At 45.1% G+C, this 131,597-nt stretch overlaps 1 protein-coding gene across 1 annotated transcript; it reads right to left on the minus strand.

The window, feature by feature from the left end:
- Positions 1–41,723: 41,723 nt before the first annotated feature.
- Positions 41,724–116,566, minus strand: LOC144762092 (uncharacterized). The gene is made up of 2 exons (XM_078647220.1): positions 116,443–116,566; positions 41,724–44,878 (listed from the first exon to the last, which is right to left on the minus strand). Exon 2 carries the CDS (start codon positions 44,462–44,464, stop codon positions 42,893–42,895), a length of 1,572 nt encoding a protein of 523 aa, XP_078503346.1. The 5' UTR covers positions 44,465–44,878; positions 116,443–116,566; the 3' UTR covers positions 41,724–42,892.
- Between the last annotated feature and the right edge of the window lie 15,031 nt (positions 116,567–131,597).

The raw sequence follows: 131,597 nt of genomic DNA on the forward strand, positions 1-131,597 counted from the left end.
CTAAATAGAATGTACATAATGGTTCCTTTTAGATTGTGTAGTCTATTGCTGACTGATTTTATCTTGTGCTTTAATGACTTAACTCTCGAATAAAGTTTATGATGATGATGGATGTACTTCTTGGTAGCAGCAGTTTCTTCTGGAGTGATGACGGGAAATGTGGTTAGCATTGGTTCTTTGGATGAGACCAGGAGGTGTTTGGTGATGTCATTTTGAGTGATTTTGTAGTTGAATTGAGAGGGATACTTGTAGAGGTCTTGCAAAGGAACAACAGATTTGGAGGAGGCCTTCGAAGAGGTGAAATACTTCACTGTGGCAAAGACGAGGACATGAAGTTGGCATAGAAGATGATGAAATTGTTGAAGGTTTGTGAAGGCTGTTGCTGTGTTCGGCTTGGCGTCCACTAGGAATGGTGTTCCTGTCCTTGATATTATTCCATTTCCAAATGGGACTTTTTATTCATTAGGTGAGGCCCAGGCTTCCAAGCTCTTCAATGAGTGATTTTGAGTAGAGGTAGGGTGGTCTTTCAGATAAAAGTTCCAGTCTCTGAGTAGGATGTAATTGCTTGTATCAAGGGTGAGTGGTGCAACAAAGTCCCTGATGGAGTCTGTGAATTTGGTGAGTGGTCCCAGTGGCCAGTAGTTGAGAGTGCCGTATAGGGTGAAGTTAGCTGTGACATGAAGACAGGTGCTCCATGTTGGTGAATGACCTGTTGATTGAGGTGGTGCAACCTATGGTGTTCTTGTGGATGATAGTGATTCCTCCTCCAGACGTGTGAAGTCTATCTTTCCCCCCAATCTCATAGCTGGAGGGGAGGTGGATGGCTGTGGAGATATCAGATGCCGATGTAGGTGTCTGACAGGTTTTTATGAGGAAATGCAGATCCGTAGTGCTGTTGTGTAGCAGGTCTTCAATCTTTGTAGTGTGTTAGGCGACTGAAGGGATGTTGAAGAGCATGCGTGTGAGTCTGCGGGTGGTTACAGAACTGTGCACGAGTGGGCTATTGGTGCTACCGGTGTGGGTGCAGTGATTTGTGGTTGTGGATAAGTGCATGAAAATGTGCAGAAAGCGCAGGAGAGTGGTCTCTCAATGTTGTGTGGTACAGCAATCAGTAGGAGAGGGAGATGGCTTGAGGTCATGGAAGGTCACTGCTGGGTAGCAGGGGGAAGGGGTAGGATGTGTTTCTGTTTGCTGCATGAGGTCCAGGTACAGACTGGCTTCCCTTTGGTGTACCTCCACACTGCAGCCACCATTACACAGGTTTACTACTAAGCAGGGGAGAGGAATGATTTCACTTTCTGTGTAGATGGACAATGGAAAATCCAGTGATGTCACTTGCTATGCAGATGGATGCTAGTAAATCTAGTGAGGTCATGTCCTACTCAGATGGATGAAGATATTTCGAGTGAAGGGACTTCCCATGAAGTTGGATGATGGAAATGACTTCTTTTAAAAATAGATTTGGTCGGGAACCACAGTGAAGTCAATTTCTGTGTAGCTGGAGGATGTGAAATCCAGTGATGTCACTTCCTGTGCAGATGGATGATAGGACTCCAGTGATGCCACTTCCTGTGCAGATGGGCAAGTTCAGTGATGTCGCAATGATGGGGACCAAGGTAAAGGCCCAGTGAGGTAGGGAGAGGGCTTGCAAGGGTGCTTGACTCGTGCATGAGCCTGTAGGGTGGGGGTTAGTTAAAAAGCAGAAGTGGGTGTCTAGTCCAGGAGAATCTCAAATTGTCCACATCCCTGCAACCTAAGAATTCTGAATCTCTCCAGCCGATCTTTCATCCGACAAACCATTTAAATAAACACATGGCCCCCACGAATGATGACATCTACCTCATTTTCATTAAACCTACCAAAAAGAAACTGGAGTAAATGCATGACAGGGTTTACTGGAAGCACAGGTCTAATTCTGATCCCCAACAATAGTGACTAGTAGATTAACCTCTATCCTTGGCTTCGTAGTAGCGTTTTACTCATCATACAATGCTTCAATGCCTCATCTATAGTAGTAAATGATATATAAAGGCAGTTATAAGACAGTCTAGGCTAAATGTGCCCTGTTGCTTTAGGAGGATCTACTGATATTTTCCAGTGAGGTCACCACGTGTAACGAAGAGATGTAATGTAATGTAATGTAATGTAATGTAATGTAATGTAATGTAATGTAATGATGTCTTGTAAAGCGCATGAATCACCCCACATGGGGTATCTCCGCGCTGTAGACCGCTTGGGAACCCGTCCTGGCTTTCCCTGTGGAATGGTCCCTACTGGGTATCTCCAAGGTGAAACTAGGCATCCCCGGCGTATGTGGGGGGCCGTTGTGGAGATGAGGCAAGCTAATGCCCAGAGTTGCCGAGTGTGATCCCTGGTTAGAGTAGGCACCGAGGCGAGAATTATCGAGTCCACTGACCCTGGTCCACGACCCTGCCGCGTCGGGAATTGAACCCTGGTCCCGGGCCGTCCTCTGCTTCCGGGTCTGCTGCCTCTAACCAGTGAGCCACACCACTCCACTCCACATGCAGACACAAGTGAGCTGTGTGGATAGATACATTAGGAAGGATGGAAGACAAGCTATGTATCTGTGGGCCTTAAGTGCGACATTATTATGGATGAGAGTCGGGGCATCATCAGGGGGTTTAGGTATGTGAAAAGAGAGCTCTGTCATGGGATGGAGGAGCTATGCCGTGCTTGGAAAGATTGTGCTCGGTATGGTGGAGCTATGCTGTGTAGGGGGTATCTATTTCTACACCAATCATAAGTAGGCAAGAAAGGCTACAACACAGACATGCATGGATACTTATGAGGATAGTCTATAACAATGAATCTCTCCATGTGGTTAATTGGCCCCTCAAATATGTGACATATTTTAAAACAAGCAATTGCAAAACCAATAGTTCTCGCCTATGTGAAAGCTAAGTTTTTTGTCATAGTGTTTTAGACATGTTGTAAACCAATTTGGCTGCTGTTCAGCATGGCTACAAGTTGGTGGGTGGAAGCATGGTAGGGTGGGGTGGGATGGGGTATATTGGTGAAGAGTGGGTACAGTGGGATCAAGTGCAGTGGGGTAGACAGGGTAGAGTGTAGTAGATAGGGATAAAGTGGAGTAAATTGGTGTACAGTGGAGTAAATTGGTGTCATGGAGTGGTGTAGAGTAGATTGGGGTACACTGAGGTGGATTGGGGCAGAGTTGGGTGGAGTGGGGTAAATTGGGATACAGTGGTGTACATTGGGATAGAGTGGGGTAGAGTGTAGGTTAGTGGGGTAGATTGGGGTAGACTGTAGTGAGATACATTGGGGAAATGGAGTTGGGTAGATTGGGTGGAGTTGGGTAGAGCGTGGTGTGGTAGACTGGCGTAGAGTGGAGGAATAGGGTGGGGTAGAGTGGAGTGGGGTTGATCAGATTGGAGTATATTGGAACAGAGTGGTATAGATTGGAGCATGGTAGATTGGTCTAGATTATAGTGAAGTGAGGTGGAGTGGGGAGATTGGGGTGGAGTGCAGTGGGGTTGATTTGGGTAGAGTGGAGTGGGTTGGAGTGGGATCTGGTAGATTGGGGTAGAGTGGGGTCAGGTAGATTGGACTAAAGTGGAGTGGAGAGGTATAGATGGGTAGAGTGGAGTAGGGTAGATTGGAGTGTGGTAGAGTATAATAAAGTGGTATGCTTACAGTAGAGTGGGGTGGAGGGATAGAATGAAGTAGGGTGGGGTGGGGTAGATTGGCATGGAGTAGATGGGAGTTGGGTAGATTTGAATGGGGTGGATTGGAACTGGGAGATTTGGGTGGAGTGGGGTAGATTGTGGGAGGGTAGAGTTGGGGTACATTGGGATAGATTTGTGTGTGGAAGATTGGGTAGGGTATAGTGGGGTAGATTGGGATGTAGTGCGGTAGAAAGGGATAAAGTGTTGATGGGTAGATTGGGGTAGGATAGATTGGATTGGGGCTGAGTGGCATGGAACAGACTAGGGTAGATTGAGGAGGAGTAGATTGGAGGATGGTAGATTGGTGTAGACTGGAGTAGAGTAGATTGAGTGGATAGTAGTTGAGTGGGTTATATTGGAGTAGGGTAGAGTGCAGAGCAGCAGTGGTCACCATGGAACATGCCAATGATCTTGATAATAGTTTTAACCCCATGAATTGAGCATGTCACATAGATGCAGGTTTTCCTACAACAGGGTGGCTTCCAACCACCTTGTTGTGTTTCAGCCTGTGCAACGCAGTGTCCATGACAGGGTTTGCAATGGGCAGGGTCGGACTGCCCGGTAGGGTAATCAGGCAGTGCACAATAAGCTGGTCTGGCAGATAACTCTGGGGAGGAATTTTCTTGACTGGTTGTGGGCCGGTTTTTACTGATAAAGTCCCTAATATTAGCACAAGCATTGCCTACAACAAGCACAAATGCATGCAGTTTATCACACCTTGCAAAATACCCATACAAGGTGTCTTTACAAGTTTAAAACTGGCCTAAATTGCAAATGTGGGCCACTTTGTTAGCTACATGGATCACTAATCAGGGCCACTTTTATATTTATGCCTGGGCCTATTTGTGGCCCCAGTCTGACCCTTGTAATGAGAACAGTGAAAGTACACAGGGAGTGTGTTTACTGCTGCTGAATAAAAACAGCACCGCCTGAAGCCCACCCACAGTGGTACGTTATTGACTCAACAGTTTGAAACATTGGAGGGCTTGGGCTGAAAAAAAAAACATGCAGAGTCGCCTTAACATCCTGTGATTCTAGGCAAGTCACTTAATCTCCCGGCATACAAAAATAAATTTAACTTTTGTACTGTAACTGCTGCCCGTGTAAAGCGTCCAATATTTTCTGGTCAGATTGTATTATATAAAAACGCAACATAAAGAAATTGTACCTCAGTTTACAGTGGGAGAAGTAGACGGAAAACCAATTAAGTTCAATCAATCTTTTCTTTGACCATGATCCACACAAACACGAGGAAGTCACACGGTAAGTGATGCCTGAAAGTGTGGCCGAAGTAGAAGGATGTAAAGAAGAGTGACAAGGATGCCAACAAAAGGTAAGTACCTTTTTAAGATACATTAGGTCATTGCCAGAGAGCAGACTGAACCTAAAATATGTTGTTGCCAAGCAACAGTGCGTGTGCACCGCATGAAGGCTCGGCCTAAATCGAGGGCTAGTGTTACCGGTCATTCACTATGTTACCTATGGGATAATCAACAGGATTTGATACTAAAAAAACAACTGTAGGTAGTGTTTATAACCACTATGTGTTGTCAACCATGGTAGATACCACTATGTTTGTGTTGTGTCTTACCCAAAAATACGGTAACAGATTGAGGTCTATAAATACCACTTTTATTACTTTGCTTCCACAAGTGTGAAACTATAGGGAAGCGCCCCTTGTCAGGACCAGATTACTGAATTACCCTTAAAGTGAGGATAAATAGATTAATGAAGAGTGTTCTACACTTGCATGCCACGTTTGGTGGGTTGCAGTGAAACATTGTCCATCTTCCACTGGGGACACAATCTTAAAGTGAATTGCCGTGTCCACGGTGTGTTGAGGTTTTATTGAGATTCACTTCAAACAAATAACAAGAAAACTAAAATGTTTTATTTTTAGTTGCCCTGAAATAATTTCTAGGCTACCCCTCCCATTTATTCAGTATTTCATGTTTGCCTCACTGTAAACAGGCCCTATCCCTGGGCTCTGAGGCTGGGGGGGTGACTGGCTACTGTACTGTGGTAACTCTAGCATCTTCCCACATCTAACAGCAAAAGTGCAGTTTGAAGCACTCATTGTACCCACAACAAACCTAGAGACAGAAGTCTGGTAGGACAAAGCAGGATTTCTTTTTTCAGGTTAAAAATACTTTCACGAAAAATATTCAAAGGAAATACAGCAACATGTATGAGAAATGCACCATTGAGATATGTCATATACAAAATCTATATCAATACTAGAAGGATAAAATATGCACAAAATCTTATCATAATACATATGGGATGCATTAATTTGTACCTGGGGAACATACTCTTTAGCAAAGATACTAGAGTGGTTTAATATAGGGAAAGAGAGATGCCTGGTTTTTGGGGGAATAAGAACAATTTGAAGAAATCAAAAAGGAGAAATGAGCGAGAGTTCAAAGGATTGCCATAGAGGATTCGAGAAGAAGAAGACAAACTAACAGAACCTACAGAAGACCAAATATGTTCAAGAACAAAAGCTGAATGATACCTTAAGAAATCTAGAAACTCGACTCCGTGTTGAAGGTAAATTATCTAAAGAACAGAATAATGTGTGAAAAAGCCTAAGAGAAAGCATTTGTAAAAATAAAAAAAGAATAATAGGCAAAAATATCATTTTAATGGTGGATAATCTGCCCCACAAAGACAGATATAGGGGGGACCATTTAGCAGAAAGGGAAATAATCTTTGTTCTTAACACATCTACATTGGCTTCAAAAGTTTCTTTAAGAGATGTGGAATAGAAAATACCTAAACATTTAATCCCAGAAGAACTCCATAGGAAACCAGTGTATCTGAACCTGTCCTGAAGATAAAACCTATTAAGAGGCATTATTTCAAATTTGTTAATATTAAACCAAAACCCGTACACAGAAGAGTAGCGAGACAGTAGACCAAAGAACTCGGGGATAGAGGTAAGAGGGTCAGAAACATAAAGTAAAATATTGTCAGGATAAGAGGTACTTTTAATATGCATATTCCTATGAGTGAAACCAGGAAGGGTCGCAGAACGGCATAAAGTTTCTAAAAATTGTTCTAACGTTAGAATAAACAACAATGGAGAGTGAGGGAAACCTTGCCTGGTGCCTCTAGTGAGAGGAAAATATGACGACCGAAACCATTAAGGAAAACAGAAGTAGAAGGAAATTAATAATGAGCTTTAATATTATGTAGAAATTTGGGACCAATTAATAGCTTGAAAAAATGAATCCCAATTAACACAATCAAACGTTTTTCAGCATTCAAGGTAACTACAGCCAGTGGAATTTGGTAATAAATAGCGCTGTGAATAATATTCAGAAAGATGCGAGAATTATCAGAAATATGTACAAAGCCGGATTGTTCAATGCAGATTCAAAAGGGATCGATTCAGTAGTACGCAGAGCCAATAATTTAGAAAACAATTTGCAATCTGCATGAATATAGGAAATAGTCCTATAATTTTTGCATTCGGTAAATCTCTATGGGGCATATTATCAAGGACGGGCGTTAAAATGATCGCCGCTTTAGCGGCAGAAAACTGCCGCTGAAGCGGCGATAATGAGCTTGATAATAACACTAGAACCTGGGCTTCTATGGGAATTCTCAAGTGCATATTATCAAGCCCATTATGGCCGCTCTAGCTGCAGTTTTCTGCCGCTAAAGCAGCAATAATTTTAACGCCCGTCCTTGATAATATGCCCCTATCTTCCTTGGAGATCAAACAAATCATGGCCTCCATAAATGTCCCCACCTTGACGTCCACAGATAAAATATATTGGAAAAGACAGAGCAAATGAGGGACTACAGAAAAAGAAAACGTAGTGTAGAGTTCGACAGTAAATCCATCGGGGACTGGAGCTTTATCTATTGGGAGCCTGGAGATGGCGGCAAGGAAAAAAACCAGCTTCCAAAGGTATAAAACTATTTGTAAGGTTTGTGGTTTAGAAATCATGTACAAAAAGAATTGCAAGTACTCCTCAGAAGGCGAAGTGTCTTCAGTGTAGAGGTTAGTATAAAATTCCACAAAGAGGAACATAATTTCCTGATCATAGAAAAAGTTATGATCAAGGGCCTATGTCTTCAATCCTGGATTTTGTTCAAAAATTTTAAAATAATTGACCAACATCCTTCCTGCTTTGCTAGAGGCACCATAGTATTTTGCATTTATTCATAGTAGGGTATTGTTGGCATCCGTAACAGAGGGTCATTAAAATTGAGTTTGCTTTGTACGAGTTGTTCCAATACCTCTTTGTAACAAGCATTTGCAATGCAACCGGTCTCGCATTTGCGAGAGTTTAAGCTAATGGCATTGCATATGACAATGTCTTTTATTTTTATTTTTTGATAATTAACACATAAACACGTTGCCATTTATGCTGCCGATAGCTCAAACTCTTGTAAATGCTAGACCCCGGCCGCCATTGTCCCGGGCTGCTTGAAAAGTGAAAGTGCGCATGGTGCGCTGAATGCTGCAGGAGAGCATGTAATGCCTGCAGTAGGAGAACACATTAAAGAAAATAGTGCTTACACACTAAATAAGACATACCATGTAAAAACAGAAGTAAAATGGCCAATCCTCATGGGAGGTTACAAATGAAGACAAGGCGGTATTAAGGAGGGACTAACAAGCCTACTAACAAATCAGAAGCCAGCATTTACAAAAGACAATGACACAAGTCAATGAAAAATGTGGGTGGACACCAAGTCCATTTTCTAATACAGCATGCCTCGCAGAGCAGCGCATGTGCTGCCCAGGCTCAACCTCCTAAGGAGAAGGACATTTCATTCATGCCACCTCTTCTCTCCTGTCCAGCTCCTAGGAAAGAAGAACCTAAAAGAAAACTGGTAGAGTACCAGTTAACATAGGCAGAAAACTGGTATGCTGCACATTCAATACAAATGCACTGCAGATATATCACCTCCCTGTGCATGCCACAGTGTAGACTTTATTTGTGAATAACAGTAGAAGGACGACAGACTGCCCCAGACATTGCCTGTGACATCAGCATACGCGCAACATCGTCACGCAACTTACAGGTAGATTCATCAAGCATTTTTGCAAACGGTGCAAATCGCAAAATTCGGCCGTTTGCGCCCGCAAAAATGGCATTTGGAATTCATCAATGGGTCCTGAACTCGCAATTTGAAAAATCACAAATAATTGCGATTTCTCAAATTGCGATCGCATTTAAGGAATCTCAATTTGAGATTCCTTAAATGCTATTCATGAACATATAAAAATTTGCGAATTCGCAATTTCCGGCCGCTATTTACCGCGAAGTATGACTTCGTGGTAAATAGCGAAAACGTAGAAAAATGCACTTTAGTGCATTTTTCTAAGTGGTATGTTACACACACACATGTCCTTTGGACATGTGTGTGCGGAACATCAGGCTACATTTCCATTTCAGGGGTGCTACAGGGTGTCCTTTGGACACCCCTGACACCCTTGAAATCGCATCCTTATTTGCGATTAGCAATTTGCTAATCGCAAATAAGGAGGCTGTAGGAATCGCAATTTATTTTGCAATTTCTACATGAATCCCGATTTGCGAGTCCTTAATTGCAATTCCTTAATAATCGCTATTAAGGACTCGCAAATCGGGACAATGATGAATCTGGGGGTTAGTCCGCTTTTTATGCGTGGCTAATGACTATTTGTGACAGTGATTTGTAAAACTACCATGACATTAATTATGTCAGAGGTGTGTCGTATCAATTAAGCAACGGCACTAGAGGGTAGCTCCGGTTGTGTTAACCTCGCAAGGGGTACATAACGATGACCAAAAGGCAAATGCTCAGACCAAGCTACCTGATGAGAAGAAAGCCACACAGAGGAACTGACAACAACGATGTCGTGAGGCATAGGAGCTGCGTTAAAAGGCAAATGATGGGACAATATGTCAAGAAAACAAAGCAATGCTGGCCTGGATTTTGTCACGCAGTTAGTCGTCCCTCCTCTGTCTCTGGGTGGAGGGGCGCTTGATGTATTGCTGCTCGCGTATTTTAACATGAGGCCCTTGTAAAAGTTTAGCTCCAACCCCATCATTTTTTCACCCACCACACCCTTGGTCTTGTATATTTTACCCCACAATAAGTCATCGCGCCGAAACCTGTTGGTTTACTGGTTGTGCAGATTTCACACTGCAACCAAAAGTCCTTCCTTCAGTCCACTGCGGGTCTGTGTGCCATCCCGTGCCTTGTTAGTCGAAGATGACCCTTCCGGGGGGATGTATGACGTTACAACGCATACTTTTACAACGCATACCATTACAACAAATTTTTTACAACGCTAAAACTTTTACGACGCATACCATTACAACGCATGCTTTTACAACGCAAGTACCTTTACAACGCATACCATTACAACGTAAGTATTGGTAAGTATATATTATTTTTTTTAATTGAAATTAATATAATTTAATTTAATTTAATTTAATTAATTTAATTTTTTTTTTTACCCTTTACCCCTGTACCCCAAAACCCCCAAAATGACCCTGAACCCTAAAAATACCCCTGTACCCCAAAAACCCAAAACTGACCCTGAACCCTAAAAATACCCCTGTACCCCAAAAACTGAAAACTGACCCTGAACCCTAAAAATACCCCTGTACCCCAAAAACTGAAAACTGACCCTGAACCCTAAAAAAAACCCTTTACCCAAAAACTGAAAACTTACCCTGAACCCTAAAAATACCCCTTTACCCAAAAACTGAAAACTGACCCTGAACCCTAAAAAAAACCCTTTACCCAAAAACTGAAAACTGACCCTGAACCCTAAAAATACCCCTTTACCCACAAACTGAAAACTGACCCTGAACCCTAAAAATACCCCTTTACCCAAAAACTGAAAACTGACCCTGAACCCTAAAATACCCCTTTACCCAAAAACTGAAAACTGACCCTGAACCCTAAAAATACCCCTTTACCCAAAAACTGAAAACTGACCCTGTACCCTAAAAATACCCCTTTACCCAAAAACTAAAAACTGACCCTGAACCCTAAAAATACCCCTTAAAAAAACCCAAACATATATAATTTTCAATATAATTATATACTTACCAATACTTACGTTGTAATGGTATGCGTTGTAAAGGTACTTGTGTTGTAAAAACGTGCGTTGTAATGGTATGCGTTGTAAAAGTTTTTGCGTTGTAAAAGTTTCGTTGTAATGGTAGTGCGTTGTAAAAGTTGCGTTGTAAAGGTTGTTTCCCTTCCGGGGGGCTGTGTGCAGTTGACCGGATAGCGCTTGAGTTTCAGCAACCATGGCAACATTGAGAGGTTTCTACATCAATGTTTTTATTGACACCCGTCATGAAAGGAAAGCCGGTGTGCGTGAAGCAGGCCCGTGGAATCGGTTGACTGTTTGTTCGAAATAAATAGGAATGTGGTGTGGGGGCTCCCACGTTTATGAATACCCGCTTCCTCTTTCTGCTTTTTTGCCTATTTTGTCACCGACACATGCTTGAATTTGTTCGGTTGGACATCCTAGTTTAGAGATTTGATGTCCTTACCCATTTCAGACCTTATCTACATGATTGAACTATGATGCCTTCGTTACATTGTACTGCTGTTCAGATCACACTTTCTCTCTGTCCACTGGCTTACCGAAAATTGAGGGGGCCTCCCTGCACGGTGCGAAGAGGGGCCCCCTCCAGGCTCAATTAGGAGCTCTCTGGCCAGAGTTCAGTGCCGAGGGGGCCCGTTGGAACTTGGGCCCCCCTCACTGCAGGGGCTGCGGGGCCTGTGTTACGCCCGTCTCTGTCCAAAGCAATTAAGTTTACAGAACATGTCTGAGCCTGACCACCTGCCCCTGAAAAATCCTTCTTCGGTGATATGCTAAAAATTGGGTTCCTTAAAACTAGTAAATGTAAGCATTCCTTTGGCGTTTCAATGTCGCTCCTGTTTATACACATGTGAATCACCAACGCCGAGAACACCGGGTAACAAAGTGTTGCTGAGGATGAGAGAACCGAGCGACCCGCACCCTTCCTACTCCACCGTTTTGTGTATATAGATAATGTATGTTAAGTACACCAGTGCAACAATCTGCTGGGTGCTGGGGGACTCGTGTGCCTCAGTTGCTAACTGACCAAACTTAAATGCGGGCCCGGGTCGGGTAGCAAGGAGCTGTTATAACGAATGTCTGACAGAATATCGATTACAAAAATATCGCAACAAAAATGTCGATTACAAAAATATCGACATGCTATCTCTAACAAGGTAAGTACAAAAATATCAGAAAAAAATATCGATGTCAAAAATATCGTTATTAAAAATATCATTTTTTTAATTAAAAAAATATGTAATATAAATAAAATAATACTTATAAATGTAATGAACATAGTTAAAAATATGTTTTAATATTTAAAATTAATAAATAATATACATAATTTAGTAAAATAATTAAATAATAATATACATATAATACATACTATATACTTCCTTAATAATAACTTTTAAAAATAATTTTAATAACTTATAAGTAAATAAAAATATTATAAGTTACAAATACATTTATACACATAAAATAGTAATATAAATAAAAATGTATAAAAATATAAAACGTAAGTAAATGTTGGCTAGCGAAGGGCTAAAAATTACTATTCCAACTCCAGAGAGTGCAACAGTAGGGAAAGTGTTGCATAGCGTAGGGATAAAAAGTACTATTCCCACTTCAGAGAGTGCAACAGTAGGGAAAGTGTTGGATAGCGTAGGGGTATAAATCACTATTCCAACTCCAGAGAGTGCAACAGTAGGGAAAGTGTTGCATAGCGTAGGGGTAAAAAGTACTATTCCCACATCAGAGAGTGCAACAGTAGGGAAAGTGGTGGTTAGCGTAGGGGTAAAAATTACTATTCCCACTCCAGAGAGTGCCACAGTAGGGAAATCGTTGGATAGCGTAGGGGTAAAAATTACTATTCCCACTCCAAAGAGTGCAACAATAGGGAAAGTATTAGATACAGAAGAAGTTAAAAATAACATGCTTATAAATAAATATTTTAAAATAATTAAAAAAAATTATTATTAACTAAAGATAAACTATTTACAAATACCAATACATAATTATTAAAAACACGATTAGCAATAAATAATTTAGTAAAAATATATTAATAATAAATACCAATTAATAATAATTAATTACGAATTAATAATTAATTATTAATATAATTAACAAAACAAATAATTAAAATTCCCCTATAAACCCATAACCCGCCACAGAACATAATTATCAATGAATCAATTAATACAAATTAATTACCAACTAATTAAAATTAATTTATATTTCCTAAAAGTAATAATTAATTTAGTATAATTAAATTACTTCCCACCCTATTCCCCTATAAACCCATAACCTGCTACAGAACATAATGATCAATTAATCAATTAGTTAAAATTAATTACCAATTAATAAAATTAATTACCAATTAATAAAAATTAATTCATAATTCCTAAAAATTAATAATTAATTTAGTATAATTAAATTACTTCCCACCCTATTCCCCTATAAACCCATAACCCCCTACAGAACATAATTATCAATTAATCAATTAATTAAAAAGAATGACCAATTAATTAAAATTAATTTATAATTCCTAATAATTAATAATTTATTTATTATAATTAAATTACTTCCCACTCTATTCCCCTATAAACCCACAACCTGCTATGGTACTAAAATACAAAATGTACTTAAATTACATAAATAAAAATTAAATTCATAATAATGCATAATATACATAAAAATGATATACAAATCGATATTAATAACATCGATATTACTAACATTGATATTAGTAACATCGATATTACTAACATCGAAATTAAAAATTCAATATAACTTACCTTCTATATTATGTCCCTTCGATATTTAAACATCGACATTATTGTATGTCGATATTTAAAAATCGATATTTTGTCTGCCTACCGTTATAACAGGTCACAGCCGCTGTTGTTGTCTGGGGCTGCCTTCTGAAACACCAATGGGGTGTGCGTCCTGGGACACTGGAAGTACACCAGGGAACAAGTCCTATAAAAGGGCTCCCCAGGCTTCCGCTGTTTATTTTTGTATCGTGCTTTCACTTTGAAGTGAAAGAGAGATGCAAAAATAAACATGCAGCGCCATGTCTCCTTTTTTGTCTTGCCCAATCAGAGAGCCGGACTGGCGCTGGCAAGGCAGAGTGACAAAGCTTCTGATAAGAATCTTCGTCACAACAGTCGTAATGCAGGCGAGCCAGTCCAGGTGAGCCGGAACAAAAAGCCAAAGGGAGGCAACTGAAAACCCTCCTTTTCAATGGGAAGCCAGCATTTAACATAAACGCTGATGCTACCCAATGAAAATGAGGAGCGGGGCTTCGAGTCCCCTTCTTGAAACTGACTTCTTTACTATAGCTCTCGCAGGCGAGGAGCGCATGTGCGCTCCAACGCCAGGCGAGACCTTCAAAGGAGAATAATATGCATGTTGTAACTTCTTCATATGTTGAAGTAGAGTGGAGGACTCCTTGGCAGTAGCCTTTTTCTTATACAAAACATAATTTATAATATAACCATTTGCTGTAGCCTTGAAAGAATCCCAGACATGGTTGAACTCGACATCTGGACTGATGATAGTATCGCAAAAAAAGCAAAACGATCATGAATTGCTCAACACATGAGCTAAATTGCTGATCCTGTAATAGCCAATTATCGAAACACCATCTATTAGAGCGAATGAAAGAAGTTGTATACTCTAGGTTTATGTTCATCAGGAGATGATCCTAAACAAGACCCCATTTCAGCCTGTGAAAGATAGGTAAGGTTCTTATCCCCAAAACATAGTGAATTCTAGTGCAAGAGCGATGGGTAGGGGAAAAAGAAAGAATATTCTAAAAGGTCATGGTTATAAACACGCCATGCATCAACAAGCCATCTATGCATTATGATTCTGCTGAAGGCCTATTGCATATTGTTGGGAATGTACTTAGATTTTCGATCTAGAAAAGGGTTCATCAGTTGGTTAGAATGTTATGTTATGTTATGTTGTTATGTTATTTTTACTTATACGCGCACAGCTGCCCCAGCAAAGGGGCGTCCTGGCGCTTTGACAAGGCTAACACAACACAACACCGGAAGAGAAACAGACGGGCCACAGGAACGGCGTAAGGGCTAGGCAAATAGGAAAGTCTTAATGGCGCGTCTAAACTGAAGAAGGTCATCCATAGCCCGAATATGAGGAGGAAGGGAATTCCACCAATTCGCCGTTAGCACTCGAAAAGAGCGACCACCAGCTCTACTCTGCCTGAAGCGCGAGACCACAGCCAGATTCTGACCCAAAGATCTAAGGGCTCGCGGGGGTACATACGGTGTAAGCAGATTCTCCAAAATTTGGGGAGAAGTACCCTTGAGGATTTTAAATGCAAGGCAAAGAACCTTGAATCCAGGGAGCCAGTGGAGAGAGTGCAAAGATTTAGAGACCAAGCACCGCCTGGGCAGACCTATCACCACTCTGGCTGCAGCATTTTAAACTCGCTGCAGCTGGGTAAGTTCTGACTGATTAACCCCCGCTAAAAGCGAGCTGGCATAGTCCAGCCGGGACAGCACTGATGCTTGAACCACCAGTTGTCTGGTGGAAGCATCAAAAAATTTAAGGATAGGTCTAAGTCCTCTGATAATGTCATAGCAAGAGGCCACCAGCTTCTTGGTGTGACAAATGAAACTGAGGGTAGGGTCAAGCCAGACCCCAAGATTTTTTATCTCCGATGCTGGAGATGGGGTCACACCTAATTCAGGAGGCGACCACTTGTCACCCCACAACCCCACCTGCTTGCCGACCACCATAACCTCAGTCTTCTTGCTGTTTAACTGGAGAGAGTTGGAATTCATCCAGTTGGCCACTGCCCGTAAGTTATCACAGAACCTGGGAACCTCCATGTCTGAGTCCCCACTCAACGTGACCGCCAGCTGCGTGTCATCTGCGTATGACACCATCGTCAAGCCCCATTGCTTGACGACCGCAGCCAGCGGCCTCACGTAAAGATTAAATAGAGTGGGACTCAACGATGAGCCCTTTGGGACCCCCAGGTCCAGCGGATAGAATTTGGACTTGCCGGGTGGAATCGCAACCTGGAATGATCTTTCCGCAGGAAAAGATCGAAACCAACATAGGGCAGTGCCCGTGACGCCCACTTCCTCAAGTCACTGAAGCAAGATCCTGTGCGAGACTGTGTCGAACGCAGCACTGAGATCTAATAACAATAGTGCCACCGTCCAACCCGCATCAAGCACAGAACGTAGATGTTCGACCATAGAAAGTAGGGCCGTCTCCGTGCTGTGGCCTGCACGGAACCCATTCTGGGTAGGGTCAAGAATGTTAGCCCTAGTGAGATGGTCTGCAAGAATGCCATTTACATGGACCTCAACAACTTTCGTAGGCCAAGGGAGCAAGGAAATAGGGCGGTAGTTCTCAGGTTTAAGGGGGTAAAGGGTGGCCTTCTTCAGAATCAGCCCCTAAAACTAAATTATCATGCAGTACAGATATTAATTTAGGTGAGAGCGAATCCTCGAAAGAGGCATCAGCATGACATCCGTTATTTCATCTGAACAGCAGTGTGAGGATATGGCCACTTTCTTTGTTGTGAAAGTTCGTACCATCTATCGATCCTTCCCACAAATGACCACTCCTTGTCCTACTGCTCTACCTAGACCCTTGCCACTGCCTTTTCTAATAGCTATTCCCAGTATTTCACAGGATGAGTTCATTTGGCTGAGCAGGAAAGTCACATCTGGCTCTCCTGCCAACCCTTTAAAGGCGGCTCAATTTAGGGAGTCACTCTCTCTTTTTCTGGCCCTGTTATGCCAGAAAGTTAACTCTTCATTTTCCACAGCAATTGTCCCGGTGCAGTGGAAACAGGCATAGGTGTCCCCCATCCTCAAAAAACCATCGCTTGACCCGGATAAACTCGAAAACTTCAGGCCTATATCTCTCCTCCCCTGGGTGGCTAAGATAGCAGAGGCGCATGTTAATAACACACTAACAAATTTCTTGAACACCAACAACATCTTGGATCCATCTCAAAATGACTTCCTCTCGGGCCACAGCACGGAGACTGCTCTCCTGGCCATGACTGAACACCTGCGGTCCATTCTCGATTCCGGTCAGACGGCGGCACTGATCTTGCTTGATCTTAGTGCCGCCTTTGATACGGTCTCGCATGGCATTCTGCTACAGCGGCTGGAGGAGGAGTGTGTGGCCGGCCTGGCTCTGGAATGGTTCAGATCATTTCTGGCCGAAAGATCTTTCCGAGTGTCAGCCCCCGTTTCTTTCTCAGGCTCATTCCATCGACCTAGGGGTGCCCCAGGGCTCGGCGTTAAATCCCTCACTGTTTAATCTGTATGTCCAGCCTCTGGCAGTGGTCGCCAGGCAGTGGGACCTCACCATGGTCTCCTATGCGGATGATACGCAGCTTGTGGTGGCCCTGGCTGAAGGTTCTTCACTTAATGCCTCTAGGTTTAGGGGCGGCCTGGCTGCCGTTGCAGAATGGATGACTACTAATTGCTTACAACTGACCGCTAGCAAAACCGAGGTTTTGTTAGTAGGAAAGAACTCGAGCTTGTGGAGTGATGAATGGTGGCCGGGTGTTCTGGGTCATACTCCTAACCTCAAGGCAGTGGTTAAAAACCTGGGGGTATGGATGGATTCTTCCCTCATTTTTCAAGACCATCCCAAAAAAGTTGCTGGCACCTGCTTTGGCCTCTTGCGGGGTCTTAAGCCCCTTCGGAAGTTTTTTGACCCACCAGCGTGCCAGCTGATTGTCCAGTCAGCTATTCTATCACGACTGGACTATGCCAGTTCTCTCCTACTAGGGACCAATCAGGCTGAAATATTACAGATGCAGCATGTTCAAAACGCCGCTGCCAGAGCCTTGTTGTGGCTACCGCGGTCCTGCCCCTCCTGAAGTTTTTTGACCCACCAGCATGCCAGCTGATTGTCCAGTCAGCTATTCTATCATGACTGGACTATGCCAGTTCTCTCCTACTAGGGGCCAATCAGGCTGAAATAATACGGATGCAGCGTGTTCAAAACGCCGCAGCCAGAGCCTTGTTGGGGCTACCGCGGTCCTGCCCCTCCGCTGGCGCCATTCAGAGACTCCACTGGCTTCCCTTGGTGGAGCGCATCCAATTTAAGACGCTGTGTCTTTCTTTTAAGATTCTGAAGCTTGCTACGCCTAGCCTGCTTGGTAACTTGCTTACCCCATATGTTCCCCCATGCCAGCTGTGCTCCTTGGGTCAGCACCTGGTCATTGTTCCCCGTGTGAAACTTCTTCGAACGGGGGCCCGGTCGTTTTGCTGCCTGGCAGCCAAGCTATGGAACTTCCTGCCTGTTCAGATCCGTAGAATGGAAGGTCTGTTGGACTTTAGGAAAACTATCAAAACTTTCCTCTTTCCTTTAATTTATTCTCCTTGGCCGCTTTTTATTCTTCAGCGTTCCTCTGTCCTGGTGTTTAGGTCCGTTTTCTGATGCTGGCAGCGCCGGACGCCCCTTTACTGGGGCAGCTGCGCGCTATATAAATCCGAATAACATATCATAACATATGTTCATAAACATTAAAAAGGAATAGGAACAACCATTGATATTAACAGAAAGAAGTAACCATCCTCATCAACTTTAGTTTCTTTTTTTTAAATGGCAACATTTAAAGTTTTATGAAACAAGATAACTCCATTCTTGTGATTTACGGCAGGTGAACAGTAAAGCGAAGCAACCCAATTCTTTTTTAACAAATGCATATCTTTTTCAAGGAGATGAGTTTCTTGAATCATGGCAATATGACGAGACAAATTAGGGAGATGAGTAAGAACTCTCTGGGCCAGATGTATCAAGGCTTTTACCGGTCACAAATGGGGCGATTCGCAGAATTGACCCGTTTGCAAACAGTAAAAGGCCTTTTGGGATGTATCATCCCAAAAGGCAATCGCAAAATATGGAATCGCAAGTTTTGCGATTACCTATTTTGCAAATGCATTTAGGGAATCGCAATTTGCGATTACCTAAATGCAACGCAGGAAGCAGTAAAAAATTGCGACCTTGCTTTAAGTAATCGTAAATTACCACCAACATCAAGTTTGGGTAATTTGCAACTCCTTGGAAAAATGCACATTTTTGCATTTTTCTAAGTGCCATGTGGCACACACACATGCCCTTAGGGCATGTATGTGCGCCTCATGTGCACTCTTACATTTTTGGGGATGCATCAGGGTGGCCTTTTGGCCCACTATCACCCTTGAAATTGCATTTGCAATTTGCGAGTACCTATTTGGTACTCACAAATTGCGAATGTCTTCCCCTTCATTCCTATGGGCCTCTAGGCCAATAGGAATTAATGGGAAGGTATTCCTTAATAGCGAATCGCAATTTGCGATTCGCAATTAAGGAATATGTAGAAATCGCAAGTATTTTTGCAAAACCTACATACATTGCATTTTGCGATTCCATAATAGCGAATCTTTAAAATTCGCTATTATGGAATCACAAAATCCAATGTTGATACATCTGGCCCAAAGTCTCTTTATAGGCCTACGAATACCCTTGACATTCCAAGTACCAATTTGGAGATTATTGAAAATAAATTCAAGTAAAAAAATCATACATTTGAAAAGAAAATTCCACATATGAATAAGAACAGAGAATATCGTATCTATATACCATCCAAGCTGGAAGAAGAAAACTGAAATCTGAAACCTGGAAAAGGAAAAAGGAAGGATAGAAAGGGTGAAAAAAGAAAAAGAAATAGAAACCTGTAAAGGAGCTGGTTTTCTGATATCTTTTGTTTTAAAGCTTTAATGTGAAGTGGGGGTGTAGGGCCATGAGGTATAGATGAATGTGTTGAAAGTGCAAGAGTTTGTGGCGTAGTGAATTAAAATAGACGAAGTAGTACTGTCAAGTCAACTTCAATAATTTAGTCTGCTTGTCTATCTTAAAATAAAAATAGTTAACCTCCGAGATGATTTTGCAACCTAGAAAACAACCTTTGCCCACAAACAACACAATTAGATTGATCACTGAATTTAACTCTCTTCATCACACTTTGAGAAAAAGCATGAATAAACATTGGGGAATATTAAAGAATGAGAAATCTTTGATTCCATTTATCACAGACAGGCCCCAGATCTGCTTCAGGAGAGGCAATACCCTCAGAAACAGATTGAGTCCCACTGTACCACACGGTCTACAGGCAACAGATTGGCTTTCCACTAAAAGCAAGGGTTTTTATAAATGTGGATTCTGTGCCATGTGCAGGTGGGCCAAACACAAGACAAAACAATTTTCGAATCCCAAAGGTGAATGTTTTTCTATAAACACCAACATTACCTGTCTCACCAAATACGTAGTTTACATCATAGAATGTAAGTGCGGTAAACAATACGTTGGGAGCACCATACGTGCCCTCAAGGACAGAATTTCGGAACATATGAGGGCAATCATTAAGCAAGATCCCAAATACCCTGTAGCACTGCATGTGGCAGGTTGCCAAAACTCTGAGAGTGAGAAAGTTGTCTCCTTCTTTGGCATTGATGTAGTAAACCCAGGAAACAGGGGAGGCAATAGAGAACTGAAATTAAGACGAACGGAGGCCTTGTGGATCATGAAAATGTACGCAGTCGGCTTAGGCCTCAACTTTGATTCGGAGCTTCAATTTTTCTTAGGCGACTGAAATCCTGAATAACATTAAAGAAAGTTTAGATCAACTTACTATGTACTGACATAACAACTATGATGTAACGATTTGATGTATTATACGTTTTTTTTGACTCCTACCGAATTTGTTGCTTGTCATAGAGGTATCTACTAGGTTTCGAGTTCGCCTTTCTAACAACGAATGTATTTTACTTCATATAAATGTGATAATTGCAAAGATAACCACAGTGTAACCCATAGGTTGCATTCTGGTTATACTTCAGTAATGATGTTTTCTTTGATGGTCTGACTAATCGTATGAGATTCTTAGATTTGTAAGAGAGGTTGGGAAGAGATCGTTTCACGTTTTTCCACAACCGCTGTGAGAATATGCGAGACTGTTGCAACATCTTCCTAGTTTATTTACTAATCTCTGTTCACTGACAGATTAAATAGGGCACTGAGCATGCAATCTATTAGCACCATGCTTGCGATAATATTCACCTACCGCATATTGCGGATCGTCACCTACAATGCTTTATACTTTTTGCTTACACTACTTCACCTAATGATAAACAAAAGGTATGCCCCTCACAAGAATCTTACAACCAGTCCTTTCTCGGCGAAATGACCGTAAAACCTAATTGACATATAACTTTGATGTAGGCACACCCCTGTCCAGGTTTCCCTCTACTGCTTCTATGTCTTTAAATCGGTCCAGCCTGAATGACGTTTACGTCACGCAGGGGGCCGGATGCTACTTAAGCACTTGCACTTCCGGGTCACGTGTTCGCACTTCGAACACGGAGACCCGGGAGAAGAGAAAAGAAACAAGACGTCCATAAGGTAAAGCTACCGCGAAATCTTTCTTGGGGGCCTGATTTGTTGACTACTATCCACAGTTTGGAGTTTTTAACCCGCCTGTCCGGATTGCTTGTCTTACAGACACCAAGTCCGGACGAGGCAATGGAACAATCCCTACTGATCGAGGCATATTAGAATTACAGGTAGGCTGCCTGAATTCATGTCCCGAGTACAACGTAGAGATACATGCTTTGTGCTAGCATGCTTATATTTCAACCGAACATGACCCACATATATCGTATTTCAGATACAAAGTGACTGACATCTATACCTTCCCCCGGGCGATCCACAACAAGCGCATTACGCTTGCAAGGTAATATGACACACCGAATTAGAACGGCAATTCCTGTCTTTAAAGGATTTCACTTAAAAAAAGTGATTTTTACTTTTTAAATACTTTGAGCGTTTCAAATAGAATGTGGTGTCATTTTACTAAACAAAAGGAATAAAAATGTTTCACGGTTGTCAGCAATCCCAACGCACCTTGTTCTGGGAAATCTTTATGCTAGCTCAAAGGAGCTGTTGCAATGTTGTCCAACATATAATCACTTGGTGCAGTTTGAATCCTCAGACCAGAGGAGCGCAAACATAGGAAGGCACCTATTACAATTTGTTTTCTATAATGATAGCTATGATTAGAACCACTAATCCACTTTCCCAACACCAAAATTATATATAACTATATATTTCTTAACTTTATTGCAGCCATTGCGCTTTACTTCTTAATAGAGAATTGGATGGTCTTGGGCCCTTCCGGGTCGGAAGTATCACCGGAAGAGCGGTGAGCTTTCCATGTTTTATTTTATATCGCCATTTAATTCTTATTCTGAATTTACTGATGAAAAGAACCTTAATCTTTATTGTGATTTACTAGAGCAAACCCTAAGTCTGTGCCTAGTCACGTGATTAATCTATAATTACTTACATCTTTATTCATCTAATTTTCCGACCTCTCTTCCTTTCTTCCACCCTTCTTTCCCATTTTCATTCCTTCTCTTGTTTCTCCAAATCTACCCATCTCTATTAATCACGACAGACCGCATAGTCCATACACAACCAATGGAGGTATGTGTCGGAATTTTCTACTTTTGTGTCACCGAGCACCTATTGCACGCATGATCTCTCACATCGGCATAGAACTTAGTTTAGCACTTCACCGTGCACAACTTTGAAACAACAGCACAAGTTATACACGCGAATTCACGTCAACAATTAGGGTGCTTAAGTGCACGACGGCTCACCCCAAATGCATGGTATACATGAGCTAATTTTGAGCACCTTAGCACACTAAAGGATGTTTTCCCACAACCATCTCAAGGGCATTGACCTATGCATGAGATTATCCAATGTGATGCTTGTCTCAACTGCTGACCTGAAGTGGTATTCAAGGTCGAACTTACAAATGTACATATCCCCAAGTATAGCTCCTTGTTTTCTGTATTATTTCCAGCCCTGAAGATTCGCCAGATGCGATGAAACACGTGTCGGCTGGTTGTTCACAAGCTGTGTTTGATTAAAACAAGGAGATCAAGACTAAAGAGATCAAGACTTCTTTATTGACACCTATTCATTTATTTATAACAATTTGCTTATTATTGTTGTTTCTCTGCATTATATTGAACATTTGCGTTTGGACATTGTTCCATTTTGTACCTGTTAAGTGTGTGCATAGGGTATGTTTTTTCTTAACCTCCGAGATGATGTTTTCTGGTTGCTCCAAGAAAAGGTTAACATATTTCTTGCCTAATATTTCACACAAAGTGATGAAACAGCAATTCGTTAGGACCAAAAATTGTTTTATGTCATCTACAGAGTGGATGGAATCCTGATTAGTAGTGAGGTTAAACCTCACTGATGGAAGCTAAAAGTGGAGAAGCGTGGCTCAATGGTTAGAGCGGCAGACCCTGATGCAGAGGTCTGGCCCGGGACCAGGGTTCAATTCCCGCCTCGGCGGCTCTTAGACTCAATTTCCCCGGACCTGATAATTCTCGCCTCGGTGCCTAGTCTAATCATGGGTCCCACTCTGTGACTCTGGGCAATAGCTTGCTTAATCTCCACAACCGCCCCAGCAGCGCTTGGATGCCTGGCTTCACCTTGGGGGGTGCCTAGGAGTGGACAACTCACAGGAAAGCCAGGATGTGTTTCACAGCAGTATGAATACAGCGCTACGAGACCTCTGGGTAGAAGTGCGCTATATAAATACAAACACATTTACATGTAGTGCACCATTTTGGGAAGACCGACCCAAGTAGAGTGGCTCTAAGGCATCAATCAATCAATCAAACAATTTATAAAGCGCGCTACTCACCCGCTAGGGCCTCAAGGCGCTGGGCGGGGGGGTCTGTTACTGCTCGTACAGCCAGGTCTTGAGTTGTTTCCTGAAGGAGAGATCGTCCTGGGTCAGCCGTAGGTGGATGGGGAGGGAGTTCCATGTCTTGGCCGCCAGGTAGGAGAAGGATTTTCCTCCGGCGGTGGCCCTGCGAATGCATGGTACGGTGGCGAGGGCGAGGCTGGTCGAACGCAGCTGGCGGGTGGGCGTGTAGAAAGTGAGGCAGTTGTTGAGGTACTTGGGGCCCAGGTCGTGGAGAGCGTTGTGAGCGTGGGTAGGAGTCTGAACGTGATCCTCTTTCTGACGGGGAGCCAGTGCAGGTCTCTCAGGTGGCCGGAGATGTGGTTGTGGCGGGGGATGTCCAGGACGGGTCGTGCGGAGGCGTTCTGTAGGCGCTGGAGTATTTTATGTAGTTTGGCTGTGGTTCCCACGTAGAGGGTGTTCCCGTAGTCCAGTCGGCTGGTGACGAGTTCCTGGGTGACCGTCTTCCTGGTTTCGGTGGGGATCCATCGAAAGATCTTTCGGAGCATGTGCAGGATGTTGAAACAGGATGACGAGACGGCGTTGACTTGTTTGGCCATCGAGAGGGAGGAGTCCAGGATGAAGCCCAGGTTTTGTGCGTGGTCCGTTGGCTTGGGAGTGGTGCCCTGGGCAGGGGGCCACCAGGAGTCGTCCCAGGCGGAGGGGGATGATCCCAGGATGAGGACTTCCGTCTTGTCTGATTTCAGTTTCAGGCGGCTGTTCTTCATCCACTCGGCGACATCTTTCATTGCTTCATGTAGGCTGGCTCTGGCGGTGGCGGGGTGGTTGATGAGGGAGAGGATCAGCTGGGTGTCGTCGGCATAGGAAATTATGTTTAGGTTGTGTTTGCGTGCGATGGCCGCGAGGGGGCTCATGTAGACGTTGAAGAGGGTGGGGCTGAGCGAGGATCCTTGTGGTACACGGCAGGCGACTTCGGTGGCTGCCGATCGGAACGGGGGGAGGCGGACACTCTGGGTTCTTCCGGTGAGGAACGAGATGATCCCCTCCAGTGCCTTCTCTTGGATTCCGGTGTTGCTGAGGCGCTGTATTAGTGTGCGGTGGCAAACTGTGTTGAACGCTGCAGAGAGGTCCAGGAGGATGAGGGCAGCTGTTTCCCCGTTGTTGAGCAGGGATCTGATGTCATCGGTGGCTGCGATGAGGGTGTTCTCGGTGCTGTGGTTGGCTCGGAAACCGGACTGTGAGGGGTCGAGGGATCCGTTCGTCTCAAGGAAGGCGGCGAGCTGTTTGTTGACGGTCTTCTCGATGACCTTGGCAGGAAAAGGGAGGAGGGAGATGGGGCGGAAGTTCTTGAGGTTGGTGGGGTCCGCTGTTGGTTTCTTCAGGAGGGCACTGAGCTCGGCATGCTTCCAGCTCTCCGGGAAGGTGGCGGTGGTGAAGGAGATGTTGATGATGTCCTGGAGTTGGGGTGCGATGACGGAGTCGGCCTTGTTGAAGACGTGGTGGGGGCAGGGGTCGGTAGGGGATCCGGAGTGGATGGTGTTCATAGTGCGGGTGGTGTCTTCGGTGCTGACCGGGGTCCAGTTGCAGAGGGTGGTGGTGGGGGGCGTTCGTTCGGTGGTTGGGTGCGTGGTCTGTGCGCCGAAGCTGTTGTGTATGTCAGCGATCTTGCGGTGGAAGCGTGAGGCGAGTGAGTCACAGAGGTCTTGTGAGGGTGTGATGTCGTTGTTTCCGGTGCTGAGGTTGGAGAGCTCTTTAACAATGCTGAAGAGTTCCTTGCTGTTGTGGGTGTTGTTGTCCAGTCGTTCTTTGAATGTTGTTCTTTTGGTGGTGCGGATCAGCTGGTGGTGTATGCGGGTGGCGTTCTTGAGGGCTGTCATGTTTTCTGTGGTCTGGTCGTGGCGCCAGGCTTTTTCGAGGGTGCGGCAGTTTTTCTTGGATGTCTTGAGTTTGTTGGTGAACCAAGAGGCTTTCTTGCTGCCGGGTCTACTGGGTGGGTTCTTCAGAGGTGCGAGTTGAAGTGGACGCAGCTGTGATCAGTCCAATGAAGTCCGGTGGAGTGGCTGAAGGAGATGTGCTTGCTGGAGGAGAAGACGGGGTCAAGCGTGTGGCCGGCGTAGTGGGTGGGGGTGTTCACCAGTTGCTTGAGTCCGAGGTTGGCGAGGTTGTCCAGCAGGGTGGTGGTGTTGCTGTCATTGTTGTTTTCCAAGTGTAAGTTGAGGTCCTCTAGGAGGATGTAGTCAGAGGAGGTGAGGGCGTGAGGGCTGATGAAGTCTGCGATGGCTTCGCTGAATTGTGCGCGTGGCCCCGGGGGTCTGTAGATGAGAGTGCCTCTGAGGGTGGTCTTGGGGTCGGTGTGTATCTGGAAGTGAAGGTGCTCAGTGGCGGTGAGTGTGCCGTCAGAGTTGGTCGTGATGCGGATGGTGTTCCTGTGGACGATGGCGATGCCTCCTCCGGTCTGGTTGACGCGATCCCTCCGGGTGATCTTGTATCCATCAGGGATGGCTATGGTGATGTCGGGGGCTGAGGAGGCGTTCATCCAGGTTTCCGTGAGGAAGGCGACGTCTGGTGATGTTGTGTCGAGCAGGTTCCAGAGTTCAGCGGCGTGTCTGTTGACGAAGCGGGTGTTGAGCAGGATGCACTTGAGGTGGTTGTTGCTGATGCCTGGCCTTTCAGGTGCGGTGCAGGTCTGGAGGCAGGTGAAATTGCAGGCTTGGCAGGTGAAGGGTCTGTGGGTGCATTTCGGGGTGGCTCGGTAGCAGGCGGGGTTCTGGCCGGGTTTGAGTGCGTTGAGGGTGGCGGCGTCGTAAGTCCGTCGTGTGGGCTGGCAACGTCGGGGGGCAGGGGTCCTGGCACTGGGCGCGGTCCAGGCACAGACGGGCGCAGACGGGCATGCCTTTGGTGCGCCTTTGGCGCGCCAGCGGCACAGCCCCGCAGCGGTCGCCATAAGAGGGGGGAGGGGAGGAGTGGTCAGCTGGGAGGCGGGAGGGAAAAGCCAATGGGTATAGGGGGGGCGGGCCGCATGGGAGGCAGCTGCGGGAAAGACGGGGGAAGCGGGAGGGGAAAAAAGAACCAAGAAGCACGGGACGCTCACACAAATGCGCGGGGTAAACGAAAGAAGAGAGGGGGCGGCACACGAGGCACTCACTCAAAAATGCGGGGTACAGAAAAAAAAGAGGCAAGGGGGGCAGGCACATGAGGAGAACCAAGTCAGGCCAGGCGGCGATCGAGTAGAGAGCTGATCTGGGGAGGATCTGGCGGCAAGCGGACAGGCAGGCAGAGCTGCAGCAGTGGAGAAGTGACCTACCCGAGGGTCACGGGTCCTCAATAATGGCAGGGGGATTGCTAATTTTAGCATCCGCGTGTACCCTCTCTCTGCCACCTGCCATCATTGAGACATCCGAAAACAGTCATTGCTGGCTTAGACGCACTGAACCTGCATCAGATTGTCCACAAACCAACACACAACGCTGGACACATCTTAGATGTTATTTTTGCAAATATTGAACTAGTTACCTTTCAATTACTCCAGTCACATGGTCAGACCACCATTAGCTTGCTTTCCAACATAAAACATAAAACAAAACAAAGCAAAACAAAGCAATACACCTAAAAGTACCTAACATGCATTACCTCCTCGTAAGCCTTCCTCGCCACAAGAGTTAACAAAGTGATCTTTAGCTCCACCCACAAGAACCCTCCAAAGCAAATTAGAATCCCATGCCTCCCATCCCTCCCCAACTTGACCGACCCCTGTCACCCTTGACCCAGTATAAGAGGAGGGACGACCCACCCCATTACCTGTTATTTTTGTTCCGCGTTGCAGACTCTTCCAGAGTATGTTTCAGGTAAGTGGGGGCGAGGTCCTGCTCTAGTGGGTCCCATGGCCCTGGGTAGGAGGCCATGCGCTTGCTGGGTTCCCCTCCCTTCCCCCACCTCATGGTTGCCTGCTGGTGTCAGGGGTTTCTCTACTTGCGCTGTTGGCTTCTGCGGCTGCCCTGCACTAGCGGGTGCGGGTGTTGAACGTAGGGGGCTATGCTGTTTTATTCCGCCCGGCTCTTCGGGCTCTGATGGTTTTTGGACGCTGCTGTTGGTCCTGCCGTCTGTAGTGTCCCTTGAATTCCCTTGTGGGCTCACCTCTCTTTCCTGCATCCCTGCTCCAGCGGTGGTCGCGAGGATGCAGCAGGTTTAGCTTACCGGCGTGCCTGTATCCCGGTCTGTTGATTTTCCACATTTCTGCCTCTGCGCTGTCACTCTGATGGGTTGCGGGACACGGGACATGCTTCTGCTGTTGCAGTGGGTGACCCGGGGTTCTTCCGGACTCCGGTCTTCCTTCCTGTCCTGCCTCCTGGGGGGCTTGCCTCGTGCTGCTCATGGGTACTATGCGGTCCAGCTTTTTGCTTGCACTTGATAGTGCATGGCTCACCTTGGTAGTGGAAGGTTCTGGATAGTGATTGGTTCCAGGTCTGGTGGTTTAGTGGTCTGATCAGCCCACTGGAGGGGCCTGTGCTTGGTGCATGTGGAGAGGAAGACTATACTCGGAGTAATGAAGATTACCAGTAAGTAACCTGGGGCATCCACCTATTGATAGTGGAACAAACTCAATTTTGAACACTTAGACACACAACTAACATCCAATTTAGATCTAGGCACAATACATTCCATTCAAAAATGATATGAGTGGCTACAGGAAGCTTTTGATATCTTAATACCACAAAGAACAACAAAACAGGAGAAAAGAAAACAGGCACCTTTGAGAAATACAGAGCTAAAAGAGATTAAACAGCAAAAAAGAAAGCTGCAATGCACCTGGCTCAAAACAAACACCAATCAAGACAAACTTCACCTACAGAAACGTAACAGATTATACAAATCAGCAGTCATAAAAAGATACTTTTTAGACAGAATTCATAATGTGAAATGTTCAAATAAAGAATTGCAGACAATTCTCACCGAATTGCCTAGAAGAATCTCATCCCATTTCTCAAGAATTCACAGAGAAACTGGCAAACCATTGCACAACCAAAGCAGACATGTTGAACTCCTATTTAAAACAAAGGAAAACCACCAACACCAACCCTTTCCCAAAAATACCTCCATTAGTGGGAAAACCCAGCCACTGCATTCCTTTCAACAAATATCACTCACTTAACTGGTCAAAGCAAGCAGGCCTGCTGGCAACCCTTCTTACCCATGTCCACCACAAACCTTCAAGAGAATTCTTCTAACTACCTCTGTTGCCACACCAGTAAGAAGAATCATCAACGATTCTTTAACTATGGGAATATTTCCAGAATACCTAAAAAAGTCTTACATATGCCCAATACTAAAGAAAACTAACCTGGAACTGATTAACCTCTGTAACTACAGATCACCTTTTGGGCACAAGCTGTAAAAAAAGACAGAGCAGCATTTGCCCAGATGTCATAATTCACTTAAGATAACTCCATACTTTCAGATTTCCAAACAGGAATCTGTTTAACCAGAAATATAGAATCTGCCCTCCTTGCCATCTGGGATGACGTTAAGAACACAGTTGACCACACGAGGTCTTTTCCACTGCTTCTCTTGGACCTCTCAGCTGCTTTTGACACGGTTGACCATGATACTCTAACACAAAACTCTACTAAGTCAGCATAGAAGGGACTCCTCTAAACTGGATCAAATCCTGCCTTCAAAACAGAACAAATGTCATCCATACCCCCTCTTTCTCCTCCAAACTGTACTTCACAAAAGCAGGGGTCCCTCAAGACTGTATCACCTCACCCATGCTTTTTAGCATCTTCATGAAGTCATTACTGACATGGATCAATATTTTTCCCCTCAAATGTTACAACTATACAAATGGCACAAATACTTATTAAAGTGGAAAGCCCCAACAACACTGGAAACTCACACATTTTAAGTTGCTTCAGAGCCGTTGATCAGTGGATGACTTGGGGCCATCTCAAATTGAGTAGTTCCAAAACAGAATTACAATTAGAAATATTATGACCTACTCACCGCAAGGCCTGACGATCTGGGAACACCGCCTAAAGCATGGGTACTCACAAACTTTCTCTCGGGGCCAAATTTACAGTGTGGTTTGTGTCCGAGGGCCGCACCGGTGGGGGTGGGGTCAGTGGGGGAGGGGGCGGGGTTAGAGCAACAAAAAAAACTGTGACCATGAGCTTGAACACAGGTCCCTGCAGCAGAAGCCTTAGTCCACTGAGCTACCAGACCTGGCATACACCTCTCTCTCTCTCTCTCTCTCTCTCGCTCCCTCCCTCTCTCTGTCTCCCTCCCTCTATCTCTCTCTCTCTGCCTCCCTCCCTCCATCCCTCTCTCTTCCTCTCTCCCTCCTTGGTCTCCCTCTGTCTCACTCACTCTGACTGTCTCACTTCCTCTCACTCCATCTCTCTCCCTATCTCTCCCTCATTCTGTCTCACTTCCTCTCCCTCTCCTTCCCTCTCCCTTCCCTCTCCCTTCCTCTCCTTTCCTCCCTCACACTCAATCCCCTTCCCTTCCCCCTATTCCCTCTCTACCTCCCTCACCCCCCTTCCCTTTCTCCCTCCCTAACTCCCCTTCCCTCCCTCACTCCCCTTCCCTCCCTCACTCCCTTCCCTCAATCCCTCCCTCTCTCCCCTCTCTCTCTCACTCCCCTTCCCTTACTCCCGCACTCCCCTTCCCTCACTCCCCTTCCCTTACTCCCTCACTCCCCTTCCCTCACTCCCCTTCCCTCACTCCCTCCCTCACTCCCCTTCCCTCACCCCCTCCCTCACCCCCTCCCTCACTCCCTTGACTCCCCTTCCCTCACTCCCCTTCCCTCACTCCCTCCCCCCCTTCCCTCACTCCATTCCCTCACTCCCTTCCCTCACTCCCCTTCCCTCACTCCCCTCCTGTCACTCCCTTCCCTCACTCCCTCCCTCCCTCCCTCACTCCCTCACTCCCCTTCCCTTACTCCATCCCTCCCCCACTCCGCTTCCCTCACCCCCTCCCTCACTCCCCTTCCCTCACCCCTCCCTCACTCCCTTGCCTCACTCCCTTTCCTCATTCCCCTTCCCTCACTCCCTCCCCTTCCCTCATCACTCCCTCTCTCCCTCCCTTACTCCCTCCCTCTCCCCCTCCCTCACTCCCTCCCTCACTCCCTCCCCATCCCTCATTCCCTTCCCTCACTCCCTTCCCTCACTCCCCTTCTCTTACTCCCTCCCCTTCCCTCACTCCCTCAATCCCCCTTCCCTCACTCCCCTTCCCTCACTCCCCTTTCCTCACTTCCCTCCCTCACTCCCCTCCCTCACTCCCCTTCCCTCACTACCCTCTCTCACTCTGTCTCCCTCTGTCGCCCTCCTCCCTCTGTCACCCTCCTCCCTCTGTCTGTCTCCCTTTCTCTGTCTCCATTTCTCTGTCTCCCTTTTCCTCCCTCTCCCTCTGTCTCTGTCTTCCCTCCCTTTCCCTCCCTCCCTCTGACTCTGTCCCTCTACCTCCCTCTGTCACCCTCTGTCATCTCACCCTGCCTGTGTGTCACCCGGGCTGAGACAGCTTCCCCAGCCTGCTTCCCCAGCGCGCACAGACACACAGCCCCACCCAAGCACTTCACAGGTCTTTAAAAAGACCATTTGCATGTGAATGGGCTTTGCTGTATTTCACCTCCTCTTACTGCCCCTGCAGCTCCACTCTGGCCTCGCTGGAATGAATCACCCGGCCCCCACAGAGCAGCAGCGTGTTTACAGACACTCTTTGAAAACACGAGTACGATGTCTCATGGTCCGCGGGCTGCCATGGAAGGCTTGCCGGGCCACTGCCAGCCTGCGGGCCGTACTATGTGTACCCGTAGCCCAAAGTATCTAAAGAAGTAAGAAACCTCAAAATTAGGGAACTGGCAAGATCAACGTTCGTTACTATAAAACTCTGTGACACATCTTCCCCCACCTGGTGTTTCTACACAAGGTCCAAGCTACCATCTCTCTTGTTCTGTCTTTCTTTTACTTTTCTTTATTGAAATTTTCGAAGCATTGCAGAATTACAATGTTATCAATCAGCGAGGCATCATCTCTTAAGTACTTCTGAAACAAAAAACAAACAAAATAAAAAGCAAAACTAGCAGAGAGCCCTTCTCTGCGAGAAGGATTAATATAACAACTAGTCTGCTTTTTCTTGGTATTTGTCGATAACAAACATGTTGAATTTGTAACACATCACTTTTGTAGTCCCATAGTCCAGCGAGTACTCAGAGGTAGTCCAATGAGGGACGGGTACTGTTTCCAACCCGGCCCCCATCAACTAGGGGCCTCTCTTTGATTCAGGACTTGTAGTCCGCCTGTATGGACATGTACTTTCGCTCTCAGGTAAGTGGCAAACACCCAGCACACGGAAGGGCATTGTCATATTTCCACCATTTATCCAAAGAACCACATTAGGGAATGTCTTGCGAGAGGGATTGCTGTGCATACATATTAATCTGCATCTAACTAATGTGCCAGCAAGTAGTCCCACAGTGGTTGCCATATTTTTTTTGGTCGTGAGGCAGGTGGCTGTAGTGTGGCATATATGTCGCATGTGGTGTCGCAGTATATGAAATCGCACAACCAGGCTTTCAGTGTTGGAACCGATGTTCCTCCCCTGTTCATTGAGACCTGTCTTTTGGCAATGAGTAAGGCAATGGCAGCAAATCTCCGCACTACCGCCTATAATGACTTGTTGTAACCCAGCAGAGCCATCAGCAGAGTGGATAAAATCGTGTATTTAATCATCAAGGACAACTTGTGTAAAACCATACCCCCAATATGCCTATATGGGTCCACAGTTCCAAGCAAAGTGTGTGAAGTCTGCATGGTCTAGGACACATCTAGCACAGGTGTGTGGTTTAGTTGGGTCCATATTGGCCAGCAGGTGTGGTGTAATGTATGCTCTTTGTAGGTATTTAAAATGTAGCAATTGGTGCCTATGATTATTGGACACATAACGTGTTTGTTCACAGCAGTACAGTCTGGTCTGGCAGCGAATAACCTAAATCTTTTTCTCAGGCCACACAAGCTTTCGCCCCAGCTAGTGGTCGGAGTGTTAGTGATGTGTGATAAAGTTGTGAAACTAGATATGCGCCATCTGATGCTGTGATGATTAATGTTAGCGGTAGGAAATCTGCCGGCTCCTGTGAAGTGGATGGGAGTCTCCTGTTCAAGGCTCTGTGTGTGTAAAATGAAGTTGTCCATGTATGATGCATCCCTATGTGTTGTTAGGTCTTCCACTGTACGCAACCGCACACCCCATGAGAAGTCACCGACAGTATGCAGACCAAATTGGGCTAATGTTCGCTTAGTGAGCGTTTTATGTCATTGGAGATCACCAAGGGTTGTCGGGCAATGGTATGTGCGGAGAGTAGAGAGAGTGTGCATGTAAATATCTTTGTAATTTGGACCAGGCACAATATGTGGTTAGTGAAGTTTGAATCTCGGCTGGATTCCTAGGTAGCCCCTGTGGCTCTGTTCATGCCTCTGTTAATGAGGCAGCCGAACACCGCACCGTCTCAGCCCAAGAGAGGCAATGGAGCAGCAGGAGGCCAAAAAAGGTGAAGGTGGCTCCGGAGCTTTGGAGTCAGGTGGCCATCTTGGTCACTGGCTCGCCAACACCACCACTCTTGTACTGTCTAAACTAGGACTGGGTGGAGTTGGCAGAGTTTTACTCCGTGGAACTCCGAAAAGTGCAAATAAACTCCATCACTTTCCGCAGAGTTCTGCAAGCGGTGAAGTCTGTTAAGTCGCGCTGCTCACACTGATTTTTAGCACCAGGTGTTTGTTCAGCACAAACAGCACCACAGATCGCACCAGAGGGCACTGCTGCTTTCTGCCACTCGATTAGACATCCTACTCGAGCGCCAGCTTCCTCAGCGTGAATGGCAGATTTCTCAACTCGTGCGGACGCGGCCTGCCGCAACTGCCCATGATAAACAATCTCTCTGGGAGGAGGTCTAGCATGTGAGTTTTTTCACGCTAGAGCCCGCCAACTTGCTGTTGTCACTTTGCTGAGTTTCTCAGTACTCCACAGGAGCAGAGAGTGGGCAGAACTCCACAGGCAGAGTGGAATTCTTCACCTATCCCTTGATTATACCAATAGCCTCTACCACGGATCATCTTCAACAACTATGAAAATATTACAACAGATTCAGAACTCTGCTGCTAGACTACTATTGCATGTAAAGCCACAAGCCCACATTTCCTGCCTTGAGGGCACTACATTGGCCACTGGTTGCCAGAACATCCACATTCAAGTTACATTGTATCACCCAGAAAGCAATAAATGGAACAGGAATGCACTTCATCAGGATTCAAATCACTAAATAGCAAAGACCTCTTCAACACCATCAGGAAGCCTCTTCTCTCCCTCAACACTCATGAACTTTTTCTACCAAGCACTGTGAAGAAATTGCAACATTCTTCTCTGAAAAAAATCTAACATTGAACTTTCTCTGCTGCCACCCCCCCCCATGCCCCATGATTGCCCCCCAGAATGAAGAGGGTCCACCCAAGGCCCTACCTCTACCCAACCGCTGTCTCCCCAATGTCCGCCTAAAAGCCATCCAGAACACCAACCGCATACCTATTGAATTAAAAAGTGATGCAATTTGAACTGAACTCAGCTGTATCCCTGAAGAAGTAGTCTGCAAACGACTCTCACGCATGAAGCCAGGGTTGAACATCTCAGACACCCTCCCTACTGCACTTGTCGGAAATCTTAGGTACATCATCTTCCTCATTTGGTCAAAAATCGTCAACTCCTCCCCATTGAGTGGCTCCATGCTGGCCGGCCTCCCTTAAACATGCACACATCACCCACCTCATCAAAAAAACAGATGCCAACCTGAAAGACCTTAACAATGACAGACTGATAACTAACCTCCCTCTCTTTGCAAAGCCATTGAAAAAAGGGTGAAAAGAAAAATCTTGCACACGCTCCTTCTCGAGGGAACGCTCCCAGACTATGGAACTCGCTGCCACAGGATCTATGTGACATTCAAACATTCCAACACTTCAAGAAGAAAGAAAATTTTACTTCTTAACAAGTACCTAAACCCCCAGACCCGCTAAATAAATCTGAACTTCACTACATACTACCTCAAGGAAAACTGTACCTCCAATCCCGACCCTCACTATACTTTACCATAACTTCCTCAGAACTGTTTTGTTTGCATATCCCACTGCTTCGCCCATACTGTTTGTATAAACTGTGACTATGTACCTGTATCTATTTCATGAAACTGTATTTATTCCATATTTACCTTGTGTTACCTCTATTTTGTCTACTCTGCAAAGCGATTCGATACCTAACTGGTCAAGTTTGCGCTATACAAAACTTGATAAATAAATAAATTAACCTCTGCTTTGTTTACCTTAGCCTGATCTGAGAGTATGTGATACATCTTTTTAATTGTAATTGTTGCTATTTGGAATATGACGTTTTTATCCAATTTTATTTAACTGTTTTTATATTGTATTATGATGTTTTTTATTTCTGTAAATGATCAATTTCTTTTTTGATCGAATAAATTTACTTACTTACTTACCTCCGTTCTAGATTGACACCTCGCCACAAAATTCCACCATACAAGAAAAAAACATAGGTGGCACACCCTTCTCTTTTCCAGAAGCCACACTATGAAACTCTTTGCCCCCAAACATAAGATCCAGGGATAACTGTCTTCTCTTCAGAAATTACTCAAGAGTTGACTCTTCCCCACCATACTTAAACATAAATGTACAGGACATCCCTGTGTATATAAGCATTTATTTGGATTATATGTATGTACCTAGATATGTGTATTCCTTTGTATAAATGTGTAAAATAATTATGTTTATAAATATATATTCGTTAGGTGTGGTTAACATTTTTTACATATTAGCTAGGGTTATAGTATTCTGTGTTTAACTCGTATATAGGTCACTGCATAAATAAGTGCATTTTTATCATAACTATTTATCTACAATAGTTATAAATTAGCAGCAAATATAACCTTAAATCTAGCTATATTAACTTTTGTATACATATATACCTTGAATGCACTTATGTATCTTTATATTACCATATTCATAATTCTGCATCTCCAATTCACTACCATATATCTCACCATATGCCTCTCTCAATAGATCCTCTACCTCCACTCTATGACAAATTCCAAACCCAATTCTCCTGATATGATACCCAGAATAACTCTTTCTAGATTCTTCCCTCCTCTACCCCTCCTTGCATCGTCTCAAACCTCTTTTGCTATTCAGATCTCCCAAACAAGCCTTTCTAAACCCTTCTCTCATGTATCCCTCCTAGACTCATCTGATACCTCATCTTTCTCCCTCATCCACTTCTAGAGAGACTTCCCATCTCCATCTCTATGTTACTCATCCCAAACCTCCTCCTACTGCTATGATCTCCAAATAAACAAGCACTTTCTAGACCCTTTCCTCTTCTATCCCTCCACTATCCTTTTCAATCCAACTAACAGACTTACATGTTCACCGCTAAAATTAATTTCATAATTCCCTATATAACTTCACCATTAATCCTTTTTGAGTTTGGGGTAGTGTGCTAGGCACCAAAAAGCACTTTGATACCTCATCAGGCAAAGTAAACTCTATATAAATGCAATTACTCCCATTCCCTGTATGTCTGAGTTGGAGTCTAAAATGTTTATGGTATCCCTTGTGCTGTGTTTTCCTCCATGTCTGAACTGATGTCTGGAATTTGAGTTGTATCCTGTGCTTACTTCACACAGGGAGAGCAAACAAAGACCAACCTAGTTGCAAAGTCTGAAAGTCATATCTACACACAAAAGAGCAACCAGGCTCTTAAGAAAAGAAAATACAATAAAACAAATTGAAGGTTCTACCGGGAAAGACAACATTTTTGGAATAGACGTCTCACCCACTAAACAGTGGCATGCTTCTTCATCTACGCCTATCCACAACCTGGTAGGGTATTATCACCAGGGCGAACTGAACCAAGAACGGGAGTACTTATATGAAATATCCATCTGGATAAACAAGTATCCAGTTAGAGGAAGAAAAGTTAGCAATTCTGACTGGGTATACCATGAGGGTTTTTTCTATTTGTTAGTAGGGTAGAGTGGGTCTAATTAAATATAAGTACGGGTTTCTAATCGAGCACTATTGTCTCAATCACCCCTGATTCTTGGCAACATGTTTCGGTCATCGCAAAGAGCCTTTACGGGTCTGGGGCTTCTTCATGTCTATATGTGTGTGTCCCTGCCTTTTATGCATGTGTTTCATGCACTTTAATGAGACATAAGGCTCTCACCTGAACTTGAGTCTTCTGTATTTCAAGGGTACTTTAACTATTCTTTTGTTGGGAATCATGCGTGTCTGGCAGAGGGCCCCTCCAAGTGCCACCCGTACTCCAAGGAGTTGGTCTCCATTTTGTCACATAGATGTACTGCCCAGACCGCCGCCAAACCAGTTTTTCATATCTTGGGCTCCTGTTCCCTGTAAGTCTGATCCGGTGTCTGGAATGTGTGTGGTATCCTGTGCTCCCATTTCCTGTATGTCTGAGCCGGTGTCTGGAATGTGTATGGTATCTTGTGCTCCTATTCCCTGTATGTTTGAGCCGGTCTCTGGAATGTGTGTTGTATCCCGTGCTCCAATTCCCTGTCTGTCTGAGCTGGTGTCTGGAATGTGTGTCATATCCTGTGCTCCCATTCCCTTTATGTCTGAGCTGGTGTCTGGAATGTGTGTCGTATTCTGTGCTCCCATTCCCTGTGTGTCTGAGACGTTGTCTGGAAAGCTAAGAGTGAAGGATGTAATAGAATGTTGGTGTGCGGTTGTGAGGAAATGGGGTGCTTTACATGGTGTGATTGTGCAACCTCACCATGTAATATATTAACCCCTTTTAGGATTTATATGTTTAGTTTTTTAAACTTTAGCTCAACCCTGGGCAACTGTGGCTCTGAGCAGCAAAGCTTACACAAAGGAACAAGTTTAAAGCATTTAATAAAGGGCCAAAACAATTGAAGAAATAACTAAGACACTCAAGAAATCTGACACCAATTTATGAACATAAGGTAGACTTTATATATTTCTACAAACCACATTGAAAAATATCCTCTAGATGGTTTCGGAGCTCTGGAATTTGGCATTTAGAATTATTTTCACTAAAAATTTGGACTAGTTGTAATGCGGTCAGAGTTCCTTTGAGAAACCAACTCCGGCAGGCAGCCAGTGAAGGGGACCCGAAAGGCCCTCAGAAACAGTTACCTGCACAGAATAAGCAGTCTTCCAAAAGTTCCAGGCACTTTATCCACATTGCAATGGATTCCTATGGCAGTGGTCCTGATGCTGAGGATGCAGGATGCTGAAGCTGCACAATGATGCTGTGGCCGCGACATGGTCAAAAGAGGTAATCGTGCAGCTGCTTCTTGATCCACAGGCTTTGTGAGATGATCCTGGCCACAGGGGTCGACGTCCCTAAAGATCTTCTCGTGCCTGGCAGAAGTTCAGTTGCCACCGAACTGCCAGTCATCCGGTGTCATTGGCATAGCTACATCCTTATTTGGACTGTTGCTTGACTTCTTGGCGACCAAGCTGCGCCCAGACCACCTTCCTGGGTCCAGCAGACTGGGGTACAACTTCTGACACTCAGGTCCTGGTCCTGTGCAGTGATGAGGTGCAGCGATCTGGGCTATTACTTACCGTTGGCAGACTTCTTCAGCTGTTGTGTCCGTGTGTTGTGAACAGGCGGTCAGCCAGCTGACCCTTGGAGCCTCTTGCTTTGGCTGCGCCCAGAAAACAGCTTCTCCATGACACAGGACAGGACACAGCAGGTACAGTCCTTTCTCCTTTGCTAGCCACCAACCACAGCAGGTGCAGTCTACATCGGTGCTGCCTGTCTTCGCCAGAAACTTGGAGCAGGAGTGCAACCCTTCCTCCAGTCCCGTCGTGATCTAAGTGCAGTGCTCTCAGGGTCGGATGTTGTTGGTAGCCAATTGGCTACCCGCTTCCTTCCCATCTCCAAACCACTTACTAGGAAGTGTGGTATCTAGCTGCCCTAGGGAGTACCATTCTGCCCACTCCCAATATATGCCAGGACCCCTCTCTTGGCTCCCAGCACTCTCTAGCTCAACCAAGAGATGTTGCTACACTCCCCTGGAAAACTGGTTTGGCAACTGGTTTCCCCTTTCCTGCTCCTAGTACCAGTCTCTCCCCTCCAAACAATACAGCAGCCCCTCTCCCAAATGTTTCCCATTTGCCCTTCAAAGCGGCTTCTCCTTCGAAACTTGCCTTTTGAGCCAACACCCATGCGACTTCCTGCAGGAGGGAGATAACACCTCCTTCCAGTGCAGGCCCCTACTGCATCCTGATGAGCAACTGTTAAGGTCACAGGGATTAAAAGCAACACAGTGGGCTGAAAAACTACCATAGTCTCATTCTAACAATGATATCTGTAGCTCATGGCATGACATTCTATATCACAGCGATTGTATCGTGTGACTTTGAGATATGCGTTCACCCCTAATCACTGTTTAAACGATTCCCAAAGAGTTGCCACAGATGTAACAGAGCCCTGGTTCAACATGTAGGATATAATCACTTGGTGGGCTTCTGTTTAAAGACTGAGTCTAACAGCTCAAATGGTCGCAGTCGCTACATTCCATGTATCCCTACATTGCTGGCGATGGTCAAAACCATCGGAACCGTAAAATGATCAGACAAAGTCCTAAGTAAATGTGTTACAATTTCAACTCACCAATGTCATCTGTTGATCCTAACTAGGAATCGATCCTGGAAGATATTTCATGTACTACGGAATAGAATGTATACCCTCTGGATTTGGGGCATTCCACACAGTATAAGACTGTCAGTTTGTACTGGGGCATACTATGCCTTAGATTGTCCCTGGGTGTATCACCTGGTCCCCCTGCCACTGCTATTCAAATCAGTTTTCAGCATTAAGTATTCTCAACAAATTACAAAGCGAGGGGAAGAGGTCACAAGCTTGTTCCTAACTTTAGTGGAAAAAACTGAAAAAAGCAGGATCAGCAAATTGCAGCTCATATGTATTAATTAATGTAATGCATTCCGAACCCAACAACCCCTGCACAACCACATACCGGCCCTCTCCATCACAGAACGCGTCCAGAGACCTGAACCGTAAGCCTTGTTTAACCATTATTGCCACTTCCCTAGTGATTGAGAAACAGAAATAGAGGTACAAGCTCCAAATTTTGGAAAAATGATTAACCCCCACAGAAGCAGCATGCGTCTCCTGAATGAATGAAACTTTCACCTTTGGCCTATTGAGGTATGCAGTCACCAGTCGGACCTTGTGGTGGTCATTCACCCCTCTCACATTACAGGCAAACAGCCTAATCTGCAGTGTTGACCCCCTCCTTTCACTAAGGCTTTCTGTTGGGTCAGAAGTATTTCTGCTATCAAACCTCTGTGTCACCTGTGTTTTAGTAACAGTCACCCAAACAGCCCTCCAAACAAACCCCTACCCACATTGCTTTATAACTTTCGCATCCAGCCTCATGATGGCTAAACTGGAATCAACCACATTATTGCCCAAACTCATGTGATGCGCTACAGTGTTAGATATAGATAACAGTAGTGTTAGAAGCCGGTCCTTCTTCCATATCGATGAGAGATTTAACTTGTCTTGAGACTGTGGGTGTTCATTGAGGATGTGTAGCTAGAGCATTATGGGCGGAGGAGACCTTTTATAGCTCACAGACCGAGTAACTCCCTCTTTTAAAATCTTTAAAGCACGAGAGCAAGCCATGTTCATTGTGGAATTAAGATAAGTTTGCCTTTCATAAACAAGTGAAGAGAAGCGTTCTGTTTTTTATAGTATCTATCCAAGTATCAATGTCTTCAGGATGGTCCATCGACTAGGTGCTAATGTTTTATGAGACTAAGGGGTCGGGTACACACTGCTGATATTTCGAGTCCCTCTCCATGAACTCTAAACATAAATCCTCAGTTTGATTCTCCTCATTACCCCCCTACCATTTTTCCCTTATGGTGTCCACAGAGTTTATCGTTTTGGAACAAGGGGCATGGTGAGATAAGACCTTTGCTTTGTCTTTCCCTGTCCAGGCAAACAGATTTATTTATTCGTTTTTTCTAGTGCGCAGGTGTAGCCTGAATGGACATTAGCATGCCTTAAGAAAGTAAATAACTATATACACAGTATGGTTTAAGAAAGTTTACAGTGTTCAAACATCTAGGATTGCAGTTGCTACTTTCAGCGGATGTTCATTTTATTCCAGATTAGCGTGTTAAAAAATACACTGTACAGAAGTAGAAATACAATTGTTGCCTACACGTGATATAGGAGACTAAGTAGAGACCTCTTATTCACAGGTTGGCCAGCAAACTGTCCTGTAATGTCTGTACAAGTGGTGTCAGCTCCTGACCCACATGAAACCATAAACCTGATGTGCACATACTTTGAGGACTTCAAACCTCTAAGGTCAGTGGCATCTGACTTTCAACCGACTCCAAAGCTCCACCTGTCCTCTCCCGGGTAGTATTATTAATGGAAGAAATACAATATCAACCATAAACAGCATGAACAGAACATCATATATAACAAACTCTCTGAATGTTATTATCACAAATGTCCTCAAAACTGTGGATACGAGCCCTTGAAGGACTTGCAGAACAAATCTCACATAACTGAGTAAATAGGCAGAGCCAGGTCTTATCACAAGGTGGCCAAAATAGTCCTTATGCCATAGTAGGCTAAGAACAGGGAAAGAAATCTAGCTGTTGCCTTCGGTAACATTTGCATTCTGAGAAAGTTTGATGCTCTCTGGAATTTGCATATTGTCACCTCTGTGGGTGAGGAGTAAGTTGCCCTGGTACCTTTTTTTGACTAATCCTTCGGCATCTATGATGACTGCCACTATTTCTGTTCCTTTGTTTCACATTTTGTTCATGAATTTCATCCCCTAAATCTGTGATGAGGTGTGGATTTTTTGTTGTAGCAACTGATAACAGTTTCAAATGAAAGTCTTCACAATCAGTACATCTTACACCCAGGTGGCCTTTTTGATGCCTCATCAGAGAGTGTTTGAAGGAAATGCTCTTTCATGTTAATAATACTTAAATGGCTTCTATCCAGTGTATAATTTGTGATCAAAAATAAGATATTCCTTTGTAATGGATGTCTTGTCACCCTGAAAACAGACACAGTTTTTCTCTGGAATGCATGTTGACAAATTTGGTTCCTCCAATGAAAAAACACTTTATAACAAAAAGTGGTTTCTGCCAATATATCTATTGGATCAGCACCTGGTCACATTTATTGCTTCAGTTACTTCCCATGTCCATTTGTAATGATTGCTTTGTCATGTTTAAAATATTCCTATAGTGTTGCTCCTGTGTGGAGGACAGGTGTCCTACTAGTAATGGCTTTCTGATGTTGCATTAGCTTTGTGCTTGTAAAGGATGCCTTATTGCTTTGAGTGCAGTGATATGCATTCTCTATCATCATGACTTTCTCCTCTGTGTTAACTTCCTGTTATTGTAGTAGCAATGTGATGCCAATAAATTAATTGTTACATTCAGTACATTTATATGGTTTCTCCCCCTCTCCCCCACCCCCAGGTGGACCTTTTGATGTTGTGTTATGTCTTTCTTTTTTGACACATGCCAGGACACATTTGTTGTGATATGAGTTCTATGTTTCATGACTTTCTTCCCTGTGTGGACTTTGATGGAACATTGGCTGTGCCTTTCTAATAAATCCTTTGTTGCATTCATGTCATTTGTCTACCATGTGAACTTTATGATATAGTGTTAGTTTGTTTTGTTTTAAACAAATGCTTTGTCATAGTAAGTGCACTGAAATGGTATCTCCCATGTGTGAACTTTCTGATGGTATATTGGCTGTGCTGTATCCTTCTAATAAATGCCTTTTCACTTTCTGTACATTCATGTGATTACTTCATTAGGAACACTTTGTCTCATTCTGCACATGCATACAGATTTTTCCCAGTGTAGACTTTCTGATGTTGTTTTAACTCTCCCTTCCTTCCTTGCCACATTCAGTGTAGTCTTCAGTTTTGACTTTTGAGGTTGCGTTAGCTCTCCATTAGTTAAAAATGCTTTTCACATTCTATACATTGATATGTTTTCTCCCGAGTGTGGATTTGTTGATGCTGCATTTACTTATTCTTCCTGTAGAAGACTTTATTACATTCTGTGTATACACAGGATTTCTCTCTATGTGGATTTTCCGATGTTCCTTTAGCTCTCCATTAGTTATGTATGCTCTGTGGCATTCAATACATTGATATGGTTTCTCTACAGAGTGAACTTTCCGATGTTAAATACAATTTTATTTACAAATAAATCTCTTTTCACATTCCGTCTATTCATATGGTTTCTCCCTGTTGTGGATTTTCTGATGTTGCTTTAGATTTCCTTTTGTTATAAATGCTTTGTCACATTCTGTACATTGATATGGCTTCTCCCCAGTGTGGATTTTCTTATGTTGCTTCAGGGCATCCTTTGTTATATATGCCTTGTCACACTCTGTACATTTATATGGTCTTTCCCCAGTGTGGATTTTCTGATGTCTCTTCAGAAATCCATTTGTTATAAATGCTTTGTCGCACTCTGTACATTGATAACGGAGTTTCTCCCCTGTGTGGATTTTCTGATGACGTTTTAGATCTCTATTTATTATAAATGCCTTGTCACATTCATTACATTGATATGGTTTCTCCCCAGTGTGGACTCTCTGATGTTGCATTAGACGTGATTTTAGAATAAATGCCTTCTCACATTCAGTGCAGTTGAATGGTCTCTCTCCAGTGTGGACTTTTTGATGTCGCTTCAGAGCTCCACTTTTTATAAATGCTTTGTCACACTCACTACATTGATACGGTTTCTCCCCAGTGTGGGTTTTCTGATGTAGCTTCAGCTCTCTCTTTGCGATAAATGCCTTGCAGCATTCGGTACACTGATATGGTTTCACCCCAGTGTGGACTCTCTGATGTTGCATTAGACGTGACTTTATAAAAAATGCCTTCTCACATTCAGTGCATTTGAATGGTCTCTCTCCAGTGTGGACTTTTTGATGTCGCGTCAACTCTCCATTTGTTATAAATGCCTTTTCACATTCTCTGCATTGATATGGTTTCTCCCCTGTGTGGACGCTCCGATGTCGCAATAGGTTTCCGTTGGAAATAAATGCCTTGCCACACTGAGTGCAGTTGAATGGTCTCTCCCCAGTGTGGATTTGTTGATGCAGCTTTAGATTCCGCTTAAATCCGAATACTTTATTACATTCAGTACATTTATACGGTTTCTCCCCAGTGTGGGTTTTTTGATGTCTTATTAGGTTTGCATTGGTAATAAACGCCTTGTCACATTCTGTACAATGATATGGTCTCTCCCCAGTGTGGGTTTTCTGGTGGTGCTTCAGCTCGCTATTTGTTATAAATGTTTTGTCACATTCTGTACATTGATATGGTCTCTCTCCAGTGTGGACTTTCTGATGTTTCATTAGGTTTCCATTGGTAAAAAATGCTTTGTCACATTCTGTACATTCATAAGGTCTCTGCCCAGTGTGAATTTGTTGGTGCCACTTTAGATTTGTCTTCCATCGGAACACTTTATTACATTCTGTACATTCATACGGTTTCTCCCCAGTGTGGACTTTCCGATGACTTGTTAGGCCTCCATTGGTAATAAATGCCTTGTCACATTCTGTACATTTATATGGTTTCACCCCAGTGTGGATTTTCTGGTGAAGCTCAAGTTGTTCCTTTTTAATGAATGCCTTACAGCATTCACTACATTCATAAACTTTCTCAACAGCGTGGATCTTTTGATGGTGCTTTAGGTTCTGCTTCCTTCGAAACACTTTAGTACATTCTGTACATGTATATAGTTTCTCCTCTATGTGGACACTCTGATGCTGCATTAGGTCTTTCATTGCAAAGAACAATTTGCCAAGTCAGTCCATCAATATGGTCTTTCTCCAGCAGGAAGTTTCTGAAGTTGTGCTTGCTATTTCTCTGCCTAATAAATGTTTTGCCACATTCTAGATATTCATTTAACTTCTCTCCTGTGTGCTCTTTCTCATACCAGGTTGGCTCTTCCTTCGTAATGAGCACCCCAGACTTGCTTCAATATGTCAGTGTGTTATGTCTTCAATGTTCATCAGCTGATGCCTAAGAGCCAAGTACATACCTCATTGGGCAGTGTAGGTTTTCTGCTACAGAAAGAGCTTGGTGAGGCATTAGCCTTCAAGGGAAGAGATTTTGAGATATACTGTTTTTATATCACTTCCTACACAAGTGATGTTTAATGCCTTTACCATTTTCGTTCATCACTGCATTCATTTGACCTGTTAGATTAAGAAAAGGAAACACAGAACAAGCTTAAATGCAGAGCCCATCAGAAAAATCTATTGCCATTTAATGAGACTTTTAACTGTCCATATAGACTAGTGCTTTGGAGAAATTCTAGATTACACTTTCAATGTAAAGATACAGTAGGCAGAGCAAGGACATAGAATCCTTCCATGATTCCCTTCTATTTAGGAGTGAGGACTCAAGGAGAAACTAAGACACCAGAGAAGGTTACTGTTGGGTGCATAGCATCAAAAAAAGAAAAACATAAGGTGCAATGAGGTGGCGTCTGTTACATCATTCTGTACGTATGCCCATTTTTCTCCACAAATGTGCGCTCCTAAAGAATTACACATGCACAGTTTTCCGTTTAGTCTGGTGTTGCCCAATAACTTTTATTTTACAAAATATCAATTATGATTTACTTACTTAAAGCGGTTTCAGGGGGGTGTGGTCTGGCCACGCAGGAAGATGGCCGCCTGCTAAGAGAGCTCTGCCGAGGGATGTACCCCTGACGAGCTTTCTTCACTTACCTGCTTGTGTGGGTCATTTCTAGAACGACTGCAGCACTTGGCATGGCATGAGGATTGCTGCGGTGGTTTTCTTTTTCAACTGACGGCTTCCGTTCTTCAGATATCGCGGAAAGACTGTGAGGAGGCTGGTCACTACGACGCGCACCGCGGTGTTCGCGCACTTCTGACACCGCGCTTCTCCTCAGCGAGGGCGGCGTCCTCATTACTCCAGGGCCGCGCCTCCTCGGATTGTAGGCCGTGCCTTCCCTCAGACGATGAGGGCGCGCTTCACCGCAGACTGCTTCCCTTAATGCTCCTGCCTCTCTTTTTAAGTACACAGCGCCCTCCTCAGGATTTTGTTATAATGGTTTTCTTGAAGTTACCAGCGATTTATAATGAAAAAGGCACCATAAACAGGGAAAGGAATGGACGTCTATAGGGCTGGCACACTCGTCATTATAATGAAGTGCGCTTTCTCATAGTTACATGTGTTCTACTGTCCAAGTGCAATAGCAATGCTTGCAGGTCTTTAATGACATGACTTTTCATTTCATAATAATTGTTATCACCTGCAGAATCAGGCTGTGACTGTCCCTTAAACAGCCAACGTTGCCGGTACGGGCAGAATTACTTGCAGCAGTACCGTTCCATCTTCTTTCTTGACTGTTACCACTTAGCTTTGGCGTTTTTCTTCAGTTGTATTAAGGGACATATATGTTATTTGGGTCAGAATAACTTGACTCTACCAGCTTTATCACTGCTCCTTGTTTTCCTACTGTGATACTTTGCCAGTTCCGCTTATAACGGAGGAAGCAGGCATTTGCTGTATGCTGATCGTACGCATACAACTTCTTACCTCCCTGTTATTTGATGCACCTCTGGCCTCATCATTGCTTCATATTCCAAATATTCCAATTTTTCCTCCATTCGCTATTGCAGACCACCGCTACAACGGTACAGAGACATGTCTAACAGTAGGAATGGTAGTCGTGGGCCTAAACAACCACTTTTCAATGAAGTGGTAAAACAATCCTCTTCCTTGACAGTTAAAGGTAATGGTTCTACGTCACCTCCTTCGTCGCAAGCTGCATTACCTCAGAGTGATAAGTCTCTTTCTGACACGATGCAACGCATTTTACATGAACATTCTGGGGTCAATCGATTGTTAAAGGGCCTAGATATTGCTATGACTTCATTAACTGCAGATACTAAGTCTATCAGGGCAGAACTTACTACTTTTCACAACAGGATTGACGTCATTGACTCTAAAATAATGTACATAGAGGGTCGACTGGATTCTGTTCAGGGTTCAGATCAAGACCTACTCTTCCTCCACAGTAAGATCATCGATTTGTAAGATCACAGTCGTAGAGACAATATCCGTTTTTTTGGTTTCCCAGAAACTATTGAAAAGCAAGACATGTCCTTTCTTTGTGATGCCCTCCCCACTCTGACCAGGAATTTCTTTCACTCCTCCTCTTGAGCTCCAACGCGCTCATAGACTGGTCCACCACGTCCTGGATCTTCTACAAGACCTAGACCAATCATTGCCTGTTTCGTTCGGCATGAGCAAACTAGACAGATTCTATCAATGGCCCGTACACGTGGCTCTTTTCTGTTTCAGGGTCTTACCATTCACATGGCTGCAGACTTCTCTAAAGAAACGAATGACCAGAGGAATGCATCTCTTTCCATGCGACCCCAGTTACGTCAAATGGACATCAAATATCGATTATTTGAACCTGCACGTTTTTGTATTACTAGGAATGGAGAGTCCAAAGACTTTTACAACCCTGTACTTCTACAGCAGTTTCTGGATAGTATCAGGTCCGATGATATGGAAACTCAGTCTCCTTCCAATGCCCAATCTTCTCAATCCAAGCCCTCATCTACGAATCCATCAACGTCCCATTTATATACATCTCCTGACTCTAGACAAGGTGGCAGAGATCTTACTCGCCTGCCTCGCTCTCAGGATTACAAGTATTCGGCTCTACGCTCTGTCTCTTCTCACACTAACACGCAGCAAAGAGACAAGTCTAGATCGCCTCTTAAGACGCCATCTGATGCTGACTGAATTCTTTTAATGCTTTAATGCTTCATTACTTTTCTCCTTATATAAGCTTATAGTAGAGTTTACTGTCCACAATGCTTTTGTTGCTCGCTTAATACATTGAGATTTTATTGCATGGTATAATAAGGTTTATTTTTCATTAATGTTCTATATAGTGTTCTATGCCCTGTTGCTCTTCTATATATTTACTGCTACTATGTGATTTTCAGTTTTGTGGTTATTTCATCATTTTCAGGCTTTGCTTATTATACGTTATAAGGCCATTATCCATTTCACAGGAGACCTTTATTTTTCCCATGTTCATTCCCCTCGCTACAGTGTTGTTATTGTTATTGCGCTTATTGCTAAATGTTTCATTTTTTACTTTCTCCGGTTTTATATGATGTCACTTTGTTTCATTGTTTTCTATGTTTAAATTGTCTTTGATCATTTTCTTTTGTTTCTCTTCTGTTGTATGACTTTGTAGTTTTCCCTCCTTTTCTTCTACCTATTATCTCTTTCCCTCCTTTTCTATGACATTGTTGGTCTGTTCCCTTTCCGTGTTTTATTCCTTTCATTAACTATGTCTTCTCTTCTTCTCATCCTATTATTCTCGCCCAGGTTTTATATTAACGTTGTTTTCTTTTTTGTAGTATGATCACTTTTGTTCTCTGTTTTCGTATTGTGGCTTATACCTTCTTGATCTTTTATATTTTTGCGTTAGCCATTTGGCCTCCTTAGAGTCTTTACCTGATCGCAGGTTTCCTTCACAGCTGTTATCTTATACATGGCAATCCTTTTCCGATGCATTCCTTTCCCTATGACGCTATGCTTGTTGTTAAATTTGACATTATTTATTTCCTCCAACCCGCTTTGAACGGTTTCATATATATTTTTTCTAATAAGTTCTGCTGTTCTTTATGCTTCTATTCATATGCATTTTCATTCCTCCTTATCATGGTACCGGACCTCTTTCTTCATCTTATTTAACTTTCATATTTCTTTTACTTCACTTCTCACACTTCTTATATTTCTTATTTCACTTTCCTTGTTTTCATTTCTTTCTCCTCATATTCTTCTCTTATTATATGATTCTCTTAGCATGTTCTAATAATTTTTATACAATATTGACTATGTTCCATGAAAGTATTGTATGTTTTCCAACTTTAGTTGTTGCAAATATATTCTAAATGCATCTCATAATATTTCGTATTAACAGTTACTCCCCCAGACCCCTATTCTTCTTTGCTTGAAAGGGGTCTGACCTCCCTTGGCGTTGCTGTAGGTGCACCCAGACCCGTAGTTAACAGTTTAGGTTTCTTTTTCTTTCTTTCTCTTTTTCTCTCCTCTCTAGCTTTAATACTTTTCTTTCTATTTCTATTTGCTTTGTCTGTTCCAGTTTTCACTCTGCCTTTTTAATTCTTTTTTCCTTTCCTTTTCTTTTTCTTTTTCTCTTCTCCTTTCCCCTCTCATCCAGAGTAACAACTTTCTTCTACTCCTTTTCTTTCTTTATTTTCTTTTCTTCTTTTCCTTATTATCTTCTTGTTCAATCCTATTGTCATGTCTTCTATTCATCCACTGTCTGTGATTTCCTGGAATGTTCATGGGCTCACCCACTATATCAAGCGCAAGAAAGTTCTTTCTTACTTGCATTCTAAACATGTAGATATCGCCTTACTACAGGAAACCCATTTGGACGATGTTGAATCTAGTAAGCTTAGCAGGGATTGGGTTGGTAAAGTCATTCATAGCAGTGTTTCGAAGCCTGATCCCACCAATCCTAACCCTGTTCGTAAGTGTGGGGTGGCCATCCTGTTTCGGAAATCACTTCCGTTTACAATTATTAAGACATGGACTGATCCAGATGGTCGATATGTATTTGTCAAATTGAAAATTGGGAACTCTTTTATTTGTCTTGGTTCTGTTTACGCTCCACTGGGTCCCAAAAAACAATTCTTCCTTCGTCTTAATCGTCTTCTTACGGAAATAAATGCTTCTCAATTTCTCATTGGTGGTGATTGGAATTTGGCACCGGATCCTGCTCTTGACAGAACAGGTTGCATTGACACTATCAACGCTTCGGACAGAGCCATCTTCTGTGACATTCTTGCTGACACTGGTCTTGTTGACCACTGGAGACTAAGTCACCCGCAGGATAAAGAATACACGTTTTTTTCTTCTACTCACGGTACGTTTTCGCGCCTTGACTACTTTCTTCTTTCGCAACATTCAGTCCGATTGGTTACTGATTCCAAGATTTTAGAAGCAGCTATATCTGATCACTCCCCTGTTCTTGTGTCTCTAGATTTGGGTCTTATGAGTCCGGGGCGCAAATCGTGGCGTTTGAATATCAACAAATATAAAACGCCAGCGGGTAAACTTCTTTTGCAGTCCCACTTACGTGATTATCTTCTCAATAATGAAGATTCGGTTTCCTCTAAAAGAAATGGTCTGGGCAGCTGCTAAGGCAACCATCAGAGGTCAACTTATGCGGGACGCTGCTCTTTATAATAAAAAGAACGCTGCCAAGCAAATTGATCTGGAAAAGGATATTCGCCGACTCTCTCAATTATATATTTCAAAACCAACTCTCCAAAACCGAAAGTTATTGGAACAGGCGCGCATGTCCCTCAATACTCTTTTCACTTCTAAGGCGGAATATGCCTTACAAAAGATGAAAGGTCGTCACTATGAACAAGGGGAGAAAGCTGGTCGGTTATTGGCTGCGCAGCTGCGTCAAAGAGAGGCCGCTATGGCGATTCCAGCAATCAAATCAAGTGGTGGTGATATCGTTACTCGACCACAAGAGATAGTTGAGGAGTTTGCCTCATTTTATAGATCTCTCTACTCCCCAAACACTCAGGTAGACACGCTAGCGATGTCTAAATTTCTAGATGAAGTACATCTTCCGTGACTCTCCGATGAGGGTAGGGCTCTACTTGAGGGAACTATTACGAAGGAGGAAATTTCCTCAGCTGTATCTGCCTTACCGTATCATAAAGCTCCGGGAGATGATGGTTTTCCTCCTGAGTTTTTTAAATGGACTGGTCAGAGTATGATTGATACTCTTCATGCTGCCTTTGGGGAAGCCGAGGAGGAGTCTTCTCTTGGTTCTATCTTTAACAAAGCCATCATAGCGGTCTTGCCAAAACCTGGCAAGGATCCTCTATTGTGTGGTAGTTATCATCCTATATCTCTTTTAAATTCTGATGTTAAGATTATTGCTAGCATTCTCGCGTCACAACTCCGCAAGGTTTTACCTTCTTTAATCCATAACTCCCAAGTAGGTTTTGTTCCTGGTCGTTCCTCTCGAAACCACTTACGTACTCTCTCCCATGCCCTATGGTCAGCTAAGCATCTTGCCGATGATGCCCTACTTCTTTCTTTGGATGCTGAAAAAGCATTTGACCGCATCAAATGGGAATACCTTTTTACCATAATGCAAAGATTTGGATTAGGAGATCAGTTCATAGCTAAAGTACGACTACTTTATGATAGCCCATCTGCTCAAGTTAACTGTGGAGGTTTTCTCTCTACCCCATTTCCTATCCGGAGGGGTACCCGTCAAGGTTGTCCACTCTCCCCTCTTCTTTTCCTTTTGGCTATGGAGCCTCTGGCTGCTGCAATTCGTCAATCGGTTGCTGTGGTGGGCGTTCCTCTTCCAATTGGTCACTCAAAAATTTATTTATATGCGGATGATATTCTTCTCACAATCACTGATCTTCCACGCTCTCTCCCTGCTCTCCTCCGTGTCATTGATGATTTTTCTTCTTTCTCTGGCTATAAGATAAACTGGGATAAGAGCGAAGCCTTACCTATGTCCATTGGTACTACAAAGGATGCAATCTCTGGTTTTCTATTTCATTGGCAACCTTCTCGGCTTAAATACTTAAGGATACTCCTCAACAGGGTATTGGATAACGTTGTCACGGGCAATTTAACTCCTTTAATTGCGCAAATGCAAAGAGATTTCGATAAATGGAAGGCCCTGGGTTTATCCCTTTGGGGACAGGTTCAGGCGATTAAGATGGTCATCCTACCACGTTTTCTTTATGTTCTGGGTATGCTCCCTTTGACTATTCCTTTGGCTACTCTTTGGTCCATTGATTAAAAAATAAAAACATTTTTTATATGGAATACAGCTAAACCGCGTCTCACCATAGCCAAATTAAAATCCCACCAATTGCAGGGAGGTTTGGGTCTCCCCTCTATCGAGCACTATTCCCTTGCCCTTCATCTTTCCCATCTTTCTTTCTTTTTACCTAAGTCTAAAGACATCCCTCAATGGGTTCCACTTGAACGCCATTTATTGGCTTCTGGCCCGGGTTTGTCCCTTCTTTATGGCAAGGGTTCCAGTTCTCTTGACCCCAAAAATCCTATATTATCTGCTATGTATAATTCTTGGCAAAGAAGTCATCGTATCCTTAAATCTAACTCGCGGCTTCATTTTAATGCTCCTATATGGTCTAACTCGGCTATTCGGATTCGAGGTCGCACTGTGTCCTGGCCTCTGTGGCAGGAAGCAGGTATTCATTCCATGGAACAACTGTTCCATGGTGACAATTTTAAATCCTTTCCCCAATTCAGTGAGGAATTCCATCTACCACCCACACAATCCTGTAAATATTCCCATCTTCAACAAGCTATCACAAAACATCTAGGTTCCCCACCCGAGCTGTGGTCCGCTTCTCCTATTTTATCCTATCTGAATTTATGGGGAACTTTTAAGGGTGTCACTTCTGGTCTTTATAAGACTTTCTTACATCCTCTATTTTTCGCAACCCCTTTCAAAAGCTCTTCAATTGAAATGGCAATCATGCCTATCTGTGATATGCTCAGATACTCAGTGGTATCTCATTTTGGAAGGATTACATAAGGGTGTTCGAGAAGCTCACCTTAAATTCTGTATTTTTAAAATTCTCCATGAATGGCACTGGTCCCCGGTCAAATTACATCATGCTAAGTTACTTTCGCATTCTTTGTGTTGGAGATGTTCTGCTTCCGGTTGTGATATAACGCATATTATCTATGAGTGCCCTCGTACTAGATCATTTTGGCTTTTTGTACGAAAGACTTTGGCTCATTCTATGTCATTGCCTTTGCCCTTTATCTCGGCAAATATAATCTTACATGACTTTCGTGGCCTTCCAAAGTTTACTAAACCACAGACTCGTCTCCTACATACTGCCCCAGCCAGGGCAAAAATGTGTATATTGCGTCATTGGAAGTCTTCATTATCTTCTTCTCAGGAGGAGTGGTTGGTGGCAATGGTACAAACAGCTTCTTACGAACGTATAATTTATAATTTGCAGGATCAAGCTTCCATTTTTCTCCAAGTTTGGTCCCCATTCCTAGAAACCACAGTGGATAATGACTCTGTCTCTACTCCTTCTTCTTCTACGGCTACTTTTCCTTCTTAATTCCACCTTCTTCGTACCATGCTCACTCTCTTTTATTCCTCTCTCCTACGCTTATTCTCATTTTTCTTACTTCCATTTCACTTCACAATTAGTTTTTGTTACTCAGGGGCTTCTTTTCTCTCTCTCTTTCTCCTAAAATTTCTTTTTCTTTAGTTTCTTTTTCTTTTCTCTCTTTTCTTTTTATCCTTATTTTTGCCCTATGAATTCTAGAGGATTTGGTGTTTTATGCCTACTTTGTTATATTTTATGACTCATTTCCTCATTTATGCTGTTTCACTTTAACCTCTGCATATGTATCTGCATTTGTGCTTTATCTAAAATGTTCTTAATAAAAATGTCAACACAAATAAAGCGGTTTCAGCTCTCCATCCACTGGTCTGTTGTTGTGCCATTCACATTTTGCCTCCGCCCACCACACAATACAGCATGGAGCAGTGGCCTGCCTACTTCAGCCACTTTATTAGTTCCTGCCGGCTGCAAATGATGTTGTAAATTCCTTCTGGAGCTGCCTTTGTTTACCTGTTTGCTGCTATATCAGAGTATACCAATTGGTGTCCATTTTAATCTATTCTTTATAACGTAATTCAGTTTTTAGAATGTACACAATGAGATGCCTTTATAACTGCACTCCTATATGTATTTTAATTGAGGACTTCCGCTATGCTTGCAAAATGTAAATGTAAATGTAAATGTACAGGAATTTATATAGCGCAAATCACCAAGCGGTTTCTAAGCGCTTGCTTAGGGAACCCGTCCTGGTATTCCCCTGTGAGATAACCCCGGAAGGGTATCCGCAAGGTGAAAGCCAGGCATCCCGCCGCGAGGGGCCGTTGTGGAGATTAAGCAAGCTATTGCCCAGAGTCACAGAGTGTAAACCCGTGAATTGAGTAGGCACCGGAGCGAGAATTGTCGAGTCCATGGACATTTTAGGACTCAAGACCCCGCAGAGCCGGGAATTGAACCCTGGTCCCGGGCTGACCTCTGCTTCCAGGTCTGCCTCCTCTAACCAGTGAGCCACACTTCTCCAACTTAGTAGGTCTTTAAGGTCTTTCTAGTTTGCTTTCAGTGCTCTTGTTTGCTGTGCTTATACGGGTATTTTATTATTACATTACTAATTGTATCTGTGCTGTGCTGTCGGTCTTTGCAATCCTAACTATCAACCTCAGTGCGCCGCTCAACCCGTCTGTCTACCTATCCTTCTATGTATGTATCTACCTATCTATCAACCTATCTATCTACTGTACCTCTATCTATGCAACGTTTATCTTTGCAACAGTATCAATCTTTTTTAATTCCATCTATATTTGCAAATCTATCATTCTATCTATCAATGTATCTATCTTTTCAAGTTTATCTATCTATATCTATCTGTAGGGTTCGATCACTGACTAAATATCGAAGGTCAAAATATCGACCTACAAAAATATTGCAGCAAAAATATTGAGGACAAGAATATCGACATCCTATCTACATTAAAGTAAGTACAAAAATATTGGACAAAAATATTGATGTCAAAAATATCGTTATTAAAAATATCGTTTTTTATTTAAGTTAAAAAAATAATCTAAAACAAGGTAAATAATAAATATAATTAAAACAAACAAAAATATTTTTAAATGCTTAAGAATTATTAGTAATATATATAATTTTAAAATACATTAAACATATACATATAATATATATCTACTTACTTATTAATGTTTTAAGATTTATTTTAATCACTTATAAATGTTTATTTTTTTATAAATTATAAATACATCTATACACATAAAACAATAATATAAATAACAACTACAAATGTATATATAACAAATGTAAACAATAAAAAAATGTTAATCTTTTTTAAATTAATTATACAGTACATTAGCTAAAATAATACAAAAAATTTTAGATAGCGGAAGAAATAAAATTAATATTCCAAACCCAGTGACTGCAACAGTAGAAAAAGTGTTGGATAATGTAGGGGTAAAAATTACTATTCCCACTCCAGTGAGTGCAACAGTAGGGAAAGTGTTGGATAGCTTAGGGGTAAAAACTACTATTCCAACTCCAGTGAGTGCAACAGTAGGTAAAGTGTTGGATAGCGGAGGGATAAAAATTACTATTCCCATTCCCATGAGTGTAACAGTAGGGAAAATGTTGGATAGCGGAGGGGTAAAAATTATTATTTCCACTCCAGTTAGTGCAACAGTAGGGAAATTATTGGATAGCGTAGGGGTAAAAATTACTATTCCCACTACAGTGAGTGCAACAGTAGGGAAAGTGTTGGATAGCGGAGGGGTGAAAATTACTATTCCCACTCCAGTGAGCGCAACTGTAAGGAAAGTGTTGGATAGCGGAGGGGTCAAAATTACTATTCCCACTCCAGTGAGTGCAACAGTAGGGAAAGTGTTGGATAGCGGCGGGGTCAAAATTACTATTCCCACTCCAGTGAGTGCAACAGTAGGGAAAGTGTTGGATAGCGGAGGGGTAAAAATTACTATTCCCACTCCAGTGAGTTCAACAGTAGGGAAAGTGTTGGATAGCGTAAGGGTATAAATTACTATTCCCACTCCAGTGAGTGCAACAGTAGGGAAAGTGTTGGATAGCGTAGGGATAAAAATTACTATTCACACTCAGGTGAGTGCAACAGTATTCAAAGTGTTGGATAGCATAGGGGTAAAAATTACTATTCCCACTCCAGTGAGTGCAACAGTAGGGAAAGTGTTGGATAGTGGAGGGGTAACAATTACTATTCTCACTCCAGTGAGTGCAACAGTAGAGAAAGTGTTGGATAGCGTAGGGGTAAAAATTACTATCCCCACTCCAGTGAGCGCAACAGTAGGGAAAGTGTTGGATAGCGTAGGGGTTAAATTAACATACTGATAAATATATATATTTTTGTAATAAATAACATATTTATAAATATTTAACAAAATAATTATTAAAAAATACCTATAAAATGTAATTAATATTTACTTAAATAACATATAGGGCCAGATGTAGGTCACCAATTACCGGTCGGTAACGGCCGATTTCGGCCGTTACCGACCGGTATTTGGGATTTGGCATGTAGGGGGCATTTTATTTACAGAATCGGTATATTTACCGATTCGGTAAATTTACAGAATCGGTAAAATACCGAATCGGTATTTACTGATTCGTAATTGACATTGATGCCTATGGGCCTCAAGGCCCATAGGAATCAATGGCAATTACCGAATCGGTAAATACCAATTCGGTAATTACCGACTCCTACCGATTCGGTAAAAACTACCGATTTTTTATCTACATCTCATTTACCGAATCTAGAATACCGAATCGGTAAAATTCGGTATTTTAGAGTCGGTAAATGAGGATTACCTACATCGGGCCCTAAATTACTTCCCACCCTATTCCCTTATAAACACACAATGTGCTACACATACATTTAATTATCATTTTTTCAATTTAAAAAAATTAATTAATAATTACTTAACAATAAATTATTTACAATAACAATAAACACATATTAGCTAATTAATTATATTTAAATTACTTCCCATCCTATTTCCCTATAAACCCACAACAGCTTAAAAATAAAATAATTAATTTACTTACCAATTAATCAATTAATTAACATTCACTACCAAATAACAATTAATTTACAATAAATTAATTAACAATAACAATAAATAAAACATATTAATGCATTATTAATAATTAATATAATTATAAATTAACCAATTAATAAAAATAAATTACCAATAAATAATTAATTTACAATACATTAATTGCCAATAACAATAAACAAACATATTAACTGATTAATTATATTTAAAATACTTCCCACCCTAGTCCCCTATAAACCCACAACCCACAACACATTAAAAATAACATAATTAATGGAATTACCAATTAATCAATTAATTCAAATTAATTACCAATTAGTAATTAATGTACAATAAATTAATTAAAAATAACAATAGATAACAATGAATAATACATTATTCATAAGTAATATAATTATAAATTAACCAATTAATAAAAGTAATTAACAATTAATAATTAATTAACAATAAATTATTTAACAACAAATATAAAGAAACTCATTAACTAATTAATTATATTTATTTAACTTCCCACCCTATTACCCTATAAACCAACAACCCACTCTGATACTAAAACGCAAAATTTACTTTCATTTTTTTTTACTATTTTCTAAACGTTTAATACATATATATAAAAATTATGTAAAAACTTTAAAAAAAATGTTAAACATACATATAAAATACATACTAAAATACATAACACTAAAAAAAATATAAATATTATTTACAACTATATTTTTGCAAACAATATTATTAACTTCGATAATACATACTTCGATATTAAAAAAATCGATATTACTTACCTTAAAGTCGACATTCTGGTCAATGATATTTTTGACTTCGAAATTCTGTCCCTACAATATTTAGAACTCGATATTAGTGTAGGTCGATATTTAAACTACAACATTTTGACTGAGCCCCCTGCAGGGTTATCTTTATCAATCTGTCTGAGAGTTTTTTCTTAAGTGCAGTGTTTAATAAGAGTGTCCTATAAGCTTCTGAAGGTGGAATGACGCTCGGTCTGTTTGTGGTAGTCACAGCGGAGTATATGGGACCATCAGAGGTGCCCATGAATTCTGTGTAGCACATAAGCATGGGCTGAAAATTCGTTCCGCTCGCGGAATTTGCGAATTTTCTGCGATTTTGCGATCCGCGAATCTCGCGAAATCGCGGTAAAATCCGCGAATCAGAGGGGACGAATTTTCAGCCAAGCACTTACAGGGTTACAGCAGCAGGTGCAAAAGTTGAAGCTAATTTTTTGTAACCTTTTACAAAAGGGTTACAAAGAAATTAACTTCAACTTGGGCACCTGCTGCTGTAAGCCTGTAAGTGCTTCCTGGCGCTTCGTTGCCTATTTGTAACTATTCTCTGACCCTGCTCTGACCCTTGAAGCAGGGTCAGAGAATAGTTACAAGTAGGCAATGAGGCGCCTGTCACGAAAATTAAAACTCAACAGGAAGCACTGACAGATATAAAAACAAGCATTTGCAATGCAATAGGTCTCGCATTAGGAAAGTTTGAGCTATTGGTCTTGTAAATGACCATTTTTTTTATTTATTTGTTGGTTTTGAAAGTAGCTAAATTAATAGCTTTGTCATTTACAATGCCAATAGTTATAACTTTCGGAAATGTGACACTTATAGCATTTGTAATGCAACATGTTTTGTATTTACGTGACTTAGCTGTATTGATATTACAAATTACAATGGCTTTTAATTTTTTAAAATAATTAATACTTAAATAAAAGTGATTTTAATTTATAAGGGCAATAGCTTAAACTTTTGTAAATAACTTTTGTGAAGATTATGTTCAGTGTATTTTATTGTGACGAAAATCCAAGAACAGAAGTGAAATATTAACATCTTTTTGTGACATTTGTAATAAAGTTTGAAACATTGAGAGAACATATTTGAACCAGTTGTTGTTGAATGGTTGTGCAGATTGATGCTGGGGTGGCGCTGAGTGGTGCTGTGGTGGTGCTGAGTGATACTGGGATGGTGCTGAGTGTTGCTGGGGTGGTGCTGAGTGGTGCTGTGGTGGTGCTGAGTGATGCTGTGGTGGTGCTGAGTGATGCTGTGGTGGTGCTGAGTGGTGCTGGGGTGGTGCTGAGTGATAATGTGGTGGTGCTGAGTGATGCTGTGGTGGTGCTGAGTGATGCTGTGGTGTCGCTGAGTGATGCTGTGGTGGCGCTGAGTGGTGCTGTGGTGGTGTTGAGTGATAATGTGGTGGTGCTGAGTGATAATGTGGTGGTGCTGAGTGATGCTTGGGTCGCGCTGAGTGATGATGTGGTGATGCAGAGGGCAGAAAGGCACAAAAAGCAGTCTAACACAGGACAGAAGGGCAGAAAAACAAGGGAAAAACGAGTCTAACAGAGGGTAGAAGGGCAAAAAAACAAGGGAAAAACGAGTCTAACAGAGGGCAGAAGGGCACAAAAAACGAGTCTAACAGGGGGCAGAATGAATCCTGCCCTGCGTGTTTGTCCATGAAGATGCCACCTTTTTGTGCAATACCTCTACTCAACTGGAGTACTTTCTACTGTCTAATCAGTAAGTGCTCCCTCGTTGGCTAAATGGATAGGGGCAGATTTACAATAACTGGTGCATCCCCAGGGATGCGCCAGTTAATGTGCGCCGCAGCTCCGCCACCCATGGTGCGCCGCATTTAGAATGCGGCGCACCATGTGGCAAAAACGGCACAGATGCGTCACGCATCTGTGCCGTAAAAGCAGCGCATTGCTGGAGCTGTGTCGCGCTTGCGATGCAGCTCCAGCAATGCTCTGGGGGCCCTATCTCCACAATGCTGCATCAAGCCTTGCGCCTGCTTCAAGCAGGCGCAGGGTTTTGACGCAGCATTGGCCTAAAAGTGACTGAGTGAATTCTTGTAGATTTCACTCAGCCACTTTTAGGAAGCGTTCCTGCACAGGAAGGCCCTCCCCTGCTCCGGAACGCCTCCTGATGGTGCAGGGCTTTACAACGCGACGCATCTCTCAGATGCGTCACGTTGTTAATACCCAGCACCATGGCGCATCTTTTGTGCTGCCGCTGCGTCACAAAAGGTCTCGGTAGAGGGTGGCAGTGGTGAGCCAGAGGGTGGCCGTGATGAACCAGGGGGTGACAGCGATGAACCAGAGGGTGGCAGGGGTGTTAAACCAGAGGGTGACAGTGCTGAACCAGAGGGTGGCAGTGTTGAACCAGAGGGTGGCAGTGTTGAACCAGAGGGTGGCAGGGGTGAACCAGAGGGTGGCAGTGATGAACCAGATGGTGGCAGGGGTTAACCGAACCAGAGGTTGGCAGTGGTGAACCAGAGGGTGGCATGGGTGAACCAGAGGGTGGCAGTGGCGAACCAGAGGGTGTCAGTGCTGAACCAGAGGGTGACAGTGGATAACCAGAGGGTGACAGTGGATAACCAGAGGGTGGCAGTGGTGAACTAGAGGTGCTGTGATGAACCAGAGGGTGGCAGTCGTGAACCAGAGGGTGGCAGTGGTGAACCAGAGGGTGACAGTGCTGTACCAGAGGGTGGCAGGGGTGAACCAGAGGGTGCTGTGATGAACCAGAGGGTGGCAGTGGTGAACTAGAGGATGGCAGGGGTAAACCAGATGGTGGCAGTGGTGAACCAGAGGGTGGCAGTGCTGAACCAGAGGGTGACAGTGGTGAACCAGAGGGTGACAGTGCTGTACCAGAGGGAGGCAGGGGTGAACCAGAGGTGCTGTGATGAACCAGAGGGTGGCAGTCGTGAACCAGAGGGTGGCAGTGGTGAACCAGAGGGTGGCAGTGGTGAACCAGAGGGTGACAGTGCTGTACCAGAGGGTGGCAGGGGTGAACCAGAGGGTGCTGTGATGAACCAGAGGGTGGCAGTGGTGAACCAGAGGGTGGCAGGGGTGAACCAGAGGGTGGCAGTGGTGAACCAGAGGGTGGCAGTGCTGAACCAGAGGGTGACAGTGGTTAACCAGAGGGTGGCAGTGGTGAACCAGAGGTGCTGTGATGAACGAGAGGATGGCAGTCGTGAACCAGAGGGTGGCAGTGGTGAACCAGAGGGTGACATTGCTGAAGCAGAGGGTGGCAGGGGTGAACCAGAGAGTGGCAGTGCTGAACCAGAGGGTGGCAGTGGTGAACCAGAGGGTGGCAGGGGTGAACCAGAGGGTGGCAGTGGTGAACCAGAGGGTGGCAGTGATGAACCAGAGGGTGGCAGTGGTAAACCAGACGGTGCTGTTCCCATACACGACTGCATGGGTAACTTTGCCATGCAAGCGGCCTGCGAACATGCAAAAAGCCCCGCGAACACGCAAAAAACCCAGCGAACATGCATAAAACCCCGCGAACACGCAAAAAAACAAAAATCCGCAAATTCGCACGAATTCGCAGATTTTGCGGATTGCGAATTCGATTTCGCACAAATTCGCGGAACGCGAATTCGCACATTTTGCCCATATTTAGTAGCACATATCTTGCTTCCATACCTGTCTCATGTCCCCATGGTTGGCACCCAGGGGGTCTATTCACTGCCTGTCACTTACATTCAGTCACTACATCGCTGTTCCCATTACCTGCAGCAAGTGTCTGAAAATAAATGCCTCTTTTTGTAAGTTCACCCCCACATTTTTGGACTGATGCTGCTAGTTTTTTTAATCTGAGAGTGGACTGAGGCCTGCTAACTAGACAGCAGTGCCTGTTTTCTCCCCCCTATACAAACTGCATGTCAAATTGTAAACTCCCAATTGGCAAGGACTAACATACTTATAAATCCCTAATATATGGTAACAAGGGCATGTAAGGCAGGGTGTCCACTGTGACTGACAAGGTACAAAATGGCTCCCAGCCTGCCAGGACAGCGCTTTCCCTGCGAGTTCAACTTTGCCATTCACACCAATTCCAAAGCCAGCCTATCTCTTAACACTATATACGTCTCGCCTAAGGAGGGCCTATAGAGCCCTAAGAGAGGGAGCTGTATTTCTTTTAAGTAAGATATATTTTTTTATATTTTAACAGTAACACTTCAAAATTGTTGTTTTGCTGTAGATAAAGTTAATTGCCCCATTGGCTAATACAGGGCTATCAGTTGGCCCGCCAACCCGTCTAACTCCTGCATGAGACTACTTAACTGGATCATGTAAGTTAATAAATTAATATTTGCATTAAAACAAACTCTTCTAATGCTTTATGTTCCCATGCTGCAGAAAATGCTTAAAGTATCGAAGGTTAAAGGGCAGGCCATTATCAGACTTCACAATGGCTGGAATGCCCCATGTCGCAAATATGTTATCTAGTCTCTCAATAACTTGTTCATGTGTTGTGGATGAAAGATCTTCTATGAGTGGGAAGTGAGAGTATTCATCTACAATTACTAGGAAATGATGTCTGCTATCGAGTGGAACAAAGAAATCGATGGCTATTCTATCTCAGTTCTCTTTGTGGCAACAATAGCAAGATATCCTTCACAAGCCACTTCAATCATTTTTTGTTTCCGACTCTAGGAAATTAGGATTCTCAACCCTCGCAATACGACTCCTTCTTGAGTTATGGATAGTGCATCTTTGGCATGTTTGCATTTTTGATATTCACCATCGTTTGTGAGAGGTCAAGTATGTTTGTTCCATGACTGATATGTAATTATGGTCTGAGCCAACAAAATGGCAGCTAATATGTTCAGTTCGACAATAAATTTGATGCAGGCTTCAGCCATCTTGGATGGAGTACCTTGACCTCGTAAATGTCAGGAACTAGCAAGGCGCCTACCTAAAATGTTAAACTACATCTCCCAGAAGTCCTGGTAGTGGGAGTGGCGCTATAAAAGGAGGGGCGGGACCACCTGACATTGCTCGTGAATTTGTACTGTTGGTGTTAATGGAGAATCGGAGTCCTTTGGTTTGAGCAGCACTTCATGTTCTTGTTCCTGATATATCACAGAGCTGCATCTATGCTGTAATACTGAGGCGAGAGAGAGAGAGCTTGCGTCTTTGTTTACTTTAACTAACCGCAGTCAAGACAGCGGCTGGCGTCACTGTTACAAGCAGAGAGAGCGGAGCTAAGATGCATCCATAGAGAGGATTGTTTACAGAGAACTCTGAGCTGACAAACTCTACCGGCGAGGAAACGGAGACAGTGAGTAGAAGCGGAGTTGTGTTTCTAACATTTCCCGACAGTCAAAGACAGCGCGTGGTGTTAACGCGTGTCTTGCGAATTGCATTGTAAATGTTGTAGATTCTTTTTTGGGACAGAGCCATTGGTTTTATTGAACTTGCACGGCTGTGCAGTTTTACCTGGATTGAGGACAGCGGTAGAGCGGAGCGTAGTGGGAGGTCATTCCTACACGCTACCGTTCAGAAGAAGGTCACTAGTGTCCTGTTCTTTTCAGTGTCAAAGCGGAAGGTAGTGGGGCCCTACACCTTGCCGTATTTGGAGAGGAAAATAGAATTGGAATTTTGTGGAAACAAATTAAGAGAGCGGAGGACAGTGGTTGGATGCTACGTCTTACCGTTTCTACTTTGGAGATATTTCTGTGTGTATTTAAAACAAAGAACTTTTTGGCTTCACACTTCTTCTTGATTTACACTTGGGGAATGCAGTGTGTTATGGAAGCAGCATAAGGATACCAACATAAACAAGGAGGGGTATGTTCCACTAAGATTCCAACAAATACCAGGTGGAGTTCTTTTCTGTTGTCAGAGTATAACCTGTTTTTTTGTGTTCTTTAGGACTTAGATGTACTGATACCCGTGAAAAATATAAAAGGGAAAGGAGGAGAATACCTCACTCACAAAGGTGAACATGGTTGTCCTTTTAGCGAGAATGCAATGAGAGTAGGTTGAGTAGTGAATAACGTTAACCTGTGTGTTTCCTTTTCTTGTCTTTCAGCTGTCCCTTCCCTGCAGTCCCCTTCCGTCCCCTCCTTGTTCTATTTTTTTCCCTCGCCCTATCCCTCGAACACACTGTGCTTTTACGTCAGTGTGTTGGTGTGGTCGGGAGGTGGAGCCCTATGTGCTACAATCGGATCCTGCAGCGTGGAGCCTGACAGAATCACGAGCCCACGAATTGCATTCTGCCTGGTCCGGTTGTTGTACATATGGCCACTTTGGAGGATGTGTTGAGGGCTCTGGTCCTGGTTCAACAGGAGCTGGCATCATCCAAGGCAGAGGCTACTGCACTTTAGGATAGGGTAGAGCAGTTATCCAAGAATCCTTTTTCTGCTAGTCCCTCTCAAATACAAGTTACAGTTCCTCCCCCTATTCCGTTGGCTACCCCAGAAAGGTATGCAGGTGATCCGCGTAAAACACAGGTGTTTTTGACTCAGGTGATGCTCCATTTCTCTTGTAAACCGGCTTCCTTCCCCACTAATCACTCAAGGGTTGCCTTTGCTATTTCGTATTTGGTGGGGGATGCCGCTAACTGGGCAGTACCTCTGATAAAGAGAGACAATGCTATCTTGTCTAATTGGACAGCATTCAAGAACGAATTTGAGAAGGTTTTTGACAGGAGGGCCACAAACTTCAGTGCCGATAAAGAGTTGTTGACTTTGCGTCAGGGCAGAAGTGATTTAATAACGTACCTAACAACTTTTAATCGATTAGTGGCTGAAACTGAATGGCCAGAGGGAAAGAGGATGTCTCTGTTTTATCAGGGATTAAGGGATGAACTAAAAGATGGGGTGGCGCATATAGACCCCCAACCCACTACGTGTGTAGACATGGTGAATCTGGTTTTAAGGCTGGATGGTAGACTGACTGAGCGGAGTGGAGATAGGAGAAAATGGGACAGGGGCTATAACCGTATAGCGAGTTCCCCTTCTAGAGCTATAGACGCAGAGGAGGATGGGTCAGAACCTATGGAAATAGGAGCTATTAGACCCCCTCTGTCTAATGATGAGAAAGAAAGCAGAAGAGTACAAGGCCTTTGTATGTACTGTGGCAAAAAAGGGCATTACGTACGTGAATGCCCTTCCAAGCCCAAGACTCCCTCTAGTTGGAACAAGAATAAGAGATTAGCTGTTTCCACTATTGGAAGGGAGACAGACAACTTGTTAGTGCCTTCACCCCGAGAGATAGAGACAACTGATTGGAAACTCACTTCCCTATCTTCACCTGGGATAGGAGTGAATGAGTCACACCTGGTTCTTACCATGTCCTTAGAGTGTGAGCAGAAAATCCATCAAGTAAGGGTTATGTTGGACACAGGAGCTACAGGTAATTTTATTGATAATGGGTTAGTGTCTCGCTTGGCTATACCCAGAGTACCTAGAGACAAACCAGCGGAGGTTTTGGCAGTAGATGGACAGCCCATAAAATCAGGTCTAATAGTTGAGAAAACGTCTGAGGTGGTGTTATCAATAGAAGTGTCGGAAGGGAGACATGTGGAAAAGATAGAGTTAAACATTATAGAAGCTCCTCAATATGAGATCATATTGGGGATGCGGTGGTTTACGTACCACAACCCTTCTATTGACTGGAAAACCCGAACAGTGCATTTTTTGTCGGGGTATTGTCAGGAACATCTGGTGTCTTATGCATCCTCACCTGTAGCGGTGGTCGCATGTCAGTTCATGGTGGCCACATTGGCAGAGAAAGAGGTGGTCACCTTCCGCTCTGGGTCGGGAAACCGAAAGACAGACGCATTACCCCGACAGTCGCTGCCATTCAAGGAGGGAGTGGAAGATAAACAGGCTGTTATTCCTACAGGGAAGGTTATTTGCGTGGTGAGGGCGGAGAGGTCCTGCAAGAATGCGTGGCATAGTTCCACTGGAATGCTCCCCTTCCTAGCTAATACTGGAATTGACGCAATCACATTGCCGGTTGATATTCCTGCCGATCTCCACTATCAGCCCTCTGTTAAGGGAAAGGTCTTAATGCTGAGGAGGGTACACAAGGGGGTGCAGGTGTGTTTGAACAAGGTCATGGAGGTGTACAAGAAAGGGGAGGTTTGTTCTGATGTGCATGCTCCTGGGGCGGTGCAGACTTTTCACCGAAGGTTTCCTGCTAAGCCTGGTCCTAGGAGGCGCTAGGGACGGGGACATACTGTCAGGAACTAGCAAGGCGCCTACCTAAAATGTTAAACTACATCTCCCAGAAGTCCTGGTAGTGGTAGTGGCGCTATAAAAGGAAGGGCGGGACCACCTGACATTGCTCGTGATTTTGTACTGTTGGTGTTAATGGAGAATCGGAGTCCTTTGGTTTGAGCAGCACTTCATGTTCTTGTTCCTGATATATCACAGAGCTGCATCTATGCTGTAATACTGAGGCGAGAGAGAGAGAGCTCGCGTCTTTGTTTACTTTAACTAACCGCAGTCAAGACAGCGGCTGGCGTCACTGTTACAAGCAGAGAGAGCGGAGCTAAGACGCATCCATAGAGAGGATTGTTTACAGAGAACTCTGAGCTGACAAACTCTACCGGCGAGGAAACGGAGACAGTGAGTAGAAGCGGAGTTGTGTTTCTAACATTTCCCGACAGTCAAAGACAGCGCGTGGTGTTAACGCGTGTCTTGCGAATTGCATTGTAAATGTTATAGATTCTTTTTTGGGACAGAGCCATTGGTTTTATTGAACTTGCACGGCTGTGCAGTTTTACCTGGATTGAGGACAGCGGTAGAGCGGAGCGTAGTGGGAGGTCATTCCTACACGCTACCGTTCAGAAGAAGATCATTAGTGTCCTGTTCTTTTCAGTGTCAAAGCGGAAGGTAGTGGGGCCCTACACCTTGCCGTATTTGGAGAGGAAAATAGAATTGGAATTTTGTGGAAACAAATTAAGAGAGCGGAGGACAGTGGTTGGATGCTACGTCTTACCGTTTCTACTTTGGAGATATTTCTGTGTGTATTTAAAACAAAGAACTTTTTTGCTTCACACTTCTTCTTGATTTACACTTGGGGAATGCAGTGTGTTATGGAAGCAGCATAAGGATACCAACATAAACAAGGAGGGGTATGTTCTACTAAGATTCCAACAAATACCAGGTGGAGTTCTGTTCTGTTGTCAGAGTATAACCTGTTTTTTTTGTGTTCTTTAGGACTTAGATGTACTGATACCCGTGAAAAATATAAAAGGGAAAGGAGGAGAATACCTCACTCACAAAGGTGAACATGGTTGTCCTTTTAGCGAGAATGCAATGAGAGTAGGTTGAGTAGTGAATAACGTTAACCTGTGTGTTTCCTTTTCTTGTCTTTCAGCTGTCCCTTCCCTGCAGTCCCCTTCCGTCCCCTCCTTGTTCTATTTTTTTCCCTCGCCCTATCCCTCGAACACACTGTGCTTTTACGTCAGTGTGTTGGTGTGGTCGGGAGGTGGAGCCCTATGTGCTACAATCGGATCCTGCAGCGTGGAGCCTGACAGTAAAGGCACTCTGGAAAAATGAATCCGGAAGATTTAGATCCTTTCCTGGACAATGCACTATGGATTAGTTGTAATCCTTCCATCGTAATCCTCATCTTTCAATGTGAGGAGAAATCTTGGCTTTTGAATTGCTAAAGATCGTCAGTAAAGCTTGATGATCGGTTATCAGCATAAAATGCTTTCCATAAAAGAGCCCATGGAAATATTCACAAGCCCGTACCACAGCTTTGCTTACTTTCTCAGGTTGTGAATAAGCACATTCTGTCTGGGAACACCTCTACTGGGATATGCAACACTATGTCCCTCCATGCATTTGGCTGCACACTGTGCTGTGCAAGAATGGCACCAAACCCACCAGGGCTAGCACCAAAAACAACCTCTGAATGAAGCTTTGGGTTAAAGTAGGCCATTTCAGTAGCATTTTCAATGGCTTGTTTGATTTTCTTAAAACTTTTCTTGCTTTCATGTGACCACCTATGTTCATTATTTCTCTTTGTCAATTCTCGTAATGGAGCACTTAAAGTCGCAAAGTCTTGTATGTATCGTGAACAGTAACTGGGTATGCCAAGAAATGAACGTAGCACAGAAACATCCTGTGGGGAATCAGCATTTGACAGTGCTTGTGCTTTGGCAGGATCTGGTGTCAAAGATATTGCCAAAGAACTTTAGCTTCTTTTTATGGAATTCACAATTGTTTGCGTTTAATGTCAAACCTGCAGTAAGTACATTTCATACTTGTATGAGAGCATTATCATGCTCTTTCTGTGTAGCTCCGAAAACCAATACGGCATAGCTATAATTGAATGAATTTACAACAGGCTGTATAATACGTCGAATGACTTCTTGAAAAAGTTCAGCAGCCGATGACACATCAAAACAGAGTCTTTTGTATTGAAACTGACCAACATGTGCAGAAATGGCTGTAATGTACCTGCAATTATCTTCGAGTTCCAACTGATGATAACCAGGCGAGAGAACACTTTTGCACGTTTAATTGTGAACATGTCAGCAATATATGGGCATCAATGTCGTTCTCTATCAATTGCCTTGTTTTCAAGACGCATATTAATTGTCACGATTAGACATTAGGGTGGTGTGACTGTGGAAAGAAAGAGGGTCTACATATCCAGAAAACCTATCTCTTATTCCTGTCCTACCTCTCTTTCTTTTCTGTATCTAAACACCTCCCTCCCTGCTACTGGTGCTTGTTACCAGTGAATTCAGTTTACCGGATTGTTGGGCTGAAAAGCGTTTCTGTTCTAAGGTCTTCCTGTTTCATTGTCAGGGGATATCGGTGGAATTCAGGCCGCCAAACTTGCTATGCATAGCGTTCGCGCTGGAGCGCGACCGTGTTTGTTCACCGCCTGTATTTCCTTGATTCGAGTGAGGAGACCCTTCGGTGCTCTTCCTTCTCAGTTGGGAAGGAGTTTACAGCGCGCTCTGGCCAAATCTTGCCTTTTGTTTTTTGTTTTTCTTTTTTACCGCGCGACCGCAGTAACACTCTGCAGAGCATTGCAGGGTTGGTTTAAAGACGATGATCGGGTGAACGTGCTGGAGCGCGATTCACATTTGTATCCTACTTTCCTTTTCTTCGTGAGCCGGTGAGAGGCTAGGAGGTCCTGTTATCTTTCAGGGCGCTTAGGGTTATTATATATTTTTTTATTATTATCTATTGCTGGACACTCGCTGAGTGTATGGTTTCCTGGAGACACCATCATTTATCTGCCAGAAGGGAACTACACGTCTGCCAGTGGATAAGTACATGTCTATTTTTTGGGCTTCAGGGCTTTTCTTTGCCTCTCAAAGTTCCAGCGACATTGCACGCATTGTAGTATAACCTTCTATGTTATGCTGAAGTATGTGTATATGCCAGCAAAGTGTTACTAAGTTTAAAATTTATGAAAAAATTAAGTAATACTATTACAAAATGTGGGATAATATGCGTTTTCTTGCAGCATAATTTGGCCCTCTCATGCTGCATAATTCCAGGGGCCCAGTTCTCTTCAGCCATTATGTATATTGACGCACCACTGTCGATGATAAAGGGTATCGAACATCCATTTATTTTCAATGTAATCTTTGAACAATGTTTGTATGAGTTTTGTTTTTTGTCAGGTCCACTTTTCCTAGACTGACATTTTGCCTCACATGCAGACAGTCCAACATGCACATGTTTCTCTGAGGTAAACATCCACATGGCACAACCACCTTCACTTTCGCTCAATATTTAGGCTGATTAACAGTTTGAAGATTGAGATGCTGATAGTCCTTGTTTTGTGTAGATTTGCTTCAATTGAAGTCACTGCCTTGTGGGTGTGCGCCAAACCTTGCATTTGGAAGGTTCTGGTGGCCATTTTGTCTTCTCGCCGTGACGCATTAAGGGGCCCATTAGGATGGCGGGCGGATTGCCCCCGCCGGGCCGGCGGTAGATACCGCCGGCCAGGCGGGGACAATCCGCCCGCCATCCTCAACAAAATGACCCCTGCCACATTAGGATGGCTGGGGGGTCCGCGGCGGACGGAAAGTCCGTCCGCTGCATTTCCGCCGGTCGACTTCGTGACCGGCGGAAAAAGTGCTTTCCTGTGGTGGCGGTGTCTGCGAGACACTGCCAACCATATTAGCCTGAGGACGGGAGGGTGCCTCGCCGCCACGGTAAAGCATTCGATATTTCTGTTTGGGGGCCCGTTGCAGGCCCCCAGGATGATGGGGGGTGGGGGAGGCACATTGGGGGTACCTATGGTACCCCCCTATATGTGCATGCACAACATGGCAGGCACCGCGTGGTGCCTGCCACGTTGTGCATGCACATGCACAACAAGCATTTTTAGCATTGTGGCGGGCGGTTCTAAGAGCACCGCCCGCCACAATGTTAAAAATGCAGGATGTGCCCGCCCCCGTGCGGGCGCATCCTAATACCCCCCACGGGACCCCCGCCTTTCTGGCAGGCAGTCCCGTTATCCGATAGGATGGTGGGCATACAAAGTCCGCCCGTCATTCTAATGGCCCCCTTAATGTTTGCTTCACTATGCAAACTGTAACACAATAGTTCTCTTTCCCACAGCCTTTACATATCTGTCCAACGGCAGGACATTTATCTAACTGTGGAAACGAAAATCCACATCTAAAACATAACTTTTTTTTACGTGTCAACGTCACTTTGCGTCCTTCTGTCCTTTGCTTTGGCTTACTTTGAAAACTCATGACTGTTTATTCAGGGGACCTGCCACCTCCATGTCAGTAGCATGTCTTTGTCTGGCAGCCATCAGCACTCGCTCCAGACTAAGAGTTTCTCTCAGCATCCATTGTCTGAATGAATCTGACAAGCATCTGTCAGTAACAGCGTTTTTTGGCAAGTTATAATTGTTAGCAAGTGTGCTTTGTAAACCTGATTGAATCTGCCTTCAGTCGCAAAACTCCATATAATGTCCAATATTATCTTGCATGCCAGCGGGGTACCTTTATATATGGTCGAACCAACAGGTTCTCAGTCAATGACGTGTAGATTTTTTGCATAGTTTTCATGGTCTTTGTAGGAAGGTGGATATCTGACTATGGTTACCACCAAACTTTTTGCCTGGTGTTTAGCTGGTTTTTGACATAGTTGGCCTGGGATCCTGCTATTCAGGGCCCCAGGCTGATTGCTCTCTCCTTAAAATGGACTCCATGTACCTTAGGTGCATAACACAATTGGAATTGGTTCACCTTATTGGCCCCTGTAACAGTGTACCATAGGTACCCAGGGCATAGGTGCATCCAAGGCCTACCAGGGGCTGCGGCATGTATTGTGCCACCCCTGGCCTGGCCTCCATATTTGACACAACTGGCTGATCACTCAGCTGGGGTAAGTTGGTGTAATCACCTCTTACTTAGGTATAGTATCCCTATGCCTGACCTTAAACTGGACACATATGTTCCTATCAGCCACTCCTATGGAAGGCCTCATCAATCCTGGAGGCAGAGTGATTGGAAATATGTGAGATGGTGCTCTAGCATGAGCTGAGCCTGTCTGCAGCTGTCGGGAACCACCCCCTTAGCTGTTCCGGGATATTGCCATACCATATACTCTTAAGTGCATTATAATCCTCGCGGTTATATGCTATCTTTGGTTTGGCTTTATCAAAACATGTCGAGTAAGGTGTCATACGAATTGGAATACTATCCCCTCGACAGTTCTGTCGACGGGGATAGCATTCCACCCTTCTAGAGCGACACGACATGTGTGTAGCCTTAACCCCGGTTAAAGTTAACCAGAGCCTCAGCATCACAAAATGGATGCTGCCACCACGGACACGAGTCTGACCTCCTGCTGCTGGGAGTCCTTCCAGCGAGGGAGGCTTGGACAAAGGGTTTCCTGCCTTGGGAGGTGCGAGCACCACCCCAGACAGGGTTTTGTGTATTGGGTAGGACAGGGCTGAATAGATTGAGACATACCCGGGGCACACAAGGTGTCCCCGTGCATAAGCCAGTCCAAACCGGTCCTGGGACTTTCCAGACCCAGGCCTGGCGAGGAGCTGGACAAAGGAAAGGGGGTGTAACCGCCCCCCTTCCTGGTTCCTCCCAGAGGAGCGACCTAGTAGGTGATCCACCCCTCAGATTGGGAATAAGAGTGGGAGCAGTGCCATTGCACAGGAGATCATCCTGAATCAACTTGAAATAAAGAAGAAGACTGGACTTCGACATTCTGCTGCTCAGAAGACTGAAGAGAATCTCCCTTGTGGCCTAGGAGTGGCCACCCTGTGAATACAGGTACCAACCAGCGAATCGACGTCTGCTTTGCCGCCGCCTCCCGCCGGAGCCCGAGCCGAGAGCCTGACAAGACCCAGACTCCCAGACTTCTCAGAGCCCGATCCACAGTCCCTGCAAAGAAGGGACCCGTGGAGGCACCGAGAGACGTGGGACCGGACATCTTGGAAGACACCCGAAGAGCTGACAGCGCAGCACCAGAGGCATCCTCGATGTTGTGCTTAGGGGCCTGAGAACCCCCACCACCGAGCAGCCCTTGCACCGAAGATCAGCCCCCCAGCATCTCCACGATCTGCGTGGGGCCCTTTTGCATTGTGCCACTCGACGCGCCATCCCGGCCACTAGCCAAGTGGTCAGCGGCCATCTTGGCGATGAAACCGACAAACTACACTGCGGGTCTGGTTGCTCCAGACTTGCCCTAGCTCCTGCAGAAAGGAGCCCCCGCTCTGACCTTGCTGGTCCGAGTGGTAATCATTTTTTGATTCCTGCGTGGCTTGCATTAGCCAAGGCCTGTTTGCTCCGATCAAGTTGCCGACACCTTCAACAGCGAGAAGCCTGCGTGGGACAGCTCGTGACCGACTCCTGGACGTCCTCGACTCCCGGTGTCCACGTGGCTGCAGAGAGAAGCTACACCTCAACGCCTGTTTGCACCCGACATCGCCTGGTTCCAATCTGGTTCCACGGTAGTCACTGGCTAGTGACTTTGAACATTGTCCCCTCTGCTTTCAGGTCTTCACATCTTCAGATCCACCCTTGGATCCACCGGAACTCTTCACATCGAGCCGCCTGCAGCATCTTCAGCTCCAAGCACCATCGACCAGCGTGACGAAACCCAACACTACTTCGACCCTGTGCACCCGCTTCCTGTGGGTGAGGTAACTCAGCTCCGCCGGTGTTCCTACACTGGTACACATCTCAAGGGCCTGTGTCTTACGTTTCAGCGTTCTAGGTCACTCGGAAGGTTCCGAACTAACTAACTTTGTACTTTTTACGCACCATAGACTTCACATTGGTGAGTGCGTGCACTTTAAACACTGCACCCGAGTCCCGCGGGCCTTTCCCGACTTAGTCACTGCTAGTCTCGAATAGCTCCAGCGATTCCCAAGGCCCTAGGCCTGTTTCCGTTCTGATTGGTATCTCTTATACCACTTTCTTAGTATATGGTTTAGGTGGCCCCTAGGGCTCATCCATATTGTGCAACTTTTGTGTATTTTAAACTGTCTTGTGTTTAACGCTTGTGCTTCTGTGCTCATAAAGAGTCCAGGGGAGTTTGTAGTTAATAAATCTATATATATTTTCAATATATATATCTGTGTGGTGTCCTTTCATTTGGTATTCAAGGGGGTTGTGTATGGTAATACAGCTGGCTTCACATGCCTTTCAGAGTTTAGCCTAAGACTGCTTTGTCCACGTTACCACTAGGATAACTGGTCTATAAGGTTGACTTACAACCAATCATCATAAGGGTTGCTTGGCGTGGTACAGAGTGATCACTAGAATTAGTGAGCATTATATACCAGGCCAACTTCTCACATTGGTGGCAGCGGTGGGATCTGAGCTTGCTGTTGTTTTACCAATGTGGAAAAGTAAATTTTGCCATGTTATATGTGCCTACGTGTTCCCCATGTTATGTCATATGTGCATGATCGATATGCATGTATTCCCCTATGATCGACTAAAGACGCAATTACAGTTGTGTCCATCTCTAGTATGCCAGTTTCCAGTTTTCGTGAATACAACGAATATCAGGCCTATGTAAAGTTACGTTGCCACGTTTTACAGTGTGCACGTTAATTCATTGAAATATCCCCGTTTCTAGGCCTCAAAAGGGCCCGGACTCGGATTCAGCTCCTGTTTCCTGAACCCTCTCCGAGGAGCGATACAGCCCCCACCTGTATCCCTGACCCTTAGCTTACTTTCATGCCTCGCAGTGCCCGGCTCGGCCTGGCTCTGCCTCCAGTCTGCCAAGAGTATGTTATGTTTCTAGTTATCAGTCCAGCCCTCCTTCTCTGCATTCCTAAGCTACTGAATCGCATCAATAGTTTCCGTCATGGTCTAGCCTTTATGTCTCCATGTAAGAGAAATACTGTATTAGTATTATAGAATATTCCCCACACACGCACTACATGTAGGATTATGTATGCACCAGTCTTAATGTCTGTTAGCCTTTACTCTGATAACTTTTGGATTCTATCAACATGTTCTCTAAACACTAGATACTAGATAGGCTTTAGGTACATGTCGCTCTGACACTCCAGACTTTAGTCTCCTCTTCTAGCGCAGAAGTCATAGCCCCCCAGTTCTCCCTAGTAACACGTCATTGTCAGTTTGCGCGCACCATTAGGTTAGAGGTCCCAGCTGCTCAGGTAGCCCCCTCCATGTTTCCGCCCCGTTTATGACATATTCTGTTACGTTTGCATCACATGTCTATGTATACGCCCTGTACACGCCTTCTTGTTGCCTCATTTCTGACCTTATCTTTCGCGACTGCTACAAACTCCGCCTACTGCTACGCCTACTGTATTGAATGCCATGTATTTGTTTAACTATAAATATTGTGCACTGTTATTAAAAGTTATCCCTTATGCTCCCAGATCCTGCCCCCGGCAGCTGCCATCCCATTCCCATGCAGGCTGTCCTGTTCTTGTCCTTTATGCTTAATTAAAGCCTGTATACTCCAGCTACCTCGTATTTTGACTCTTATTTATTGAGCTATCTAGTTGTATGAGTATCCCGAAAAATAGTACCGGTAATTAATTATTTATTTACCACACCATTACAATCTTTGAGATTACCATTTGAAAGATCATACAGGTACCTGCTAGGTATATATAAAACAAGACTAGTATACTTAAGTTCTACTGAACTTAGTTGTTGTAGAGCAAAGGGAGTAGCACACCCTGACTACAACTACTAGATAGGTTTAGTAGGTAAACACCAGTGTAGGTAGATTGCAACACATCCACCCACACTAGAGCAATGTCTGGAGCAGAGGGTTCCACTGGGAACATCCCTGTTGAGAGTGACCCTCCAAGGGCACCATCCACATTTGCTATTTTTTCCTTTAAGGAATTAAGACAGCTTTGTGTCTTAAGGGGTCTGAGGACAGGGCCTTCCCCTACCACAGACCACCTTAGAGAGATCTTGGACCAGTCTGAGACTCTAAAGACCTCTAAGGCAGACCCCACAGGGGATGCTGAAGGAGGCCATCCTTCTGAGGATGACACTGTAGAAACCCCTGTCCCTATCATCCTGGTAGATGAGGAAGCCCCCATCACTGGAGCTCCTCAGGTAGATCCAGAGGAGGAAGAGGAAGAAGAGACAGAAGAGGGGAGCAGTGAGTCAGATGATGACAGAAATAGTCAGGTGCTGGTCAGTAGACTGAACCAGGCTAACTTAAGCCTATTTGGGACTGAATCAGGTAACAACCCATTCAGACACCCAGGTGGACTTAACCAGAAGCCTAGGAGGATAAGGACTCACTCAGGTGACTCTGACAACTCCCATGCTTCTAGAGGTTCTCATGGTCACTCCAGGAGGGAGATGACTAGCCCTCAGAGAAGGGAACATGAGGCCAAGATGAGAGAGGCTGAGCTTAGGATCCAGAGGCAAGAATTAGAGGTTGCCCTGGCCAAGGAGAAACTTGCTAGAGCAAGACAGCCTAGAGAGAGTGGGGTAATAGAACCCACTGGTGGCAGCAATATCCACAAGGATAAAGACAGGTCTTTTGATAACAGAAACCTGAGTAAGATTGTGCCCCCCTACAAAGCTGGGGATGACATCCATAAATGGATAACTGCAATGGAGAGTGCCTGCAGAGTACAGCAGATCCCTCAGGAGCAGTGGGCAGCAATCTTGTGGCTCTCCTTTGAAGGTAGAGGCGGAGACAGACTCCTCACAGTTAGTGATGGGGATTCTAGAAACTACATGGTCCTGAAGAGTGCTCTGATTGATGGGTTAGGCTTAACCACTGAACAGTACAGGTTAATGTTCATAGATACCCAGAAGACACAGACTCAGGACTGGTCTGAATTTGTTGAATGTGCCACTAAGGCTCTGGAGGGCTGGTTGCTGGGAAGTAAGGTTACTGACTATACAGGATTGTATAATTTAATTATGAGAGAGCAAATCTTAAGTAATTGTCAAAATCAGCTTCTACATCAGCACCTGGTTGACTCTGATCTGACCTCCCCACAAGAATTGGGTAGGAGGGCAGACAAATGGGTCAGAACCAGGATCAGGCCTAAGAACCAGGGTGGTGACCAAAAGAAAGAGACTACCAAGCCTCAAGAGAAGGGTGGGGATAAAAGTAAGGAAAAGACTTCCCCAGGGCCCCAAAACTCCAAGAATGGGGGTGGGTCCCAAGACACTTCTTCAACCCAGAAAAAGCCTTATTGTCATACCTGTAAACAGGTTGGGCATTACAAAACAGACAGCTGTTGTCCCAAGAATGGCAATAAGGAGAATATACCTCCAGGTACTTCTCACAGTCTTCAACTGTTTCACAACGGCTGAGCTTCTCTTTGACTCCACATGCATGAAGAGTTGATTCTTTACTTCGAAAGCGACACACATGGTATTCACGAGCAGTCTTCCTGGACCATAGCAAAACTCTCTGGCAGAGCACGGTCTCTCTTCAGGTTACTTATCGCTTATCTTGTCGACAGTTGTAGTGTCCACCCCAGCCTGGGTATTTGCCAATGACTACACCACACACAGAGCTTAATATTACACATCTTCTGCATGTTACTGCGAACTCAACATTCCATACCAAGCTTTCATTGCATTCTGTTCTAACACCTACGACATAGCTCTATGGAGTCTGGTTGGAGCCAAAGGGGTGCTGTTATAAAAACTCATAAGACACTACAGCGAGGACTGACTTTCTTATAAGTCCCAAGTGCATGGTACCCAGGGCATGTAAGGCAGTGTCCATTCAGGGCTTCAGCATTTCACACACTGTGTGTGACAAGGTTCAAAATGGCTCCCAACCTGCCACTGCAGACTGGAAGGACAGTGTTTTCACTGCCAGTTCGAATGTGCCATTCACACCAATGGGAAAGCCATCATATCCCTTAACACTGCATACAAGTCAACCCTAAAGAAGGCCTGTAGAGCTCTTTTGCACAGAGTTGAATTTTGTTAAGACATATATGTTTAATATGTTTTAACAACAGCACTTCCAAATTGTCATTTTGCTGTCGATCAAGTTCGTAGCCTCATTGGCTAACTCAGGATTAGCAGTTTGCACCCCCAGCCGGCTAACTCATGAATTGGACTTCCTAACTAGGTTGTGTAAGGTATCAAATTAATTGTGGCATTAAACCCGACCTGATGCCCAAGTCGAATTCAATACAACTATTAAAGTTAAGCAACTTTTAGAAAGTTGCCACTATGTACTCCAGATAGCCCAGAGGCCTCACAAATTTCCAGGCGCACATACAGCTTTCTGACTGCCTGGGGAGATGTGCAAACAACTCCCCAACAAAGGAACAAAGGCAGTAGGTACAGAGTGAGGTCTCACCTCCTCTCCAAGGATGGCCACTCAGTGAAGCTGCCTTTGTGAGGGAAGTAGAGCCAACACCCCAGAGCAGGATGCCTTTAATTCCTGCAGATAAGGTAGAGACATGGTCAAGGAGGGAAAACTGGTCCCCAAACTGGTTCTACTGTGGGCATGTAGACCTCTGGTAGCCACAAACCTACGGAGGTTTGAAAGGGGCAAGATGCCAGTCATCACAGGAACTTCCTTACTAGGTACACGGGGGACCCAATAGCCCATTGGCTAGTGATGGCATGGTCCCCTCAGTGAAATTTTCTGGGATCAATATGGCCCCCATGGCACTCTGATCCTCAGATCATGGTGGATTTGAATGGAGAACTGAAGGACTGCCCAGCTGCCCTTGGACTCACACAAAGAGAGGCTTCACTGTCAGAATGGACTGTACCTGCTGCACTTTGGGCTAGCAAAGATTGGACTGTGCCTGCAGCTCCTGGTTCAGGGAAAATTAGATTCCTAGCTCCAACCTTCAGCAGTGACTCCAAGGATTAGTCGACTGATCTCCTGGGACCAGCTCCAGAGACACAATAGGTGAAGAGGCCCAAACAGGCAAGTTGGTAGCCATTCCAGATGTATCACTGTTACCAGCCACCGAGCACCCAAGAGGACCAATCCGAGATAACCAAAAGTTGCACCAGAGTCTGTCTGACCAAGAAGTGCTATCCAAGTCCGGATTTGTCTCTTCCAATGGACAATAGCCCCCACCTAAGGATGTTTCCCCAATTGCGGTACAGACTGACCACTAGCCCAGCATCTGCTGGCCTGCTACTTCAACATAGAGGTCTTCAAGGGACCATGATCTCTATGGCCAAGTTCGCCCCACTCTACCCGTGGACCAAGGAGCATACACAAAAACACATCGCCAACTGCACCACAATCGGAGCATCCTTTGAGCATCCCTCAGCATTAGAACTACTCCATTGAGGTCTATGGCAGTTGTCACATAAAGTTCGGATTTTGCTACATAAATGCCCAGGTGGACAGGTAACTGTCCAAAGTGTCCACTCTGGCCCCCTAGAACTCTTTCCGGGTAGAACTGGTTGCTCAACCCGGGACAGAGTAGCCAAACTAACTGTTTCCAACTTTTCAAACGGTTTCAAAGTTTTTGTTGACCAGGGGGGTGCTAGAGAGCCCACTGCAAGATGGCCACATCTTAGTGCAGCTCTGCCGGCAGGACCCTAATCCCCCAAGTATCCGGGCAATAATGAGCCATTTTTATCTCTGAACTGGGGGTAAACACTCCAAAACCCCATTCCTGCCACTGATCAGAGCCAGTCAGCAGAGCAGAGCAGATCGGAGCCAGCCAGCGGAGTCAGCGGTGATTGTTGCCACCGCCACCGCTACTGCTACTGCACCAAGAGATGCCGCGGAGGCCGCGAAAGGTGAGAAAGGTAATGCGGTGAGCCCGGGAACCTGCTCCCGCCTGCTCTGGAAAATTAGCGGTGGCGCAGGAAGCAGCGGGAGCCACAAAAACCAGAGCCACGAAAATCAGCAATCGGTCAGAGGCTGCGCGCCTAGATCGCTCTCCTAAAGTGCTCGCCTGCTCCACCACGGTGGCATTTTCCCTGACTGACCGCGCGCTCTCTGTCTCCCTCATCTAGATGCTGCCCAACTACGTGAGCAGTCCCAGGACAAGTCGCTACCAGGTATTGATACCTCCAGCGCCAGTCCTGATATCACCAGTCACCCATGCGTCTTAAAACTAATAATTGCTTTTTCCTCCAGCAACCGGCGCACAGTTCCCCCGAATGCCACAAGCCACGCATCCCTGCTTGGCTTCCTGTAAGTGTTCTTCCAATTCGCTTGTGTGGAACACGACCCCACTTTGACAACTGACCTACCCTCCACACTAGGCACCCCAAACATCACTCTTCTTCCCTTTCCGGCCACCACCACCTCCACCCCTCCTTAAACACAGTAAACCTTTGCGAAATTAGTCCCCTTGAGTGCTCCTTCACTCACCCCTCACCCCCCACCCCCCTTCTCGCCCTCTCGACCTGCCACGCTCATTACTACCCTTCCTTTATTTACAGCACTGTACTTATCGACAACCCCGTCCTGATGACGATCCCGACCAAAGGGGATAGAAACGCCGTCGACCACACAGCCTGAATTAAATGACGCATATGACACTTTAAGCTCTTACAAGAAAATAACCTTTTTCCAAGTGATTGTAACTTGTTTTGTAATTGAAGCTGTAATTGATGTATATAATATATTCTATGCGCCACCAATGCTGTTTTTAAAGCACTTGCACTTTCACTTCACTTTAACTGTATATAGCACCTTGCACCAAGTGCCACTGGGTTGTCACAAGATCTAATCTTTACAGTGCTGTCTCAAACTGTAAATGTACATTGAATGCCCCTTGTCCTTGGTGAATAATACCACCTCTCTTCAAAATCCATTTGACTCCTTGTTTCTGTTCTTAGTAATGCCTAAAGGCATGCACAATTGAAACTGTCTCTTAATAATACCTGTTGGGAATGGTTTTTTGCTTACTGATCAGAGCCAGTCAGCAGAGCAGAGCAGATCGGAGCCAGCCAGCGGAGTCAGCGGTGATTGTTGCCACCGCTACTGCTACTGCACCAAGAGATGCCGCGGAGGCCGCGAAAGGTGAGAAAGGTAATGCGGTGAGCCCGGGAACCTGCTCCCGCCTGCTCTGGAAAATTAGCGGTGGCGCAGGAAGCAGCGGGAGCCACGAAAACCAGAGCCACGAAAATCAGCAAAAAACGGCGAGGCCGGCGGAGAAGTGGGACTGGTGGGGTCTGGCGGGCTGGGATAACCCAGTAATTTCACGCCTCCCTCCCAGCCTCATACAGTCTTCTCACAGCCACCTACAGTCATCTACAGCCACACACAGTGGCTGTGCTGCCCGACTACCTGTTAACTGCCTGTAGCCTGTTGCCCCGCTGCTCCTGCTGTGGTGGTCGGCAGCCCCGTGGCAAACCCACCGCAGGGAGCATAGACAGTGGGTGATGGGCAGTGGGCAGAGAAACACCAGAGAAAACAGAGAGGCAGTAGCTGCAGCAGCAGGAGCGGCGAGCAGCAAGTCCCCAATAAAGAAGGAGCACCCAGGGCTGCAGGACAAGCAAGGGCAATCAAGCACCAGACTATCGCTCCCATCTGCATTTTACTTCCTCTCATTTTCCGGGCCGCTCATCACCAGGGGCACGGGGGCTCTGGGACAAAAGGAGCCACAAGGGGCCATAAAGCTACAAAAACAACTACATTACAAGCTACAAACTACAAAGCCTCACAGCTATAAAAGAGTGAAGGCTACGGAATTGAGAGAGCTATCAATAGCGAAATCACTGCAACTGCGGTCTGCGGGAACAGCCAGTCCATGTTTTGCGGTCAGCCAGCCAAGCCGTGAGCGAGGAGCAGAGGAGCAGAGTGGGCTGTGGGCTGCGAGCTGCATGCGGTCGTGAGCGCTGAGTTGAGCGCTGAGAGAACAACGCTGCCACTGCCGTTGCAGGGGAAAAAGGGGAGAGAACTATCAATAGCGAAATCACTGCAACTACGGTCTGCGGGAACAGCCAGTCCACATTTTGCGGTCAGCCAGCCAGGCCATGAGCGAGGAGCAGAGGAGCAGAGCCGGCAGTGGGCTGAGAGCTGCGTGTGGTCGTGAGCGCTGAGTTGAGTGCTGAGAGAACAGCTCTGCCGCTGCCGTTGCAGGGGAAAATCATCACCGGAGAGCCGGAGAGCTGTGGAGTTGTGGAGCGGTAAGCCGAGACCGGGTGGCATGGTCTCCCGCCTGGTCTCCCGCTTGGATCCCTGCTTGGCACCCCACTCCTGAGGCAAGGTCCTGCTAGATCTCTTGCCCGCTCTGTATCTCACTTAATTTAGTCTGTCGTCGGTAGATAATGAGATCAGGCCGACAGCGAGGGGCGCCGCCCAAACCTCAATCGAAGCACCATCAAAAGAGTGAGGAAAGCATTGATGCTTGTGTCTCTATAAAGGAGTGTACGAATTATCCAGCTAAAATGTCAGTTACCTCCACAAATCCTGGTCAAGACTGCGAAAATAAAGTTCATGTCACTCAGCCGTCTATTAAGAGTTTTTTAAGTATCACCAAAAACAGTACCAAAAACAACAAAGTATTAAAAATAATGAGAATGTCAATTATCGATTATCACCTTCATCACCCTCATCGTCAACAAGTGTAAAAAGAGTTCACCCGTGTGCAATATTACAATCTAAGTTGTCTTCAGAAACAGAGGAAATAAAAGATGGAGGTAATTCTCAAGCCAGGATCAACAAGCATTGGAAATGCAATAGGTCTCGGATTTATTTGAGTTAGAGCTAATGGCATTGTAAATGGCAATGTCTTCTAGCCATGTGTTATGGAGTGTATGCATGTGGTGTGTAATGGAATTATGTGGTTTGGATTGGAATTGTTCACCCTGCACACTCACACACTGTTCACCCTGCACACTCACACACTGTTAACCCTGCACACTCACACACTGTTAACCCTGCACACTCACACTGCTCACCCTACACGCTCACACACTGCTCACCCTGCACACTCACACACTGCTCACCCTACACGCTCACACACTGCTCACCCTGCACACTCACACACTGCTCACCCTACACACTCACACACTGCTCACCCTACACGCTCACACATTGCTCACCCTACACGCTCACACACTGCTCACCCTACACGCTCACACAATGTTCACCCTGCACGCTCACACAGTGCTCACCCTACACACTCACACACTGCTCACCCTGCGTAATGCAAAAAGACCTAGCTCTGCCGTTTGGCCTGTGTTGTAATCGTACAGTAGGTTGTGAGTAGCTGCGCTTGATTGGTTGAGGCATCCCCTCCTTGCTGCTCCCTTCACAGAGGGCCGGCTGCCTCAATGAAGCTCCCACGTGTTCAGATGTTCTTTGTTTTAGCTCCTGTGTGTCAGTGCACCGTGTAAGCGCACAAGCATACCCTGCTCTCTCTGGAACAGGCACTCGGCACTCACCACTCTGCTATCACCACTCTGCACTCCCCACTCTGCACTCCCCACTCTGCACTCACCACTCTACACTCACCACTCTGCACTCACAACTCTGCACTCACAACTCTGCACTCACAACTCTGCACTCACAACTCTGCACTCTACACACTCACTCTGCACACTCACTCTGCACACTTACTCTGCACTTGCACTCTGCACACTCACTCTGCACTCTGCACTCACACTCTGCACACTCACTCTGCACACTCACTCTGCACACTCACTCTGCACTCTGCACTCACAACTCTGCACTCTGCACACTCACTCTGCACTCACACTCTGCACTCACACTCTGCACTCACTACTCTGCACTCTGCACTCACACTCTGCACTCACTACTCTGCACTCTGCACTCAATACTCTGCACTCACTACTCTGCACTCACTACTTTGCACACTCACTCTGCACTCTGCACTTACAACTCTGCACTCTGCACACTCACTCTGCACACTCACTCTGCACTCTGCACTCACACTCTGCACACTCACTCTGCACTCACTACTTCACAATGTGCACTCTGCACTCACACTATAATAATCCTTATGTCCTGTAACCAAGGGTTTGTGTGTTTAATACACTCCAGCACTGCCAGTTACCCGCGGTTCAGTGCCCCTTTGGACGCCGCACAACAAAGTGAACACAGTGTGCTCCGAGGGCAAGGGCTTGTCCCGGCTGAGAAGGGAGGGGGCATTGAAACTACAAAGATTTGTTGATCCTGTACAAATCCGGGCTGACGTTCTTTACAGAGCCTAAAACAAATCAAGAGCGTGTACCTGTGTGCCATTGTAGACCCAATTCAATAGTTACGCATAAATGAAAAAAAACTGTACAACAGGGTGGAACAGTTTTCTTGTGCAATTGTTCCTGCGTAACGTCCATTATTGATAAAGTTCACTGCAATAACCTACTTTTCTTAGCCTTTGACATGTACTTTACTAAGAACCGGCATGTTAATAAATAAATAAATAAATATGTGCGACGGCAATAAAGCAGCATTGAAAGCGATCACTTTCGCGATCGCTATTGTGGAGGTGAAGGAGCACATAGCAGAGAATGGGGCACGCGCGCCCGGCATCTAACTTCAATTACCACGGGCCCACAAGCTTTGCCAGGGAGCCAGCATGCGCGCACACACAGCTGAAAAAAAATTAACTGGAGAGTGCTGAATGCGCGCCCAGCATCTGGCTTCAATTACGGCGGCCCCTGGCAGCTGGTAATTGATGAATTATAGCCTTCTGCTGCGCGTCTTCGCACGGAATATGCATGAAGTGGAGAAACTCTACAGACTATGGCCTATTGCGTGCTGGCTTGTAAAAACACAGCCATGCGAGGGCCAATTGCCATGCAGCTGCCATGTATAACGAACAAAATTCACGCGCTTCTCTGGAATTCGTAGGTTAGTTTGTCAAAGTCCTCTCTAAAGGACTCTGAAGCCACACCCACTTCGTGGGATGTAGGCCAAGTCCTAAAATCGCTGGCTTAGAAAAGGATGAAATGCCGCGAACCCCCAAACCACTATTAACATCTTTTGGCCAGTTACAGACAAAAGCCCAAATCCATTTGCAGGACTCTGTTACACAATCCGTTGTGATATCTACGGCTGACGAATCTCTAGCAACTAGACAGGAGAAGTTTTATAAATCGCCGGCTAATACCCAAAAAGAGATCGGATCAGTGATCAACATCTCCTCAGGCCTGGACCAGAACGTAAGCAATTAGGTCTTCATGTTAGGCTACATCGCTGCTGAGTCAGAAACCAAGAGGGGGTGCAAAATATCAATACCAGCGATAGCTGAATTAGCATCTAGTCCATCTGTTTAATCTGGAAATGGAAGGCCTTTTAATTTGGACCAGTCAAGTATAATTTTGGAGAACAGTTTTATCATTAATAAATCATTACTGGTTCCAGGTACAGTTAGTGCTGAAAACGTTCCCATCTCAGATGAGGAAAGTAAATCCCCACATATAGTTCTAGATAATCAGTTTAACTCAGTGGATCTATCTTTATTAACTAAATTTGATGGGAATTTCCAAGCTAGATCTGGTGATATAGAAAGAAAACCTCTAGCCCTGACCGTGGAATATGGGAGTGTTTACTCCATACTATGGATTCAATCACTAATGCTCTTAATTTCCACTCGGATAAATTAAATATCCAGGTATATATTTTAAACACACTGGCTTCCCATGTAGTGGGGATGGACGCAAAACTTCTCCAATTGACCAAATTGATAACCAAAGTCCAATCGAATAAAGAGAATCAATTTATAACCTGTACTTGTGCACAACTGATTGACAACATTTCAGATCTACCGTCAATTGTTAGCTCCATGGTACAGGAAGTAAAACTGATGTCAGGTAGAACAACCCAAGGTAAATTAATTACCAATGACGATACCATTAATTTAACTAGGGCAAAAATTTATTGAAATTATCCATTTTAATCAGGATTGATCACCATAGAAAAATCTGTGAATTCCCAAGAAAATATGAATAGCAGAATTAGTAAAAACACCAATACGAATGAACAACCTGCGAATAATGCCTACAATTTGAAAATATGTAAGGTATTTCAAGTTAGCCCTAAAAGTATTGAATCTAAGGAACAATTGATAGTTGATGAGGCGAATACGATCTGTCCTGAAGTAAATCAAGCATTAAGTGTTATTAGAAACTCTGAGGCGAATATGATCTGTCCTGAAGCAAATCAAGCATTAAGTGTTATTACAAACTTTGAGATTCTGTCCAAACGGGAAAGAAAAAGGTTAAGGAAAACCCACAATAAAATATATAACAGGAAAAAAAACCTCTCAGAGCGGTTGTAATTAAAGAACCTAATGAGCCTAAAGAGTCTGATATGAAAGCCCTATTTCCGATTTTTAGATCTGCGGAAACACCTTTGGTAATTCCAAAGATTAAACAAAATGGACAAACCATTAATACTCCCATCCATGACGTGTCCAATGTCAGTTTATGGCCTAAAATTCCTGTTCCATCGAAGTCATGGATTATTATGCATGAACAGTCTCCTAAAGAATCGGTTGATCAACGTGGAGAACAAAATATCTTTACTCAGAAAATTGTAAATAATGTTAACCATCGAAGTCATAATAATATTCATATTGATCAACCACGTATTCATGATCAAAAGATATTAGAAGCCCATGTTTCAAGTCAATCGACAGTCCCTGTCCCTGCTTCTATTATTCGGAAGAGGGACCCAATTGGTTTCATAAATAAGGAGGAAACAGAGGCTTCAGATCATTCGTACGAAAGGAAGAAAGTAGTCTTTTGCCCTCAGTATACTACAAGAGGCCCTTATGATATCTTGAACTGTGGAAATATTTTGAAACTATTAAATGCAATAGTAGACTTGAAGGATGTAACATCAGATGATTTGGAATCAGTGGAGTTTAAGAAAGATTATAATAACTTTTATAATGAAATAACAGTTACAACTTGGCAAAGTGATAAAATTGTCAGTAAAATAATCGCTAACAATAATCAATTTGAGAAATGGGGCATCAAAGTTTGGAGAATTCATGGGTCCCAATATCCAACCCTGTTGATTCCTAGTATGTCACCTTGTAGCCCGGTCTTAAAGATTTGTGAACAAAAAATAGGTCCGGAACCACATGTTAGAGTTCTGAAAGGTGCCTCTGGTCCATCAACAAAGCTGAATTTGTCGATCGGTATTATGGTCAGGAGTTGTCCACCAGATCTTCGAATATGTGAAGAGTTAAAGAAAGAAACCAATCCGGTTGAGGATTGGAGTTGGCTTCCATTGATATTGACAAATGGAAACTCTGTGAAGAAAGATTGAAGCCCGTTTTCCCTTGAAAAAGTACTAAAACCTTTTTAAATCTGCTCTTGGAACACAAATGGTCTTACATCGCTTCTTGAAGATTTGGATGTAATATGTTTTTAAAAACCTTTAACATATAAATGTTCCAGGAAACTTGGAATATGTTTAGTGAACCTCTTATTGGCTATTTTGAATATTCGAATGGGGCTATTCGTAAGGCCTCTACTGGTCGTCCTAGTGGCGGCCTCTCTATTTATGTTTCTGTGAACTTGGATATTAATCATTTTGAGATTGACCTTCAGGCAAAATAGATACAGTGTATTAAATTAATTTCTAAACAATCAATTATCTTTTTAAATATTTATTTAAGTTAGAAAAAAAAGGTTAAATTCACTCAACTTTCGTGTTCATGGAAAATAGTGAAAGTGCTATATTACGACCATTTAGAATGACTGATAGTCCTTTCTGGTGATTTTAACATGCACCTTTTTTCCTGTAAAAAGCTGAATACACATTCGAAAATTTTATCCCAATGGATTAACTTCGAGTTAATAAAATTTAACCTTAAGATTAAGCAAGATGAAGACAATACACTGACATTTAATAAAACGTGTAGTCCTTCTATTATTGGTTACTCCATAAATTCTGAGAAACTTTTTAATTCACTACAAAGTTATCAGGTAGTACCAAGGATTGAGAGCGATTATAATCCACAAATTATTTATCTTGCTTTTTCTTTTGATTATTTACCGGAAACAAAAATAATCAAAACTGCTCCTACTCCATTTAACCATAAACGGTTAATATGGAATGAGAGTACTGAAAGGGATATATTGGAAGTCCTTTCCCGTTCAATTTTAAATGTACAAGATGCTATTGCTGAAGGGAAAGCCATGGTTGCTCTTTGGCCTTGTTTATGTTCCGCTCTTTTGGCTAATTTTCCTAATCCCAAACCATCTCAAGGTATAACTTTGACTTAAAAGAATCCAGGGTGGTTTTCTCATCCTTTACTATACCTTAAAAGAAGTCTCAATAAAACAATAAAAGCATTGTATAGGAAAGCAAAAGTAACATCTAATTTTGTTATATCCCAACAAATTAGACAAAAGAAAAAGGGATACAGGAACGAAATACGGAAGGTTAAACAATCGTACTATGAAGGAATTTGGGTTAAATTACATTTTGAATGTAAATGTAAAGATTCATGGTCATTATGGAGTATTATTAATAATCTTGAACTTGGTAATCACAGAGGCAATAGTGCCAATATTGAAGAATTAAGCTGAGTAAACTTTTTTAATAACCTTAAATCTGTTCCTCCGGGCCCAGAGAATGATTCAAGTAAAATTAATCCCACCCATCATGGCCAGGTAGAAAGCATAAAAAATGGCGGGTCAGACTTAAGTGTCTACGATCCTTTAGGTTCTTTTGATAAAGAGCCATGGTCAGTTGATAAAGTTAAAAAAGTAATAAAAAATATTAGATCAAATGGAGCTCCTGGTCCGAATGGAATTCCGAACGCTGTTTTTAAAGCACATTTAAAACATTGGCCATAGGTATTAACTCTCCTATTTAATGAAGTGCTTAAAACAGGTTTAATTCCTGAATCATGGCAGGGAAGTATCATCCAACCAATTTATAAAAGGGGTCCCCAAGACAATCCCGTAAATTATCGCTTAATCACCTTAACAGATGTAGAAGCAAAAATATTTGCTAGTTGTCTGCTGGAAGAACTGGAATCATGGGCCTTGAGAGAGGATCTGATTCCAAATTTACAAACTGGTTTTAGAAATTTAGAATCGACCAACACGAATTTGATTTTATTGACATTATTGGGCGAAAGAGACAAATATAGTAAACAAAAGTTGTATATTTGTTTCATGGATTGAAAAGCCACCTTTGATTCTGTGCCACAAAATGTACTATGGTCTTAGTTAACTAATTGGGGTATATGGAGCATGGTTTGAGCGCCGATGTAGGTAGAGGCGTACTCCAGACCTCCTTCGTGGCTGTCCCTGAAATTCATTGATCCTGGCCAGATAACTTGGGCCCCGGCACCGCATCTTGCACCGGACTGCCTTGTGCCCCTCCTGACATGTGCTGCAACCAGCGTTGGGGGTTGGAGAGCCCTGCTTTCCACCAGTGCTGAGGGCCGCTGCAGCGGCGAACAAAATGGCGGCCCCGTGTAGCCACGCTGGTGCCTGACTGTGGTGGAGGCTTTGGAGCCTGGGGGATGCCCTGTGGGGGCGGTGGCCCAACGGACGGCGCAGGTGAGGAGGTTGTGGCCCCATTGCTACTCGACGGTGAGGAGGCTCAGCACGAGGGCGGGTGAAGGCAGCAACACCCTGGCTGACAGGACGCGGAGCCTATCCCTAACATGGCAGCGTTCGGGACAGGCTTGACGCCACTTGGGAACCGAGGCGGGCTGCCTCATTGCCACTAGCCCTGCATAACATTTGATCAGGGTTGGGGAGACCCTGGGACTGCCCTGGAGAGTGCTGCCTGCGACTTGGAGGGCTGGACTGTTCAGGAGAGGGCTGTACAGAGGACTGGCCCTGAGAAGAGGGGCAGGAGTGCATGGTCGGGGGGACCCATCTCCACTGGTGCAGCTCTGGTCGCTGCTGGGGGACTGGGCCTCTGTGGTGGGCTCCCCCGAGGAGGCGTGGTGGGGTGTACCCTGGGGCCTCGCCTTGTCCTGAGGCTGAATCGCCCTCCCTGCCGGGAGAAGCCACAAGAGATTTTGGGGGCGCTCCTTGTTGTTGAGGTGGTAACTGTGCACCCCCCCCTGAGCTGGACTGGCAATTGCCGCTGAATGCGCACTACCTGCCGGGCAAAACTTGGCGCTGCGAGGAGAGATGGTGTGCTAGGCTGGGACCCTCCCTGCTAAGCGACCCTAGACGGTGGATAACTGTAACGCCTGTGAGCCCTGAGACGACAAGACCCAAGCAGCTCTGGGGGTGCGTAGCGGTATCTCTACACAGGTGATGGACTTACAGAGAGGCCAGGCGGGTAGCGTGCTAGGCCACCTTTTAGAGACTGGGACGCCGACGCCGTTGCCTGGAGCCTTCATCCCTGAGGTAGGACGTGCCGGCACTGTGACCCCTCTCTGACGGGCCCTCCTGGTGGCGCTGGTGGTGTGGCCCGACGCTGAATTGGAGCTCTATTGCGAGGGGGGCAACGATCTGGCTCTGGGTGCCCTCCACTGCCCGAAAGGAGGAAGACGACAATTAGTGGAGGGCAGAGCAGCGGCTGTGGGCTGGTGACGGCCAAATTGGTCCTACGCAAGTCCAGAGTGGAACCTGGGGCTGAGATTTCTGGTGAGGTCCTCGAGGGACAACGGTGGTGTGCTGGTGCAGAGCGGGACTGTGGGCTTTACCGATGCTACCACTCTCAGTAGTGCCTGCCACTCATCATGGGTCGAGTGTCCAGGAAGAAGGGTTTTGAGGTCCTACACCTGGATAAGCCGGACCAGCACACAGACGATGAGGATGGTGATGGCGGGAAGCGGAGACCGGAGCGGCCCGGGGATCCCACCTTGGGTGAAATTATGCAGGCCATCGGGGCCTCACGAGAGGCACTTGAGAAACGGATGGACGCCATTGGATCAGACCTTACTCTACTGAAGGATGACCATAGGAAGCTTAAGGAGAGGGTGCCGACCCACGAAACCACCATGAAGGACATTCCGGATACAATGGCAGCCCTGCGCCATTCTTTAAATGAAGTAACGCACAGAGTCAAAGTGCTGGAAGTAAGGGCAGAGGACAGTGAGGGGCGCTCGCGGCGCAACAACCTCCGCATAGTAGGGATTCCGGAGCGAGAGGAGGGAACAGACGCTGTCCGGTTTCTGGAGAACTGGTTGCAGACAGAGGTGGCGCCAGAAGGTTTGTCCCCATTCTATGCGGTGGAGCGGGCACACAGGGTTCCAGTTCGCCCACCTAAACCTGGTGCTCCACCACGGCCAATGGTAGCGAGAATATTACATTACCGTGACCTGGACTTTATCCTGCAGAGGGCTCGAGAACAGCAGAACCTGCAAATAGGAAACAGCAAGGTGTTGATCTTCCCGGATTATACAAGGGAGGACCAAAGTCAACGGTCCTCCTTTCTGGCTGTCAAGAGAAAATTGCGTCAGCTCCATCTCCCCTACGCAATGCTATTTCCGGCCCATCTGCGGGTGACGGCGGACGAGGAGACCCATTTCTTCCTTACCCCGCAGGCGGAGTGGGACTGGCTGGAGAGCCGCGGTGGCGGGAGGTGCGCACTCCGCGGGCGATGACGCGGCGGGAACGTCAGGAAATATACCCCGCAGAGGGGGAGACCCGCTTCTCCAATAGCTCAATGGCAGGAACGAGACAGTGTGGTGCAGGCGGTGGCGGACATCAGTCGTGCGGTGCCCAGCCCGACGAATAATAACACCGACGTGGAGAAGAGTGGGAGGGAGAGCCCAAGATCTGGTAGCGCCCAGGGACTCTCAGATATGGAGCTCCCGGGTCACCCCACAGACAGCTGACGGAATGTTTGGGTGATGGGGCTGTGAGGGGTATGCGGGGCCCCTGTTACAAGGGTTGTTGCACTTCCTGATCAGGGGGGGCAGTCTACTGTGGGGCAAAGCGGCAGCTGATGACTTTCCAGGATTGCCGGGGACCCAGCTGGCTCTGCGGATTCTGCACAAAGAATGGGGGAGGCGGGGGGTTCTGGGGGCATTGCGCGAGAGTTACACGCTACCTCCTAGCTATGGCTCTTCACATGAGTAGTTTGGTTTGGATGGGAACGTGGTTCTGTGTGCCTGTCCTGGGGTGTGGGAGTTGGGGGAAGTTTGAGGGTTGGGACGGATGGGGGAGGGTCAGACATGTTGCTTGAGGGGCTTAGAAGAGCACGTATATGGGATGTAACCATGGGCACCTCCGTAGGTCTTAAGATTATATCTTGGAACGTTAGGGGGATGCACACCATGTGTAGGCGAGACAAAATACACGCCTACTTAGTGCGGCGGGGAGTGCAAATTGCACTGCACTCAAGAAACTCACTTGACGAAGGCAGATGGGGTGGCATTACAACGCTGTTGGAGAGGACAGGTGTTCCACACTTCTTACTCGACTTATGCCAGGGGGACACTGATCTGGGTGCATGCAGGAGGACCATGTCAATGTGTGAGGCAGGTGATAGACCCAGAGGGCAGGTTCACTGTGGTCACGGGGCGGCTTGATAGGCGGGACATCACAATAGGGAGTATATATGCCCTCAATGTCGAACAGCCTGCCTTCTTTGCACAGCTCTCACAGACCTTGGCGGGGGAACTGACAGGCCCTGTTCTTTTAGGGGGGTACTTTAATTGTGTGACAGATGTGGACATGGACCGCTCCCACCCACCACTCCCCGACGCCCCTACTCGTAGAATAGCAGATGTCCGGCGGGACTGGCAACAGAGTTGGGGACTCACAGACTCCTGGAGGGCCCATCATCATGACGATCGTGACTACTCTTACTTTTCAGCCGTCCACGAGCTACATGTCAGGTTGGATGCTGTGTTGTCTTCCCCGGATGTACACTTCTTGATCACGATGAGTGAGTATTTGTCTAGGACAATCTCTGATCACAACCCTCTCTTGGTGGACCAGAATTGTGTTCCGCTCCGAACGGTAATTCCTAATTGGCGTCTCCGGCCGGAGACCTTGGAGGACCAGGTCTTCCGAACCACCATAGGTACTGCTATAGATGAATTTTTTCAGCTTAACGTCGGCACCTCTTCCAGTCTGCATAATGAATGGGATGCGTTCAAAGCTGTGATACGCGGGCGGTGCATGGGGGAAACCGTGGGAGTACGTAGGACACTATTGAATGAGGTACAGCGGGCAGAAAAACGGCTCAGGGAGAAAGAAAAGGAGAGGCCGGGATGGGAGGACATACAGGAAAGGCTCCTGAGGGTGAAGGAGGAGTTGGCTACGCAAGTAGAGAGGCTGAGATGCTTCGATTACAGGGCCTACATGGTGAGGGCGCACGCGGAGTGAGATAAATCCGGGGCTCTGCTGGCGTGGTTGGCGAATCCTGCGCGCAGGGGCACACCGATTCTTGAGCTGCGGGAAGAGGGGGGGATGGTGCCTTACGAGCAGCAGGCCATTAACACACAGTTCCTGGAATACTACTCCACCCTTTATTGCAGCAAGCTGGACCCCAGAGAGCTAGAGGAAGGGAATTTCCTTGACGTAGAGTTACTGCAGGTTGAAGCAAACGAGGCGGAGAACCTGGGCCAGCCAGTAGAATTGGGTGAGGTCCGGAGCACTCCCAAGCATATGGCCAAGAACAAAACCCCGGGCACTGATGGGTTACCATCGGAGTTCTACGTCACATATATGGATGCACTGGCTCCAAAATTGGTGTCCCTTTACAATCGCTCAAAGCAGGAGGGATGCTTGCCTGCCTCGACGAGGGAGGCAGTGATTGTACTGCTCCTTAAGCTGGGCAAGCCAGAATGGGATCGAACAGCGTATCGCCCCCTGGCGATGTTAGACATTGACTATAAGATCCTGAGCGGTATTTTTGCCTGATGGGGCACATGACCACTCTGGTGCACGGGGACCAGTCTGGGTTCATTCCCATCCGGAACAGGGCCATGAATATTCGACGGTTATGTCAACTGATGCAGGAGGAGGCGGCTGGAGGTAATGAGGCGTGTGTACTATCTGTGGACATTCGAAAAGCCTTTGATAGCCTAGAGTGGCCGTATCTGTTTCGGGTGCTAAGGGCCTTCGGCTTGGGGGAGGGGTTTGTGGCCTGGACGAAGCTTCTCTACTCTCGCTCGATGGCCAGGGTTCGCACCGTGGGGGTGATTTCGGCTGCTTGCGACGTGGGCAGGGGGACAAAGCAGGGCTGCCCGCTGTCTCCCTTCCAGTTCGCCCTGGCAATGGAGCCGTTGGTGGTTTATGCACGGACAGGGAGACATTACAGGGGCCTAGGGGGGATGGGTCAGATGCACTACATTGCCTTATATGCCGATGATTTGCTGATGTTCCTTGCCAATACCACTGATGAGTTACACAGTGCCTGGGAACTCCTGGAGAAATGTGGGCGAGTAGCAGGGCTTGAAGTTAATTTGCCAAGACCTGTCTGTTTCCACTGCATGGGGGCAAGGGGATCCTCCAGAGGGGATTGACGTAAGATGGGAAGGCAGTTGTTTACCCTACTTGGGGGTTAGAATTTACCATGAGGCCACTGATTTATTTGAGGGTAACGTAGGGCAGGCCCCGCGGACCACCAAGAGTAACCTTGATTTCTGGGGGCCTCTACCTTTGTCGGTTGCGGGACGAGTGGCACTGCTAATAATGATAACCCTACCCCGTTTGCTGTATTATTTTGTCACACTGCCGCTCTGGGTGCCTGGCCTGGGAAGTGCTTCGCCCAACTCAACTCCATGGTTTCCAGTTTCCTTTGGGGATCAGGGAGACGACGAGTGGCGCTGCCTATTATGATGCATCCACGACAAGAAGGGGGCCTTGCAGCACCTGATTTTGAGGCTTACTACCATGTGGCACAGTTCCAATGACTTACGCAGTGGATGCAGGGAAACTGGGAGTCGAAGTAGATCAGAGAGGTAGGGACACGGGGCTTCGCCACTTAATTAGGATTCTGTTACATGCGTGAAAGGGAGACACCCAGAGAGTTTTGGGTATTGTGGCACTGCTGGCATAGGGCTCTGAGACGCGCTAGAATGTTTCCGGCATATGCGCCCGAGATTCCGGTGTGGTTTTGTGAGGCACTGCCGCACGGAGGGTACTGGCAGTGTTTGCGCGAATGGGAGAAGATGGGGATCTCATCCATTGGGGATCTCTATGAGGACGGTGCCCTTATATCATTCCATGATCTCATGGAACGCCACAAACTGCCTGCTCAGGACTTTCTTCTGCATGTGGCGTAACAGCGGCAATGCGCAAACATTGGAAAACGGAGCTGGAGGAACTGCAGGCCTTCCTCCCTTGCCAATATGTGAACAACTCCGCGGGTCGGATCAAGGCGGTTACGTGCTTGTATCGAAGACTGACACAGGGTTTACGGGGTCCTCTTGTGGGATTACGCACTAACTGGGAGGCAGATTTGGGAGCGCCTATTGAGGCGAATCCCTGGGAGATGCTAATGGAGCGGGCATGGAAGTGCTCTCGAAACACGAGATTTCAACACATCCAATTCTATGTGTTTCATAGGGCATACCTCACTCTGGAGGATGCTGCATTTTTGCACATGCTCTGGGGTTGCCCATTGCTTCAGGGGTTTTGGGGAGAGGTCCTACCTAAATTGACAGAGGTGAGGGATCGGGAACTGCAGAATACTCCAGGGATGTGTTTGCTACATTGGTTCCCCAATTGGTTCCCCCACACCACCACACACAAAACCACCAGTAAGTTCCTGAATCTGGGGTTAGTCCTGGCCAAACGTGAAATCACTAGTCATTGGAAGGCGGTCACAGCCCCCAGTGTTGCACGTTGGCTAAGGGAATTCATAAAGTGGGCGGACTGGGAGGGGACCCTCTGGCTCCAACTAGCTCAGAGAACTGATAACGACAAACTGTGGGACACGGCGAGAGCCTGGGTGATGATGGTGGACCTGCTTAAAAATCCGACTGACAATGAGGACTGATTCTTCCGGTTTTGGGTGTCTTTTCTGCAACATGGGACAACTGCAGACCACAGGGTGAGAGGGGGGGTGGTTGGTATCGCTACCGTATGTGCATCACCCTAGGAGGACCATGACTCACTGACGGGGAATCTGACAGATGGTGTGGGGTGAATAATGTGCAACAACGGTGCTATTAGGGAAAGCAACATGTCTTAGGGGAGGAGGGAGGCCCGGTTATGGGGAAGTTCGAGGGGGATCGTGCTGGAGGGGGGGTTATGTTCATTGTTTTCTGACATGATGATTTACTGTGGGCAGTGTTCGTTTAAGCTGGGACCCACACGACTCAGCCTCTTAGGGCCAAGCTACTCGACGATGGGACTATGCCCCCCACATTCGGAGGGACTCCTCTCCCTGCAGCAATGAATGGGGTGGCCTGGACGAACTAGTGAGGTGAGGGGCCGTATCATGATGTGGTCACAAATGTCCTTTGAATAATGCTGATATAATGAAGTCTATGAGCTTGTGTGTCTGATGCGCCTGTTCAGACTATGTAAAATCAATAAAGTTTGTTTTAAAAAAACTAATTCGGGAAAATCTAACACTTTATTAAAGATGATCAAATTATTATACTCGAACACATGGGTACAGATCAAAGTCGGTGACGGAAGACATACAACTCGTCGCCTTGAGACCAATATTGGCTTGAAACAAGGATGTGTCTTGGCACCCTGCCTTTTTAATCTTTTTATGTCTGATCTCCCAGCCCATTTTAAACATGTTAATGCCCACTCCCCTGCTATTTTGGGCAAAGAGTTTAAATATTTACAATATGCCGACGACACCATTTTATTAAGCCAAACTGTTATAGGACTAAAAAGACTAATAGATTCTTTTAACCAACATGTTATTAAAAATGGTCTAAAAATAAATACCAAAAAAACGAATATAATGACTGTGGAAAAAATTAAACTAGGATTAAAAGAATGGAATATTAATGGTTTGGCCATTAAATGTGTAAAATCGTACAAATACTTAGGAATCACATTTGATGATAGAATGTCATTTAGGCAGCACTTTAATAACCTTGAAGCTAAGGGAACATCATAATCATTTGCTTTTAGAAAACTGAGAGATAAGCTATTATGTCCAAATTATGATCATCTGCTGAAGGTTATGAAAGCAAAGTTAATTCCATCTTTGGATTATGGTTCCATTATTTTTCACGGAAAAGATGTGTACATTCTTGATGACATTGAATTAAGGACATACAAATCAGTTTTTAGGATTCTCAGATATATTAGTCGTGCCAATATAAGACTAGAATTTGGTCTAAAAAAACTGATTTTGGCCCAACAATCTACATTTCTAAAGTCCTCATTGACATTGTCTCGTGCTGAAGACTGTTCTCTTGCAAATCAGTGTTGGCTTGAGATAATGAGAAGTGAATATGCGAGTAGTTGGCAATTTATTTAAATGAGTGCCTATATAACTTTGATTGTCCAAATTTAGTAGACGAAGTGAGGAGTAAAGTGGTTTATAAAAAATCAATCAACCAATCAGCTATTTTATTGTCAACTATAATGGATAAAGATGAATTAAGGAAAAGAAATCATCTATGGTTAATTGCTAACTTCTTTGGTAAACTGGTTCCCCAACCTTATTTGTTGTTTCATTTAAAACCTTAAATTAAGAATAAATGTATGTTATTGTGGTTTGGGAGATATCCAACTAAAGATGGAATACCAAAATGGGAGAACAAATGGCCCTCCAACCTATGTAGGGTATGTGAGTCTTGTGAGGAAACCCTAGGACATGTAGTAACTTTATGCTCAAAATTGCTAGAACAGCGAAGGACCATCTTAAAGTCCTTTTTTTTTTTTTAAACAGATTTTATTTGTCTTAGGTCACATATAATGCATAGCTCCAGAGCCCGTAGTCTTCGGCACACATCAATATATTAGCAATATAATCTTAGACATTTTGTTCCTAAACCAACAACACTCCCCCCTCCCCCTCCCTCCGTTTGTGCAGATGTTGCCACTTATTTACAAAGACAAATCTGGAAGTCACATGCCCAGTCTAGCCAAACACTCCCTCCTTTCCACTCATGTGCCACCTGTCATATCGTCGGAAGGGCGGCCCTCTAAAGTCGGGTCCAGGTCCAACCCTCGATAGTCCGCCCATCTCTTTCAGATGGTATAATGCTTACGAGGGCACCCCCTGGCTATAAACACAGGTTGCTCCAGACCCATACAGAAGTCCATCCCATTTTCCCATGCCTCTAACGGCAGACCTTGAGGCGCCTTCCACACCTTGGCAATGTCCCTCTTTGCCAGCGTAAAGCCCAACAATAGCAGGTGGTACTTGTCCCTATTGCCCCCTATCCCCTCCATCACATGCAACAAAGCTAATTTCGGCGTGCGTGGATGCTCCCACCCCACGACCTCTGACATACAGGCAAACACCCCACTCCAGAATCTCTGCAATCCCGAACACCCCCAAACCGTGAGCATTAGTGTACCCTCCTCCACTCCACAGCGGAGGCAATCGGGGGAGCTGATCATGCCCGCCCTCCAAAGGTGCTCTTGGGTGAAGTATGTGCGGTGTAGGTATTTAAATTGAATCAGGCGTAAGCACGTGGAGATTGCTGCTCCCCTCAGGCTAGCTAGTGCCTCTGCCCAGTCCTCCTCCTCTAAGTCCCCCACGTCTCCTCCCCACGCAGTCCTAAGTCTGTGAAGGTCAGCTGAGCAGTGGTGCACCAGCGTTTGATAAATGCGTGACATTTTCTTGTCCGGGAGCTCGCCCGTAAAAACCTTGGCCTCTAGCGGGCTAAATTCAGGGAGAGGCCCTATGTCAGTCAGGTAGGGCATCAGCGCGTGCCTAAACTGCAGGTATTTAAAGAATTGGGAGCATGGCATCCCGTATTCATCCTGTAAGTTCTGAAAGGACTTCAGGGTACATCCTGTCATGACATTGCCTAATGAGGAAATCCCTATCGCGTCCCAGCCCCCCAAACCCCGCAGGGCATTCAGATCGGGAAAACGACCATTTCACCAAAGGGGAGTCTCCTGAGTCAGCACGTTCCACCACCCCATTCTACCCAAAGCTCGCCTCCAGACATAAAAGACCACCTGCGTGGCGGACGGAAGACACTTCCGAAGTGGTGCGGAATACAACAGGGCGTGTACAGACTCAGAGCCCATTAAGTACCGCTCCACTGCATAGGCCGGATCTCCCCTATCCCCATACCACCACTCATTGAGTACCGGCAGATGCGCCGCTTGATAATAGGAGAAAACATCAGAAGTAGCAAGCCCCCGGGTATGTGGATAAAAACATGTTCGCAGACCCACCCATGCAGTCCCCCCCTCCCACAAGAACCCACCCAACGCCGAGTTGACCTGCTGAAACCAACGGGGCGGAATCCGGAAGGGATGATTTTGTAGTTGGTACAATAAACGGGGAAGCGCCACCATTTTAAAAATAGCTGATCTGCCATAGATCGTAAGATGCATGCAAGACCAAACCTTCAAGTCTTCGCGTGTGCGGTCCCATACCGGAGTGAGGTTGTGATCGCGGGAGGCAGTCACCTCTTCCGACAAGTACACCCCCAAGTATTTCATCCCTCCGGTTGCCAGCTGCAGTTTAGAAGCCCATGTGCCCGCCCGCCGCCGACCCCCCAGGACCCACAACGTCGATTTACCTGGATTTATATATAGGCCGGAGGTTTCACCAAAAATCTGCAAGATACGAAGCAGCCGCGGTCCCGATCAGTCCAGGTCTGTAATGAAAAACAAGACGTCATCGGCATATAATGCTATTTTGTCGGTGAGGCCCGGTGCCCACCTAAAACCCCTGAGCTGGGCATCTATGCGGACCCACGCCGCCAAGGGCTCCATGGCAAGTGCAAAGAGATAGGGGGAGAGGGGACAACCCTGCCGAGTGCACCTCCGGACCCGGAATGAGCGCGAAATCGCTCCCCACACTTGCACTGACGCCTTAAGGTCCGTGTACAATAACTGTAGATACGCCATGAATCGTGGACCAAAATTAAGGTGCCGCAGCAAGGCAAATAAATAAATCCAGCTCAGGGAATCAAATGCCCTGTCCATATCCGCTAGGAATAATGCCGCCTGCTCCCCAATCTCTCCCAGGCCGAGATTGCAATTAAAGTAGATTTTTAATTAATTGGGAGTAGGATGTTGTAGAAACGCAATTATTTTATGTTTAAGTGGAGCTACCACCCGTCTCATTTACCGATTTGTTAAGTTTATTTTTATAGCTGAAAAGAAACTTTGCAATATAGACAATTCAAGTGAAGACACTTTTGCTACGAAAATTATTTTAAAAGCTGCAATGATTGTCTTGGGTTATGCATTGTCCTCAAACTATGGTTGTTAGGGTTTGATGGCCCAAGTGCGGTTTTTTATATCGGTTTCAAATGTTTTTAGGGAGAGTGTGGGCATTTTGAAGCTTGGTTAAAGTCTATTACTATAAAATCACTTTATTGCAAATGCCGTTTCTAAGGCATCTTCATAATGGTGGGTCGTTTTTCATGTACCTTTTTAATCTAAAAGGTTACTTGACAACTTTACATGCTAGCACAAGGCACCTTAATTTCTGCTGCTAAATGTTCATTAGCTTAATTGAAGTTTATGGTCAAATTGTTCCTAAATGTTATTCCTTTGTGCTTTTTATTTATTTGTGTCTTTGATTTAAAGTACTGTATTTTGTGAATTAATGCTGTAGGCACTTTCTTCTAGTAAACCGATTGTTTGTAGTCAAACAAACTATGTCAGGGCTTAGCTGAGGATCTCGTCTTGGATATAAATGTACACTGTATCTGTATATTTTTAATCTGACTCTGTTTTGGATATGGGCTTTGCTGATTGTAATGATTTTAAGTAATCAACAAATAAATATTTCTTCAGTCTTCACCCCGTTCCTGCATTGTCGTATGAAATCCGACTGCGGGGCGCCCGAATGCATGTGGAAACGAACAGCAGTGAGTGAACGGCACTGCTATCTAAAATGGTGACCCGAGGCCAGTAGAAGCATAGAAAAGAGAGAACTGACCCCGCAAGTATGGCGGAAGAGCTGGACTGCGGAGATGCTGGTGGTCCTCACTGACCCTGTGAGACAATCGCTGCTAAGCACAGGGCGTCCGTGGGCGAGACGGTGAGCCCGCTGTTCAGGGTGTGTCAGCTGCCTCGGCTTCCGAAGGACAATGGTAGGATGCACTGGCCAGCCAAAGTCCCTCTGCTGATCCCCTGACGGTGGGGCCATGACTGCTGAGGTACTGTGAAGGCGCTGTCCCGGGTTGGAGGTAGGGCGGACAAAACACAGATGCTCACTCATTGCAGAGCGAACACCGCTGAAGCTGTGGCTCCGCAGGACGATGCCCATTCATAAGACCCCAAGCACAGTGGCTTTCGTTGCCGAGGGGCACCTCGCAGGGCCAAAATAACTGAATCCTTTATTGTGGCCCCGGGGCATCACGGACCAGATGCATGGTGTGCTCCCTGCGAGTGCCCAAGTAAGGACCATAACTATCAGACTCCCCCCTGCTGAATGTGGGATCTGTGGTGCAGCTGCTCAGTCATTGCAGCACACGCACTGCTGAGGCTGCGGCTCCCGGGGATGATCCCCATTCACAAGGCTCAGAGCAGAGAGGCTGCCACCACCGAGGGGCGCACCACATGGCCAAAAATACAGAATCCTACATAGCGATCTTGGGGCATCGTGGGCCAGATGCATGGTGTGCTCCCAGCGAGTGCCTGAGTAAGGACCATACATATCAGAACCCCCCCCCCACCGAGTGACCTGTGGGGCTTGTGTCTTCGCTCAAGCGCCATACTGCAGGCCTGAGCAGACAACAGCAATGAGAAGACCACACGATAGCTGGCCCCTGGCGATGGGCAGAAGGTAACCTGCCAAGTGCGAGTGTAAAATTCACCAAGCGAATGTAATGGGAAAAACAGACAGACAACAATCCTCCCTCACCTTTGAGGCAAAGAAAGCACCTAGTGCTACACAACATCTGCACTCCAACTCCGAACGGAATCCTCCTCCACAGCCCAGGATGGCCCTGGAAGCTACTCTGCTGGCCATGGAACAGAGCCTGCAGTCAAAAGATGGTAAGATCAACGTCTTGACTAGACGCGTGGACAATATGGCCTCTAAATTAGGTAAACAAGCTATCCGTCTCACTACAGCGGAGCAAGGCATTTCCGGAGCTAAAGATGATATTCAAGAGCTCAGCCAGAAACAACTGAACAAGGACAAGATCTTGGCTGTGATTCGCGCAAGAAAGCACTGTCCACTACTTCTTAGTTAGAAAGAAAGGCCACTTTATTAAGACAGGTGCAAACAAAATCTGAAACAAAACTATTTCAATTATTTATTTAATAAACCAAAATTCCTTCAGCTTAACTTAGCATTCTTACTAAAGAGTAAACCCCCCACCAAGATAACTCAAACAAACCCAGAAGCAACTGACTCTTGTAGATACCCCCCTCCTTTCCTTTAACTGCCCTTTGAGGATGGACCAACCCACTCCAGGCTGCCCACCCCCCATTAAAACTCGCCTACCAACAGAATAAATAAACCTAAACCTGTCTTAGCGTGGCAAGCCTACAGACATTGTTGTCAGTACCTAAAGCACCTAAAACTAAAACAACCTGACAGGGAAAAAAGAGGGAAGGGGGAAAATGAGGGAAGGGGGAAAAAGAGGGAAGGGTGGGTGGGGCAAAACAAACTACGCTACCCGCCTCCCGCCGGCACAGTTCCCTTCCCACTCTCCCTGCCTCTATTTATGCCCTCTGTCCTCGCCTATCTGATTATCACCTGCTCCCCGTGGCCAGCCCTCGCGCGAACCTACCCAGGGAGAGACCGGCTCGCGCACGGCTCTCCCTGGGTCCCCCCTTGAGCCAAAAACCAGGACTTGGAGGCACGCTCACGACACAATAATTTACGCAAAATGTGTGTCCGAGAGTCCACAAATACAGCCCGTCTAGAAAAATACATGGAAGAAATGCTAGAAGGTGTATTCGGAAGTGAAGAGCTGTCGGCTGAACTAATAGTGGAACCAGCCCACAGATCCCTGAAAGTACGCCCACCTCTGGGGCCCCCCAAGGCCGATTATTGCCAAACTCCTGAATTACAAGGACAAGGTTCTGCGCCTCTCGTGTGAAAAAGGTGTCACACAGTATCAGGCAAATGAAGTGTCCTTTTACCCCGACTTTACTGCCGTGGTTCGTGTGGCACGAAGGGAGTTCGCCCCAGCGATGAAAAAAACGACAGACACTGGGCCTCAAATACGCCATGCTGTATCCAGCTCATCTGAGAGTGGACCACGACCTTCGTCAAACCATGCCTGCCTCCCCAAGGCAGCTATGTACTTCATTAGGACTGTGGGGCATCCCCGCCATACACCCCCGAGTGGCGATGCAGCTACGGCTGACGCCAGAGATTAATGTTTTAGACTCGAACTAAGGGAAGCCCGTACAGATAAGTCTTTAGAGGAATGACTTGGAACTGGGTGGGCTCTTGTACTAGGCATGTGTTGCGTAGTTATAGAAGAAACAGACAGGGTCTGCAAGCAATTTAGTGTGACTATCTGATGGGTTGGCAGATGGGTTCATACTAGGCCCCTCTGCATAAAGGCACTCCACACAACACCATACTAGTGTTTAGCGGGTGATGGAAGCTGTGTACCCCCTAATCTATATCATCTGCTGGCCAGGAACCATTTAGTGTCCTCCCAGCCACCTCTGTTGGAACGGAGGGCTGATGGTATCTTGCGGCCCCCGAGAGGGTAAAACCCACTGGGAGCAAATGTGTTCTACTAAATGTTTCAGTCCCCAGGACCAGAATGCTTTGTACGATCCAATTGTATTGGTGTACTGTACTGGGCACAGCTTCGGTCAGTCGACGGCGCTGAAGTGGGTGGGAGGAGGGTATGTTCTTGTTGTTTTGCTGTTGAGACTGACTGTATGCCATCTGACACACAACCACACAGATGGGCCTCTCATGCGAACCCACATACATTGTGTTAGCATAATATGATAGTGTCATGTGTGCAGTGATAAATAACCATAACCTACTCACATGGAACATGCATGGGTTGAATAATCCTAGAAAGGTTAGGCAGGTATTTTGCATACTTGGACCGTCACCAGGTACATATTGCATTCATACAAGAAAAGCACCTTACCGCGCATAAGGACGCGGCGGGCACACATGAAACAGGCCTCCTCCTACTTCTTCCACTCCTCCTACTCCAGAGGGGTCCTCATTTTGGTCTGTGGAAGAACCCCCTTTACCACATTGCTCTCTGAAATATATGATCAGGGAAGGTATGTCATAGGACAGGGGACAAGTTAGGAAAAATAGCAAACATACATTAAATAACTGAACTCTAATGGGAGCAAAAAATGGATAGTCCACAGTACCATATTTTAGAAAATTATATCTTTATTCTATTTTCTGATAGTTTTTAGGATATTTTTGATTCTTTACCATTTATAAAACTGTCAGATGCATTTAATCACATTATTTACAGTTACTATTTACATGTATACTCCTAAACATAAAAAGCGGATATGTATGATGATGGCTAGCGGCAGAATAGAGACTACGCGCGTTTCGGCACTGCTACCTTCATCAGGACACCGTCTTTTAGCATCACTACCAAAAAGAAGACAAAAATGAGTTGTTATATATCTGACTTTGAAAAGGGCAGGGGACATGCAGGGACACAACACTAACCCTAATCAATGTATAAGGCCCGACACAGACGATTCCAAATTCTATACCACTCTCTATACCCAGATATATAAGCTACAACCCTCTACAATTATCTGGGGGGTGGGATATTAACTTTCCATTAGACCCAAACATGGACAGACCTACAGGGCCGCCTGGACAGATCAAATAGGCGAGCAGGGCACTTTGGGAGGGTCTGGGGGACTACAAATGTACACATCTATGGCGTATACGGCACCCAGAGAGCCGAGAAGGCACACTCATCTCAATGGCACACAATATTTGGTCACAACTGGATTACTGGCTGGGAAGCAGGGAGGCTAGCACATGGGTGCAAGATGTACGTCATCTACCCAGGACACTGTCAGACCCCCCCCCCGTGCTGCTGTCTCTGGCGCTGCCGCCGGGTCCGGCCCTTTCAATGGAGGCTTCAGGCTTCTGCTTTATCAGACGTGGTTTTCAGGGACAATGTTAGGGCAGCCTTCGTGCAGTACTTTGCTGAAAATAAGGGCTTAGTTGATAAAGCCGGGATATTGTGGTAGGCGTTTAACCAATGATTCACGGGACATCGGGCTGGACTCCGGGCTGGAGGGCTACAATCCATACGTTCTCTCTTGAAATATCTTGTCTCTCTAGAGGTTGTACGAAGTCACTCCAGACATAAGAACTCACCTGTCCAAATACGCTGAGGTAGCACATCACGAGCTTTGTTATTTGTCGAATCGCTGGTCCGCACAGGCATATGGAGAGGGAAGCCGACCTGGGACCTCGAGACATCCCACAAATACCTAGTATCACCACTCAGGAAGGGACGCGACATCATGACTCCCGAGCAATCCTGAAAGGTTTCGTAGACTTCCACGCCAAACCCTACAGTGAGCGCCCCTCGGCGTCTCCACGTGAGACAGACGCGTATCTCAATGACATTGCACTAGCGTGACTATCGCCGGGTCAGAGGGAGTATCTGGTCTAGCAGATAACGGAAGAGGTGGTGGGTGAGGCCAGCCACTCGATCCAAACAGGAAGTCACCTGGGGGCGACGGTCTCCCAGGTGGCGTTTAGAAGATGTGCTCAGACCTGCTAGCACCTCACCTTCTTGAAATGTTCCAAGAGGCATATGACAGGCAATCTCTACCCTCCCCCCCACTTGCTGGGAGGTGCTGTTAATCATGCTATTGAAACCAGGGAAAGCACCTGAGACAGTGGACTCATATCGCCCGTTGTCACTAATCAACACTGACTTTAAAATATTAGCGCCAATCATCGCATAGCAGCTGCAGCCATTGCTACGGTCTCTGGTATTGTGGGACCAAGTGGGGGTTGTTCCCACTAGGTCCACTACTCATAATGTTCGCTCCCTCTTTGCTGTTATATATGCTGGCTGCAGCAGTTTTCCTGGATGCCCCTAAGGTGTTCAACTCCATACAGTGGTCATACATGTTCACAGTGCTGGTCCGAAAGGGGATGCTATCAGCTCCCCTATCTGGATTCGATTGCTGTGTGCAGGCCCCATCGCAAGTGTTGCATAAACGGCGTAACCTCAGACCCCGCGCCAATATACAGTGGAACGCGGCGGGGTTGCGCACTCTCCCCTTGACACTGGCGCCCCTCGCATGCATTATCAGACACAAGCACTCGTCTCTGGCTTCGCGCTTCTGCCATCTCCCTCCACGGCAGCGATGGGTGGTGCATGTGAGGGAACCTGCTGTAAACCCGGATCCCTCAGTGAGGGAGTTTGTCTCTGGTCTGATCATCATTCGGACCAAATCGGTCGTCTTTCTGCTGATCCCCACCAGAACTCCGCGTGTGCCAACGCACCCACTGAATGGGGTACAGAACCCCTAAAGTAACTGGGCATCTGGATACATCGCGACCCAGAAGTTGTAATGTGTAAAAGTCATGCAACAGCCGTGTCGAAGCTGTGAGATGAGATGACTGGCAGGATTCGTCTTCCCTTCTCACTCGCTGACAGGCTAGCAATCATTAAGATGGTCGTGCCACCCAAGCTTTTCAAACATCCCCCTCCCATTAACACAAGAGTTTTTTAAACATCCCAATCTTGCATGCCATCTCTCACATGGGCTGGAAAACAGCCAAGAACCAGAGGGCAGACGCTCACACGTCCTTGTCTCCGAGGAGGTTTTGCAGCTCCGGAATTGTACCTGTATTACTTGCGTGCTCGGGCCCATTTCACTCACTACTGGTGCCCCCCAACAGGACATGGCACATGCCCCTGCTGAAACGATGACACCCACCCGATCCTCCTTACACGATAGTGATGCATGTGCGGCCGTCGAATGGCCCAGCGTACAGCACAACTGGAGCATGGTAGGCGCACGCTACACGTGCACACAATCCTCCACTGTGTGCAATGCCACTACTACTAACACACCACCCATGCCTATCAATCAAGAAAAAGGCAGGGGCAGGAACCCTAGAGCGGGAGACGGGGCGAGGACTATGGATGATGCTTTCCCTGCGGGATCTTTTCTCATGCTCACAGAGGTAGGGTAGGCAGGCGTGCACCCCACTGCATAGCTTTGTATACTATAGACTAAGGGCAGCAAAGAAAGCGCTATACTCCTGCTCTCCCCAAGAAGCGTCCGCGCTGTACTCACTACAGACTCTGCTCTCACGTGCCAATCGGAAAAACATATTACCAAATTATAGAGCTCCTCCCAGGGAGAGAGAGGTGGACTCAAAGACAAGGCCAAGGAGAGATGGGGTGCCATTCTGGACACCCCAATAATACAGGCAGACGGAGAGTCCTGCTGTGTCCTACTGGACAAGCTTACACCCAACTGTAATTTCAAGATAATACATTTTAAATATTTGCAGCACGCCTATTACTCCCCCCTCAGGCTTCATAAATTTGGGTTGTGAACAAAGCTAACGTGTGTGCAGTGCCAGTCTGAGAAACGGACTACTTGCTCCTAGCGTGTGCAGTGCCAGTCTGCTGAGGCGGACTACTTGCTCCTAGCGTGGACCTGTGGCCCGGTGTTCCGAAACTGGAGGAAGGTTGCGCAAAATGGTAGAGACGCAGATAGATTGCAATCCCACAATGTGTCTTTTGGGCCTTATTAAATGGTACTTGCCAACGATACGCAAACTAGTAGTGGTGTGACTGCTAATGGCCAGACGCAGAGTGTCAATGTGTTGAGGAGGGAGGAGAGTGCCAAGGCGTGCTGACTGGTTATATGATTTAGCACACTGTAAGGCTCAACTGGAACCATACACTAAAGAGCTAACTCCAGCATCCAGACCAAGAGACTTTTGGGCCCCATATGGAGCCTATATGCTGTCCACAAATGCAGAATAGAGTGACTCACCAGATTGTATCTCTTGTGCAATGTGGGGGAAGGGCGGTGGATGGGAGGAACAATGACAATGTTTATAATTTCTTTATAATTGTGTGCCAGGATTCTATGCTAGAGTCTCTGGTTTTCTCTTTGGTTTACTGAATAGGTTTAGGCCTGAGATATGAATAAAACCTTAATGGAAAAAAAGAAAGAAAAAAACGTTTATGCTGAGTAATGCTTGATTGCACTTGCATCCAACAGTGATGATATCTTTTAAAATCTGTATCTCTCGAACCCACCAGTGGATTTCATTCGTCAAGTTCTCTAAAAATTCATAAAAATATAATCTATTTTTAAAAATTTGTATTTACTTTCTTACATGTGTTGTTGCTTTATTACGTTGTTTGGTGCTGTAAAATGATTTATACATAGTTCCTTTGCTAAGCATTACTGCATGCAGCCGCATCTACCCAGGGTTGTGCATGAAGTTAATTAAACAAATCTGACTGAACCCAAGATGGTGAGTTTAATGCATGATAGAATCCCACAGCCATATCATATAGTACACCCAAATCCTCAGATTAGTGGCAGGGGTGGGATCCAGAACTTGTGTTTAGCTGTACCTTAACATTATTTAGTGAGTGGCCACTAAAAGAAAAGAACCAAGTCTACACGGAGAAAAGGTTTTTCTGAGAATGCCAAGTTCGGTTTCAAACACAACAAGATTATGGACGGAGTGGTGAAACTTTCCAACAACTCACCCTCAGTCACATATCTGGGTTTAATCCTTCGTTCTCCGCTCACTATGCCATTCCAGTTTGGACCCAGCCATATGCATATCAGTCTTGACCCTGCTCCCAGCCCGAACTGCCATGCCAGGTCCTCCCTGGACTGGAAACAAGCCTCCTGGGACCCGTTTCGGGGTTTCACCCCTCATTTGCCAGGCTACCTTGAATCCATTGGCACAGCTAGCAAGGGACCCATTTCTGCTCACCATATCACCCCAGTTTGGAACCAGCCATATGCAAATCAATCTTGGCCCTGCTCCTCATGGGAACAGTCTAGCTTAAAATACCATCCAGGTCCTTCCTGTACCACAACTTGGTACCTGTTTCTGGGTTTCACCCCTCATCAGCAAGGCTAGCTTGAAACCAGTGGCACAGCAAGCAAGGGACCAACGTTGGGCCATACCCTTGGCCACCTAGGGCAAACATAGCAGTTTGGGCTAGACTGTTCCCATGGGATGCATGGGCAAGACTGATATGCATATGGGTGGGTCTAAACTGGAATGGCATGGTGTGCAAAAATACTATGAATTTAGGCCCAAATATCTGTACTGGGAGTGAATGTTTGAGATTGTTTCAGCATTCCGTCCATAAAACCTTTTTGCAAGTTCTGTTACAAGGCACCTGCTCTCCAAGAAAAAAAGTTTAAAAAATTGCAAAATGTTTTACCAAAAGTCTTCAAAAATGGAGATGGGGAATGGAGGGGACTTGGTTACCTTGTCAACATTGAGGATCAATAATCTAAGAGCACTGTGCAAGAAGCTGAACATTTTCCAGGTCCTTCTGCGACAAAGGAGGAGCTGGAGAAAGCCCTGAGAGCCTGGGAAGAAGCCAGAAGGAAGCAGGCTCAACTGGAGGAAGTAATCACCCCTGAGAGTTGGTAGAAGGAAGAAGGCAGTATCTATTCTAACCCAGAGGTGGGCCCTAAGATTGTGGTCCCCTCAGCAAGATCAAGAAAAGTATGCAAGCGACACTAAAGACATATTAAAAATTATTCAAGAGATTAATTTTGATCCGAATTCCGATTTACTCAGGATTCTAGACGTTTAGGCCAAGTATACAAGAATTCCTCGGGAGGCATCACTGAAGGTTTTAGAGACTTTAGTGAACATGGTACCATTGGACTCCATCACACCCATACACTTTGTGCTCAATTGTGCACATTTGGTCCTTACCCGAAACTACCTTCAATTTGAGGAACAATTCTACCAACAGACACATGAGACATCAATGGGTAGCACCTTCACACCAAGCATAGCATCTCCCTATGTACCCAATTTTGAAATCATACATATCTTTAATAGTGACAACCCATTCAATACTAATATAAAAATCTGGAAACAATATATTGTTTACATTTATGTCTCTGTTATGTTATGTTAGTTGGTCTTATAATGGACTTATAATGGGCACATCTACTCAAGAGTGTCCCGGCGCGAACACTCTAGGGGAGCAGGAAACTAGCAGATGAAAAGATACGTTTTAAGATTTTTCTTGAAAGCAGACAGGTCTTCAATACTGCGTAGAGCCAAGAGAAGTGCATTCCACGCTGCCGCCGCCCTCCGAGTCAGAGACCTGCCTCCCAGCCTCTGAAACTGAAATCAAGGAACTAGTGCTAGCCGGAGGGATGCCGATCACAGCAGTCTTGAGGGTGCGTAGAATGTGAAACGTTTTTGCAGATGAGTAGGGCCAGTGCCGTGAAGGGGACGGTGGGCTCGTACCAGCGATTTAAACTTGACCCGTTCAGCTACGGGAAGCCAATGTAGCGAGCGCAAAAAGGTGCTGCATGCTATGTCTGGAAGGGGAATGAAGCAGAAGCCTCAGAAATTTTCAGATGGATTAACTCAAGAGATACATTCTTAGGATTCACTATAACACTGGACAAGAAGTCTATATCTGTCCTTGATTTGAGCACACAAGCACAAGACTCCGGCCTAAAAACCAAGGTGTATTCAGGGATGAGTTTTGACCATTCCATTCTATGTTTGGAGCACAGTTTTCACAGATTACATCGGGAGCGGGGGCCCCTCCATGTACCTTGCAGGGGTCCCCTCAACTTTCATTATGACCCTGGCAAGCCACACTAGCAGGTGTCATATAATGAGCAAGCCACACTAGCAGGTGCCATATAATGAGCAAGGCAGACTAGAAGGTGTTCTATAATGAGCAAACCACACTAGCAGGTGCCATAAAATGAGCAGTCCACACTAGCAGGTGCCATATAATGAGCAAGATTACACACAGTGAGCGACCCAGAATACCCTTGAGGGCTTGGGAGATAATGATAGAAGGGTAAAAGTGCCTTCAAGGGAATTTGTTTACATCAATTTAAGTTATTCAAACCAAACTTGGAGGGATAAATAAATAAACCCTGTGTGGATTCAATCTTTCTATGAATACTACAACTCACATAACATTAAACAAATCAAAACTACATCAAAACACAAGGACTGACAAGGTGTATAGACAAAAGGTTTTTATCAAAAAATAATTGAATCAATATATACAGTAAAACAAAGGTCTGAAGGTCTATAGATAATAAAAAATATATAACACAACAGAACCTAAGAACACCTATCCAATACAGTACAATAAATGATACAAAAGGAAGAGGTGAAGGTCGACGTTTCGGTCTCTTTAGAAAATACTTTTTGAGACCATCTTCAGGACTGGAGTCAATAAAAACTGTATAATGACCAACCGTAACCTGAAACATAAATGTTCTAAGTTACAAACAGTTCATAGATCAGTTACTCTTATCCATAACACCTTGAACATTCAACATTTAATATTACAAATTAAACACACTAAACATATAACATACTATTACACATTACGACGAATACTATCAAATAATTACAAGAAACACTTAGACATGAATCAAATTATCATTAGATAACATCCTACATGTTTTCACGGTCGTGCCGATCCAGAAAATATACATTCAATGTGAGCGATTACTATATTGTAGCAAAATTAATTCAAAACGTTTTCATATTCTCTAAACAAAAATAACTAAACATGTCTAACAGAATCAGATTTTAACACGGTCTATGCATTAATACACCTAAATAAATTCACGTGTTTTCTAAACAATATAAACGTTTCAGAGGGCCAACTGAGTGACTTTACCTTAATTTAGGTCAGGGACAGTTGAATAAATTCAAGAGGACGAACATCAAAGCGATTAAGGATCTCAAAGTCCTAAATGTAAACATGTTAAGATGTTAGGCCACTGTTACTAGGATTCTAAAAAGGGGTCCGATGTTATAAATATGTATAAATACACTTACTTAAGTAGACTAACGGGGCTGAGCAGACTAGGATGTCCTGCATTTATATGTTTCTTAATCCAAAACAAAATTGGGATCAATTCTGCACGTTTTACGATGAATTAATCTTCCTGTGGCACGTGTCAGATCTAAAAAATTATTTATATATAATGTCATGAATCTATACCACAATCTGCATTGGTACTAACAATAAATGATAAAGGGTTTACCTAGCACAGTGTGATTTTGGGCTGGAGAAACAACCGTCTCGAAGTGAGCGCAGGTCTCCGTTTTAATACGTGCCTTAGCGTTTCTCAGTTCTGTTTAAAAAAAGGAATCACAGCGTGATTTATTGACAGGAGTCGATCTATACGGTGACAATTATGTAAGGGTCTACACAGAAGCTTACCAAGAGTAAAACTCACTTCAAGCTTGATAGTGATCGAGGCACTGTGGGCAAAAGGCAACATAGACCGCAGGTTAAAATGCTATCGTGCCACAGTTATTAAAGACTAAGGGAGCTACACTAGCGTTTAGCGCTTACCGTTATTTAATTAACGCGGATCCACATCAACGTCCTCTATGGGTCAGCGAAGTAGCAGAGTTGCTCTTCACTCCTCATTTTATAGCCACCTCGTTTGGAGCTCGAAAGAGGACTGAAAGTCGGCGCCATGTTTAAGTGGTAAACGTTGCAGTTGCCACCAAAACATGCAGACAGCCGCTTTTCTACCGCAATTTAACAATTATTTACAGCGTGTCTGGGGAACAGTAGTTGGACCTCTAAAACGTCCATAATGGACGCGCATTCATTTATCATATTCCACAGTAATGATCAGAATTTACGTTTAAACAAATATCATATTTGCAAACCAATCCATATTGGTCCGAGTGTCATTCAGAAACAACATAAGTCAGCATTATTATATGGAATACATAACATCACCATATTACGGTTTACTTAATGATCAGGTAGACAGCATGTAACAATATCATGTATAGATACAAACAACAGTGTATTATACACTCATACAAGGAAGCAATATTAACCACTGGAGTCCACTAACAGATGGACTGAAATATGCACATGCTGACACCAAAGAGTCTATCGACTAAATCGATCTCACCTACGAACCACCATATGTTTGACGTTGTATTGGCATGTGGTGATTCAGCCACAATATGTGTTATTATATACAGACTGACAGATTTTTGGATGTAGATACAGACAGTTTATATTAAACAGGCTAGCGAATGCCATTCAGTGGCAGAGTTAAGACCTCTCTTTACAGTATCAGTAAGGCAGATTAACTTGCCTTCTCTCAAGGACAATATTTTATCAATGTTACTTTGTCTTTTATTCGGTTTGATCACTTCCAACACCCACCACACCATGTCTGTTTCTTTATGGCCGAGGTGTAAATAATGATCAACCAGTGGGGCATTATCCTTCCTGCATCTAATTCTTGACTGGTGCTGCAGGATTCTTTTTTTAATTGGCTGAATGGTCTTGCCTATATAATGCAACAGACACGGGCATTGAATACAATAAACCACATTTGTGGTATTACAGTTAGAAAAGTTTTTAGCCTTAAATTCCATGTCATTGATTTTGCATGATTTAACAGTTTTAGTTGTAGAACAAGCTGCACAATTATTGCATCTATGATGGCCCACTAAAGGACTGATTTGTCTCATATTGTCAACTGTATTAGCTGTTGGAAAATTTTCATAGGCATGCACCAACCTGTCGCGTAAGTTGGTCCCTCTTTTAAACGCGAACAATGGTCTTTTCTGTAGTTCAGGGATGGATTGAAGCAAATTCCATTGCTTACACACAATCTTTTTGATTGCGTTCGAATGAGTCCCGAACGTGGATACACAGACAATATTAGGAGTGTTCTTGCGATCTTTAACTGTTAACAGAGCCTCCCTGTCATTATACCAGGCTCTTTTCAACGCTCTACGCAACAGTCTAGACGGATATCCACGGGATTGCAGTTTGACTTTAAGTTTGTTCGCTTCGCAAAAAATAATCATTTTAAAGGTGCAATTTCTTCGAAGACGAATAAATTGCCCAAATGGTAAACCGTCTTTCAGTGCCTGCGGATGATGACTAGAAAAATGTAAAAAGAGTGTTTCTAGCTGTTTCCTTGGTGTAAAGGCTAGTATACAATTTGTGATCTGTGTCAATTTTTATAGTGATGTCTAGGAACGGCATCTCAAGGACGCTGTGTTCCATCGTAAATTGTAAATTGGAATTCCTAGTATTCAGCCAACGGTGAAAGTCATAGAGTTGTTCAACCGTGCCATGCCAAACCATGAACACGTCATCGATATAACGTAGCCATTTTCTGATATTATCAGAATAAGGATTCGACGAATGCCAAAGATGTTGATCCTCAAAGGATGCCACATAAATGTTAGCTATGTCCGGAGCGAAAATAGCGCCCATGGCTACTCCCTTCTGTTGTTTAAAAAAGGAGTTTTCGAAGAGAAAGAAGTTTTCACATAGCGGAATTCTAATGCATTCTAAAATGAATGATGTAGGTACAATATGTGGTCTTACTCTGGACTCAAGAAGTTTGCCCAGAATTTCGAGAGCTTCTATCTGCGGGATGTTTGTATATAAACTCCATATAATGAGCAAGCCACACTCGCAGGTGCCATATAATGAGCAAGCCACACTAGCAGGTGCCATATGTTGAGCAAGCCACACTAGCAGGTACCATATAACGAGCAAGCCACACTAGCAGGTGTCTTTTAATGAGCAAGCCACACTAGCCGGTGTTCTATAATGAGCAAGCCATACAAGAGGTGCCATATAATGAGCAAGCCACACTGGCAGGTGCAATATAATGAGCAAGCCACACTAGCAGGTTCCATATAATGAGCCAGCCACACTAGCAGGTGCCATATAATGAGCAAGCCACACTAGCAGGTGTCTTATAATGAGCAAGCCACACTAGCCGGTGTTCTATAATGAGCAAGCCACACAAGAGGTTCCATATAATGAGCAAGCCACACTAGCAGGTGCCATATAATGAGCAAGCCACACTAGCAGGTGCCATATAATGAGCCAGCCACACTAGCAGGTGCCATATAATGAGCAAGCCACACTAGCAGGTGCCATATAATGAGCAAGCCACACTAGCAGGTGCCATATAATAAGCAAGCCACACTAGCAGGTGCCATATAATGAGCAAGCCACACTAGCAGGTGCCATATAATAGGCAAGCCACACTAGCAGGTGCCATATAATGAGCAAGCCACACTAGCAGGTGTTCTATAACAAGCAAGCCACACTAGCAGGTGCCATATAATGAGCAAGCCACACTAGCAGGTGCCATATAATGAGCAAGCCACACTAGCAGGTGCCATATAATGAGCCAGACACACTAGCAGGTGCCATATAATGAGCAAGCCACACTAGCAGGTGCCATATAATGAGCAAGCCACACTAGCAGGTGCCATATAATGAGCAAGCCACACTCGCAGGTGCCATATAATGAGCAAGCCACACAAGCAGGTGCCATATAATGAGCAAGCCACACTAGCAGGTGTCATATAATGAGCAAGCCACACTAGCAGGTGCCATATAATGAGCCAGCCACACTAGCAGGTGCCATATAATGAGCAAGCCACACTAGCAGGTGCCATATAATGAGCAAGCCACACGAGCAGGTGCCATATAATGAGCAAGCCACACTAGCAGGTGCCATATAATGAGCAAGCCACACTAGCAGGTGCCGTATAATGAGCAAGCCACACTAGCAGGTGCCATATAATGAGCAAGCCACACTAGCAGGTGCCATATAATAAGCAAGCCACACTAGCAGGTGCCATATAATGAGCAAGCCACACTAGCAGGTGCCATATAATAGGCAAGCCACACTAGCAGGTGCCTTATAATGAGCAAGCCACACTAGCAGGTGTTCTATAACGAGCAAGCCACACTAGCAGGTGCCATATAATGAGCAAGCCACACTAGCAGGTGCCATATAATGAGCAAGCCACACTAGCAGGTGCCATATAATGAGCCAGACACACTAGCAGGTGCCATATAATGAGCAAGCCACACTAGCAGGTGCCATATAATGAGCAAGCCACACTCGCAGGTGCCATATAATGAGCAAGCCACACAAGCAGGTGCCATATAATGAGCAAGCCACATTAGCAGGTGTCATATAATGAGCAAGCCACACTAGCAGGTGCCATATAATGAGCCAGCCACACTAGCAGGTGCCGTATAATGAGCAAGCCACACTAGCAGGTGCCATATAATGAGCAAGCCTCACTAGCAGGTGTCCTATAATGAGCAAGCCACACTAGCAGGTGCCATATAATGAATGAGCAAGCCACACTATCAGGTGCCATATAATGAGCAAGCCTCACTAGCAGGTGTCCTATAATGAGCAAGCCACACTAGCAGGTGCCATATAATGAATGAGCAAGCCACACTAGCAGGTGCCATATAATGAGCAAGCCTCACTAGCAGGTGTCCTATAATGAGCAAGCCACACTAGCAGGTGCCATATAATGAATGAGCAAGCCACACTAGCAGGTGCCATATAATGAGCAAGCCACACTAGCAGGTGTTCTATAACGAGCAAGCCACACTAGCAGGTGCCATATAATGAGCAAGCCACACTAGCAGGTGCCATATAATGAGCAAGCCACACTAGCAGGTGCCATATAATGAGCCAGACACACTAGCAGGTGCCATATAATGAGCAAGCCACACTAGCAGGTGCCATATAATGAGCAAGCCACACTAGCAGGTGCCATATAATGAGCAAGCCACACTCGCAGGTGTCATATAATGAGCAAGACACACTAGCAGGTGCCATATAATGAGCAAGCCACACAAGCAGGTGCCATATAATGAGCAAGCCACACTAGCAGGTGTCATATAATGAGCAAGCCACACTAACAGGTGCCATATAATGAGCCAGCCACACTAGCAGGTGCCGTATAATGAGCAAGCCACACTAGCAGGTGCCATATAATGAGCAAGCCTCACTAGCAGGTGTCCTATAATGAGCAAGCCACACTAGCAGGTGCCATATAATAAGCAAGCCACACTAGCAGGTGCCATATAATGAGCAAGCCTCACTAGCAGGTGCCATATAATAGGCAAGCCACACTAGCAGGTGCCATATAATGAGCAAGCCACACTAGCAGGTGTCCTATAATGAGCAAGCCACACTAGCAGGTGCCATATAATGAGCAAGCCACACGAGCAGGTGCCATATAATGAGCAAGCCACACGAGCAGGTGCCGTATAATCAATACATCATATATGTGAGGTCAGAAGGAGAAACAGGGTCCCTGGTCCGCTCTGAAGAACGCTCAGCATGAGATACAGGAAGTGACGTTGTGACACTGCACATCTCCGAGGTGGCGCTCGAGTGACGCATTATCACAACAGTTTTCTGCAGCAAATACTTGTATTTATTTAGACTTTCAGATAATACCACTTATGGAGAATGCTGCAGCCGCTCTACACACATGCTCAGAAGAGATCCGTTTGTGTGACGGGTTGTGTGTTTCCCGCCTCGTTGTTACCTCCACGTACACAATAAATAAACTCCGGTTACGAGGTCCTGCTCCATTCACCTGCTACTTCAAAGTATTGCAGACTTCACGCATGCAAGGACGGAGAAGTTAAAACAGATGCAGCAATGCCCCCTGTGTGTCCCCTGTGCTCTAAAATAAAGATTTTACACTGTCTGGAAACTGTGTCTGTTTCCACTGAAAACAGAGCAGGGCAGCGTTTGAAAGGCGACGGCGAAAAACAACATTCAACAATGTCAATTCCAAGAGTGAAAAGAGACTGACCTTCAAGGGACTCGGCCCCCTCTGGTGCTGGTGACGTCACCTGCTCCTTTCTGCCCCGGGGGGTTTGCTGTGGGGTTCGGGTCCCTCCCAGGCTGCTCTTAAAATGTAGGAGAATGAGCGCTCTGCTGCTATCTGCTCTTGTAACAAAACACGAAGGGAGTGTCTGTCTCTGCTTCCTGTTACAAGACAGGAAGGGAGTGTCTGTCTCTGCTTCCTGTTACACGACACGAAGGGAGTGTCTGTCTCTGATCCTGTTACTAGACAGGAACGGAGTGTCTGTCTCTGATCCTGTTACTAGACAGGAACGGAGTGTCTGTCTGCTTCCTGTTACTAGACACGAAGGGAGTGTCTGTCTCTGATCCTGTTACAAGACACGAAGGGAGTGTCTGTCTCTGATCCTGTTACTAGACAGGAAGGGAGTGTCTGTCTCTGATCCTGTTACTAGACAGGAACGGAGTGTCTGTCTCTGCTTCCTGTTACTAGACAGGAAGGGAGTGTCTGTCTCTGCTTCCTGTTACAAGACACGAAGGGAGTGTCTGTCTCTGCTTCCTGTTACAAGACACGAAGGGAGTGTCTGTCTCTGATCCTGTTACTAGACAGGAAGGGAGTGTCTGTCTCTGCTTCCTGTTACAAGACACGAAGGGAGTGTCTGTCTCTGCTGCTGTAACAAAACACGAAGGGAGTGTCTGTCTCTGCTTCCTGTTACAAGACAGGAAGGGAGTGTCTGTCTCTGATCCTGTTACTAGACAGGAACGGAGTGTCTGTCTCTGCTTCCTGTTACACGACACGAAGGGAGTGTCTGTCTCTGCTCCTGTTACAAGACAGGAAGGGAGTGTCTGTCTCTGATCCTGTTACTAGACAGGAAGGGAGTGTCTGTCTCTGATCCTGTTACTAGACAGGAAGGGAGTGTCTGTCTCTGCTTCCTGTTACTAGACAGGAAGGGAGTGTCTGTCTCTGCTTCCTGTTACAAGACACAAAGGGAGTGTCTGTCTCTGCTTCCTGTTACAAGACACGAAGGGAGTGTCTGTCTCTGATCCTGTTACTAGACAGGAAGGGAGTGTCTGTCTCTGCTTCCTGTTACAAGACACGAAGGGAGTGTCTGTCTCTGCTCCTGTTACAAGACAGGAAGGGAGTGTCTGTCTCTGATCCTGTTACTAGACAGGAACGGAGTGTCTGTCTCTGCTTCCTGTTACACGACACGAAGGGAGTGTCTGTCTCTGCTCCTGTTACAAGACAGGAAGGGAGTGTCTGTCTCTGATCCTGTTACTAGACAGGAAGGGAGTGTCTGTCTCTGCTTCCTGTTACTAGACAGGAAGGGAGTGTCTGTCCCTGCTTCCTGTTACAAGACACGAAGGGAGTGTCTGTCTCTGCTCCTGTTACAAGACAGGAAGGGAGTGTCTGTCTCTGATCCTGTTACTAGACAGGAAGGGAGTGTCTGTCTCTGCTTCCTGTTACAAGACACGAAGGGAGTGTCTGTCTCTGCTCCTGTTACAAGACAGGAAGGGAGTGTCTGTCTCTGATCCTGTTACTAGACAGGAACGGAGTGTCTGTCTCTGCTTCCTGTTACTAGACACGAAGGGAGTGTCTGTCTCTGCTTCCTGTTACAAGACACAAAGGGAGTGTCTGTCTCTGATCCTGTTACTAGACAGGAAGGGAGTGTCTGTCTCTGATCCTGTTACTAGACAGGAAGGGGTGTCAGTTGAAACCAACTACAGCAGGAAACAGATGTGGCTTTTCGGGGGTGAGGAGAGGGGGGCGGCATACCAAAGCTGTAGCTTCCCGCATCCACAACGGTACAGTGTCCTATTATGTGAGGACAGTGCCCTGCAGATAGTTCTGATATACTAACATATCCACATCAGACACCCACAGTGATGTCCATAGGGTACTGATGTACTTACATATATATATACATCAGACATCCACAGTGTTTTCAATAGGGCTCTCCTACAGTGCTTTTCTTAGGGTTCTAATATAGTTAGATATATACGTCAGACACCTGCAGTGCTGTCCAAAGGTTTCTGATATACATACATATCTACGTCAGACACCTGCAGTGCTGTCCGTATATTCTGATATAAGTACATATCTACGTCAGATGCCTACAGTGCTTTTTTATGGTTCTGATATAGATAGATATATACGTCAGACATCCACAGTGTTTTCCAAAGATTTCTAATATACTTACATATCTATGTCAGACACCTGCAATGCTTTCCATATGGTACTGAAATACCTACATATCTACGTCAGACATCTGCAGTGCATTCCATATGGTACTGAAATACCTACATATCTACGTCAGACATCCGCAGTGCATTCCATAGAGTTCTGATATACATACTTCTGTAGGTTAAAACCCGCAGTGCTTTCCATAGGATCCTGACATTCTTTTTTTGTATAATCTTTCTTTATTGAAACATAAAACATCTGTACAACAAGGAGCATCAAAGGTACAATCACAGATAATCTTGTTACTTTGGTAATAACCTTGTCTACTACACCATTGACAATAATTGCTACTAGTATTAGACCAAGTGGCCCCATCCAAATGTTATTTGTGTCCTCCTTTATAGACCCCGGTACACTTGCCATGCTCCCCATATTTTCTCTCCTTTTTTGGGGCAGCCTCTGCTTTTATAGATTGTTAACTCAACTTGCCAGCACCAATCTAAATCCTTTTCCCAGTCTGTCACTGTTGGGGACATACTCGCTCCCCACGTTCTGGCTATGTTACGCTTTGCTACCACCCCGACCAGAGATAGCCATTGCCGTGTCAATCAGTCAGAGTACTTGTAAAGCGCGCTACTTACCCGAGTGTCGTGGCCAGTCTTCATTTGCGCCTGTTACCAGAAGCCATTTTGGATCAGCCGGCACCTCCATGCCCACTACCTCTGTCATTCTGCAGGCTATCTTTGTCCAGTCAAGCTGAAGAGCCGGGCATTCCCAAAGCAAGTGGAAGAATGACCCCTTCTCCCCATATCCCCTGTGACATCTATAGTTATCGCAACGTCCCATTATGAACATTGCCGATCTGTGGAGTATCTTGAGTTGTATCAGGCGGAACCGTGCCCGGATCACCACCTCCCTTGGACTCTGCAGCACTTCTGCCCATTGTTCCTCCTCGAGTGCACCTACATCTTGCTCCCAAGCCGCTCTGAGCCTGGTAGTGGGGTCTGGGGTGGTATTGATTGTCTTTTTGTAGAATAGGGAAATGGTTTTGTCCCTGATATGTTCAGTCAAGACCCTATCTTCTAGTGGCGAGGCTACGGGCAGTGTATTACCTTCCCTAAAATATTTTCGACTTCCATGTCCCAGCTGGAAATATCTCAGCCATTCTGCTTTTCCCATCTCGTAGTCTCTCTTTAAATTTTTAGATTCTATATACGCTCTCCCTCTCCAGATATCTCCCAATTTCTCCAAGCCTATGAGCCCCGATCTAGCGAAGCCCTTCAATTTACTGGCTTCTCCCAGGCAGTCACCCACCCATAACGGGGTCATCCGCGATAGTCTCTTGTCCCATCCCAAGTACTTTGTGGCTGTCTTCCATATTTTCACTACTGTTTTGGTATGTGAGAGTAGTTGTTTGCCTATCCGTTTTGAGAATAGCAGTCGAAGTGGGCCCTGCGTCCACATACTTAGCCTATACACCCCGAATGCTGACACCGCCCTGTCGTCGAACATCCAGCCGTTTACATTTGTTAGTTGAGCTGCCCAGTAATATCCTGGTACACCTGGTGTCGCCAGTCCACCCTCAAATACCCCCCCTTTGTAGCTTACTCAACGCAATTCTAGGGGCAGCCCCACTCCATATCAAGGATCGGATTCCTGAGTCTATTCTGCGAAAAAGGGAGTGAGGGACCTCATACAGTGAGTTTTGAAGCACATAGAGCAAGCGGGGAGAGCCATCATCTTAAACAATGCCGCCCACCCCATGAATGTCATTTTTGAGGGTGCACCAATGTTTTACGTCCTTTATAAGCCGGTCTACTTGTCGCCCCTGGTTTTGGGTGTAGAATTCTGCTGGGTCACGGGTAATATAGATCCCCAAATATTTAAAGCCATTCTCCTGCATGGGCACGTTGCATCTTGATTTTAAAGTCAGGGACTCTCCAGTCAGAAGGAAAAGCAGGGATTCACCCCAGTTTTTCCGATATCCAGAATATTCCCAGAATATCCGGAAGACCTGCAGTATACGGTCGACTGATTGCCTTGGTTTCCTAACATACAGCAAAACATCGTCAGCATAGAGTGAGATCTGGTCTTCCCCCTCCTCCCCAATTGGTATCCCCCAGATCAATGGGTCCTGCCTCACCCATGCCGCCAGTGGCCCCAAGGCCAGCGCGAAAAGGATTGAGGAGAGTGGGCATCCCTGCCTTGTTCCTCTCTGCAGAACAAAACTTTGAGAGACTGTTGCATTGACCCTTACTCTGGCAAGGGGTTGGTATTACAAAAGCCTGATCCAGCCACGAAATTGGGACAGAGACTGCAATGTTCAAGGGCCGCGTATAGGTATTGCCACTCCACACTGTCAAAAACCATGCTAACGTCTAACCATAGTAGTGCGGTCTGCTCATGTGTCTGCATCTGCTTCATGTGAAGGATTCCAAAAAGCCGGCAGAGATTTTGTGTTGTGCTCCGATGTGGCATGAAGCTTGACTGGTCTGGATGTATAATGGACTCTATAACATTTGCCAGCCTCATAGCCAGAAGCTATACAAGCATCTTTATTTCAAAATTTAGGAGGGAAATTGGCCTGTATGAGCCGCAGTAAGAGGGTTACTTCTTCGACTTCGGAAATACAGCTATCACGGCGGTTCTTTGATCCGCCGGTAATATTCCATCATTCAACACCTGGCTAAACATATTTGGCATATGTTCGGCTACCACGTCAGCCATGTGGTTTATATAATTTGAATGGCAGGCCATTGAGGCCTACAGCGTTCCCGGATTGGAGAGCTTGTGTTGCAGCGCATACCTCTTCACTCGTTAAGTCTTCCTCGAGATGCTCTCTATCTTCTTCAGAGAGGCAAGCCATTTTGATATCCCTAAGCATGACTCTACACTCATTTGCTCTATGCTCAGCATGAAGAGAGTAAATATCCTTGTAATATTTTACGAATTCTTACGCGATTTCTGCTCCTGTCTCATGCTTGTTCCCTTCTTTGTCTATCAAGCTGGGATTGAACCCCCCCTCATCTGCCTTCCCTCTAGCCATGCCAATAATTTGTAGGCCTTATCACCAATTTCATACACTCTGTGTTGTGTTTCAAGTGCATATGCCCTAGCACTATCTTCCGATAGTTCCTTAAGTTCTTTTTGTCTGAGTCTCAACCGGTATCTGCCATTGGCATCTTCCGTTTCCCCTTCTACTGGAGAACCGCAGCCTTAAGGCCCGGCGGCGCAGGGTGCGCCTAAAATCCCCAGGATTCACCTGCCTTATCAGAAAGAGAGACACGGACTCTTCGTCTGGCGTAGAAGACAGTATTTATTAGCTGCAGCTAGTACAGTGGTCTTAGAAGTCGTTGGTAAAAACGAGGTTCAAAAGAGACTGCCACTTAACTCCGTGGCGCACAGGTTTATATACGGTACAATACAATGCAAAATGCAATTACACAAGAGCATGAGACATAAACAAACGTTATAGACAATACTTTAAGTCCAAAGTAACTCAAGTTCCCGGTTGTGTTTGTCACTCGACCCCCTTAAGCAAATTACAAATGAATCCACACAATTTGATTTACGAGTAGAGAAAACACAGCTGTATGCGTTAGAAGGACAGTCGTGAAACAGGAGAATGCATGAGACATGTAGCGAAGGACAGCATATAAGATAACTTAAAGGAAAGAATGGTGCGAACCAACAAATAGTCCGGACGGGGATCAATCAGCTCAGACAGGAATTAGTGTACTCGGCCAGACCCTGACACTTGTTAGTAAACATAGGCAGAGAAGCCACCTGACACGTGAATGCAGAAACGACAAAAACATCGCTTTCGCCGTGCTGCCTGAGTGAGGGCAACATAAGATGGCGGCGACTACAAAATGGAGGCTGAGCACGAACGAATTTGTATTTTACAGAACCTCAGACCCTCCTTTTGCCATTACTCAGGCAAAAACAAACCAACTCATGTTAATCTGAGTCGGAATCAGCATCAATGTTCATAAAATCCTCAAGCTGTGGCTGCACCATCATCCTAATATTCTCGGTCCTCTGAGTTGCATGTTGTGGAACACATAAAGTAGCCAGTAGGCCACAAACTGCGGGACCACATTGAACACACAGACAACAAGAGAATATGATGGCCAAATTTGCTCCAAGGAACGTTAAGATCTTCCATCCCCAAGTTGACAATATTCCCCAAAACCATCCCATAAAGGACCATTCCCCTTCATCTTGATGAATCGACTCGGAGATGGTATACAATTTGGAAATGGCTTGGTATACTGCCGGAGCATCGTCTGGAATATAAATGGAGCAGCTAGATCCGATCAATCTACAGACTCCTCCTCGGTCCGCTAGGATCACATCTAGCGCAATTCGATTTTGCAACGTCATAAGACGGTCAGCCTGAAGCTCTGCTGTAATGTTACCGATCGCACCTGCAGTAACATTAATAGTGGTCTCAACCACACGTACCAATTGCCTGATGTTTCTGCTGTTAACCATTGGGCCCCAAAAGGGAAAGAGTCCTTTAAAAAGGTCTCCTCCCTCTTGTGCTGCCGTGTCCTTGGCATCAAATATACCTAGGCTATATCTAACTCTGTGGTCGTCTGACGGAGCCGTATATGTATGGGGAAGAAGAAAAGCTATATAACAGGTTCCAGAAAAGTTAGAAGGGAGCCATGTGTAAGCTCTATCTTTACAAACAAAATATGTTCCTTGAGACGGAACCAGCGGAGGGAAATCAGGGGACGAGAAAATGTAGGTATACAAACAACTCTGCTTGCTGTCAGCTTTCTTGCTGTTGACTTGGAGACAAAAGTTACCTTGATGGGGTACAGTCCATACAGGAGAAGACTCACCCTTTCTAGTTTTGTCATCAAGGCTAGAAACATAGTGGGTAACATTCCATCCTTCATAATTTCCTTCTCATCTAACGGAATCTTGCTCTTGTCTATAATCTTAGCCATCACCACTTTACCTTTAATCAAAGAGCTGTGGCTGAAATCCAATCTATTCCCGGAAGTCTTCACAGGGCTTCTAAGTCTGTTGTGGTATGCGGCCGAACACATAGTCAAATAGGCCCAAGCTGAACCTTCATATGAGAAAGGAAGAACCAAATATGGCATTCCCTTTCGTGTGTTGTGTGGCATAAGACCGCACACCCAACAATCAGTCATATTAATAGCCAACTGGTGTTGGTGTAACAACTGAATAAACGTATTATTCACATATTCAGCTCTCCTTATCTGTTCATGAGGAGGTAGAGCATGCATTTTATTTGAAAAGACAGAAAGACGAGAGGGCAGAGAATTTGTAGAGTTAACAACATTTCTCGGATGCAGAACATGTACAATCCAACCTATGCAGGCTAATAAAATACACAAAAACATAAAAATACACAAAATTACGCCAAATCGACTACGCAATAATTTACAATATTTCAATCTCATTTCCTGCTTCCTATTTTCCCTACCTATGGTTTTTGTACCATCCATCTTTATCTAAAAAAAAATGTCACTCACTGCAATCTTCCTCAATCACTCAGCTATGTACTTCTGTATATCCTGAGGCACTAGCCACTTACTAAAAGAACAAAAACCAGGTTACAGTCTGAGTCTCCTACCGTGACCCTGCGACGGAGACAGATGGCACATCTAATATATATAAAAAAAGAATGTCTCTGAGCAATGAAAAAAGTGTTCAAAAGTGTTCAGTTCCTTTGGCCAGCTCTCGGCCTCAGGCTGTAGCATGTTTTGCTAGGCACAGTCTGGTCCTTAAACAGAGTTTATGGATTCGTGGTGTCTATTCGAAGATGCGCAGGCACAGCGGCTTGAAGAATATCGTCATCTGCTTTTTCAGACTGAGTTCCATAAATTTGAGCATCACCGAAAGGCACAAAACAAGGAACCGCTGCAGTATCCGATTCCCTTACACCACTGCGAATCCACTGGTCGAAGGGTAATGGTAATGGCACCTTCTTACAGTGCACGCCATGCACCCAGTTTCGCTTGCCGACCACTTTCACAGCTGTGCGGGTGACGAGGAAAACTTGTTTAGGCGTGGACCAACGAGGCTCCAGATTCTTCGTCCGTTGAAAAGTTTTGATGCAGACCCAGTCACAGGGCAAAATGGTATGACCTGGGTCTGTGGAGGCCTCTGGCAAAGCACTTTGTACCTGTTGGCGAATAACACCTAATTTAGTAGTAAAATCATGTAAATAATCAATTAAAAGAGGATATGGTATGTCAGAGTATTTCTTGGGATGAGGGACACCCCAAACATTAGCTGGGCGTCCGAATACCACTTCATATGGGCTAAGTCTCATACGAGAGTGTACAGTAGTTCTGGTTGACAAAAGAGCTAGGGGCAAGGCATCTGGCCAAGCAAGACCCGTACTGGCTTGAATCTTAGCTAGTTTAAGTTTGAGTGTACCATTATAACACTCAACCAAACCCGCTGACTGTGGATGGTTTGCCGCATGGAACTTTTGTCTAATGCCAAGACCAGAACACACTTTCTGCATAATTTGACCCACAAATTCACTTCCATTGTCGCTCCAGACAATTCGCGGCAAACCAAACCTGGGGAAGAATTCTTTAAGCAACACTTTAGCAGTTGACAGAGCAGTGTTATCTTTCAAGGGGTAGGCCTCTATCCAGCGGGAAAAGGCACATACCACCACCAGAACATAATTAAGGTTGTTGCATCGATCCATATGAATGTAATCGATCTGCAACACCTCAAAAGGATATGACAGGGGAGCAAAATGATCTGCCAGAGTTGGGGTACCCTTTCCTGGGTTATGCATTAGGCAAACAATACAATGCTTAACAACATTCTCTGCACATTTCAGAATTCCTTCATTCTGCCACACAGGAGCCAAAAGCTTACAAATGCCTTTCAAACTGATGTGAGCTGGACCATGAGCCATAGTCACAACCGGCAACACATAACCGTCCGGTAACAACCATCGCTGATGTTCCAACAACTCCGTCCAACAACCTGCTGAATCCAACATTCCTGTACTTTCTTTCCACGTTCTCAATTCCTTCTCAGTAGCCTCTCCCTGAATCGTTTTCACACTCTCAATCGTATCTTCACACATTCCAATTTCCCTAACCCAGTTTACAGGACCTGCCGCATACATTCGACTAGCGGTGTCTCTAGCTGTAGTTCTTGCTACCTCGTCTGCAAATGCATTTCCGTGACCCACATCATCTGTGACTTACTTATGTGCGCTGCACTTTATGATCGTTATTTGTGCAGGTAAGGTAAGTGACTCAAGAAGGTCAGTCACTAACTGACCATGCTGGATCTTTGTCCCGTGAGAGGTGAAGAATTCTCTCTCCCTCCATAACTTACCAAAACTATGTGCAACGCCAAAAGCATACTGATTATCTGTGTAGACATTCACTCTCTTTCCCTTAGACAACACACATGCTCTAGTCAAGGCTATCAATTCAGCTGCTTGGGCTGAATTATGTCCGATACGTGATGTCTCAACAATTGTGCATAAGGTGGTAACAGCATAAGCAGAAGTAGTCTCCCCATTTGGAAGCTTGAAACAAGAACCGTCCACCCATAGGATCCCATCCGGGTCCTTAAGCGGAGTATCCTTCAAATCTATCCTACCCTTCGTTTCTTCTTCCGTTCGAAGAAAACAATCATGTTTTTCCTGGACGTCTTTCTCATCTGGGAGTGGTAACAGTGTAGCTGGAGTTAACGTGTTACATCTTTTGATGTGTACATGACTCGCCAGAAGTGTTAGCTCATATCCAGACAAACGAGCACTCGTAAGATGCTGTGTTCTTGTTCTGTTCAACAAGGTATCCACTGCATGTGGAACCATAGCAATGAGTGTGTTATCTAACACTAATCCGGCAGATTGTCTAATAGAAATCGCCGCAGCTGCAGTAGCTCTAAGACAAATGGGCAGAGCTTTAGCTACTGGGTTTAATGTAGCGGAGAAATAGGCACATGGCCTCTGCTTATCTCCAAATTGCTGTGTCAAAACTGACAATGCGCAACCCTCTCTCTCGTGAACGTACAGTGTAAAGGACTTGCTATAATCTGGGGTACCCAACACTGGAGCAGAACACAGAGCAGTACATAAGTCCACAAAGCTTTTCTGACATTCATCCGTCCAAGGGAGCGGATGGGGCGTATCTTTCAACGTTAGTGCCAACAATGGTTTAGCCAAAAGTGAAAATTGGGAATCCATTGTCTACGGTAGGAAGTGATACCCAAAAAGGCACGCACTTCTCTCTGCGTAGTAGGTACAGCCATCTGTGAAATCGCATGAATACGTTCTGAGGTCAATCGCCTTCCCTCCTTCGACAAGAGATGACCTAAATAGGTAACCTCTTGGCGGGCATATTGCAGCTTAGAGGGAGATACCTTATGATGTAGAGGAGACAAATGATGCAACAACGCAACAGTCACTTTCTTACACACATCTTCCGTATCAGCAGCCACCAGCAAATCATTCACATACTGAATAAGCGTAGCACCTAGAGGCAAAGAAAAAGCGTCAAGTTGTGACTTAAGAGCCTTGCTATAGATAGAGGGACTGTCACAAAAGCCTTGAGGTGCTCTTTTAAATCTAAAACTTCGGCCACCTATAGAGAAACCAAAGATATCCCTACTTTCTTCAGCAATAGGAATACTAATGAAAGCATTCATAATATCTATAACCGAAAACCAAGCTGCCGAAGCAGGAATCATCGTCAACAAAGCTGTGATGTCCGGGACAACAGGAAAATGTGTCACAACAATTTTATTGACTTCTCTAAGGTCGATAACAAATCGAACAGGAGGCTGTGAAGGATCAGTTCTCTTAAGGATCGGAAGAACAGGGCTGTTACAAACATTACCTCTCGTTTCTTCAACCACGCCCTTCTGAATGAAATCATCGACAATAGCCAAAAGTGCTCTCTCTCCATCACTAGAGATACGATACTGGGGAATGTGTGGCATTCTCACATTCTCTTTAACTGTGACAATATACGGTGGGATCGCAAGACAACCCACGTCATTCGGGCCTGTAGCCCAAAGACTTTCAGGAAGAGAAAGCAACTCAGGTGGGAACTGATCTCGAGACAGATACATAGAAGATGTCAATTTCTTCCCCAACGTAAGATGCACACCAGAAGGGGAACAATACAATGTTGCATGCAGTCTTTTCAACAAATCCAGACCCAGCAGGTTCTCGCCACAACCAGTTGTCAGAATAAGTGGAGCATTCAAATCACAGGGACCAATCGAAACAGGCAAGGGACAAGAAACCGGATTACGAACTGGGGCCCCATAAAATCCTACAGAAGTATTTATTAAGCCAGACAAAGGTGCCCCAGGGAGTTTAGCATGCATAATGGAACTTCTCATCGCACCAGTATCCAAAAGAAACGGTTCCGAAACACCCATAGTATTGATAGTGACATTTGGCCCATTTTGATCTACTGGAATCAACACAACTCCCTCACTTCGTCCATGGCTGTCCTATTCGATCTGAAAATCGTCAGCCCTTTCTTCACAATAATCGTCATTATAATACTGCGTAGACTGAACTCTCTGCTGATCAAAGTAATTTGTAGTAGATGGAGAAAAAGAACGCTGCTCCTGAGAGGACACACCTCGTCCTCTACCTCTAGATCCTGTTTGGGAGTTACCACGACCTCGTGGAGCAGACATCCCATTATTACGCTGTAATAAAACCGGACAACTTTTCTTGAAATGTCCCTCTTCTCTACAGTACGCACATTGATTAGGACCCAACAAAAGACGTGGTGTGAAGTACTCAGGCTTCTGAAACACTTTCTGAAACTGTGGGGGTTGAGAAAACTGAGGCTGTGTAGAACGCGGAGGATAAGCTTGCTGTAAAAGAACCTTCGTTTTCAAATCTTTATTTTTCTTCTCTTGTTTCTCCTTCTCCTCCTTATCTCTATTCTCGTAATATTGTGCAGTAGCCAATATTTTAGCAGGGGAAGAAACAGCCCATGCACTTTCAGAACTCTTTAATTTATTTATTTTATTTTATTTTATATGCTTATAAAGCGCCAGACTAGACCCCCGAAGGGGTATCTCCACGCTATAACTGCAGATGGAAGTGAGAATAAAAAATGTATCCGGATGTAGTATGACCATTAGTTGCTGGGAAACAAGTGGGTTTTTAGGTTTCTTCTAAACATCATGTGGTTGGTGATAGACCTTAGTTCCATCGGCAATGAGTTCCATAGTGTGGGTCCGGTGTGAGCCAGTGCACGGCCACCTTGCCTGGTCTTCTTAACTCTAGGTACCTTCAGTAGTTGCCGATTGCTGGAACGCAAAGAGCGTCCTGGGATATAGGGCTGAAAGATGTCAATAAAATACTTGGGGCCCATCCCTGTTAGGCTCTTGTGTATAGTACACAGGGTCTTGAACTGAACTCGTTTCTTCACAGGAAGCCAGTGAAGATGAGTCAGTAGGGGGCAGGATGGTGTCCTTGGTGGGACATTCATGACAATCCTTGCTGCAGTATTTTGAATAACCTGCAATTTCTTGATTTGCTCCTCGTTGGCTCCAAGGAGCAAACCATTGCAGTAGTCTACCCTACTGATTACAAGAGCCTGCACCAGAGTTTTTCTGTAGTGGTCCGGTAGATAGGGGAAGACACGTCTTAACATCCCAATGGCCCGGAAACAGGTGGCGGCTACTTGATTGACGTGATCCTTGAAAGTAAGTTGTTGGTCAAATAATACTCCTAAGTTTTTAACCTTACTATTGGGGGTGGGGACAGGACCTAGTTCTTGGGGCCACCAGTCCGATGACCAGAGTGCCGTCGCTTGACCGAACAACATCACTTCGGTTTTCCCGACATTACACTGCAGACAATTTGATGACATCCAGTCTGCAATGGCTCTCATGCCATCTGCGAAAGATTTTTTTATTGCAGGTGTAAGATTTTTAAAAGGAAAAAGGAGTTGGGTGTCGTCAGCGTACGACACAGGGGTGAACCCGAAAGATCTTGCTAGGTTGGCAAGGGGGGGCCACATATATGTTGAAGAGTGTAGGGCTCAAGCAGGAGCCCTGTGGCACTCCCTTATTGAGCTCCCTGTGGGTGGATTTATGGGAGCCCAGCCTAACCTCTTGGGAACGCCCAGACAGAAAGCTCTCCAGCCACGCCAAAGCCTCTCCTTCTATTCCTACCTCCTTTAGGCGATGGAGAAGCACCTTGTGAGACACCGTATCAAAAGCGGCGGAGAGATCCAACAGCACCAGAATCATAGAGCAGCCATCATCCAGTGCCATTTTGATGTTATTGGTCACTGTTTGAAGTGCTGATTCTGTGCTGTGGTTCGGCCTGAACCCAGATTGAGAATAGTCCAGGCCGTCCGTCGCTTCAAGATGTTGAGAGAGATAGGTGTTCACGTGCTTCTCCGTGATCTTGCCCAAGTAAGGTAGGAGAGAGATAGGACGTAGGTTGGAAAGGTCTGTCCAGGGAGATGATGCCTTTTTCCTTATCGGGTTCACCACTGCCTTTTTCCAATCTGCCGGGACCTGGGCTGTCCTGAGGGAGATATTGACCATTTCAAGTATGTGGGGACCTAATAAAGGGATCAAAGGGCCAACCATTTTGGCTGGAATAAGGTCATTAGGGGATCCTGTTTTTATATGGTTGCAAAGAGTAAGGAGCTCTATGTGATCGATGGAGGGGAAAGACGTCAGAGAGGGTTTGTTATATATAGTGGGGGTTGTGATTGAGCAAGTTTTTGTGTTATTTTTGCTGATGTTATTAGCTGCCACTATTCTATCATAGATGATGTTGATTTTGTCTTCAAAAAATAAGGAAATCCTGCGAAAAGTCATCAGAGCTTTCGCATGCCGTAGGCTTTATAAAGTTTTGCAGAATATTAAAAAGTTCCTTAGGGCTGTTACCTGCTTCTGCTATTTGTTGTGTTAATTGTTGTTTTCTAGCCAACTTTATGTTTTTGTAGTATTCTGCTTGAACATTTAGAAAAGTTATTCGGCTGTTTTCGGATTTTGTTTTCCTCCAAGCTTTCTCAGCTCGTCTACATTTTTGTTTCTCTGCTCTCAATTCCTTCGTATACCATTTTTCTTGTTTTGACACTGGATGTTGTTTATGTCTTTTTAGAGGAGCTATAGTGTCGATGGCTTTTTTGATAGATGCATTCAGCTTGGCTAAAGCTATGTCTGCTGTATCGGATTCCAGAAGATTGGGATCTGTCCATGCTTCTTGAGCTGTGTTAGCGTTAACTTTATGCCATTGACGTCTCCAGGAGGGGGGGGGAGGAGCATTCTTTGTGGGTCTCACAGGGGTTATTAGCGTGAATTCCAACAGAGAATGATCTGTCCATGATATACTTTTAGCCGGTGAGCAGATTATTTTGGTAGAGTTAGAGAAAATTAAATCAAGCATATGTCCTCCTACATGAGTAGGTCCCTGATTTTTTAGTTCTAAGCCCAAGTTCGATAGATCTGTGATTAGAGCCATGGATTCGGTCAACATTGGCCGGTCTACATGTATATTAAAATCACCTAGAAGCAAAAAATCTTCTTTGGATTTTATATGCGGGGCTAGTATTTCTTGAAGAGTAAGTGCAAAATTAGGGTTTGCTCCTGGGGGGCGATAAACCAAGGCACCCTTCCAGGTGAAAAAATTAGTGAGGTGAATTTTAAAAAGCAGTATTTCTAGCTGCGAGTTTGAGTGTTGTTCAATAATGGTAAATTGTATATGGTCCCTGTATATTATTGCCAATCCGCCTCCTGTTTTAATATCTCTGTCTAGATGTTTAATCTTATAGCCAGAGGGAATCCCCATTGCAATGGCTGTAATTGTATGGGGTTTTAACCAGGTTTCCACAAGGAAACATATGTCTGGTTGGATGGAATGTATTGCGTCCCAGACCTGATGTTGATGTTTGGGTAGGGAGCGTACATTTAAGAGAAAGCTCTTCAAACCCTTAATAGAAGTATTAGAATCAGGAGGGGGC

The sequence above is a fragment of the Lissotriton helveticus genome, chromosome 6 (genome assembly GCF_964261635.1).
Source record: "Lissotriton helveticus chromosome 6, aLisHel1.1, whole genome shotgun sequence".
Lineage (NCBI taxonomy): Eukaryota > Metazoa > Chordata > Amphibia > Caudata > Salamandridae > Lissotriton > Lissotriton helveticus.

Coding starts and splice junctions, on each gene's coding strand:
- LOC144762092 (XM_078647220.1), bottom strand. CDS start 44,464: ATGAAAGACCTAATGCAGCATCAGAGTGTCCACATAGAGGAGAAACTA.